The sequence below is a fragment of the Schistocerca americana genome, chromosome 4 (assembly GCF_021461395.2).
Source record: "Schistocerca americana isolate TAMUIC-IGC-003095 chromosome 4, iqSchAmer2.1, whole genome shotgun sequence".
Classification (NCBI taxonomy): domain Eukaryota; kingdom Metazoa; phylum Arthropoda; class Insecta; order Orthoptera; family Acrididae; genus Schistocerca; species Schistocerca americana.
In genome coordinates, this window is record NC_060122.1 from 424,651,498 (window position 1) to 424,795,676 (window position 144,179).

At 44.5% G+C, this 144,179-nt stretch overlaps 1 protein-coding gene across 1 annotated transcript; it reads left to right on the top strand.

The window, feature by feature from the left end:
* Positions 1-742: 742 nt before the first annotated feature.
* Positions 743-74,857, top strand: LOC124613520 (formin-like protein 20). The gene is made up of 4 exons (XM_047142231.1): positions 743-866; positions 27,318-27,548; positions 51,657-52,070; positions 74,406-74,857. The coding sequence occupies exons 1-4, from the start codon at positions 743-745 to the stop codon at positions 74,855-74,857; spliced, it is 1,221 nt and encodes a 406-aa protein (XP_046998187.1).
* Positions 74,858-144,179: the final 69,322 nt, after the last annotated feature.

Consider the following 144,179-nt stretch of genomic DNA (forward strand, 5'->3'; position numbering starts at 1 on the left):
TATAAATAGTATAGAAAATGACTGTGCTGAAAATAAAAAAAACTGGCGAACGGGACTCGATCCAGCGGCCTAACGATTAAGGGGCCTGAACGCTAACCACTTTTTTTTTTTTCGATACAGTTCGTTGCGTTTGGTCTGGGCGGACGTCTCAACACATCCGTTCAAGTTGATCGTTTATTCCTTGACTCAGTTTTTTTTTATTACAGAGAGCACGCAGCCCACTTTTTGTTTTTTTTAATCTCATTTTGTTCGCTTTTGTTCGTTGCATCTGCTCGGGGCGGACGTCGTAAGACATCCACTGAAGTTCGTTGTTGATCGATTAACTCAGTTTTTTTTTATTACAGAGGGCACGTAACCCTCTGACCGAACACGCTGAGCTACCGTGTCGGCATCATAGTAAAAATGGGCAGGAACGTGTATATATTTGACGGCGGAAATTATCTTGCGATTTTCTCAATAACGCTTGAGAAGTACGCGCCACTACTCACACATTTTGTTGTCCTCATGGAGTACTACGAGTATACGAAGTTTGCAGTAAATCCGCGTTTCAAGCGTCGCGGCCTCCCCTTGTGAGACAGAACAATAAATGCTAATTATCTTAATAAACGGATCGGTTTTAATTGAGAAAGGAGGGGAAGACGATATGAGACCGGATAAGAGGACGATGTTGAGAGAGAGGGAAGGACAGTGCCCCAGAGACGCACGGCGTGCTTTGCTGGCCGGAGACGGTGCGGGCTCCGGAATGCTCGCCTGCCGCGGGCCCGGCGCGGCTGTTTACCGAAACCGCGGAGAGGATGGGCCGGCATTGGGCGTCGCGCGCCGAATACGAATGGGCCCGGCCGCAAGGTCACTCGCCTCGAGCGCAGGCCGGCCAAAATCTCGCCGTTAGCCGGACCACGACCACCGGCCGTCACACGCTGCTGGCCCTCGCTGCAGACTCCGGGCACTGCCGTTGCCGCACTTGCAGTGCAGCTCGTTTTATGCGAAACTATTCACTGGGGCATTACCCCGCGCTCTCATCTTCATCCAAACTAAAGAAGAGGTCTTGAACCGAACTAGAGGGAAGATGATACAACTATCTCTACACTGCGGTGACAAAAACCACTCGACAGCGACATGCTCATATACATCTGGCGGTAGTGTCGCGTACACAAGGTATAAAGGCGCAGTGCATTGGCGGTGCTGTCATTTGTGCTCGGGTGATTCATGCGAAATTATTTCCGACGTGATTACGGCTCACGGCGAGAATTAACAGATTTTGAAAGCGGAATGGTAGTTGGAGCTAGACGCATGGGACATTTCATTTCTAAACTCATCATTGAATTTAGTATTCCGAGATCCACAGTGTCAAGAGTGTGCTGGGAATACCAATTTTCAAGCGTTACCTCTCACCATGGACAACATGGTGGCCGACGGCCTTCACTTAACGACCGAGAGCAGCAGAGTTTGCATAAAGTTGTCAGTGCTAGCAGACAAGCAACAATGAGCGAAACAACCGCAGAAATCAATGTGGGACGTAAGACGATCTTACCCATTTGGATAGTATGGTGAAATTTGGCGTTAATGAGGTATGGCAACAGACAACCGACGCGAGTGCCTTTGCTAATAGCACGACATCGCCTGCAGTACCTCTCCTCGTCTCGTGACCATATCGGTGGAATCATAGACAACTGAAAAACTGTGGCCAGGACAGCTGAGTCCAAATTTCAGCTGGTAACAGCTGATGGTAGGGTTCGAGGATGGTGCAGGCCCCACGAAGCCATGGACCCAAGTTGTCAACAGTGCAGTGGACTCTATTTACACGGAATGGACTGGCTCCTCTGGTCCAACTGAACGGATCGTTGACTGGAAATGGTTCTGTTCGGCTACTTGGAGACCACCTGCAGTCATTCATGGACTTCACGTTCCCAAACAACGATGGCATTTTTGTGGATGACAGTGCGCCACGTCGAAAATTCTGGACAGTTCCATCAAATGATTTGGCCACCCAGATCGCCCGACATGAATCTCATTTATGGGACATAATCGAGAGGTCAACCCGTGCGCAAAATCGTGCACCGGCAACACTTTCGCAATTATGTACAACTATAGAGGCAGCATGGCTCAATATTTCTGCAGGGGACCTCCAGCGACTTGTTGATTCCATATCAGATAGAGTTGCTGCACTGCGCCGGGAAAAAGGACGTCTACATGATATTATGAGACACCCCGTGACTGTTTTGGCCGCAGTGTGTATCTCTAAAGTCGGTCTGTTGTAGAACATGTTTTATGCCCATGTATTGTGACATTCCTCTAAACCGAAGATGTCCTCTGTAGGAATCAATATGGGTTCCAAAAACAATGATTGTCTAAAACGCAGCCCGCTCTGTTCATCCACCAGACCCAGAAAGCAGTAGATACAGGCGCCCAGGTAGATCCTTGTTCTTTGATTTCCTGGAGGCGTTCGATACAGTCCCACACTGCCGCCTAACGAGCAAAATACGAGTGCACAAAATATCGGGTCAATTGTGACTGGCTGAAGAGTTTCTAGCAGAGAGAACACAGCAGTTCATTTTGAACGGAGAGGAGTCTTCAGACCTAAAAGTAACTTCTGGCGTGACACAAGCGAGTGGTGTAGGACCAATACTATGGACAATATATACACGACACCAAAAAATAATTAATGTAGAATAATGAAGTTTCGGGAATACATTTGTCTAGGTAACATATGTAAGTGATTAGCATTGCAAGATCACAGGTTGATGCAAGCGCGAGATAAGCCATTGCAAATATGAAGTGCCTGTACATTAATAACCGAGGTAACCGCCAGAATGTTGAATGTAAGCATACCAACGTGCATGTATTATGTTGTACAGGCGCAAAAATTGGAAATGTGTGGTAAGGTCTTATGCGGCCAAACTGCTGAGGTCATCGGCCCCTAGACTTACGAACTACTTACACCCATGCCCGAGGGAGGCGCCGGGGGGAGCCGCCTGGACAGTGGCAAGACGCCCAAGACCCCGCGGCTACCTCGCGCGGCTGTACAGGTGCCGGATGTCAGTTTGTGGGACGGACTTCCATGGCTGTTGCGCTTGGTCGATCAATACATGGACGGTTAATACTGTTTCTGGATGATCTGGAGCTGCCGTCCGATGATTCCAGTATGTGATCGATTGGAAACAAGTCTGATGATCGAGTAGGCCAAGGAAACATGTCGACATTCTGTAAAACGTATCAGGTTACAGTAGCGGTACGTGGGTGAGCGTTTTCCTGTTGGAAAACACCCCCTGGAATGTTATTCATGAATGTCAGCACAACAGGCGAATCACCAGATTGACGTATAGTTTTACACTCAGGGTGCGTGGGATAACCACGAAACTGCTCCTGCTGTCATACTAAATCGCAACGCAGACCATAACTCCAGGTGTCGGTCCAGGGTGTCTAGCACGGAGGCAAATTGCAAATTGGTTGCAGGTCCTCAAATGGCCTCTTTCTAACCGATACATGGCCATTACTGGCCCCGAGGCAGGACCAGCTTTCATCAGAAAACACAACAGTCTGCCACCATGTCCTCCAATGAGCTCTCGCTTGACATCACTGAAGTCGCAAATGGCTGTAGTTTGGTGTCAGTGGAATGCACGCTACAAGGCATCTGGCTCGGACCTATCCTTGAAGTAACCGATTTGCAAAAAAAATGGTTCAAGTGGCTCTGAGCACTATGGGATTTAACATCTGAGGTCATCAGTGCCCTAGAACTTAGAACTACTTAAACCTAACTAACCTAAGGACATCACACACATCGATGCCCGAGGCAGGATTCGAACCTTGCGACCGTAGCGGTCGCGCGGTTCCAGTCTGAAGCGCCTAGAACCGCTCGGCCACATCGGCCGGCTCCAATTTGCAAAGTTCGTTGTGTCGCTGTGGTGCCGACTGCAACTCACATTGCTGCTTTAGACGCAGTACGATAAGTCAGAGCCATAGACCGAACACAGTGGTCTTCCTTCTCGGTAGTGCCACGTGGCCGTCTGGACCGCGGTCTTCTTCGTGACGACCGCTGCCAATAATCATGTACAGTGGCTAGATTTCTGCCATGTCGTTGTGCAGTATCGCAGAAGTAGCATCAAGCTTCTCGTAGAGCTATCATACGACCTTATTCAAATAATGGCGTCTTTGTTACCTTAAAAGTATACTTGACTAACATCAACTTAACACGCCCAGTCTCAAAGGTAACTGACTCCCACGACCGTTGCAGCGTGCATTCAAAGCAAATCTTCGTCCTCATAGTGAAGATGGCAGCTCTTGGGTTTGGCAAATGCCTGATGAACGTTACTTTGGACCATGCTTAATGCCTGTCGGGAAGTACGGAGGTGATGGTTTTATGGTATGGTACGGTCCCCTTATTACGCTTAAGAAATACTAAATGTGGAACGATATGAACACGTTTTACGGCACTGTGTACTGCTTTCAGAACAGGAACTGTTCGACTGTTCGGAGATCGTGATTACTTGCATCAGCTTGCCAATGCACCCTGTCATAAAACAGATGTATAGAGCTGTGGTCTGCGTACATTAACATTCCTGAAATGGACTAGGCTATCCAGAGTCCCGTGGGTAATTCACAAACAAAAAATTGGTACGATCGCACCATAAGAGGACCGTCACAAGTGGAACACCTTTGGGACGCATTAGAATGTCGTCTTCGCTCCAGACCCCAGCGTCCGACATCACTGCCTTCTCTGGTTTCGGGTGTCGAGGAAGGAAGGGCTGCAACTCCTCCACAGACATTGAGACAACTCATTAAAAGTGTACTCAGTAGAGCTGATCCATCATAAAGGTGAAGGATGGACAAACCCGTTAATACGTGTCCATATACTTTTGATCATACTGACTGCGTATTTCGCAATGTGAAGATGAATGCAATTTGCATTAAAATGCTGTGAAACGACGCGGCCAGTTGGATATACTTCTAATAACTTTTCTGATGCCTTGATCACACTTTTCTTTTTTCAACAAGCTTATGCGTATCGATTTTCCGCCATTTCCAAAGCCTACAAAATACAACACAAAACTGACATCGGAAGATATGAAAATATGATACATTTCACCACTGATAAGAGACATATTACATATATTGCATGTTGTAGTCCGCAGCTCGTAGTCGTGCGGTAGCGTTCTCGCTTCCCGCGCCCGGGTTCCCGGTTCAAAATGGTTCAAATGGCTCTGAGCACTATGGGACTCAACTGCTGAGGTCATAAGTCCCCTAGAACTTAGAACTACTTAAACCTAACTAACCTAAGGACAACACATACATCCATGCCCGAGGCAGGATTCGAACCTGCGACCGTAGCGGTCGCGCGGTTCCAGACTGTAGCGCCAGAACCGCTCGGCCACCAGCGGCCGGCCCGGGTTCCCGGGTTCGATTCACGGCGGGGTCAGGGATTTTCTCTGCCTCGCGATGACTGGGTGTTGTGTGATGTCCTTCGGTTAGTTAGGTTTAAGTAGTTCTACGTTCTAGGGGACTGATGACCATAGATGTTAAGTCCCATAGTGCTCAGAGCCATTTTGCATGTTGTAGCCTCTGAAAAATGACGGGAAGTCGAAACGCGTAAGCTTGTTGGAAAAATAAGACAGTGCTGAAGACATAAGAAAAGTTATTGAAAGTGACAATTAATGACTGCTGTGTGTGATCATTGAACAGTCGACTGTAATACGCATAGTCAGTGTACCAGATCTGGAGAGAGGCGTAAAAACGTCTATACCACATCATTCCATTACTCAGATGCGCGTAATCATCTAGTTCGTTGCTGCTAAGCGCTGCTTAAAGCCGCAGTCTCCCTTTGTAAAAGCCGCTTTCATCAGTCTTTTGAAACGACTTTACTGTTACGTCAATTATTTGTTGTAGTATACTACTTAAATGCTACAGCAGAGAATCTGTAACAAACAAATGTTTTACAAATTAATGTATCTTGTCAGGACTCACGTCGTCAACTGTCTTTTTTTCTGGGGGCTTGTTCTTTAGGAAGTATAAATGGGATTTGAATGCATAGTGGGTTTCGGGGGATATTTGCAAACCTGTAATTGAATTGATTAGTGGAATAGAGTGGTATCCCTAAAAAATTTAATTATCGTATTAAACATTTTAACAGATTACGTGTCGTTATCAAAGGAATAACAATCAGAAACCGAGCGAGGTGGCGCAGTGGTTATCACACTGGACTCGCATTCGGAAGGACGACGGTTCAATCCCGCGTCCGGCCATCCTGATTTAGGTTTTCCGTGATTTCCCTAAATCGCTCCAGGCAAATGCCGGGATGGTTCCTTTCAAAGGGCACGGCCGACTTCCTTCCCTAATCCGATGAGACCGATGACCTCGCTGTCTGGTCTCCTTCCCCCCAAAAACAACCAACCAACCAACCAATCAGAAAATGTTTTATGGAGTTAGTTACATAGGTACTGCAGTAAGTTCCTGCAAATGTGAGGCAGAATACGTCAATTATTGTTGTAAAAACTTCTACTTGACTAATGACATACACAGGGTAATCCTGCTGCTACCTATGGGTTTTGTGCAACCCACAGCGTCTTCAAAAACCACGCGCGAGATTTTTTATATTATCTCGCTCGCTACGTCCAAACTATTAGTCCTACAAAAAATGAACAGGACCTTTTTGTAGGAAATTTAATGTATTTAAATTTTGTACTGGGATACATTTTCGCTAGAGGCCACAGTTTTCGAGTTAATCAAGAAAAACCCGATTGAATGTCAATTTTGTAAGTTTTTCTTGAATAATTTGGAAACTATGGCCTGTAAAGAAAACATATCCCTGTACAGAATTTAACTACATTAAATTTCTTCAAAAAGGTCCCGTTCATTTTTTCCGTAGGACTAATAGTTCGCACATATTGAGCACGAGACTAGGAAAAGTTTGTTTTTGTTCAATTTATTGGCTTTCGACTTTGAGCTATCACAATATCGGAATATCAACTATGTCGATACAAATATAAAGGCAACACAGCACACAGTTTCCGAGCGGAGAAAATCGCCAACCCAGCTGGGAATCGAACCTGGTCCCCTTCACTTGGCAATCTCCGAGCTGACCGTGCAGCTACCAAGGCTGACCGTAAGTAAAATTTGCACATTATATGTTCAAATACAATAGAGAAAAATAACTCAACATACTTTCCATTAAACAGGCTAAATAACATGTTCTTTACTTTCTTCTGTTTAACCTCCATTTTATGATTTCAAATTTTGACAAAAGTCATGGTGAATGGGAGGTTTAGAATTCAATATCGACGTTATATCAGACAGTTAAGCAGCTTTGATGGACTTACCGCTGGGATACTTAGATTTCAGAAAAGTGTCATTTATTTATTGCAGCTTACCTTTTCCCTGCTGTGGACTTAATGGTAGTATAGTAGCCTATGTCATCACTCTCAGTCTTAGTGCAGATGTCTTTCGCAAGTCCATGATTGTTTCTTTTTGTTTGCTGTTTTAAAAACTGAAGCAAACTGACAAAATCCTTTTTCTGTAATTCTATTATAGAGAAGGGTTTGCCTTTCGCTGAATTTCGGATCAGCTTTGCCCATTCTTGTAGGGTGTAAATGTATTGTGTACGTCGCTTTAACTTCTCAATAATGCCAAAATCTGCATCACGAAGGGTAAACTGGTATTTTAAGTATTTTCATTATTTATAACTAATCTGCCTCAAAACCGTCTCTTTCTGAGTCAGCCGTGTTGACCATAAACCCAAGGTATAAAGCTGGTCACCCATTGGTCGATTAGGTGATCAGTTAACCAGTGGGAACACAGTTATCACAGAGATACGGGGTGCTGCCTTGTTCTGTTCAGAAGTTTGAGGTTACTTCGTAATACCTGTTACCTTATTCGTACTAGTACTGACATGGAACTATCTCACACTCTAATCCACACAAATCATAAAAATGAGCCGCACAGGGTAGCCACGAGGTCTGGAGGGTCTTGTCACGGTTCGCACGGCTCCTCCTGTCGGAGGTTCGACTCCTCCCTCGGGGATGGGTGTGTGTGTTGCCCTTAGCGTAAGTTAGTTTAAGTTAGATTAAGTAATATGTAAGCTTAGGGACCGATGACCTCAGCAGTTTGGTCCCATAGGATCTTACCACAAATTTCCAAATTTTCTATAAAAATTGATGTACGTATATATTTATGTTCCACATCTCCACCTACACCATTGGATCGATTTGAACCAGACTTGGTACACATATGAATTACTATCTGGAAAGAATCACTGTGGGGAGAAGAATCACCCGCCCATCAACAGGTTGGGGTGGTGGTGAAACAGCACTGTAGCCCACGACTCCCGAAAACCCATATTTTAGTCGTCCAGTATTTGTGAATGGAAGCACTTAGAGCCTTGCAGCAAGTTTTACACATGATTTCAAACCTTGAGGAAACTTTTTCTCTCTGACGAGCCGCACAAAATTATGAAAGGAAAGAACATTGTCACTTACTACATTTTTGCTCTTCGTGCGGTAAAACTGCCGCATGAAGCATGACGTTTTAATTTATTACTTATTTACTACAAATTGTATTCCTGAAACATTTTGAATGCAGTATTTACGTCTACCAGTGAATTTACCAGAAATATTAAATCCTTGTGCGATGCTTAGTTCAGGAGATATGACGTCATAAGCACCGAAGTGCGTTAAAAACTATCGTATTATAAAAGACATTTAAATTTATCACTTCTTTTCTACTGACTACATTCGCAACACTTTTAGCAGACAGTGTCCACGTCTGCCGCTGAATGTACCTACAAAAATATATCATTTTCGACTCATAGCTCAGGGGATATGACGTCATAAACAGTGGGATATGTGAGAAGCTGGCGCATCATGCGTGACGTATTGGCTCTGAGCACTATGGGACTTAACATCTGTGGTCATCAGTCCCCTAGAACTTAGAACTACTTAAACCTAACTAACCTAAGGACATCACACACATCCATGCCCGAGGCAGGATTCGAACCTGCGACCGTAGCAGTCGCGAGGTTCCGAACTGAGCGCCTAGAACCGCTAGACCACCGCGGCCGGCCGCGTGACGTATTAATTTGTTACTTCTTTACTACGGACTCTAATCACAACGAATTTTGCAGACAGTAGGCACCTATACCACTGGATGTGCCTGGAAAATTGTATCATTGTACAGCACATAATTCAGAAAATACGGCGCCATAGAAATTGAGCTGCGTGAAAATGAATCTGCGGTGAGAAATTCGCTAGACATAGACGTGAAAAAAGAGTACAAATACGCTTGAAGTATGTTACATATATGTGAAACACATTTGACGTGTGCGTCTACAGGCGAAGACATGGGTAAAAAGCGCGTTCTTAACCCCTCGAACGATTTCGAATTTGGTATACATATTAGCTACAATCTGGAAGGAAATGCTGTAGGGCGTAAGAAAAATCAGCTCCTATTGGGATGAGCATGATAATGTCGAGAAAGAAGAGGACACGGGAAGATGGACAGACAGCGAGGGGGAGGGGAGATGGGCGTAAATGGAAGGAAGAGGAAATGGACAAAGAGAGGGGCGAGAGAAATGGACGGAGACAGGAAGAGGAGGAGATGGACAGAGACATGGGGAGTAAGAGACAGGCAGAGAGAGGCGGAGGAGGAGATGAACAATCAGAGAGGGCCGGCCGAAGTGGCCGTGCGGTTAAAGGCGCTGCAGTCTGGAACCGCAAGACCGCTACGGTCGCAGGTTCGAATCCTGCCTCGGGCATGGATGTTTGTGATGTCCTTAGGTTAGTTAGGTTTAACTAGTTCTAAGTTCTAGGGGACTAATGACCTCAGCAGTTGAGTCCCATTGTGCTCAGAGCCATTTGAACCATTTTTTGAACAATCAGAGAGGGAGGAGGAAATAGAGAGAGGAGGAGGAGATTGACAAAGAGAGGAGTGGATGAACAGAGCGAGAAGGAGCAGATTGTAAGAGATAAGGGGGAGGAGCACATGGGCAGACAGAGAGGCAGGAGGAGATGGAAAGAGAGTGGGAGAAGAAGGCGATGGACTAACAGAAGAGTGGAATAAATATGCGGGCAACGCCGGGTACTCAGCTAGTAGTTCAATGAACTGACGCCAGATGGATCCAGCTCACGTACAGGGTGGCGCACGAAATGTGTTACCATTTTGTTTTTGAACATAAACTTTATTGTCAATACAATCTGAAAGGAACATATACTGCAATGAAGAGCCGTCCATGGAGATTTGTTTTAACTCAGCATATGCTCAATATATCCACCATTTCGTTTCCTAACTTCCATCAAATGAACACTGAAGTGAGATTACCCTACGGCACATGTCTTCCGTAATTTCACTTCCTCTAGGTACCCCCAAAGAAAAAAGTCACATGGATTGAGGTCTGGACTATTGGGGGGGGGGGGGGGGCATTTTGTCCGTCATTGAAGCGACCTGGAAACCTGAGTGAAATGATCCGCATCTCGAAATGCTCGTGTAAAAACTCCAACACAGTGTTTGCAGTATTTGGCCTTGCTCCATCTCGCATGAACCTCTGCGTGTTGAAGGGCAAGGCAGTAGCAAGAAGCTGTGGAATGAAGCTATTGCGAAATATGGTCAAATAACGCTCACTGTTCATAGTTTCTTCAAAGAAAAAGGGTCCAATAAGTCCGTGACTGGAAACTGCTGCCCGCGCTGTAATTCTCGGAGCATAAGGTTACCGTTCATGAAGCACTTGTGGGTTGAAGCGACCTGGAAACCTGAGTGAAATGATCCGCATCTCGAAATGCTCGTGTAAAAACTCCAACACAGTGTTTGCAGTATGTGGCCTTGCTCCATCTCGCCTGAACCTCTGCGTGTTGAAGGGCAAGGCAGTAGCAAGAAGCTGTGGAATGAAGCTATTGCGAAATATGGTCAAATAACGCTCACTGTTCACAGTTTCTTCAAAGAAAAAGGGTCCAGTAAGTCCGTGACTGGAAACTGCTGCCCGCGCTGTCATTCTCGGAGCATAAGGTTGCCGTTCATGAAGCACTTGTGGGTTTTCAGTGGCCCAAAAGCGTACGTTTTGTTTGTTAACCACACCGTCTAAATGAAAATGCGCCTCGTCTGAAAACCAAACGTTGTTGAGAGTTTCTTCCCTATCCTCCGCCCACTAAGCAAACAGTAGTCTCTGCTGCTTGTGTTCTTCAGTGAGCTTCTGTGCACAGGTCATCTTGTATGGGTACATATGGAGGTCACTTTTAAGAAAGCGTTGAACGGAGCGTCTGGATATTCCCAGTCGCACTGCTGCCTTTCTTCATGATTTTCCGGGACTTCTCTGTACAGCAACTCGTACCACTTCAGTATTCTCAGGTGAACAAACAGGCTTAGGCCGAGGTCGCTTCGCTTCCAATACTGTCCCTTCCTGTACAAATTTGTCGTACAACCTGTGGATGGTCTTCTTGCAAGGGACCCATCGTGTGTTAAACTGTTGTCGAAAACGCCTCTGAGTCACAACAAGACTTTTCGTTTCATGAAAAAGTAACACAATTGCCGATCGTTGCTGTGTCCTCAGTCTTCCATTGCCAGCCATTGCTGCTTACTAGTCTCCTAGCGGCAGTATCGTGAATTACGCGTCATTTCGTAACTAATTTTTTTTTCTAAGCTCTGCTGGTACTGCTGTAGAGATCCCAGCGGGATATCTAATGTGCGTCGTAAATTGTGAAAGAAACGATTGGTAACACATTTCGTGCGCCGCCCTGTAGTATGCACCTAGTTCTGTTTCCACCGGACTGAGGGATACCGCCTTATTCCGCAAGGCTGTTCAATTCCTTGTGACCTGTATTTGTTGCGGGCGCCGTACTCGCGAGCGAGATCGCCTGTGGAGCGAGTACGGACGCTCAGCTGACGGGGCGGATGGGCAGCCGCTCATTCCTGCGACTCGTCCTTATTAGGCGGCCTGTCCCGCTGCCGACCCAAGCCGCATTAACATTCTGGCGCGCTCCTCCCTGCCTTATTCAGACGATATACGGCCGCGATGAATATAGGCATTTCCTGATAACTGTCAGAGAGTGCCGGCGTACATGATTTATGCTCGATGGAGTCACCAGCCTCCAGCTCCAGGTGCCTGACACGCCAGACAGCTGGGCGGCTCGGCTGGAAAAGCAAATGGAATGTTGCGGAAAACGGAAGTTTAACGTCGCATCTACATCATGACCAGCAGAGACGAAGTATAGCTCGGAAATTGATTTCTTCTGCTTTATAGTCGCAGCAAGAGTCTTACTGCGCGTAAGCGCTGTACCAAATATGTTTGAGAATGCCGCCCGCAGAATCGCGGTTTGGGGGAAGGGGGAGGGGAGAGGGGTCTTAGTGCTATGTACCTATTTTAACTAGAAACATGGAGTAAAAAGTTTTTGGTTTAGTGCGGACCAGCAGCCATTTATATAGTCGATCATCTGTCTTACTGTAACTATTTACTATAGTATATTAAACAAGGTTGGAACGACGAACTGGAGGTGCGTCCAAGCAAATTGTGTGGATCGATTAACCTCTTTTACGAAAGACTTTAACTGAGCTGAAATTAATTTACAGCTAATAGCACCATTTGTATGTGCACCGTTCGAATTTTACGTGCAAATACGTGCAAAAAAACAAGTTTTTCTAGGAAGTTTTTAAACGCGCCACTTCTGTACTTTCAACTGGAACGAATCAGTTCAACTTTGCACGAAGGCAGATAAATGGATCAAGTCAAATTCCTTTCTTGAATAATTTTTACCCGTTGTCGAGATACAACGGTTTAAAGTCAAGGTAAATGTAGCACATAAAAATCATTCTTACGTGAATTGAACGCGCGGAGACGGTTTAAAGTGATTCAGATAAATAAAAAGTGTATTCTTGTGATAAAATTAAAACTTTGTCAAAAATCTAGCACCATTCAGATTTTACATGAAAAACACACGTTTTTTGTAAGCTTTTTCTTTCTCGGGCACCATGTATACTTTCAATGGTCGTTCTGTTGTTTTGTGAAAGATTTATCTGTTATCACGATGTAAGCAACATGGTCCGAAATAATACAAGAAAAGTCCTATACCGGATCTCTCGTCGCCCGAATCAACAAAAATCTACGTCGGTTGCCAAGCTATGGCGGCCTGACGTCAAAATTACAGTGGGGTAAAAGTTGGGAACCAGGGTCAGAAATGCTCCTGTCGTAGCATATAAAAAGTTAATATGTCCTGGACAGAGATACGGCTGTAAAAGAAGGGAACTATCCTTTCGACTTATCTGGCAGCGTCAGAGCATTTAAATCAAAACGTCTTGACATATTTCCACTTTTTTCGAGTTAACCCTGCTTTTCAAGCGCAGTGAGCTCTCTTAGTTGCAAGGTGTCGGAAATTTACAAGCTGTGCCCAAAACACAGAAGATTCGCCAGTCATAGCAAACAATATTTAATACCATATGGCTGAAGAATATACACGTAACAGCTAAAAAAGCTTTTATGGAAGGATAAAATTTGTGTGGGTGGATCTGTTCCTGGCGGAGGGGGATGACATCACATATGTTAGTTTATGTGACATGATGCTCTATTCACTGTATTACGTGGCATGGGTATTAATATTAACAAGGAAAAAAAAAGTGACTATGTCAAGAGTTTTTTGATTTAAATGCCTATGAAACTGCCAAATAAGTCGAAAAGCTAGTCCCCTTCTTTTGCATTCCTGACTCTGCACGAGACATGTTTTCTTTGTTTGTGCTATGATAGGAGAATTTTTCATTCTGGTCTAGATTATTAATGTTAGTTAACATACGTATGATGTAATCGAACTGTCACTGTAGTCGACTCGCTATTGCAGTGAACGTTGGCAAAGGGTTAGTCGGTTCGAAAGCCGGCGGCAGTAGAATATTCATAGCCAGAATTTAGCCAGCCTGAATAGGAATTACAACTTGTACAGAAATCAAGAGTGCTGCTATAGAAGTGGTATGACATAAAAGCCCAGCAGGAATTTAGAAAGGAGTGAGACGTGGTTGTCGCCCATGTTATTCAATCTCTTCATTGAACAAGCAGTAAAGGAAAAAAAAGTAGAAATTCGGAAACTGAATTAAAGTTTAGTGATAAGAAATTAGAATTAAGAAATTAGACAGTAAAAGTAATAGATGACTTTTGCGGTTTGTGCCGCGAAATAACTGACGATTACCTAAGTAAGGACTGGCATTACAAACAAAACGATTTATGGAAAAGAAAAATTTGTTAACACTCAATGTTAAGTGTTTTTTGTATGTTTGACTGAAGTGTCCCTTTGTACAGAGGTGAAACGTGAAAGATAAACAGTTCACACAAGAAGAGAATAAAAGCTTTTGAATGCTGAAGATTAGGCGGATATCTCGGATTATTAATTAGAAAGTACTTAATTGAAAATACATTTATTGCTCGAAATAACTAAAAAAGGGGTCAGTTGATAAGACGCTTCCTGTACCATCAATGAGTCGATGATTTGGTAACGTGGGAAAGTGGTTGAGCTGGGGACAGGGTAGTTAAAAAATGTAGAGGTAGACTAAGCCTTGAGCACTTGGGTGTGGTTGCGGGTTGGAGAAGTTACTCAGAGATGAAGAGGCTTGCACAGAGCAGACTAGCGTATTGAGCTGTATCAAACAAGGCTTCGGACTAATGGCGACCACCATCATCATCACCACCACCACCACCACCACCGCCACTACCACTAATACCAATACCAGTAACACAACGACAAAGAAAACAACACAATGGACAGGAGATGACTTTCAGTTACTGATTACAGTGTCTTGTGTTGGAACCAAAACTCCTGCACAGCGTCTTATGAACTAAGAATAAAGAATGTGGTGCTTTTCATGGCGATTTCGCCGTCGGAAATGGGTCGTGAAGTTCGCGGCGTCCCAGGTTCTCTTGAAATAAGTAGACTTTAATGAGGAACTGGATTAGACGCTTTCCTTATTTTCATAGTAAACTCATTCATTAAACGGATAAAATGCGCCCTATAAAATCTCGTACATGTACATCTTCATCTATATACATACTCCGCAAGACACCGGATGGTGCATGGCGGAGGCTATCTTGTACCATTATTAGTCATTTCCTTTCCTCTCCCACTAGAAAATAGAGTGAGGGAAAAATGACTGTCTGTACGCCTTCGTACGAGACCTAATTTTTGTCATCATATCTTCTGGTCCTACGCGAAATGTACGCTGGCGGCAGTAGACTCGGTCTGCAGTCAGCTTCAAATACCAGTTCTGTAAAGTATCTCAGTAGCGTTTCGCGAAAAGAACCTCGTCTTCCCTCCAGGGATTGCCATTTGAGTTCCCCAAGCATCTCCATAAAACTACCATATTGTTTGAACGTACTGTTAATAAATCTAACAGCACGCCTCTGAATTTCATCGATGTCTTCCTTAAATCCGACCTGGCGGGGATCCCAAAAATCGAGCAGTACTCAAGAATGGGTCAGACTAGTGTTCTGTGCACTATCTCCTTTATAGATGAGCTAAACTTCCCCAGAACTTTCCTAATAAACCGAATTCGACCGTTCGCCTTCCCTCCAACCGACCTTACGCTCTAACTCCACGTCGCTTTGCAACGTTACATGTAGGTATTTAATAGAGGGTACTGTTTCAAGCGGCACAAAACTAATACTGTAACCATATCAGAAATTACGGGCTTGTTTTTCCTACTCATCTGCATTTACTTACGGTTTTCTACATTTGGAGGAAGCTGCCATTAATCACATCAACCAGAAATTTTGTTTAACTCGGTACCGTAATAACTGGACACGTGCTAAGGACTGCGCTGTCGTGAGCTCAAATTCAGATATTTAGCACATAATCTGAAGGCGTAAGGAGAACAATTGTAAATGATTTCGACTAAAATGTTGAATAGGAAATAAAATGAAATCACCAAATGCCCTCCAAAGGCCTATCGCGAATAAGAGATTGCATTATATATTTATGTTTTTCCTAAAAACAGCATTCTTTCAAAGAAATTATGAATAACATTGTTTCGCTTTATAAATAGAGGCAAAAGTGAAGAAACAAAATAATTATTGAAAACATATAATAAATTATTATGTGTGTGTGCCAGTTGATACTTCTCGTATGTGACTAGCAAGACAGAACTTGAGTGTTAACGTTCTCGTGGAAAATTTGCCGAGTGAGGGAGGTAATAAATCGATCGTTTTTGGAAGAAATAAATTTCGGAAAGATAGAGAAACACGAAGCGGAATAGCGTGGGGATGCACAGAAAAAACGTGTAAGTCAGGTATTTACTTAAACGATTCTTCAATCCTCATTTTGTTCCGTAATGAAGTCGATCGTAATCATGAAGTCATCGACAACTTAAACAGACAAAAAACTTCCAACAGTATATAATGGAAATCTATTTTTGAATTATGTGAGAGACCTTCACAATTAACTCGTAAACAACTTGGATCCAGTGAACTCGATATTTCAAGCCAAGATGTTACTATCATTCAAGAAATGTTTTTCGGGTGGGATGGTCTATTTTGCCATTATTACCGAAAAAATTAGAGATTAGGGCTTTCAATACTGTATGTTCTGAAAGAAAAACAGTTGCTTGTGAGGCATTTCACAGGGTTTCGGGCTTAATTTTCTGAGTGCACATCCACACCCACCGACCCACCCACCCACATATAATAAATAAATAACCCGTTATGGGCTTGACTATTTTATTACGCATTTTGTAAGTGCATATATATATATATATATATATATATATATATATATATATGTGTGTGTGTGTGTGTGTGTGTGTGGGTGTGGGTGTGCGTGTGGGTGGGTGGGTGGTCGTGTGGGTGGGTGGGTGCACTCTCTACTCAGTCACCCACTTACATTAAAACGACTGATACAGATAAGCATTAGCGATCTAAAAATAAACGTGAAAAACATGTGCAGCATTTACAGAATTTGATTTTAAAGTACAGAAATTGAACTATGACACGTTCGAATTGTTTAAAAGCGTTTGTTAATATTATGATAAGAAATGCTAACAGTTTCCGTGTCCTTTTAAATACCTTCGCGATTGACCCGTTATGGGCTTGACTATTTTATTACGCATTTTGTAAGTGCCTATAACTGGTCTAGCTGAGCGATTATAGAGAGTCCTGAGCCTCTGAAAATAGGAAGTAAAATTCTGTAGTGCCAACTTGTGTTTTCCTCTGCGTGCAGCTGATTTCATACAAAAATTGATCACCACGTGTAGTTGACCTGTTGCGTAACGTGACCACTCGCGCAGATGAGCACTTCAAGAGTAGGAAAAATTTCGGGCCTGCGCGCAGTCCGTATCACCCGCACATGCACCGTTAATACTGAACAAAGCAAGGACAATTCAGTTACACTCCTGCCGACGACAGGGTCAATAGAACCGGAGCACAAGCTCGTGGAAGGAAATCCCCAGTCCTCTTCAAACCAGGGAACACGGCAGTTGCATCTGCATGTACGGAAATAGGAAAACCTATATCTGGATGGCTGGGTGAGGATTTGAAACGCCGTTCTGCCGAATGAGGGCCCAGTGCGTTAACCACTGCTCCACTAAGCTCGATCTCTATGCTGCTCAGCTGCGCTTTTCAAAGGTGGCAGGCGCTGCAGTGGTGAGAATCAACACCCGGGTGAATGGCGTCGAGTTGTCAATTTCCAGGCGGGTGGTCGGCCTACGGCTGACTGCAGGCAAGTCGTTGTAATAGCCGTCCAAACGACTGGAAGGTCACCCTTCCGCTGTACTGAGACTGTGGCGGTTACTAGAGCCACAGGTCAGCGTCGATATGTTTCCGTCGAGGAATAGCGAGGCGTACGGTACGTGTTAAACTCTAAAATTTATTTTTATGACTTATTTCGGAGGAAGAGAACAGAAACTTTCACATAACTTAGTCTGGTCTTGCCGCTGCCCCCAGAAGACTGATGTCATCGAGTACAGCTTGCGGAAAGCGTCACGAGTGTGGAACGTGTGCTTGGCGAGCATTCCCGTGTCTCTGCCCTGTCCCCCTCTCCCCCCGTGGCACCCACACGCCTACCGCTTCTACACATTCAACTTGTGACAAAAACGTGCCAACATGTGTAGTACAATGGACGGCGATCAAGGCAGGGAGGACAGCAATCAAGGCAGGAAGGACCGTATTCTTCGAAGATGAGCCGCGATTTAGTTTACAAAATGACAGTAGACTAATTTGTATTTGGCGACGTGTCTAAGAAGAATGTATTCGGGCGAGGCAGTATTGTGAGTGAAATTATATTTCTTCAGAAAGACATCATCAGTTTTTTCCATATGGGATCTTTGATCACGATGAAAAGCTGCCAGGTTTCCAGCCGATTGACAGAGCTCAGATGGTGCGACGTTTCGAAGAGTTCCACGCTCATCATACGACGAGTACGACACTCCTCGAAACGTAGCGATATTTCAACACGGCTGGAAACTTTTCATCAATAGTATATGCCGGGTAAGTCTACACTCACACATACGCTTTGATTCTTAGGTACGTCTATATTACGGTCCAATCAGAGGCGATTTCTGTTTCACAACACGTCAATGCCAGATAATAGACAGCTTTTGTAATGAACGACTATCTTCAACAGGAAAAAAATTCTGATGGTAGAGTAGTAAGGTCCATATTCCGGTCTGATTTTCACACAGCATGTTTGGAAAATTGCGCAGTTACGGAAAAAGTTTCAGCCTAGCCTCTTACGACCGTTTTTGGAGTACGAAGATCTCCTCTACAGGAATCAATACGCATTTCATAAACAGCAATCTTGTGAAGCTCAGCTCATTATGTTCGTTCGTGAGATCAATAAGGTAGTAGATAGTGGCAACCAAATTTATGTCGCATTCCTTCTTTACCAGAAAGCTTTCGATACAAATCCTCGCCATAGCCTAGTGAACAAAATACGAGCTTACTGGATACAGAATTAAATTTGTGGACTAGCTGAAAGACAGTATTCTGCAGGACGTTCTTCACAGGGTTAAATCAAGTGTGAGAGTAGCTTCAGACGTACTTCGAGGGAGTACAATAGGGTCGTTAATGTTCAGGACATTAGACCAAAACATATGACCACTGTTCACCGCGACGCGGTGAGGAAAGTACACAGAGCGTTTCATAATCCATATTACAGGCTTCTAGGGTTTCTGGAGGGGACTTACTAGATGAAATTTTGATAAGGAACCCATATGTACCATCTGGATATAAAATAAGTTTGAAACTCATCACTTTCAAATCTCCCGCTTTTAGATTTATACTCTGTAACTACATTACGGTGCGTGGCTGTGTATACTTTATGTACTGCTGTCAACATCCTTCATTCCTGTTCCATTGGCGTATGGTGTGCGAGAAAAAAGCTTGCTGGTAAGCTTCTGTGCGACCTAGAATCACTCTATTTTTACTTCCATGGCCTATTGGGGAGACATGCGTAGGACGAAGCAATACACTGATTTAATCTTCTAGTAACATACGCTCTCGGAATTGTAACAGTAAACCACACCGTGTTGCATAATACCTCTCTTGTGGTGCCCGCCATCGGAGTTGGATGAGCACAAGCGGGACGATTTCGCGCCAACAAAACAAAACAAACGCACTATTCTTCGTTGGATCCTCTCAATGTCCTCTATCAATCCTGTCTGCAAAGAGTCCCAGCGTGACGAGTAGTAGTCGGGTGTTGATCTAAAGAAGGTTTTGTAAGCTACCTCTTACGTGGAGAAGCTTCCAGTGAATCTCAGACTGGCATGTCCCTTTTCCGCGATTAGTTTTATATGGTCATTTCATTTTAAATTCGGTTTTACGCAAACTTTCAGATATATAATTGGCGTGACTGCATCCAACGATTCTTCGAGAGTCGTGTAATGATACAATAACGGTTATTTCCCCCAGTTTATGCCCAATACACGATATTTCTTTATATTGAGGGTTAGGTGCCAATCCCTGCACCAAGCAACGATACTTTGCAGGTCTTCCTCCATTTCGCTACTGTTTTCTGACGTTGGGACTTCCCTATAAGGGGCAGTCAGAAATAGTCTGAAAAGCTTGTAAGGGTGTTATAGGACAGATTGTGCTGAGAAATAATTGCTAAGAAAAAAATTCGATGGGTTGCGCCGTTTGTGAATTAATTCCCATTGAATTTAGCCAATCACGCCGTTGCGAGTGTAAATTCAAGTGACGCCTGAGGTACAATTAATGTCAGTTGTTCTCATAGCGCGGATGACAGTGCACGAGGCCTCTCAGCCCTTGGGTCGGGCTCGATCTTTACTACCGTGCCGTGTCCAATTTTTGTATCGCTCTCTTGTTCTGTTTTAGTTTGGTGACACCGCCTCTGGCGGGCCGCTTGAATTTGCGCGCCCAACGGCCTGATTGGCTAACTTCAATCCTTCAATGTTTTTCAGACTTTTTAACATTCCCCGAAGTTACTTTTATGCCTGACGATTTCTCTTCGTTAAGTTTAACATGCTGTGCTACATTTGCTAGGAACTCCTAAATCCAGTCACAAAGTTGGAACGATACTTCGTGCAGTCGTATTTTATTCATTTGGCGCCAGTACAGGACCGTATCGAATGCCTTCTGGGAACCAAGGAACACGGAATAAACTTGGGCACCGGTGCCAGTTGCCATCTGGGTCTCGTGGATGGACAGAGTGACATGCGTTCTACACGATCATTGGCGCGGAATTCAGATCGATTCCTACAGAGGAGATTTTCTGCCCACGGAAAGGTCATAATTCGCGAGCATAAAGCGTGTTCCAAAATTTTACAACAGAACTCAACCATACACGCGCCTGTAGTAGTGTGTCTGTTCGACGACCCTTCTTGAGAACGAGAATGACCTTCACTCTTTTACAAACACTTGGACCGCTTCGTTCCCGCAGCGGCCTACGGTGGGCTGGTGTTAGAAGGGGATCAAATTATTTTGCAAACTGTATGATTTCTCTTCATTAAGGTTATGTATCGAGCTTCCCCTATTTATTAATTTATCTATCCATTCTTCACAATTATAGCTTATTATCCGGGAAGCTGATACAGGCCATACAAGACACATTTTTGTGGACAGTAAAAAGTGTGTATATTAATTATTTATTCCTTGTAATTAAAAAATTATGAAAAAATGCTAATACTTTAAGGAAACAGAAAAATGAAAAAAAAACAGAAACTACTTTCTGCCATTACGAAAATACTATAAACCTCCTAATCAGTTACCCAACTACGAATATTACTGTTGGTATTTCAGATTCTATCATTAAAATCGATTCACTTCTGTTTATGTTCATTCAATGAACTGTAGATGGTTGTTTCTGCTACTGGATCCGCTCTCTAACTACCAACTCAACTACTGTTGTCTGGTGGGTTCGTTGATTACATGGCAGCACGCCAGCAACGTTTCCTCTGTAGCAGGCGATTCTACGAGTCGCTGTAACGTCATAGAATCCACATTTCCTTAATCACTTGCACTAATGAAGTCTTGAAGAGCGTATCTTTCAGTGATCGCCGACCTCACTTCCATCTGTAGAGAACATTGTGTTGCCGGAATGGCCAACACACTGACGAGTTGTTGAATGTATCGTGACATGGTTCTTTGCGTTTCTGTATACTATCACTTACAATGGAACTTTTCAGTGGCACAAAAAAAAAAAAAAAAAAAAAATGGTTCAAATGGCTCTGAGCACTATGGGACTTAACAACTGAGGTCATCAGTCCCCTAGAACTTAGAACTACTTAAACCTAACTAACCTAAGGACATCACACACATCCATGCCCGAGGCAGGATTCGAACCTGCGATCATAGCGATCACGCGGTTCCAGACTGAAGCGCCTAGAACCGCACGGCCACACCAACCGGCTCAGTGGCACACTTTTATTTTCTAGCATACAACACGATACACTCGTCACCAGATTCACTAACCTTTTTCGCGCGACATTAATTTTTTATTTTCATTCTAGCATGCGTTAAACCGTAATTTCTTTATATGGAAATGTAAAAGTGACAAGAGTGATGTTGGATGAAATAATATAATTCTAAAAATATGTCAAACATATTTTGAAGCCGGCCGGTGTGGCTTAGCGATTCTAGGCTCTTCAGTCTGGAACCGCGCGACCGCTTCGGTCGCAGGTTCGAATCCTGCCTCGGGCAGGGATGTGTGTGATGTCCTTAGGTTAGTTAGGTTTAAGTAGTTCTAAGTTCTAGGGGGACTGATGACCTCAGATGTTAAGTCCCATAGTGCTCAGAGCCATTTGAACCATATTTTGAAAACTTGAAAAAACCAGTATCGTCAACTATAATCGTTTTTTACTCTTTTCGCAATAACGTAAAGTAGTAGTTCTTAATGTAAAAGTAATAAAAATACTTAAATGTAAATAAACAAAGACAACTTCCTCTGTATCTATCGATCTAATTATCCAACGGTATCTAGCTACCGCTGGGTATATCTTTGTTCACCTCGTTTTTGACGGGATTCTGTAACTGTGAGTCGAGGGTGGAGTGTTGTGGTTTTGAGACGGAAATTTATGTTATTTCAAGGTAATATACGGGGTGAAGAAAAATTCGCACACTCCGACTTCGTAGCGTGATTTTTGACGTACTGGCAACACAAAAATGTCTCTCACAAAATTTCGTCCTCATATTTCGGGCAGTAAATGGATGTTACAGATTGGCAATCTGGCAACACTGTAATCATGTGAACGGTAACTACCCCCTTTCAGAAGTAAAATAGTGCTGTGGAGTTAGTGCAGCGTGTAGCATTTTCGGTAAGTATGCAGGAAGTCGAGGGTTCGACTCTGGCTTGAAGCTTGTTTGTTTTTATTTGCTAAAATTAGTCTGTGTGGTATGGTGTCTGGCGTCTTAATCGTTATACAGAGAGTACAGTGGATCTTCTACAAAACATTTGCAGTCACGTACTACGAACACAAAAATGGAAGTACAATCGTTTTCATTTGTCAGTTTTAGAGAAGCCTTTTGCACGCCGCGACAGCGAATTCTTTTGCTCAAATGCATCTACTAGACTCCTAACTTGTTTTCTGTGTACCCTCCCCCAATAGATCCATCGAAATAATTTGCAAAGCACGTTGCTAGCCCTACTGGTGACGTAACGCTCTATCGCAATGTAATGGACCTGAACGTGGGGAGAATAATAGTTAGTATTAATCGTCGGGACCATTAGGGCAGGGTACACATAAAACAAGTTTGGAATCTAATAGACGGAGTGGTGCGAAACAATTTGCATCCACTACGTGCGGTTTCTTTAAAAGCTGACTAATGAATACAATTACATTTCCATTTCTGTGTTCGTAGGGCGTAACCACAAATGTTTTGCAGAAGACTTACTGTACTCTCCGTATGACGATTAAGACGCAAGATACAGTACCGCGGAGAGTACTTTTGACAAATAAAAACAACAAACGTCGACCGGGAATAGAACTTTCGACCTCCTGCATGCTATCCAGTGCCCCAACTGCACACCCCTGGTGTATCTGCTGACAGAGATAGTTATCGTACCAATCTTTAACGTCTATTTACTGCCCGAAAAATGCGCAGGACGAAATTTTATGACAGACATTTTTGTATTCCCAGTATGTGAGGAATCGTGTTGAGAAGTCCGAGTATGTGGATTTTCCTTCACCCTGTATGTCGAACCGTTCTTCAAAAGAAGTTATTGAAAATGTTCAACAAACACGACCATGGATTTTTCTTCATAAAAAAGGAAATATACCGCGAGACCCGTTGTGCCAGTGAGAAACATCGCTTAAACTACGCAGTAGAAAATGAGATATGTAAAAAAGAACTATTGTATTACAAGTCCTGAGACTATTTCCATCAAGAAATTTTTAATTACGTCTCTTTTGTACTTCAAGGTATTGAGAATTATTTGAACGAACCACACCACTCTTCCAATGAGGTTTGCTGAACATTATTGAATGTGACAGCATTCGCTATCAATTATGTTCCGAAACGCCGCGCATTAAATAGGAACTTTCCGGGGCTCATACCTCGGGTTCTATTGGTCATAGAAAGGTAGGGTGAAGTGTTTTGGATAGCCCTTACTCTAGGGACCATTTGTATCCCCAATAGAAGGATCATCTTACTGTAACCGTCCTACAGTACTGCTCGAAATTCGAATACTACACCGTTCCACCAGCTTAGGCAAACGTAGCAGATCGTTTGTTGCTTTTTGCATTAGACGTTACCTACAGTGGGCCCTAAGAGGCTTGTGGAAGAATCATTAGTTCATGGGTGGCTCCCGAGAAAAACCAAAAAAAGTGTTTTTCATCATTTTTTGCCGTCAGCAACGGATAACTAAATAACTAACAGAAGAAAATTGCTGAAATTTTAACAGTATACTCTAGCCATTTATCTAGAAATTCCATCTTCCTAGTTTCAAAAATCTTCGTCCATTATCGAGGAACACCCCAAAAACATGATTTTAGGGTACCAAAACTGAACCGCGGATTCCTAGACGACTACGCACAGAAAATGGTTGAAATTCTTACGATGTATTTCTTATATCCCTATTTGCAACAAACTTGAAAATTTTACGGGAAAGGCGAATTTGCTCCTGTTTAAATGATTCTGGCTGCACCAGTTGGCTCTGTCTACCTTCCTCTGCACCCTTACAAATTTTCACAAAAAAATTTGACATGCGAGCATATTCGCGCTTTTTTTGCTGAGACAGGAAATTAGAGGGGCTCTGGGAAAGATACGGAAAAGTAATAAATACTGGAAGATTGTGAACAGTGTTTGAGATGTAGGAAGAACGAAAGAGACAGTGGCAGTGTGAGGGTAAGAGAGGGACACAGTGGCAATAGAACATATATGACAGTGACTGAACCGTGCTAGGAAAAGAGTGGGGGAGACAATGCCAGTGGGAGAGGAGTGAAGTCAAAGACAAAATGGAAGTGAAAATGAGAAACAGAATCTATGAAGAATATAGCGAGGAAGAGAGAGCAGCAGTGTGAAAGAGTGAATGAGATAGTAGCAGTAAGAGAGAGCAAGAGAGACAGTGACAGAGAGAGGAGACCGTAGTAGTAGGACAGAACGCAGGAGACTGTGGCTGTGATACTGGAGGCAGGACCGTTAGAGAGACACAAAGAGTTAATGACAATGAGCTGGGCTGAACGAGTCAGAATGACCAAGTAGGACGTGTTCGTTCCAAACCAGGCTCCTAACACTCCGCAGGAGCGCTTCTGCCTGTTTCCACGGTCATTGATCTCTTCCCCGGTTCTTCCATTTTCCTCTATCACACTTCCCAAGTACTTGACACTTCCCTCTTTCTTCAGTCGTTCATCTCCAATTCTTATTCTAATAGCCGATCTATCTTTCTTTCTAGTTGTAACCAGGATCTCACATTAGTTTATATCTAATTTCATTCCATACTGTCTCACAGTTTCTTACCCAGCTGTTCCTGAATCTCCTCCTCCTTGTTTTCCCAGATCATCAAGTTATCTGTGAACACCACTGCTTTCATCATGTCTTCTCCAGTTTCTTCTGCCACCTTAGTCAATATGACATCAAAGACCACAATGGAGAGGACACGTGGCAATGCACTGCCCTGCTTCACACCAATTGTTTGCTGGAAGCAATCGGTCCTTTCATTTTCCGCTCTGACACAGCTCAAACTTTCAATGTAGGTCTCCTCCATTCTTCTTGTTGTTTCTTTTTCCTGTCCCTTCTTTTCAAGTGCTTCCCAGTCCTTTTTCTATAAACGCTATCAAATTGTAAGTAGGCTGTTTAGCTTTTTATGTTGGTAACGCCACGTAGCGCTCTGTATGAAAATCGCTGACTGTGCTTTGTGCAGTCTGCGGCTGGTTTGCATTGTTGTAATATTCGCTATTGTAGTGTTGGGCAGTTGGATGTGAACAGCGCGTAGCTTTGCGCAGTTGGAGGTGAGCCGCCGGCAGTGGTGGCTGTGGGGAGAGGGATGGTGGAATTTTGAGAGCGGACGATCTGGACGTGTGTCTATCAGAAAGAGTAAATTTGTAATATTGGATATCATGGACTGATATATATATTATGACTTTAGAACACTATTAAGGTAAATACATTGTTTGTTCTATATCAAAATCTTTCATTTGCTGACATGCCTATCAGAAGTTAGAATCTTTTATTTAACTGGCAGTAGTGGCGCTCGCTGTATTGCAGTACTTCGAGTTACGAAGATTTTTGTGAGGTAAGTGATTCATGAAAGGTATAGGTTATTGTTAGTAAGGGCCATTCTTTTGTAGGGATTTTTGAAACTCAGATTGCGTTGCGCTAAAAATATTGCGTGTCCGTTTAGCGTTGATCAGAATAAGTAAAGAGAGTAATATCTGAGTACGTTCAGTTTTGCTCAGCTGTTTGAAAATCAAATAGCGTAGAGGTTTTCCTGCACTGTCATTTATATAAATTTTTCAAAGGGGATGTTTCAAAATATCATTCTTCCCCAAATTGACAGTTGTGGTCCTGGAGCTGCTTTGCTGAAAATATGAGGTCAACAGTTGACCGCCTGCATCTCGTGGTCGTGCGGTAGCGTTCTCGCTTCCCACGCCCGGGTTCCCGGGTTCGATTCCCGGCGGGGTCAGGGATTTTCTCTGCCTCGTGATGGCTGGGTGTTGTGTGATGTCCATAGGTTAGTTAGGTTTAAGTAGTTCTAAGTTCTAGGGGACTGATGACCATAGATGTTAAGTCCCATAGTGCTCAGAGCCATTTGAACCATTTTTGAACAGTTGACCTCCCAGGCCTGGAGCAATGCTGTTTTACTCTTTGTTCTCGACAAAATATTATATCACGTTATTAAAACTTAAACAAGATAGAGCATTTGAACTGTAAGCAATCCCTGTCCACAGGAGTGTCAATTTGTTTTTTGTTTCTGTGGATTGGTATGAGCGACTTAAAGCGATGGACTAGTGGGTATGAGCGAATTACAGTTAGTGGAGCTTGTCGGAGTAAGAACTGAGCTGCATGCTAAAAAGAACGCCAATACGTTCGTAAGCCAAAATTTTTGGGAAAATTTTTGCATCTTCTGAGGAAGGTAGAACGGGGCAGCTGGTGCTCCACTTTTCAGAGTCTTTTAAACAGGTGTATATCAACTTTTACGTGCTCCAATAGCAGTCTTTTTCGGCTGCTAATCTTTACGCTTAATACAAAACAGAAGGTCAGAGGGTACAGTACCGTCCAAGATGGGTCAGCTCTACTCAATGCCCAGTGCTGCTTTGGGATTCAGCTTCCTTAATGCCTGACGACCACGACAATCTGCACCTTCGTAGAGAGCGCAGCCCCGCATAGGTTTTGCTACCTGGAAAGTGGACAGCGTGATCGGAAAGAAGAGGAGAGGAAAGGCAAAGAAGGGAGCAAGGCGAGACAGCAAGCGGTGTGGTGTGGCGTCCAGATTTGAATCCGGCCGTTGTGTCGGTGGCGGCGGCAGTCGCGGCACGCACGCGGGAACTGGCGTTCCCACAGGCGAGCCAGCGGGGAAGCCGATCCTGGCACCAGCCCCATGAAGGCCGCGGGCCGGCCTTGCGGCCACCGGCAGCGCCACCAGGGGCCAGGGGCCGTTCACCCCGGCCGCCGCCGCCGCCGCCAACGCCGCCCCCGCTTGGCGGCTCACTCCCACGCAACGGTACTCGGCCCTCGCCACTGACTTATTTATACCCCGTTTCGCAGCGTCCAGGGGAGGGCAGGAGTTCACAGTTCGTCATTCCGACACGATACACTGGTACTCCGCAAATCACTGTGCAATGCCTGGTGGAGGGTTCTTCATACTAAAGGTACGAGGGTGTCCACTAAGTAATGCAAGACATTTTTTCTGAGAGCAAGTTGGTTTTGTTCCGGATTCCAACCACTATATTATTCCACACTCTTTGGCTATAAAACCCTATTTCAAACACAACCTCCGATCAATGCGATGGCTTTGCGCCACCTTACTGTGAGGGCCTGTATGCCCACTTGGTACCACTCTACAGGTCAGCGTGGGAGCCAACGTCTTGCTGCGTCAATAACCTCCCCATGAACCACATATTGCTTCCAGCAGAGTGCATCCTTCATTGGATGAAACAGATGTAAGTGGAAAGAACTGTCCAATGAAGTCTTGTGAGCTCCTCTCGCATGCGCGCACTTGGGCGAGGCTTTGCGTTGTCATGGAGAAGGAGAACTTTGTTTGCGTTTATGTGACGTCGAACACTCTGAAGCCCTTTCTTCACTTTCTTGATGGAGTAAAATGCACTTCCGATGATCGCTGCACCATGAGGGAGGAAATCAAACAGGGTGACAACTTCAGAGTCCCAGAAGACCTTCGTCATGACTTTACCGGCGAGGATGCGGCTTTGAACTTTTTCTTCGTACGAGAGGTGGTGTGGCACCACTCCATGGATTGCCGTTTTGTTTCCGGTTCGAAGTGATGAACCCACTTTTCAACGCTAGTGACGGTGTTCGACAAACTACTCTCACAGTCAGCCTTATAACGTGAAAGCAGTTCCACACAAATGGCCTTCGTTGCTTTTTATGGTCTTCTGTCACACGGCAGGAAATCCAGTGGGCACACACCTTTGAGCACTTGTGGACGAATGTGCCAGCGCTACCAACATAGACCTCCAGTTTAGCAGCGAGGTGTTTGATTGTAATCTGTCTATCACTTCGAATGAGAGTGTCCGTACGTTCCAACACTGCAGGACTCACAGCCGTGTGCGAGCTGCCGGCATGTGGGAGACCGGGCGGGTTTGTTGCGATGATGACAGACGCCTCGCCCAGCAGCTCGCTGTTCTCTCGTTCTCTGCCAGGTCTCCGCAGACAATCGCAAGCGCCTAAGAATATCTACGATGCTCTCGTTTTCCAGTAAAAAGAAACCAATGACAGTGCTGTGCTTGGAACGCACCAGCGTTACAGACTCAATTTTGAACGCTATGTACGAGGGGCGTCATCTATCGGAGTTTCATGAAACTATAGGGGCCAAGCGGGAATACTCCGCGATGGCCCACAATAAACTGCGCATTTTTTGAAGCGAAATTGGCCGAGAGAAAAAATTGTTGCTTTACTTATCGAGTTCCTCTCGCATAAGTGACTGAGGACTTGAAACAAGCAATGAGCAAACAAGAAGAGACTATTATGTGTTTTTTTGACTTCGGCAAAGCTTTCGACACTGTCTACTATGACATTCTACTTGCTAAATTCATGTGACAAAATGTTTCTTCGTGTGTCATACAGTGGTTCCACATGTAATGGCGGACGAAACAATCACTTGAGACATTCCGCGTCGATACTGTAGTGGGTCCTAGTAAGCCTACATTTGCTTCTAGAGAAAGTCGAGCGGATACTAAAACACACACTAAACACATGATCACTTTACAAAACTTTAACGAGATAGAATACTCAACTTGGAAACAAAAATCTCTGTCCACAGGAGTGTAAAGATGTACACTACTGGCCATTAAAATTGCGACACCTAGAAGAAAGGTAGATGATAAATGGGTACTCATTGGACAAATATATTATACTAGAACTGACATGTGATTACATTTTCACGCAATTTGGGTCCATAGATCCTGAGAAATCAGTACCCAGAACAACCACCTCTGGCCGTAATAACGGCCTTGATAGGCCTGGGCATTGAGTCAAACAGAGCTTGGATGGCGTGTACAGGTACAGCTGCCCATGCAGCTTTAACACAATACCACAGTTCATCAAGAGTAGTGACTGGCGTATTGTGATGAGCCAGTAGTTGCTCGGCCACCATTGGCCAGACGTTTTCACTTGGTGAGAGATCTGGAGAACGTGCTGGCCAGGGCAGCAATCGAACATTTTCTGTATCCAGAAAGGCCCGTACAGGACCTGCAACATGCGGTAGTGCATTATCCTGCTGAAATGTAGGGTTTCGCAGGGATCGAATGAAGGGTAGAGCCACTGGTCGTAACACATCTAAAATGTAACGTCCACTGTTCAAAGTGCCGTCAAGGCGAACAAGAGGTGACCGAGACATGTAACCATTGGCACCCCATACCATCACGCCGGGTGATACGCCAGTATGGCGATGACGAATACACGCTTGAAATGTGCTTTCACCGCGATGTTGCCAAACACGGATGCGACCATCATGATGCTCTAAACAGAACCTAGCTTCATCCGAAAAAATGACGTTTTGCCATTCGTGCACCCAGGTTCGTCGTTGAGTACATCATCGCAGGCTCTCCTGTCTGTGATGCAGCGTCAAGGGTAACCGCAGCCGTGGTCTCCGAGCTGATAGTCCATGCTGCTGCAAACGTCGTCGAACTGTTGGTGCAGATGGTTGTTGTTTTGCGAACGTCCCCATCTGTTGACTCAGGGATCGAGACGTAGCTGCACGATCCGTTACAGCCATGCGGATAAGATGCCCGTCATCTCAACCGCTAGTGATACGAGGCCTTAGGGATCCAGCACGGCGTTCCGTATTACCCTCCTGAACCCGCAGATTCCATATTCTGCTAACAGTCATTGGATCTCGACCAACGCGAGCTGCAATGTCGCGATACAATAAACCGCAATCGCGATAGGCTACAATCCGACCTTAATCAAAGTCGGAAACGTGATGGTACGCATTCTCCTCCTTACACGAGGCATCACAGCAATGTTTCACCAGGCAATGCCGATCAACTGCTGTTTGTGTATGAGAAATCGGTTGGAAACTTTCCTCATGTCAGCACGTTGTAGGTGTCGCCACTGGCGCCAACCTTGTGTGAATGCTCTGAAAAGCTAAGCATTTGCATATCACAGCATCTTCTTCCTGTCGGTTAAATTTCGCGTCTTCAGCACATCATCCTCTTGGTGTAGCAATTTTAATGACCAGTTGTGTATTTGTTACTGTCACTGAACACTGTGACTTTTATCACTTGATACAATACAGAATGACAGTCATATCTCAATGTATGGATGCGTATAATCTTCGATACACAGTTCTTGCTTCTAATACAACTCGAGCTGCCGGATCTGAAGCAAGACGACTCTGCCGCCGTTAACGATGTTTCCAGAGTGGGGCTGAGCTGTATTGCGCTCTAACATTGTTCCGGCAGCAGCGGAATACGAAACATCTTGAGGGCATGGTTATGCCGACGACTCTCTAGTCACAACATCGTTTCGCTTCAGATACAGCAGCTCAAGTTGTATTAGAAGCCGAACTTATATCGAAATTTACGGTCAATTGCGCATTGAGATATGAGTATCATTCTGTTTGTATCAAACGATAAGTTACGGTGTTCAGTGACAGTAACAAATATATTTTGACACTGCTCTGAACATGGTATGGCCAACGCTTTGCCGCAGTGGTAACACCGGTACCCGTCAGATTACCGAAATTAACTGAGAAGTACGGGCTCTGGTCTCGTAAACTGACACACGGCCGCGAGAGCAGTGTGCTGACCACACGCTCTTTCACATCCACATCCAGTGACACCTGTGGGCTGAGAAAGACATGGTGGCCGATCGGTACCTGTTCGGGAGGAGTTTCGTTTAGTTTTTAGTGAATATGGATTGCTTCCAAGTTAAGTATATCAGTTTGTTCAAGGATGAGTCAAGTGATTTAATATTTTGTGTGTGTTCTATTATCTGCTTGACCTCCTCCAGAAGTAAATCTAGGCTTGCCAGGACCCACTACAGTACCAAAGCGAATGTCTCAAATGTTTTTTTGTCCTACACTACATCACTTACACCTTACATCCCGCCAAAAGTGTTTAATGATCGGAACAAAAAGGTTACAATGAAAGGATGCAGTTTGAAGAGTCTCTCCAGGGTCAGTTTGTGTCCCTTATTTTTCTCACTATATGAGGAATGGAAATGTCAAACTTCCTAGGTGCTATTTTTTTCACAAAACACACTGCCAACGCAGTTTTAGTCTATATGCTCTGTGACATGTCCCTATAAGCGTTCCAAGAGCCAAGCCACGAAGAAAATGTTTCAAACATTCATTACTAGATGACGCACGGTCTTTCTGGCAAACAATGCTCTCCCCTGGAGTTCCAAGTGCCACCCGTCTAGGTCTATTTAATTTAGTTTTGATGGTGTTTCTGGTAAGCCTAATATGGTTCCAAGAGATAACACACAAGTTTTGGTGAGTGGGCACAAGATTCTGAGCTGCTGCAGAGATTTTGCAATTATACAGAGAAGAAGAAAGGTAGGCAAGACTTTTGTTCCACAAGATTTACGCTAGATTCTTGAGTCGGCTAAAGCTATGAGCCCATTTCATGTAATTCCAATGTATACAACTGACTTCTTTGATTTAAAAGGTGCTTCTGAAACACTGTTATCAATGCAGCCGTGTATGATCTCCAAAGGCAGTATGATTGCAGTGTTTCGTACTGATGCATCTCAATAGCTATTAAAAATTCTTGCTCTGGAACAGACGAACGGAAAAATGTCAATGTATTCAACAGAGGAAAGATCAGGGCTGATGTATGCCATGTCGTATTTCATCTGAAAAACCACCCATGTTTATCAGTTGCAAAACAGAAAGACCTGCCTACGACGTTGGCATTTCTGCCTCAGTATCACAAGGATTCTACTGTATACTTTGCAACATCTGATCCCGAGAATGGAGTGAAGTAAGAGACAGATGGGGCATTTTTTCTTGACTTTAATCTTGTTATTTTCTTGTAAAAGATTTAAAAGATGTGAAAAAGGTCGCTCACAAAAGATTTAGGACCCGTCAGTTCATAGAATCTGTTCCAGGCTTAATCCTAAACGCCACAGAAATAACTTTTTCTCCTTCTACAAAGAACTTCAACATAATTCTGGACCATCACTTAGAGTGTAGTGAGCAAGCAACTGCTATCGGTAGGAACGTGTAAGCGTCGTCTCATCCACTACAGAAACACAAACAGATTTTTCTCTGGAACTTAAGATAAAACTTTTAGAATCTACGAATTCACGTAGTTGAACCAAAAGTATACAAAGAAATTGAGAATGTTTTGTAATATTTTTTGGTGTGTACTGCATGTCCTTGTCGCTTCAGAAATATGCGAAAATTGTTTGAGGAACATTCCATGGGCACGAGAGTGTTTCTGCCACCCCACCCTCCTCCTCAGTGCCTCAGGCAACTTAACGTCAACTACTCAGCACACCATCGAACGAGATGCGGGCGTCTTGTTCCACCCAATTCCCCTGAGTGGCGGGCACCATCAGGATGACTCTGCACTGCTTTCTCTATTTTATGGAGTGAATGCTACGACGCGTCATCCCCATCTCGACGAAAGGGATTACTACTATTTGCTATTTCTACGAGTTCGCACCCGTTTGGACCTTACTTTTCATACAGCCTTCGTAGTTCAAATGCTCATGAGTCTATTTTTGCTTCTTGTGTTTTTGAGAAAAGAAACTCTGGTTGTTAATAGACACTAACTGTAGGCTGAATCCTAAAATACACACATTTCGAGTAACTGTTTAGCGAGCGGTAAAACAGTGATGCTAAGGGAATTAGATTATTGAATGAGACACTGAGAGTAGTAGAGGAGCTTAACTGTTTGGGCATCAAAATAAATGACGATGGTTGACGGCCGAAATAGGGAGGATATAAAACGCACTCTGGCAATAGTCAGGAAAGTATTTTTGAAAAAGAGAAATTTCTGAACATGGAATATAAATTTAAATGGTACGAATCTCTTCTCTTAGTATTTGTCTGGAGAGTGTCCTTCTACAGCAGTGAAATGTTGACGATAAGCAAATGAAACAACTAGAGAAGATTTTTTTACATATGGTGTTAGAGGAGAATGCTGAAGATTAGAAGAGCAGATTCGACAACTAATGAGCAGGTACTGAACCGAACTGGAGAAAAAATGACACATTTCTGGCAAAATAAGAGGTCAATTCATGAAACAGATCCTGAGAAATCAAGAAATTGTCAGTATTTTGGCGGACAGAAGCGAATAAGGAGGAGGGGGAAGGGGGTGAAAACTATAGAGGGAGACCGAGACTTGACAAGCAGACTCAAATGCATGTAGGTTGTAGTAATGAAGCGTTGAAGCTGTTTGGATAGGACAGACTAGCGGGAAGAGCTGCATCAAACCATTCTTCACCGCACAGAGAACAACAATAATAAAGTATCATTTGACGTTGCTGTGTTGTATGCAGACTCCGAGGACTGTTACGTAAATAGTGTCGTTACATGGCAGGCCATTGGAAGAGCGCGCCCAAGTGCCGAGAGGGTGGTAGTGGTGGTACTGGTTTCCGCGTTGGCCCGGCGTGCCATTGATTCCAGGGGCGCAGGAATCCGCGAACCTGTCCAGCACTTTCGCGCCTGCCCTGCCGTGACCGCCATCTAAAGTTGCCCGCGGCGGCCTTGCGGTGTCCGAACTGCCGTTACCCACCCGTCGGCTGCGCTACCCCCGTTATGCGGACCGTCTGGAAACAGGCGGGCACATACGACGCGTATCCTTAGAGCCTACTGACTTTATGAGCTGGACCAGTACATGCAGTAGGACTCTAGTCTTTCGCAGTGTTCCCACTAGTGTCAATCACGCATCGATTTTTCGGAGGCGTCGTTTTCGCATCTTCTCGGTTCGAGTCTCCAAATTCGAACGGAAATCTCGGGAAGTTCGAGTAGGTTGATCGAGCTGACTGCCTTCCATCGGCATCAGAAGTTTTTGATACAGCTGAATTGCAAAAACCTACAGAAATTTTCGTGTTTTGTATGATTCAAAGAGATTTAAAATTAGGAGAAAAGTGTCTAAAATGTACTGTTTTCTTTGGTAAAGAATAATCCGAGAGGATGACTTAGCGCGGCGCCACGAAAGCTGAGAGGTATGGATGAAGATGATCCGAAGTGAAGAGCTCAGAATAGCAGAAAGGAGATATCGTGTTTCGACGTGCCCTTGACTGCAGCATGGTGAGCAGAGGCAAGTTGTTGTATCAACACTCAATGTCCAACGTATCTACAAGGAATAGCGTACCATTCACAGCCGTGTAACAGGACAAGAAGTGATCGAAGAACGATCCTAATAGATAGAGACCACAATCGAGGGTGACGTCCTGTGTCAATCGATTAAAAACCCAACAGAAACAGGGGCTGTCAGTGAACCCAGGTTCAGGTCAACGAGTTTCCGAGCGAATGTTGTTCAAATGGTTCAAATGGCTCTGAGCACTATGGGACTTAACTTCTTTGGTCATCAGTCCCCTAGAACTTAGAACTACTAACCCAAACTAACCTAAAGACATCACACACATCCATGCCCGAGGCAGGATTCGAACCTGCGACCGTAGTGGTAGCGCGGTTCCAGACTGTAGCGCCTAGAACCGCACGGCCACTCCGGCCGGCAGCGAACGTTGTGGAGGCAACTGCGTGCAATGGGTATCTGAACTCAGTAACTCGCAAAAGCCCGTTACTCGCAGCAGCAAATCGAGCTGCAAGTCCTCAATGGGCAAAACAACACAGGATCTGAACACTGGCTGACCGGAGGGGTGTATTGTTGTCCCACGAGTTACGATTTTGCCGCTCAAATGACGTAAAGTATCTAGTGCCCCGAGAGCCAAATGAGGCGTTTCACCAACAGTTTGTTAAGTGTCTAATTGAGGACAGTGATGTTTGGGGTAGTTTTCCTACCATGACTTGAGCTCACTGATTAACTGCGTTGATACAGTTCGCTTGGCTGGGTATCCCAGACAGCAGACGTACTTCCCAGTGTCTGTTGCTAATCATAGTGAAACAGATATGGTGATGCTAACAGCAGAAACATTTAAACTTTGGTGGAGTGCGGAGGGATACAGCTTGTGAATTCGTAAACTGGGATTTAGATCTGTGACAAATGACAATTAAAAATACCATTTCTCGAAATGTGTCATTAACGGAAACCGCTGTTTTCGGAAAGTCAAAGTTTAGCTCATCCCTACTCATTAAGATTACCGTAACCATGAACTACGATATTAATTTCAATATCCTCGTTGATCAAATGTTGCATTTTTTCTAAATTTTCGTGATGAGTACTGTGTCAACAATCTCCTCTCCCAAGATGACAACAGCTGTATTTACTGGGTTGCACGCAAATGTTGCTGGATTGACGAACACTCGGGGAACTAATCGCACCTCGATTGTGACGCTCAGTCACAATTCTACAGAAAATGTCTAGAACTATCTGGAAAAGGAGTGAAAGGTAGCGGCCGACACCCATACAGTTTGGTACTTCTTAGGATCTAATCATCAATCAGCGGCTTCATTGGGATACTTGTGGACATGCTCCATGCACCGAACTTAGGTTATTATCAAGGTCAGAGGCCGTCGTATGGTCTCTTTGAGGTAACTCTTTTTTTTATTGTCCAGTGTGCTTATGTCTGATATGCGAGGAGATGAGTGCAGCGGCGTCGTGAGGACACGTCCGTGGCGGCAGCGTGCGACAGCCCTGCCGGAGGCACGCGTGGCGAACAGCCACGGCTCGCGCATTCCTTACGGGAACGCCAACGCTCGCCAGCGCCCACACACCGTCCCACTGCGCATCGCAGAAGCCAGGCACAAGAAGAAGCAATAGATGGTGTGCTGCTATCTATAATGGTATGACGCAGTGAACCTTACCCTTTAAGGTACGTTTACAAAGGCCATAAAATTGCACATTGCCGGCAATATCTCCTGACAGTACTGTTCGGCTACATTGCGGCCACACAGACTGCAGCCACATGTACGACAACATTACGGACCAATGTTTGCGGCAACGCGTTTCCAGGCCATTGAAGCGCCAAAGAAACTGGTATAGGCAGTATACAGAGATATGTAAACATGTAGAATTCGGCGCTGCCGTCGGCAAGCCTATATACGAAAACAAGTGTCTGGCGCAGCTATTAGATCGGTTACTGCTGCTAAAATCGCAGGTTATCAAGATTTAAGTGAGTTTGAGCATGGTGTTACTGTCGCCGTACGAGCGATATGACACAGCATCTCCGAGATAGCGATGAAGTGGGCATTTTCCCGTACGACCATTTCACGAGTACACCGTGAATATCAGGAATCCGGTAAAACATCAAATCTCTGACATCGCTGCGGCCGGAAAAAGATCCTGCACGTGCGAGACCAACGATGACTAAAGAGAATCGTTCAACATGACAGAAGTGCAATCCTTCAGCAAATTGCTGCATATTTCAATGCTGGGCCATCAACAAGTGTCAGCGTGTGAACCATTCAACGAAACATCCTCGATATGGGCTCTCGGAGCCGAAGCCCACTTGTGTACCCTTGATAAGTGCACGAAGCAAAGCTTTACGCTTCGCCTGGGCCCGTAAACACCGACATTGGACTGTTGATGGTTGGAAAGATCAGGCTTGATCTGACGAGTCTCATTTCAGTGTACAGGTGTGGAGACAACCTCACGAATTCATGGACCCTGCATGTCAGCAGGGGAATGTTGAGGCTGGTGGAGGCTCTGTAATGGTATGGGACGTGTGCAGTTGGAATGATATGGGATCTCTGCTACGTCTAGATACAATTCTGATAGCAGACACGTACGTAAGCGTCCTGTCTGATAGCCTGCATATATTCATGTCCACTGCGCATTCTGACGCACTTGGGCAGTTCCAGCAGGACAATGCGACACTCCACATGTCCAGAGTGGCTCAAGGAACACTCTTCTGAGTTTAAACACTTCTGCTGGCCACCAGTCTCCCCAGAAATTAACATTATTGAACATATCCGGGATGCCTTGCAACGTGCTCTTACGGATTTATGGACAGCCCTGCAGGATTCATGGTTCACTTTCCTCCAGCACTAGTTCAGACTTTAGTCGAGTCCATGCCACGTCGTTTAGCGGCCGATGTGTCTTCTCTCGGGGGCTCTACACGATATAAGGCAAGTGTACCAGTTTCTTTGGCTCCACAGCGTATTATCACAAACACCAGACAGTGGAAGTGAGTGTGGCTGTACTGTTTTTCGTCACACAAGGAGTCAAGTTAGAAAGAATAAAAGAAATCGGGCTTAATGAATGTGTTCGTAAGTGGAATACTTCTGAAAATTTAACTAGTGAACTGATGCTGAAGACGTACCTGTTCCAGGATTTTGCCAGAATGTCGAAACACTATTTCGAATATCTCGTAAAAGCAATTGGTCCGAGAATTGCTAATCAGTACAAATATGAGAGACTGCAGACCAGCTGCAACCCGAATGGCGATCACCATTTGGCTTTTAACTACTGATGATTCGTACATTACTTTCATGAACGTTTCTAAGGTGCACAATTGATCAGTACACTTCATGGTACCAAAAGCATGCAATGTTTTGGTAGAAGAACATTTCATTAAGGGAGGTTTGAAGTAAGAATACAATTTGTATTTATTTTTGTTCATCAGCGCACGCCACTGTTTAAATGATTAATTCCTGCCTTAGCCACGTCTCGTATAAGAGACCCAATGCAAACCATATGCAAACGTTTTACTTCTGGTACAGCACAGATTCGAAGACTTCGGATGTAGCCAACCAGTTGCAACGAAAGGTGGTTTTATTCAACCTTTGACCATGGTTTCGACTGATGTAAACCTATATTCTTCAGAAATACATATAACCCGAAGCCAATGTAACAGCAATAACTGCAAACCCGGGAACATACATGTCCAGAAGTACGCCACATACAGAGACTAGAGCCCCACTAAGTGGTAGAAACATCACATGTATCATAAAACGTAAACAAAAGAATAAAACTATTACTTATAAAAATTTCACATTGGAAAAAAATGAAATGATCTAACGTTAGTCCAATGAAAATACGTTGTCAGTGCACAACATTGTATACATTATTAACTGTACTGGCCTCTATGATTAGCGCATGTCAAGCAAGAATAATTCAATCGAGAAATAAAACCAATCAAATAAAATGATATTACACGTTATGAACTGCACGCTGACAGGCAGGAAACGGGGAACGTGAACACCAGGAAAAGAAGGCAGCAGGCGCGTGCGACGAGATCCAAGAACGCTTGCGGCATAAACGGCCAATAAGTGGAAATACTTGGAGGTTGCGCAAAACTAAGAATGCAGTAGTGAGAAATAAAGAATGTCAAAGGACACCAATGTAACGCAAGACATGCTAACTTTCTTTAAAACCCATACAAGACCAGAAGTGCATTATCGTATGAACAGTGATGAAGTTAATGCTAGAAGACGCTGTGATGAACGCCCACGACACTGAACGAGATCAGTATAGTGAAAAACGTATTGTAACGAGAGTGGGTAAAATAAATGGCTTCACAAAATATAAAACGGGAGAAACGAACAAGTATGCACAAATAATATATATTAGAATTATGAAGATTGAGCAACTCGCAAAGGCTACCGCCAACCGTATGAAGATTTTTTGCACAGTACGGGTTTGAAGCCTTCAAAAAATTTTCTGGAAGAAAGATGCAGCTGCTCAGACAGTAAATTTCGGCCCCTGAGCTCTAAATGTTTAAAGATCTCTAATTGTTGCCGAAGATCCAACTTGCGCCCATTCACCTCTCTGTGTAATAACTGTATCTTCAAAATTTTTCAGGGTATAGTTAGCAAGTAAGTGTTCGGAAACCATACAATTATCTAAATTCACTCCCCTCTTTCCTAGAAGGTGCTCTTGGCCCATTGCGAATAGCATTGGCAATTATTACAGGTCAGTTTATAGACGCCTGAATTGGAAAACCAACCACCAGTATCTTCCACTGTACGCAGAAGTTTCTTTTTCACTTGTCAGTAGAATGCATTTCAGTATTACTATGAGCGTATTATTGTTTAGCTTGGGTGTAGAACCAGATAAATTCCTCCTGCCTCGATGTCTGCGTATTACACAGCAAGACTGTAAACGGATTGTAACATCATATGTAGGGCTGAGAGAATGATACAGCAGAGAAGGCTGTGAGACGACGTCAGCCAATAGAATACTGACTAGGACGACACCACGACAGGAGCGGCACTTATACGAAGAGCCTCAGCCATCATCATGGACTGGCACAAATTTTCCAGGATCCCTAATAAAGCCACTCGGCAACATCTCGACCTAACAACGCCTGCCACTCTGGTTAGTGCTGTTGATTACCTCACCACAAAATTCCAATAGGCGATGAAGGCCTCTAGTTCCATTGTCCCAAGGGCTTTAACCCCACTCGATGACTTGTCTCCCCTCTTGTGCGAACTCAAACTCCAGAACCTCTACCTCAGGCGGTGGAAGCAGTTTCGTGATCCTCGGGATAAGCATCGCATGAAGCGTCTCCAGCGTGAATTCTGCCACCGGCTCGCCGATTAGAACACGGAGCCATGGGAGGACAAGATGTCCGCCTTACTCCTCCAACATAAATCCGAATGGGCTCTTGTCCAAGCCCTGCGGTGCTCGGCAGTAGAGACCAACCATCCCATCCGCACTGTCGATGGCTTAACTTATGATGCCCTCCCTGTGATAGAAACTCTGGCCAAAGCATTTGAGGCCCAAAACCAGTTACTCATCTAGGACCTCACGCCTGATGAACTACAAGATGAACACTATATTCTAGCGGCCGTTGCCGCTTTCAGACAAAGACCACCCCTATCTGCCCCTGAACTTGCTTCCACGACGGAAATCTAGCGGATCCTCCGGCGGAAGCGTGGACTGTCGGCTCCATGTTTGGATGGTATTTTAAACGAACACCTCCGCTGGTTCCCAAGCAAGCCACTGGTCTTATTTAACCATCCGACCGACCGAATGTAGCATGGAAGCATTTGCCCTCCATGTTACGCATCCTAACTTTTTCCTTTTCTAGAGGCATGTTACGTGTGACTATATTTTGTGCCCTGTTATGACAATGTAATTTGAAAGACAGGGTTCTATCCATGGTGACTCCCAGATAACGAGAATTGTCGCTCCTGTCTGGCGCCAGTAAATTTTGGAAACTTGTGGTAAGTTCCTATGGGACCAAACTGCTGAGGTCATCGGTCCCTAGGCTTACACACTACTTAATCTAACTTAAACTAACTTACGCTAAGGACAGCACACACACCCATGCCCGAGGGAGGACTCGAAACTCCGACTGGGGAGCCGCGCGAACGTGGCTAGGCGCAATAGACCGCGTGGCTACCCCTCGCGGCCCTGGCGCCAGTGAAAATGGTGGTGCAGACGAGGTGCTGCTTCTGCTGTAAACTCCCCATCTTCCTCGTTTTATATAAGTTTGAAACGATCAGATCTGGGTGGGGTACGATTAAGAGAGAGAACAGGCTCTGTTTCTAAATAAATTTGACCGTGTTCGAAAACGTGTCCCTTTACTTTTTGACAAAATGTCGTCACACGTAACATCCCTCTAAAAAAGAAAAAAGTTAGGATGCGTAACATGGAGCGCAAATCCTTCTCTGCTACATTCGGTCTCTTTTTTTCACTGTAGATCTATTATTCAACGGCAGAATACGCCAAGCCTGGTCGGGAACCACTCTGGACGTGGCAAATAAGTGTACCTGCTGCATTCTGACAATCTGGTCCTGCAAACTGATATCTTATGTCTGAAGGAGCCATGTGCTAGATTCGGGAAACTGACTAACTTACGCTTAGACGGCTATCGCAATTAGCTGGTAGGCAGGACTGCAAAGTGGCGCTTGTAGTTCTTGACATCAGACTGAATGTTGTTAAAATATCTGTGCAACAGGCAGTTAGTAACAATAGAAATCAGCTATTGAAGGGAAACACTGGTAACTGCCTCAATGTACGCACAATACATCCATACAATTGAGCCTTACACTAATATGATGAAAGACTTACCAGACTACTCTAGGAATAAGAACCTAATCATAAATGTGGAAATTAACTCGACATCCACCCTACGGCACTCAGACAGAACGGGCAACAGAGGACACAAGATAAACGACACGATACACGAAGAGCAACTATATATATTAAACACGGAAGGACAAACACATACATATGCAGAATGTGACGGATCAGGCAACAACGTAGGAAAACTCTAGCAAACAATAAATAACTCACACATGTCACTAATTGGACAGTACATGACAACATGACAATAAGCGATCACAATACAATAACTTTCGAATTAACACAAAATACTAACCGCACGTTGGAGAGGACAACAAAACATTACATATTCTGGAGCGTAGACTGAGGCAAGCTACAACAGTGCAAGATCACGACCTACATAATATTAGAGGAATCGTATATTACAAGACTCACAGCCTCACGCGGTTAATAGAACAAGCACAGCAACAATCCATAGTAAAGGCTTCAAACACAAAACAGAGGACTTCATCCCGGACACACGAATAAACGACACTAAACCGAGACAAGAGGAACAAACGTTAACTCCGTCAGCAACCAGGAATTTATGGAGCCAAACAAACACGACTTGCTGCATTTAGACGAGCCAAAGACATTTTCAAACATACGTTACTACAAACCAGAGATCATAACTGGGAACAATTAATTCATAGCAACACACACACAACAGAAGGTTTGGGGGGGGGGGGACCATACAAAATACGCACAGATAAAATTAATACCCCATTATATATATGTGACAGCTCAGATCGCTTTATTTTAAGATCTTTATACAGAGATCGCCCCAACAACATGTGTAAGTGATACCCCACTAATACTGGGTACGTTGCGGCAGGATGACAGAGAAATGAACAGATGGAGGACAATTGAAAAAATTCCTCCCCAAGGACGTCATTAACACAAATAGCTACAACACAACAGACCATATGTATCATACGATACAAATGCGGTCACCTGTCCATTTTCTGAAGAAGAAGTCGCGGTAACGAAAGCAAAATTAAAAAAAAAAAAGCGCTGGGGTCAGATGTTGTCCATTTGGAGAGACTAGCACCACAGACCTCTCCTAGCTCCTTAAGACTAGGCCTGGTGCCCACAATTTGGAAAACCTCAAATACAGTGATCCCAAATCATACGGACCATTACCTATACTAATACATAAAGACAAGTCGTAGTTTAACGTTGTTACCAAAAATCTCGAAAAGTTTTAGGGAGATTTACGTGAGATTTTTATACAATACTCTAATGAACGTATGGGGTGAAAGGATACACGTTTTTAAATAATGCATTAGCATAACTATAGATGCCACAAAAATACTACACAAACTGGCGAGGCTAAACTCAGGACGATACAGATAACCGTGGTCTGTAGTAAGAAAACATACCACTGTGCACTCTTAGAATCGGTACTCAGTTTTGCAGCAAGTACATGGGCACCTTGACTAACCCTCGCGAACGACAGAGCAGCAGTTAGTCGAGGGCAGAGAAGTGTCCTCCTTAGACTATCGGGAGCTTTCGGAACCACGTCGGTGGACTCACTATCTTTGGTGCCCCGAAATCTATTCGATTGATGTTCCGATTCATGTTACCTTCATATATCGCGCTGCACTTTACTGGTTGAAGATGGGTAGACTAGACCGAGCTAGCCAAATAACCGGTGTACCTTGAAACAACCAATGCCAGCTTAAACTCTGGCTATTGGGAACGTGGCAGGAAGAGTGGGGCACAAGTGATAAGGAGTGAAGCGACCACACATTCTTTCCTAACTTATCGTAACGGTTAAGAATGAAACACGCCTATCCTAGCCGCAGTATGGAGCTTTTCTTAACTGGACACGGGCCTTATTCCATGCACTTGTGCCGTGTCACATCAAGGACGCAACGTAGGAGCATGACACATAAACGAAACCCCAAGTACAAGACGCCAAGACGCCGTTAGAAACGAAAGTGAATGGACACAGTTAAACCCACTAACAGACCTAACTTCAAATGCGAATCAGGAGGAGTACTTTCGCACACAGCCATACAGAAGGCAAGTCTACACGCAGCAAGATAACAGACTCCATAGTGTGGATGACGATGCGGAAGACAATACAGACGGTAATACAATACCTGGTAAATAATACAAAAGTACTTTTAGTTATATCATTTATAAGCGATCATGGTCGCTTAAGAAGTGCACATTAGGCTAAAGTAGCTAGTAAAGTGCCGGAAAATTGCCAAACGGGCGGATAGGGGAAAGCCTCCCAGATATGGGTGGCACCGAGGAAATCAAATACTCGGGGCGGACCAAAACTATCACATCCTCGAGGATAAGTACCCGGAGTAAAAACCGGCGAAACGAAGAAAACTAACACAAAAGCCCAGACACGTCTGTGTGGTAACCACCGGTACTCTGGCCAGCGTCTGTCACCAATGGTGCGGCTGATACGAGCTCCAGGAACTGAAAATCCCTGGTTCTACCAAACTGGCGCAAGCCAGACGAATTACAAGCATAATGGCAAGTACACCTAAAAACAACATTACCCCAGGTGGACGATCCACCCGTCGCAAGACGGCAACCAGGCACTCGGATTCTGGGGGACCTGGAGATGTACTAAAGGGCGAGTCGGAGCGCTCTGGCAAACTACCCAAGAAAACACACACATACTTTGGCACCTTCAACATACAGACACTAATACAAACGGGAAAATTACACAATCTAACAACGGAACTCACCAGTCAAAAGATCTCGATCCTAGCGCTACAAGAAACAAGATACACGGATTCAGACACAATAGACTACGGAAACTACAGATTCTTCAAGAGTGGAACCAACAGGAAAATCGGCAAAGGAGGAGCATTCCTCGGCATGGCCTTCGCAGTAAACAAAAACATCCTAGACTCAGTAAAAGAAGTCAACGCGATCAACAACAGGCTCATGACCATGCGAATCAAACACGCCAACAAGAACTACACCCTCATCAACGTACATGCCCCCACGAACGCAGACAACAAGGACAAACCAGAAGAAACAGACAAATTCTGGGACAAACTCGAAACCACCCTGGCAAAAATACCCCAAGACAACGCGAAAATTCTACTAGGCGATTTCAACGCACAAATCGGCAGAGAAAAACGCTACAGAAAAACAGTAGGAAATTTCCCTGCACACAAATTCACCAACAAAAACGACACCAGACTGATCGAACTCTGCCAGCAAAACAACCTCAAAATCATGTCAACCTCCCTGATGAAAAAGCCCAAGAAACAAAAGACGTGGCGATCACCAGTCCACTCACTAGGCGAATTCTAGATAGATCACGTGGCAATCTCCTATGACTACCAGAAAGAAATCCACGACGTCCAAGTGAGAAAAGGCGCCAACATAGATTCGGACCACTGCCTAACAAGAATCAAAATCAAACTCACACCAAGAAGACAACACAAAAAGAAATTGACCTCACCGAAATTTGATACAAGAAAGATCAGAGAATCGAACATCACAGAACACTGGGAAAAACAAGAGGCGAAAGATTGGACCAGCTTTAAACAAAAAATTGTGAACACAGCCAAAGAACTGATCCCGCTGATTAGAAAACCCAGGCACCCTTGGTGGAACACTACCTGCGAAATCGCCCTACAAAATCGAACAGATTTCACAAACTACAACAGTAACAAAACACAAGAAACACAGGACAACTTCTATGAAATTCGAAGACAAACATCGAAAACAATAAGACAAGAGAAACGCAAATACATAAACGATCAGCTAAACTCCATCGAAGAGGACTTCAGAAATTTCAACACACGGGATTTCTACAGGACGTTCGCCAACCAAGTCAAAGGATACTCACCACAGAACCTCTGCTTCAGAAAAGAAGACGGAAAACTGGCACTTACCAACAAAGAAAACTGTGAAGAGCTCGCGAAGTACTTTTCAAAATTACTAAATTGCCCGGAACCTAACTCAACCTTCGAACCCCGAGAACCGGCCAACGCACCGGAAGACTCACCATCACCAACAAAAGAAGAAATCCTCCACTGCATAAAGAAACTGAAAAACAACAAGGCAGCCGGTGAAGACGGAATAACGGCAGAACTGCTGAAGAACCTAGGACCAAACTCGCTAAACGAAATCACACAAATCATACAGAACACCTGGACAACCGAAATCATACCTGACGACTGGAAGACCGCACTCATTCACCCGCTACACAAGAAAGGTGACAGGACAGACACAAACAATTATAGAGGAATTTCCCTGCTACCGGTCATCTACAAAATTCTATCAACCTGCCTTCTCACCAGAACTCAAGGACAACTGGAACCCGCCATCTCGGAATACCAAGCGGGTTTCAGACCCAACAGAGCCTGCCCCGAACAAATCTTCAACCTGAAATCAATCATAAAATCCCACATGACAAGCCCCAAAAAAATCATCTGCACTTTCGTCGACTTCAAAAAGGCTTACGACTCGATCGACAGAAAGTCCCTCATCCAAATCCTCAGAGAAAAAGGCCTAGACCAAAAGACCCGAAGACTAATCGAACAGACACTAACCAATAAAAAATCCAAAGTCAAATTCATGGGCGAAATCTCGGACCCCTTTGAAATCCACACTGGCCTAAGACAAGGAGATGGACTATCCCCGCTATTGTTCAACATCGTCCTGGACAAAGTAATGAGCGAATGGGAAGCTGAAGTCAGGAGACAAAACACCTGGAGACCAGTCACATTAGGAAGGAAAAGACTGGAAATCCCTTACCTAGCATTCGCAGACGACCTAGCGATACTGACCTATGACCCAACATCAGCAAAAACACAGATCGAAATCCTGAAAGAATGCGCCGAGAAAGTCGGCCTACAAATCTCTTTTGAAAAAACGCAAGTCCTAACAAGAGAAGGCGACGACATCACAACCAAGTACGGCAAAATTAAAGGGGTCACACACTTCAGATACCTAGGCGAAATCATCGAACCGACCGGAACAGAGAAACTGGCTTACGAAGACAGACAACAGAAGACACGGAAATCACTAGGCATGGTACGAAACGTCTACAACAAACAATGCATTTCCAGAAACACCAAGATCAGGCACTATAACACAGTGATCAAACCCGCCGTACTGTATGCCAGCGAAACACTAGCACTCAACAGGAAAATCAAAATTGAAGAAATCAAAAAAGGAGAACGCAAAATCATGAGGAAAATTTTAGGAGGAAGACCCACACCAGATGACTACAGACTACAGAAGAACTCAACAGTAGAAGCATATTCGAACATCGAGAACGGTATGAGAAAAAGGCACCTTAAATTCTACGGACATTTAGATTGTTATATCCTAGCCGGTAATGCCACCCGAGCCCGCTGCCAAAAGGTTGGCAGCATCAAAGTCCGGACGCCGTCCGCATAAGCAGCGCCAGCGAGACAGCAAATCGCCGCAAGTCTGCGCGCGCCACCGCTGGCTTCTGGTTTCTTAAGCGCTGGAGTCGCGAGCGCTAGGACAGTTCTGTATTCGCCGCTCAGTTGTATACTCGCCACCGAATTGTGTACTTGCTAGTCAGTTGTGTGTTCATCGCAGCAGAGTTGTTGTTTGTCGTCAGCCGACGCTGACCTAGCCGCTCCGACTCGAACTAGACAGATTCTGTAGACACGGAGTTCACTACTGTGTATCTGTATCTTCGTTAATAAAGATAAGTACCGACTTTTATTTAATCAGAGTGTTTGGGTTTTCATCTTTCTGTTCACTGTTCCAGCGGACCGGTCGGCCCGCTATTAAAGTGTGGCGGTGACTTCGTAAGCCGTTTCTACAGCGAATTGTTTGTCGCTACGAACACCGCCACAAAACTGGCGACGAGGCCTTCCGAACTCGTGTGCAGGGCTGGTTCAACTTGTTTCTGGTTATACTAATTATAGCGATAAAATTTTGGGGGCTGGTTTAATTTGTGTTCACTATGTCTGCCGACTTACAACAGTTGCTCTTTTTACAGAGTCAGCAAATACAAAGTCTGGCGGAAGCAATCGCCAAACAAGCGGCTAATCCTCCAACACAAAAGGAACAAGCACAGGCAGCGCCACCTTTCCGTGCTTTTGATGCATCAAGAGAAGAATGGCGAGAATATTTCGCGCAGTTGCAGGCGCACATGACAGTCTACAAAATCACAGGTACTGAGCGGCAGCTTTATTTAATTTCCACTGCAGGCGTGGAAGTCTATCGACTACTTTGTAAGTTGTTCCCGGAATCCCAGCCAGAAGCTTTAGACTATGACGTTGTTGTTAACAAGCTTGCTGAGTATTTCGAGTCGCGAGTTCATGTGGCAGCAGCCAGATTCAAGTTCTTCAGATTAAAGAAACTGCCACATCAATCTAATAAACAGTGGTTAACAGATTTACGGGGCCTCACCCGTCAGTGCCGATTTAATTGTGTGTGTGGAGCTTCCTACAGTGATGTCATGTTACGAGACGCTATTACTCAAAACATTGCAGATTCTCGTATTCGTGCTGCTATCTTAAAGTTGCCTGACCCGTCATTAGAGACTGTGATGAACATCATTGAAGCCAAGATCAGCCATGTATTTCTCAAATTGCCTGTGCTAAGCAAGTTATGTCACGCCCGCGGCCCCACCGGCAGAGTCAGACTGTAAACACTAGCCGGCCGCGTCATGTTAAACACATTCGTCAGCCGCGTGTGCAAAATGATAGAGTTAAGTCTTGCCCTAAGTGTGTTCTTGCTCATCCTCGTGAACGTTGCCCGTTAAGAAACGCGGTTTGTCACTTTTGTCAAAGGAAAGGACACATCCAGACTGTTTGTTTGCGTAAACGCAAGAACAATTCTAGTGCTGCCCAGCCCATGGATATTCATGTTCTTCAAAGCCAGCCCGCCCAGAAGGTCGCGTTTAAAGACTCTTCCACGGTTAGTGTGGGTAATAAACTTGTTCGCAATAAGCCACCCACCCAGCCCTCTGCTACGCGACCCAAGCGTAATTCAAACGCTGTACAAAGTAATGTGCAGACTGCAAGTGAAGCGGGAGTTGTTGTTCCACCCGCCCAACCCACGAGTTGTCGTAAGCAGCGAACACGCTCTAAACGCGCTGATTTTGTGTTTTCCGCCTCCACTGCACCGATCCAGAGACAGTGTAATAAACTATTTGTGAAGCTACGCATCCAGGATAAGACCTTCAATTTTCGATTAGACACTGGTGCGTCTGTGACTCTCATAAATAGTGCTACGTATGCGGCTATCGGCCGCCCTAAACTTTCAGCGGCAAAACATTCTTTGGCTACTTATAGTGGAGAACAAATTCCTGTGTTAGGTGTATGTAGCGTGCCAGCCACATTCCGTGGCGATACAAAAACAGTTTCATTCACAGTGCTCCGCGCTACAGACAGTGTAAACATTTTCGGATTAGACTGTTTTGACTTGTTTGGCCTGTCTATCCAAGACAATGTGTTGCAAATTAATTCTGTTTTTGTTCCTCAAGACAGCATAACCGATTTGTGTAAACGATACAGTGACATATTTAAAGACGAACTAGGTTGTGCTGCGAACTTTGCCGCTCATATTACGTTAAAAGATAATGCTCAGCCTCGATTTTGTCGTGCTCGTCCAGTGCCTCACGCCCTCCGGGCAACTGTAGAAGATGAACTTCGTCGTTGGCAAAACAACGGTGTTATTCAACCCATTTCAGCGAGCCAGTGGGCTTCTCCCTTAGTTATTATAAAGAAACCGTTTGGCAAGTTACGTTTGTGTGCTGATTTTAAGTCGACAGTTGATCCTCAGACTGTCATTGATTCTTTTCCTTTGCCTAGACCGGACGAGCTGATGGATAAGTTAGGGGAAGCTCGTTTCGTTTCCAAAATTGATCTCCGTGAAGCATATTTGCAATTGCCCCTCGACGAGCAATCACAACAGTATTTTGTCATAAACACGTCGTTGGGGTTGTTCCGTTTTCTGCGTTTGCCTTTTGGTTGTGCGTCAGCTCCAGCTGTTTTTCAGCGTTTTTTGTCACAACTTCTGGCTAATGTGCCATCGTGTTGCAACTATTTAGACGATATTGTTGTGTCCGGTCGGACGCCTGCTGAACATTTCCGTAATTTGGAGTGTTTGTTTAAAGTGTTGTCTCAGGCAGGCCTACGTTGCAACATCGATAAATGTTCATTTTTCCTTACGGAGCTGGAGTATCTGGGACATGTTATTAATTCTCAAGGCATTCATCCCTCCCAGTCACATTTAGCAGCTATTCGTGATTTGCCCGCCCCTCGCAATCTGCATGAATTGCAAGCAGTTCTTGGCAAATTGACGTATTATATTAGGTTTATACCTAATGCATCACAGATTGCTGCACCGTTGCATCGTCTCCGCCGTAAGAATGTTCCGTTTGTGTGGTCAGCTGATTGCCAATCAGCCTTTCAGCAGCTTAAAGAGGCTTTATTGAATGATCGTTGTCTGGTCCATTACGACCCTAACAAGCCTCTGGTGTTAGCTTGTGATGCCTCTTCTTTCGGCCTCGGTGCTGTGTTGTCTCACCGAGTCGGTAACACCGAACGTCCTATTGCGTTCGCATCTAAATTGCTAAACAAAGCTCAGAGTAATTATAGCCAATTGGACAAGGAAGCGTTGGCTATTGTGTTCGGTGTCACAAAATTCCATCACTACCTCTATGGTAGACCATTCTATTTAGTAACAGATCACAAGCCCCTGACGTCACTGTTTCATCCGTCTAAACCAGTTCCTCAGCGGACAGCTCAGAGACTACAACGTTGGGCTCTTTTGTTATCACAATACCAGTATGAGATACTGTATCGCCCTACAGCTCAGCATGCAAACGCTGACGCGCTTTCTAGATTGCCGATTGCTGCGGATGATGTCTTCGATTCCTCTGACGACTCTTGCCATCAGATTGACGCCGATGAGCATCAATCCCTCCGGGATTTTCCGATTGATTATCGTCAGGTGGCACGTGAGACAGCTACGGATCCTCATCTGAGTTTACTATTACGTTTTGTTCAACGTGGTTGGCCGTCCAAGGCAAAGAACATATCGGATCCTGTGGTTCGTCGCTATTATCCGCAACGTCATCTGTTGTCTGTTTCGCACGGAGATTTGCTGTTACGCACCGAGAATGACCAGCTTCGTGTCGTGGTTCCCCAAGTGCTCCAATCCAAGGTCCTCGACTTGTTGCATCAAGGTCATTGGGGAGTGGTCCGCACCAAGCAGCTTGCCCGCCGTCATTGTACATGGATCGGCATTGATAAGCAGATTACGCAGATGTCTACAGATTTTTCGACGTGTGCCGAACACCAAGCTGCTCCGCCTCAACGCTATTTTGAGTGGGCACGCCCTGCCGGTCCCTGGCAGCGAGTACATATTGATTTCGCTGGTCCATGTTGGAATTCTCGTTGGCTCATCGTGATAGATGCATTTAGTAATTTTCCGTTTGTTGTGCCCATGCAGTCTACAACGTCTGCACAAACTATACAGGCGTTGACTTCAATTTTTTGTATTGAGGGTCTTCCAGAAGTTTTAGTGTCTGACAATGGTCCACAATTTACCTCTGCTGAATTTGAAAGTTTTTGTTCTGCCAATGGCATTCGCCATGTTCTTACTCCGCCGTTCCACCCTCAATCGAATGGTGCAGCGGAACGTTTTGTACGCACATTCAAGGATCATATGGACCGCCTTCGTGCTACGCACTCTCGTCAGCAGGCCCTCATCACGTTCCTGTCGTCGTACCGGACCACGCCACGCGACAGCCCGTCGCCTGCGGAGCTCCTCCACGGCCGTCGTCATCGCACCCTACTACGGTTGTTGCATCCCCCGGATCGACCCGCCGCTTCTGAGCATCGCACGCGTTTTCAGCGCAACGACGCCGTTTTTTTTCAGAATTTATCACGGTCGCCGTCGTTGGGAACGTGGTACCGTGATAAGTGTCCAGGGTCGCGGGTTTTATACTGTTCAAGGTGCTACTGGGGTGCACAGGAGGCATCAGAACCAGTTGCGCCGCGCTGGCCGCCCGGATTCTGCCGCTCGTTCTTTGTCCACAGATTTGGTCCGCGGCGGGTTCCAGCCGCGCCTTCCGACTTCGCTGCCGCCCCCAGGGCAGCAGCAGCAGCCGTCGCCGCTACCACGCCGACAGCCCGTCCCGTTGATGCCTCCCGCGCAGCTTCATCCGGGAGCGCCCCAGGTGGTCGCTCCGGCGCCTGCGGTCCCTCTTCAGTCGCCACCGCCTTCGGAGCTGATGGACGTCGACCCCTCAGCCGGGCCGCCTTCCCAAGCGGTGGCTGTGCAGCCTGTCCTGCAGCCGCTTTCCTTGGGCACCCCCAAGGAGTCTGACACCGCAGCGCCTTGTCCGGCGCCCACTCAGCAGCCGTCGACGCAGCGTCAGGAGACGCTGCCTCTCTTCGTGGGTCCCGACGCCCCGTCGCGTCCAGTACCAGAAGCTGCGCCCGTGGTCACAGGCGTGCACCCTGACCTCGGTTTTCAGTCGGTGTTTCCCGAGGCCCCGCGCAGCCAATGCTGGGGTGCGGACCGGGGACTGCCACCGACAATAGTCTCCGCCCCGGTCTCTTCTGCTACGCCTGCGGCCAGACCCCTCCCCCGCCGTCGACGCTCGCCACGTCATTATTCAACGACGGTGCGGCGATTTGGGGGGGAGGAGTGTTATATCCTAGCCGGTAATGCCACCCGAGCCCGCTGCCAAAAGGTTGGCAGCATCAAAGTCCGGACGCCGTCCGCATAAGCAGCGCCAGCGAGACAGCAAATCGCCGCAAGTCTGCGCGGGCCACCGCTGGCTTCTGGTTTCTTAAGCGCTGGAGTCGCGAGCGCTAGGACAGTTCTGTATTCGCCGCTCAGTTGTATACTCGCCACCGAATTGTGTACTTGCTAGTCAGTTGTGTGTTCATCGCAGCAGAGTTGTTGTTTGTCGTCAGCCGACGCTGACCTAGCCGCTCCGACTCGAACTAGACAGATTCTGTAGACACGGAGTTCACTACTGTGTATCTGTATCTTCGTTAATAAAGATAAGTACCGACTTTTATTTAATCAGAGTGTTTGGGTTTTCATCTTTCTGTTCACTGTTCCAGCGGTCCGGTCGGCCCGCTATTAAAGTGTGGCGGTGACTTCGTAAGCCGTTTCTACAGCGAATTGTTTGTCGCTACGAACACCGCCACAAAACTGGCGACGAGGCCTTCCGAACTCGTGTGCAGCGGACCAAACAAGAATGGTCTGAGGAGAGAAAAGAGGCCCTCTCCAAGAGAATGAAGGAGTACTGGAAGGACAAGAAGAACAAGCCTTCAAAGTCATAAGCTTAACGATTTCCTTTTAGGGAAAATTCGCCAACAATAACAATAATAATAATAACTAAAAGAGGTATTTAACGTAGTTACTCTTAAGGGGGGTAGGACGTCAAACGGGCCGACTTGGAGGAGCACATTTTAATTTCCACTGTCTATACTTTTACAAGTAAATTCATAAAACTTCGTCAGCATGACCAGGAAGGATTCAGAATTCACACTCGTGGTAGCGGAAGTTCAAAAACATAAAATATTTTTTTTACATGTGAAATTTCATCATTTTTTCACTTACTGTTGGCTGCATTTGTTGCTATAGGTACACTTTTCTTCATAAGTAAGAGAGACTGTTCGATGAATTTTGCACAGCATACAAACCATACTTACAGGTGTCTGAAACTCTAGAATATATTTAATTTATGAAAAAATGAATGAGCTGTTTCGTTTTAAACTTTATGTTTAGAAAAAAATCAAATTTTGTAGTTAATTATCTCAATTTTTACCACAGTTTTAATAGATTTGGAAAATTCTAGAGTTTCATACACCTGTAAGTATAGTTTGTATATTGTGCAAAATTCATCAAAGAATCTCTCTTACTTGTGACGAAAAATGTACCTATAGCAACAAATGCAGCCAACAGTAAGCGGAAAAAATGATGAAATTTCACATGTAAAAAAATTTATTTTGTTCGTTTTTTAACTTCCACTGCTATGAGTATGAATCCCGAATCCTTCCTGGTCATGCTGACAAAGTTTTATGAATTTATTTGTAAAAGTATAGACAGTAGAAAATAAAATGTCCTGTGGTGCCTCTCCTGCTCCAAGTCGGTCCGTTTGACGTCTTATCCCCCTTAAAGGTGGTGGCGTATTGTTACAAATTGCCAACGACAAGGGGCGCTATAAACCTGTAAATACTCTTATGTGTATAGACACAGTAATTAATTTAATGTACTGTGATATAAATATCACCCTTACTACTAACAAGCAAGACGTCTGAGGGCCAGTGGCTCGAAGCACATACCGAGATATCCACACTCAGACATCTAGGTGGCGGGGCTCACATCTCGATTTCTTCCCTATCTGTCTTTTTGCTTTTTCTTAGAATTAATACAACGATTTTTATATTTCCTGTCCCAGTTTATGTTATATCAAAATTTACAAAACTGCTAAAAAAAAACAAAGAAAGAAACAAAACAGAGACAAGAGTAAAGGCCCCCCTCTACGTGGCGGGACACGGGCAACGGTATGACCGGCTGTGGACGCCGGGTGGGACTGCTGTTCACCTCTACTCGGATCCCATATCGATAAACAGAAGCAGAAAGTGAAAAAAAGGAAGTCCTCCCACGACAGACATACTACCAGCTTAGTGCCGCCTGATAACCCCACAGAGGTCGCAGCAACAGTTGTGGAATATACAAAAGCGTGTCACACCTCAAAAATACGCGTAAGTGTTGGCAGGGCTCGCGAGCCAATTGTTCTGTACAAACTTAATTATCTATATAGATAGTTCATCCATCCTGAGAATCGAAAATTTCGACGATTTTACCCGTTATCTGTATAGATATTGGCAAGATATGAAAATACATGACAAAAAGTCTGCATCTTTTGATTGCATTGATGCAGAAGCTTCAATTTTTTAGACCTTACTATGTGACAAATTTCAGGTTGATACTTCTACTCGTTCCTGAGAAAAACGGGTGTTAACGGACGGACAGACAGACCGTCGTATAATAAACTTACTCTTACCCTTACTCTTTTGGCCTCACAAACCGCAGTTGGTTTTTGGCCTCGTCAAGCAGCTTCCTCCACAGCGTCCTGTTCTTGGCATCTTCTTCCCTCGCTCCAGGTATCTGAAGATCCTTGGCCATCTGGTCTCTACATCTTATTGTCGATCTGCCTGAAGATCTTTGCCCTTCGGGTTTCTCCTCCGACATTTCTCTCAACCTTGATCCCTCCTCTCTTCTACAGACATCTCAACCTCTTCCTCTTGGCTTCCGTCGCATGTCTGGTTCATTACCTTCCTCCGTGAGCTCACTCTTTTTTTCTTCTTCGTCATTTTCCTTCCTCACTAATTGGTCTAAATATCTTCCGCAAGATTTTATTTTTGGAAACCTTTATCTTTCTCTCTGTGTAGTTGTCTACTCTCCATATTTCTGCCCATATATTAATAATGGTCTGATTATAGTTTTTTTTATATTCTTGCTTTGGTCCCTCTTGATAATATTTTAGATGACAGTAGTTTGTTGAGTGAATATGATGCACTGGATGCCGCTTTTATTCTCGCTTCTATTTCTTGTTTCAGATCATTTCTGTTATTTACTCCATCCCCCGACACGTGGTCATCAATCTGTATGGTTTCCGGCCTTTTTGTCTTGTAATTTCTTTCTGCTCTCATGAACTTCGTTTCTTCTCATTTACCTCTAATCCAACTCCCTTTGATTTATGAAACTGTTTTCTTGCCCGTATTTTCAGGTCATCTAGGTTTTCAGCGATTAATGCTACGTTATGAGCAAAGGCCCGTCAGTATATTCATTTTTATTCCTACGCTAATTACATCCTCTACTTCTCTTATTGCACCAGTCCTTCCTGTATTACTACATGAAACAAGAGTGGTGATATTCCATGTTCTTGCCTGGCTCCTGTTTTTATTTCAAAAGCCGTGGAATATGCTCCATCCATTTCAACTATCCCTTTGAGCCTTCCAGTTTAACTTTTAGAAGGATCGTAATCTTCTTTCATATTCCAAACCTCTGTATTCTCTTTCACAACTTTTCTCTGTGTGAGCTACACCATAAAATAAACGAACAATATTGCCATTATTTTGTTATGCTCCCAATATTTTGATATGGCTTCTTTCAGTGAAATATATATGATCCGTGGTGGATCGATTCTCCATAAATATCGCTTGCTTCTCATTTATTATCTCTTTTAAACATGGTTCCAGTTTTTCCTGGAGAGTCTTCGAGAACACTTTGTAGGCTGTGCTAATTAATGAGCTGCCTCTATAATTTCTGCGTTCTTGATTATCGCCCTTTTTATGAATTTGTACTATGACCGCTTCTTCCCACTCAGATGGCATTCTTTCTTCATTTCAAATGTTGCTCACGAATTTTTGTACATGTTTCGCAATTGTATCTCCCCCTTCTTAAATAGTCCAGCTGTTATTCCAGCACTCCCTGGAGTTTTCTTGTTTCTGAATACTGTGACACTTTTAGTGTCAGCGGTGTGACTAAGAGCTCTAAGTTTTGATATTTATGTTGTTCTTCCATTTCTGTACTTCCATCTTCAACGTTTAGAAGCTCCTCAAAATTTTCATTCGAAATTTCATACCATTTGTTCTTTTCAAAACTGTATTGTCACTGTTATGTTTAACACCATATATCCGTGGTTTATATCCTTTTACGAAGAACCTAACTGATCTGTGAAAATTTTTTGCCTTCTCTGCAATTTCATGCCCTTATGCTCTCTCTTCTTCCTTCTGAGAAGTTTGATTCCCTTGTTAGCATTTTCATATGCTTCTTTGCTTCTGTTGGAATCTTTCTGTAGGTCTTTTTCCTTTGCTGCTCTTCTTTTGAAAGAAAGACTTTTTGCTCACGCTCTTCAGAGAATCGTGCATTTTTCTTCATTCTTTTTCTTTTTCCACACGCTTCTACTGCTGCTGCTTCCACAATTGCTTTAGTCATTTCCCACCGGCCTTCAGTGTCGAGGTTGTTACACTACCTTTTGTGCAATTGGTATACCAGAACATATTCAATTTGTTTTTTTGTTCTAGTATCTACTTTGCCTTATGAATGTCCTTCTGAGGAAAGTACGTTATGTGCTCCTAATCCCTAGGTTGTCTGCGCTTGCACAGCTAAGAAGTCTCACTCTATTATCATTACATTCAGATTGCACGCTCTCTATCTGCTATTCCCTACCGACTTTAGCACTGGCGTCTCCAACAATGAGCTTCATATCATATCCTTGTGCCTTACTGATTACCTCTTCAAATATTTCATAATTTTTTTTTCTTTTCATCCTCCGCTACATTAGTTGGGGCATGTAAAGTAGGTATTGTTATCTTTGTGAAGCTGCCTCTTAATCTTATAATAGATGTTCTGTCAAAAGTTGGTTAAAAATCAATAGAAAATGACGAAAAACATTTGTTGTCCTGTGATATAATTAGAGATTAACAGTTTTCGTTTGTTTTCTTTACTTGTACTGTGGAACCTTGCTTCCTGCCGAATTTCATCATTCTAGGACAACAGGAAGTTTTGATGAGTGAGTTTGTGAGTATCAAAATATGTGACAGAAACTTCCGTTTCTTTTTATTGCAGTGGCTTTAGACCTTGGCCGGCCAGTGTGGCCGAGCGGTTCTAGGCACTTCAGTCTGGAACCGCGCGACCGCTACGGTCGCAGGTTCGAATCCTGCCTCGGGCATGGATGTGTGTGATGTCCTTAGGTTAGTTAGGTTTAAGTAGTCGTAAGTTCTAGCGGACTGATGACCTCAGATGTTAAGTTCCATAGTGCTCAGAGCCATTTGGGACCATTTTGACGTTTAAGCGCTGCACATTGCCAAGGGATTTCCAAGCTTTAGTTTGTGACATGAATTTCAACATGATAGTTTTACCCGTTCCTGAAAAAAAAAAAGGGTTGTAATTGTCGCACAGACAAACAGACGGACAACATAGTGATGCTGTGGGCGTTCCGTTTTTACCAATTGGGGTACGGAACCCTAACCACTAATTGCTCTATGGGAGACAACAAGCAAGACAGCGACGTAAATCTAGAAAAGGCTTTCTATGTGGAAAAAAATGGAAATGAAGTCCCATGCTTCTTTACAGAGCGTAGGGGAACGATGCGGGAGACCCGCACCGCCTTACTAGGCAGGGTCCTAATGGAGGTGGTTTGCCGTTGCCTTCCTCCGACCGTAATGGGAATGAATGATGATGATGATGAAGACGACAAAACAACACCCAGTCATCTCGAGACAGGAAAAATTCCTGACCCCACCGGGAATCGAACCCGGCACCCCGTGCTCTGGAAACGAGAACGCTACCGCGAGACCACGAGGGGCGGACGCTTTTTATGTAGGACCAGAGAAATCACCGCGGCACTCACTTCAGCAAAAGTGGAAAACTGGGCTGCGCACTTGGTCGACGCATGGGGATGTCTCAAGAAAACCAATATAGCAACGCGGGGAAGAGATGAAAGATATGGAGACGTCTTAACCGAACCAGACTGGGAGTATCGACCACCGAACAGTAACAAAATTGCAGTTCCTTCCAACTGACGGCAGGTATGCGTATGACTGTGACGAAATCCGAACTGAAACTCATCCCTCACAATGCGTTTCTAGCCATATATTCTCAACTCCAACTATATCTATACTCTGCAAATTACTGTGAAGCGCACAGTGCTTCTCGCTGTAGCAGATATTAAGGTTTCTTCCATTCGCGTATGGAGTACGCCAAGAATGAATATTTAAATGACTCTGTGCGCACTGTCAAGCAAATAAAAGTGGCCCGGAGAACAGAGTTCCAGGGTACAAAGAAGCTCAGCAGAGGGAAGGAAATACAGTACTAACGTGATTATAGCAGATGTTGAAAGTGACCACCATTCGTCTCTTGGTACTTCTGGGCCATGATCGCAAACTGCTGAAGGCGGATCGAAGCTGGACTGCTGGAATTGCTGCTGTCTCGTCCGAAATATTCTGCTGCAGTTCTTAGAGACCATGAGGGTTGTTGCGATACACCTTAGGACTCCCCACACAAAGTAATCGGACACTGACAGATCAGGTGACCTGGGTGGACAGCCAGGGCCAAGACTGACTGACCTCTTTTAGCAACTCTGTCGGGCGTGAAGTAAGTGTGCTCCAAGGTTCGGCTGGTTGTATGGGCTGTTGCTCCATGCCATTAGATGTTACTGTAGGTTTTTCCCTCCCCCGTTAATGTGCAAAAAATAGTTCCCAAATGTTGGCAATGTAACGCGTCGAATCAGAGTTTGATCAAAGAAGATGGGATCAACAATGCGGCGTGCAGACACTGCACACCAAACCCCAACCTTCTGATCATGCAATGGTGTTTCGCGGAAGTTATGCGGATTCTCCGCTGCCCAGAACCTGAGACTCTGTGAGCTGACGTAACCATTCAGGTGAAACCAGGCTTCATCAGACATAAAGAACAGATCCATGTCCAAGCCATCTGCTGTTATCTCGGTGAACAGCTACTCACGAAACTTGAGGCGCTGAGGAGCATCTGATGGTTTTAGTGCATGAATAACGGACATTTGGTAGGTATGTATGTGCATATCCAGGTGGAGTATGACGGTATGCCAGTCTGTTGCGACAGGCGTCGGATTGACTTGGTAGGACTCTGAAGCATGTTCTGGTGAACTGCAGCCACATTTTCTGCTGTGCGGGCACTTTTCGGTATGTTTTTTGACTTGTTCAAAACAGATCCTGCCTCACGCCATTTTCAGACTAAGCGTTGCATGGCACTCTTCGCTGGCACTTAGACACCATTAAACTTCTCAGCAAACAACTTACCACGCCGTTTCCACGTCTTCGTTGTCACGTAACTTTCCGTAACGAACTCCGACTGCTCCACTGTGAGTACCATCGTCCCGTTTCCACTGCTCCACTCACATTGACAAAGCCCGCACTATGCTCTAAACCGGTGTGGATCACATGACGGGCATACACGTGATATGCGCGTCACGGAGTGCGGTTATATGTATACATTCACTTCGGTCGTATCCAATCGTCTGGGCCACTTTTATTTACCACACCCTGTAGTTTAATCGAGTCTTCTGGTCCCTAAGAGAGTGATGTGAAGGGTGTTTGTAGTATATTCCTAGATTTCTCACTTCTAAGTAGGTGTATAGTGACATTGCCGTACACATACCGTTTTGTGATTTTGCTTCAGCTCTGCTACAAGTATGTGATAATTAATTTGTGAGCTTGGTGTGTTTTTTTTGCTAGCAGTGGCAAGTGCTGGGTTTCTCGTCAGAAGGGAGTGGGTTCGCAGAGCTCGACAGTCCCGCTAGGTTGGCAGAAGGCTTTCCACGGTGTCTCAATAGCAGGGGAAGAGCGCCTGCTGCGTGGCAGACACTTTTCGCGGAAATGGCCCTGCTTCCCAAAACGCTTATTGTGGCACTTCCTGGCGCTAATCCGCTTGCCACCCGCACTGTGCCGCCGGTCGCCACAGCTCCTCCCTGCGGGGGCCTCTGGGTGAGACTTACCTCAGTCCGCACATCACAGAGGAGCCGCCTACCGGCGCTTCCCTGGTGCGAGAAAGTTCGTTGCTCCCCTACAAAATGACTGATGGTCCGATCCCAAATAACGCCCTCCCCCTTCGGATGCGGTGCAGATGATACTGACCACAGTAGTGAGACTGTTCAAAACCAGTACCAACCTGTTGAATTCTAATGATACTTTTTGTAAGGTCTGAGTGGGATGTTGCTTTCCCCTGTTTTTACGTAGAAGAGGGAACATATTCGTTCGTCAGATTGGTAGCAGGTTTACTCTCCGAATGGAGCCTGGGAATTGTGGGTGTTGTGCAGAGACCTTAGTTTTTAAGATTACATTTGCTTCCTGGTTCTAGTTGGTGCTCACGGGCATCCTCTCGCTGTACTTGAAGAGGCAGTAGCATAACTCGACTTCTAAGCAGCTCGCATTTAACACATTGGCTCATGTACCTCAAATTCTCAATTATCTACATTAAATAGCAGCTGACAAACCCAGCACTGCACAGATATTCATTTCACCAATTTTTTATTAGAAACTAAAACAAAAAAGAACTGTGTTTGTAATAAAGTATCGAAAAAATTTCATTTTATGTATTCGTGAAAACACCATGTAATTATGAAACATTCGTACAAAGAAACATGCGTAATGTTCTAACGTATAAATGCAGTATCCAAAGGAAAGTGATCCCGGTCAGTTACTGTACACTGGTGCAGCGGCTTCGCGTATCTACAACGCGATTTTGTAAACGTCTCTATGGCAACGTCTCTTCATAGCTCCCCAGACGGCTATCGTTTTCGCCTACAGCCGTTTGCACTTCGCAGTTGAAAGCTGCGAAAAGCGGTGCCAGTGCCAGGTGTCAGGGATTTCCTTGTGGTGACTCGACTGTAGGAGTGTCTTAGCAGTAAAGAATAAATGTGTTAAAACTTCATGCATGATGCGGTATTTTTTCACCCATCTCGGTGTTTATGACGCCGTATCTTCTGATCTATGTGTGATACATTGATATAATTTTGAAGGTTCAGCGGCACATGTGGGTACTCTCTGCAGAATGTAGTCAGAATAGAGTTGGTAGAAAAAAAGTAATAAATTTAAACCTCATGCATGATGCGGCAGTTTTTCATGCATCTCAGTGTTTATGATGTCATTTATCCTGAACAATGTGTGGTAGCATGATATACATTTATAAGTGCATTTGGCGGTATATGTGGATACTGTCTGCGTAATTGATTGGGAATGCAGTTGCAATTAGTATCATGGGAGTAATACATTTAACGTCACGCATGATGCGGCAATTATTCACACATCTCATTGTTTATGACGTCACATCTCATTAACTACGATGGTTAAGTGTTTCCTACGCCTATAGCTATGGTTGCCTGGAAATAAAGGATATGTGTACGAAGATGGTTGAAATCTTTTGAGTGCATTAGCAGGAGATGTGGAACGAACACACACACACACACACACACACACACACACACACACACACACACACACGTACATTCATTTTTAGTATGCTTATTGATTTGTCTTCTTTACCTTGCTGTTACAAGCTGTCCAGATGTGCAAATCTTCCTAACTTAACTTCCTGCAGTTTCAGTTAAATGCGAGCACCAGAATTCAGAGTAATTTAATTTTAGTTTGCAACAGTTTTCAGAACATTGCTCTATACTATTCATTGTCAATTGTTCACTTGATTGGATTGAATGAATGTTTTGCATTCTTCATCTGACTTACGTTTTGAGATCCCATACGCTCTACAAATTCCCTATGGTTATGCGACACTCAGATGACAAAAATTACTATCTACATTTCTAGGATGTTTGTTTCATTGTGACGACTTTCCTTTGGTTGCAATGGCCAAGCACAATATTAAAAATTTAAGAGATGCAGAAGTGATAACGACTGTCAAACACTCACATATTTTTTTTTTTATAGGAGGAGTAATTGGTGCATATGATATTAAGTCTTATTTCTACTCTTCCAGGTCTTTTAATTGTGTCACGCGATCAGTATAGGGACATTTGGCACATTTTGCATTTGATTTCCCCATGCAATAAATCAGCTAATTACATGAAGATATAAACGTCCTCTTTACGACACGGTACGTAATTTTCGGTGCTTAAAGGTTCCATCGTGATGGGAGGCGCGAACAGAATCGTGTGCTGAGGCGGTATTTCCTTTTGGGGTAGCAGACACAGGTCTGTTGTACGTGTTGTTAATCGGTGTCGACAGCAAGCTGAGATCCGAAGAAATTATACCTAACATATGTTAGATGTATATTCACGAGGCGCATCTGAATATAATGAAATAAAAAAATTGAAAAACCATCCTATCAGGTAAGACTAATGTATTTATAATTTAGATTGTTAAGTAGGCTTTTTCAGGCTCATTGAAATCTTTCTTGAAGCGTCTGCCTGTTCAGGTGTCTCAGCATCTCTATAGCGCCCACCTGTAACTAATAAAAAAAAAAAAAAAACTGTGACCATTCGTGCTGCCCTTCTTTGTGTGCAATCATTATCCCTCGTTAGTGCTATTTGGTACGAGTCACGCACACTTGTGTAATGTTGTAGGAAGGAGTACTTAAGTGTTTTGTAAGCAATATCTGGACTGACTTACAGAAATAGAAAGTTATCCCAAAAACAAGTTGTTCCGTGATCTCACTTTTACTTGGGCCGCTCCACATTACTTTTTACCAGACCTCTACAGTGTTCGGTGCTCGCGATCGGTGACAACGACCGAGGTATCGCAGTGGACTTGTATTCAGGAACAATGGTGCGCGAATTCCGGTCCCGCTCGCGATCTTGATTTAACTTTTCCGTGGTTTTCCTAATTTACGTCAGGCAAATGTCAGTATGAATCCACAGACAAGGACAAGCGCTCTATTTTTCTCCATCCTTTTTATCCCAAAAACAAGTTGTAACGCGTCTCTATCGATCTCGACTACAGTCTTCCTTCACTCGCTTGTACATCTGTTTACAACAATCGTAAAATAACGTTTATGATCAGTCGTGTTCGTCAGTGATGGCTTTGATTGATACGTAGGCGATTATGTTGATTCATCATATTTTATTTGCTAACTTTGTTTTATTTTAAATAAATATGTCCTCTGCATTAATAAAAAAATAATATAACGTTGAACAATGAAACTAATCTGTTAAAATATTAATGAAACAAGCAGCAATTACAATTACTACTATTAAAAGAACAACAACAATGAAAACAATAATAATAATAATAATATACAGCATGAGATTTTCTGCATCTTAGGTAGATTATGAAGATATACAGGGTGTAAATTTTAAGTTAACAAACCAGAATAACTCGATAAATAAGCTTCACACAAAAAAATGTGTAGAATCCAAAGTTGATTATTTTCGAGGTGGACATCTGCTGGTAAATTAGCCCGCCACCCCAGCCCCCTGGGGGTGGGGCGGGAGGCAACTTTAAAATTTCAAATGAGAACCCCCATTTTTTATTGCAGAATCATATTCTACATAAAAAAACTACGTACATTTTGTCTTAGACATTTGTTTTGATTCTTGGTAGTTGGCGCTGTAATTCAAGAAAACCCATGTCCTATTTTTTGCGTGGAAAATGGTTACGAATAAATAAAAAATACTTATTTACTTCGTAAATTTTGATTCACTGAAACCTAAACTCTTTCTCTCTCCCAATAGGGCGGGGTTTGAGAGAGAGGAATTAGAGTTTTACATATTGTTTCCGCAGATTCGGATAACTTTTGTTTGTTTCGTCGTCATGAGGCCACACAACTTTTAATTATCAAGCAAATCATCTGACTAGCTAACTAACCAACAAAACATCCTACTTACGAAGTAAATAAGTATTTTTTATTTATCCGTAACCATTTTCCACGCAAAAATGAGAACATGGATTTTCCTGAATTACAGCGCCAACTATCAAGAGTCAAAACAAATGTTTAAGACAAAATGTTCATAGTTTTTTTTATGTAGAATTTGATTCTGCAATAAAAAATGGGTTCCCATTTGAAATTTTAATGTTGCCTCCTGCCACACCCCCAGGGGGCTGGGGTGGTGGGCTAATTTTAGCACCAGCAGATGTCCCCGTCGAAAATAATCAACTTTGGATTCTACACATTCTTTCGTGAGAAGCTTACTTTTAGAGTTATTCTGATTTGTCAACTTAAAATTTACATCCTTTATAACTGGCAAGGACAGGGAAAAGCGTCGCCCATGGCTTCCAGTAGAAAACGTCATGTCATCTGACGAAAATTTCGACATTAAACCTGCAACTGTCTCGAAATCAACGACAGTGAATTGTTTGCTTTTCGTATCTTTATGAGTTTTTCCGGTAGTAACACTGTCGAGGTATGCAAAGGGCTTCTCCAGCAAAATCTCGTGGTCCGCAGTAGCTGTCACGCTTTGCTGTAGTCGTTTTAGAAAGGCTAGCCGACAGGCAAAGGACATTTTACAGCAGTAACTGCCATGCTCATATAAAATATCCACTTTCCTTTTACGTACAGATGACGTAAGCTGATTACAACGCTGCTGGTTTGCACTTGGTGTCTTGCTGCAACGTTATTGCCGTAAAAACATACTCGGCTTGTTAGTTGATTTGTTTTTACGTTTGTTTTAGTAATTTATGGAAACTAGAATATTTAAATATTTCTTCTCTCCTCGTCTGTACACATACCTAATCTTTAAATTCTTTCGTTGAAAATTCTAATGTATGTGTTAGTGGGGCCGCTAAAGAAAATAAAAGAGTATTATTGTCTAGTTAATTTTAATACTAGTCTGCTTACAGCTGAATAAATGCGTTTTATATTTATTAAGAAGCAGCTTAAGTGCCCAGAAACACGCTTGGAGAAATATAATTTGCATTCCTTAAGGTGTCAGTGTACATTTCCTGAAAGCTGACTGTATGATACTACTAGCAACTTTTGATCGACAGGTCACCCACACTGCAGAGAATTGACATAATAAGTTGAATAAAGCTGTATAGCACATTATATATATACTGCAGTTTCATGTGGACACATTGTCGGCTTGCAACACTAGACCGAAACATAAGACCAAGGGTCCGCTAACAATCGAAATAATTATCTCCAAAACAACTAATAAACTCAATTTTCCCAGAGCCTGTAGCTTCCTGACATTCCAAAGCGATCCACTGTCATAACACAAACCTGAAACGTCTCCAAAAAAGGTGAAGAATCGATCCTTACGTCGATACAATAGGAGCTTTTAACAATCCAAAGTACATTACGTAACTGTGTCCCAGCGGATATGGATTCGTGACATAAATGTCTAAGCTGTAGCACCAGCCCGAATTTGATACAAATAAATACGCTACCTTACGTGGGTACTACAGTATCCAAGAATCTGTTACGTGGAATTCATGCACTAATGCTTGCATTACACGGCTGAGAGATGTAATAGCATGGAATTAAAGTCACCAGCGATTTTGACCGAGATACGCAGTCTGGAGACTGTCGTAGCGATGTCAAGCTCGGTTGCATGTGCATGTTGCAGAAATCACATTAGTTTGTTGACAGATTTAATTCTATTTACATTGACTGTAAGGTGATGGGTACTATGCTACAATGTTGATTACCAGTCAAGATAGGATCCTACAAAGTATCTTCACAGATCTGAGGTTAGCTTTCAACTAATAAATCCCAGTATGTTACACATAAAAGAAAGAAGCACCTGTATGCCTCAAAGAGACGTAATAGGACGTCTTTTGTTCGCGTTACACGTAATCGATTTGTCAGAGAGGGTCAACAATTATCAGATTGTTTGGTGACGATGCTGTTTATAGGCAGGAAAGAATCGTCGTTGGACGATCTTATGGTAATACTGTAAACAAAAAAACTTCCACCTGTGTACTCTCTTTTATTTGTGAACTAGCGCCCCGCCCCTAACTACAGCCAGACTTGTCTGACGTAACGGTAATGAACTGAACACACAAACCTGCCTCGTGAATCGGCCTATCAATCAGTGAAAGCTATACCGAACTCTCTAAGGCTGTTCCTGGGATAACCTTCACATACAGACAGAAAAACTCGAAGGGGGAGGGAGGAAATTTAATTTATAGTATGTGCAGTCGTACAGACTCTTGTCACGCTTCGCTGCTCTCTGAAATTGCGGTGGCTGTTAACTTCACTGCTTCTCCCGCCAAATATTGCCTCCTCTCAAGCTGACTAGAGCTGTCTAGTCCATAGTTACCATCATTACCAGAAGATACCAACCACTCCAAACTCCAATTAAAAAGGAACAGATAACAATACATATATTATACACTCATCACTATTATAATTATAAATCATATGTAGAGATCTTCTCGTGAATCAGTCTACCCATGAGCGAAAAACAAATCAAAACTCCTACAGTATTCGTAAGATCAGTTTTCACATATAGACAGAAAAATACGGTTGGGGGGGGGGGGGGGGGACTTTAATTTGTAACTGATGACCTGCAACGCCTTCGCATGACTAGAGCTGCTTACGGGCAGGCGACTTGTCAGGCTTATCGGTAATAAATTATATATACAAACTTTGGTACACTATTTAACACAAATTCTAAGAAAAGGGAAAAAGCCGCATGATAATGGAATTATCCAAGTGTGACGGAAATAGGTAGATGTGATGAACATCAATAGAGAAACAAATGATTAAGATTTCAGTAAAATTGGATGCTTTATTCAAGAGAAAGAGCTTCACAAACAGAGCAAGTCAATAACGCGATGGAACACCTATGAGCCTGGTACAGGCGTTATTCGGACTGACATTGATTGAAAGAGATTTTGGGTGTCCTCCTGAGGGATAGTGCGCCAAAATTTGTCCAATTGGCGAGTTAGATCGTCAAAATCCTGAGCTAATTCGAGGGCCCTGCCCACAATGCTCCAAAAGCTCTCAAGTCCGGAGAGATTCGCCGACTTTGCTGGCAAAGGTAGGGTTTGGCAAGCACGAAGACAAACAGTAGAAATTGCTGTTGTGTGTTCGCGGGCATTATCTTGCTAAAATGTAACCCGACGTTGGCTTACTATGAAGGCAACAAAAAGGGGAGTATAATATCGTCGACGTACGCTGCGCTGTAAGGGTGCCGCGGTTGACAGTCAAATGGACCCTGCTATGAAAAGAAATGGCACCCCACGTTGCCTCCCCCTTACTAATCGGCCTAGCCTGCTTGCGATATAAAATATGACAGTGGATCGCGTGTGTGCCTAATGGATTTTTACTAATCGGATAAGGCTATCTTTCCCTAAGAAATAATACCGGTAAGTAGGAGGAAAGGGTACAACAGACCCTTCTGATGGAAAAGTCTACTAAAATTAAAAAGTAGTTAAACCGAACTATAATTTGAAAAAATGAATGTTATTTTGTGTATTCACTCACGAAACAACACTGGACAGAAAAGGGGTACCACTGATCATGAATCCAAAAGTTATACTAATGAACGAAAAGGAAGTAATTAACGGTCGCCCGCCCACTAGAGCAATTTACATCCAAAATCCTGTGCAAGATGATGGGAAAGAAAAACATGTATTGTTTAACACTGATGTGGCAACTGAAGGTTGCCACGTTTTTTTTAACACTAATTTTAAGTGAGTATGTAATGATAAATAAAACTGAGAAGTCACTCTTACGTTATGTTTGTCATTAAATTTTGAAAAAAACAATCGAGTAATGATTTGAAAATATGCAACTAAACTGTATGTTAGTATTGAACTTCGTAATGCGAACAATGACTTTCAGTGACCTCAACGCAATGTCATCAAAGATACCTAGAAAAAAAGCAAGCACTTTTTAATTTGCAGTTGCTTATTTTGCAAATTGGATTTCAAATTATTGTCTGAACAACTGAGTCTTTTTTTTACCGAGTTGAACAGAAATAAATAATAGAATACATACCAATCCAAACAGCCATGAGATCCAAGCTATGTGTAAAATAAATAAAACTTCCGCACTCCTAATTTTTACATTTCTTTAGATTTGGATTTTTTCCAGTGATTGATTCTCAAACTTGAAAAATGAAATTGCTTTACTCTACTCATATACTGAAACATCTGTTATACAACAGTTAATTGAAAGTACACTGAGGCTAAAATTCTTAAAAGTGAAATTATTCATTAATAAACTGGCTGTAACTGTTCAATTTGTTTCTTATGGCACTCGGTTAGCATATAAGGAAAAAAAAGGAACAAGGATCCTGCTTGGTAACAATGTCCGAGGACAATGAGGATACAATTGTCCTGAGTTTAACTGATTATTATTTAAATAAATGTTATCAATCAAATCACATTCAGTTGTGCTGCTGGGTTAGCCATTAATACTATCTACCGATGAAAAGTCTTACGTCAGTGCTGTGCATATGACGAAACTCGGAGTCGACGACGAATCTGTGTTGCTGGAACTGCTACTGTTGTTGAAACCGGTAGCATCTTGTGGAGCACGGCTAATTACAAGAACGGGCAATCGTACTTAATGCAGCCTCTTCTGCTCATTCACTGTCCTTACTCCTGCTACTAGACATCTGACCGCTGCATGTACATGATGCCTCCGAAATGGTACTCTCTACTGCGAGAGCGTTAACACCACACTTCCGCACACTACAAGCGCTGTAACCCATCTCCCTTTCTCCGTGCGCTCCGCGCAACAACAACTTACGCAAAGATTTTATAGTTAACAAGCACTGCTATTATCGTTGCTAGTGGATGCAAATAACAATTCCTTTGGCTTTTTCTCAGAGGTTAAAAGTTTCACAGGAAGACACAGATAAATACAATGAAATGTCAACAGACTTCTACATAAATTTACACATACAGTGAAGAAATGTCCTTAAATATTTAAAAAAAGCATTTAAATTACTAATATTTACGTACAATTCAGCAAAAAAATTTATATATTGGTAGCAGGTGCCATGCATCCTGCATTTTGGGTGGTACACCCAGACCATCACTCCTGGTTATAGGCCCATATGGCGGGCAAGTGTGAGACTGAAACCCATCACTGTCCGGGGTGTCTCCAGATAAGTCTTCGCTAGACATCAGGGCTCAGTTCGAAGAGGGACTGAAGACAATTCTACTCTAGCCAAAGTGATTCCAGTCCGAAGGCCTGACTGGAGATGCCTCAGACAACGGTGGGATACCAATCTGACTGTCGCCCGCCCTTTAGCTGACAATCAGGATCGATGGTGGTGGGTGTCATTTCCTTTCATAACAGGACTGTTTTGGTTGTCATTCGTAGCGCTCTTACAGAACAGCGGTGCGCCGACGATACTCATCTCCTCGTTTTGTAGCTCTTCATAGCAAGACATCCTCAGCTTAAATTTGAGCAAGGTAATGCCCGCCCGCACACAGCGAGAGTTTCTGCTGTTTGTCTTCGTGTTGTCATACCCTACCTTGGCCAACAATGTCACCGGATCTCTCCCCAATTAAGAACATTTGGAGTATTATGGGCAGGACCCACAAACAGCTCGGGATTTTGACGATCTAAGGCACCAATTGGACAGAATTTGGCACGATATCCTTCAGGAGGACATCCAATGACTATATCAATCAATGTTCATCCGAAAGACTGTTCGTTAGTGTCAGAGGTGGACCAACGCGTTGAATAAATCATCCAGTTTCTGTGAAATGGCAATCATAAGTGTGTCGGTACATGTACACATCACATCTACCGTCCGTCCCCGGTAGCTGAGTGGACGTCGGCACGGTAGCTCAGCGTGTTCGGTCAGAGAGCTGGTTGGCCTCTGTAATAAAAAAAAACTGATTGGAACGATCAACAAACGAACTTGAACGGATGTCATGTGACATCCGCAATGACCAAACACAACGATAAAAAAAGTGGTCAGGGCGACAGAATGTCAATCCTAAGGGCCCGTGTTCGATTCCCGGCTGGGTCGGAGATTTTCTGCGCTCTGGGACTGGGTGTTATGTTGTCCTAATCATCATCTTTTTATCCCCATCGACGAGAAAGTCGTCGAAGTGGCGTCAAATCGATAGACTTGCGCCCGGCGAACTGTCTACCCGACGGGAGGCCATAGTCACACGATGTTTTATTTATCAAATCTACCTATTTCCTTCCCATTCAGATAATTCCTTTGTGGTGCTGTTGTCTAGCTGATCAATATCGCTATCAGATAGATACCTTTCAGATATACTTACCAACACACCAACGAAAAGATTTTGCGAGTCTAATACAGTACGCGAAATTAAAAAAATTGTCGATACTTTTGAACACACCTTACACAAATATTGTTCTTTGTGCCTCGTTCTGATCATTTAGCACAACAGACAGCTCCACATCTCTGACGGTGCTCCTATGCCGTGTTAGTTTTCGAAACGTGAGTCTTATGGTTCGTTCAAATGGTTCAAATGGCTCTGAGCACTTCTGAGGTCAACAGTCCCCTAGAACTTAGAACTACGTAAACCTAACCAACCTAAGGACATCGCACACATCTATGCCCGAGGCAGGATTCGAACCTGCGACCGTAGCGGTCGCGCGGTTCCAGATTGAAGCGCCTAGAACCGCTCGGTCACTCCGGCCAGCTCTTATGGTTCGTGTCCATGTGATGTTGATAAGTTAACCATTTAAAGCAGACGCCTTTTTTGTGATTTGCGCTGGTTCTCTCTGGCACACGGTTTCCACACAGGCTGTACCGAAGGAACTTGACGCCCCACATGGGCTACAGCCTCACGTCACAACAACTGACTTTATCACAGTTTCGTGGAAGTCGTATTAAAGTGATGGACTGGACATTTCGGTAAAAAATTATTATCAGTATAAGTATACCAAAATTTTTGTATATTTCATTGCAGTTAAAAAATGTGTTATAATATGAAAAAAATACAAATGAAACAAAAAGACCTGTACAATGTGCCCGGGGCTCGAAAAACAGATTCGCTGTTCTCCAGCCAGATGCCTTGGTCGTTATGCTAGTTGCGCTGTCGTTGAACAGCGGTTACCTTACGGCTCCATAATCTGGAGTAGAAGAAGTTTCTCCCTCTATGTCTTGGAGAATATGCGTTTGCAAATATGTGATCACGAGATATGCTCAACTTCTGATAGTCTGTCGATTCCTTAAATTTTGAATCGACTTCACGTCGTAAACTTTAGGGGTGGTTTCCTTAAAAAAGGGACGTTATTGATTCAAAATACCTCAGAGTCTTTCATTTTATGTTGTACACAAGCAACCTGTGGGTATGAGCAGAACGGTTGGCCGTGTTTGAGGCCTTCCCCTTGTAAGCTATTTCTCCGAAATCTATTTTCTTCCTGGTGTGTGAGTTCCGCATTGCATGCACAACAACTTCTGTGACATTTGGAAGATAGTAGTGATGATTTATGGGTAAGGGTGCTCAACAGTAACATAATAAGCGCCCTTGTATGGACGATATATAGAAGGGCGTGGCGAAAATCTATTAAAAAAAAAAGTTGCATTCTCCCACAAGAATTGAAAGCAAATCCCGATAAGGTGAGCATCAGAAAAGCGCTTAATAAAATACGAACGAAATGCAGTAGAACAGCTAGATAGTCGGCCGGAGTGACCGAGCGGTTCTAGGTTCTTCAGTATGAAACCGCGCGGCCGCTACGGTCGCAGGTTCGAATCCTGCCCCGGGTATGGATGTGTGTGATGTCCTTAGGTTAGTTAGGTTTAAGTAGTTCTAAGTTCTAGGGAACTGATGACCCCAGATGTTAAGTCCCATAGTGCTCAGAGCCATGTGATTTGATTTTAACCAGACAAAATCAAGAATATAGTACGAGTACTGACACGGTTAAAAGGGGACTGATAACAGTGGCTGGATGATTGCTTGGGCATAGTGGGTGACCGAGCCACTCTGTGACGAATTAAAATACCACATCCAGTATTTTGGGAAAAATTCCAGACATCTCACAAACTCTTAAAACGTGAACCACACTCGCCTCATTGTCAGAATAGAGAGCACGTCCTGTGAGAATTCCAGATCAACTCTCAGGTTGTCACATAAAACACATTCAATTAAAATACGCCGTATAGACAGCTGTGTCCCACATTTGTGACACACTGGGGTCTCCTTGCGACGTAAGAGAAAGCCATGTGTCAACGGGCAATGTACCACTGTAAGTCGTGAAAGGGCTATCTCTTTAGCCCTTTGCGGTCGAAAGGAGAGAAGCCATGGTTACACTGAAGGTTTTGCGGAACGTAATTTATTATTTCTCACATCCAGTCACTAAGCCTCCCACCAACACATGGTCTTCTTGGTCACAAATGAGGTGACAACCTGCAGTGGGACTCAAGAGCGAACAGAAGACGGAAGGGTGCAAGTTTCCGTGGCAGCCACATCAGCCACCCCGAATCCCTACGTGCAGAAAGTCATTTCCTTGTCTTGTCTTTGCAAGAGAAGGAGAGCATCTTGCACTTATTGAACCATCCGATCCAATGGGTACATCTGACCAATAGTGAGAAGCGGTCTTTGAGAATCGAAACAGATGAGGAATTGAAACTTCAGGGCAGATTAAAACTGTGTGCCGGGCCGAGACTCGAACTCGGGACCTTTGCCTTTCGCGGGTTCGCAGGAGAGCTTCTGTGAAGTTTGGTAGTTAGGAGACGAGGTACTGGCGGAATTGAAGCTGTAAGAACGGGGCGTGAGTCGTGCTTGGGTAGCTCAGATGGTGACCACTTGCCCGCGAAAGACAAAGGTCCCGAGTTCGAGTCTCGGTCCGGCAAACAGTTTTAATCTGCCAGGAAGTTTCATATCAGCGCACAATCCGCTGTAGAGTGAAAATTTCATTCTAGATGAGGAATTTCTTGTCATGACGTCGTCTCACCTGCTCCACTGCTCGCAGGATAGGAAACAATGCCGCGTAATGAATTGAAAACTCTTCTTGGAGCACTACACAATGGACATTGTCGGGGAAAATGACAGAGCCACCGATAAAATCTACCTCCTTAGACAAAAAAATGTCGTGTGACGAGGGCCTCCCGTCGGGTAGCCCAGCTCGCCTGGTACAAGTCTTTCGATTTGACGCCACTTCGGCGACTTGCGCGCCGATGAGGATGAAATGATGATGATTAGGACAACACAACACCCAGTCCCTGAGCAGAGAAAATTTCCAACCCAACCGGGTATCGAACCCGGGCCCTTAGAATTGACAGTCTGTCGCGCTGATCACGTTTTCTTTTTTTATCTCATTTTGTTCGTTTTCGTTCGTTGTAGCTGCTCGGGGCGGACGTCGCAAGACACCCATTTCAGTTCGTCGTTGTTCCATTAACTCAGTTTGTTTATTACAGAGGGCAGCTAACCCTCTGACCGAAGGCGCTGAGTTACCGTGCCGGCATTACTCAGCTACCGGGGGCGGACTCCTTAGACGCATACCTGTAGACAGTAATAAAACCTGGGTGGTGATGTAAAATGTTGTGGACTGGCAAGACAGCCAATCCACTATGACAGGAAGCCGAAAGGCACGCGTTTAAGCTCACGCAGGATGGCGTGAGGTCTGGAACAGGACAAGGTCTTTATAGTAGTAAAAATAGTACGTAGCTTCTGGAATACTTAACTTTAATCCATAATTGGTTAACATCGGTCTGACGGTACATGCATCACAAGATAAATAGCAATTGATAATGGCGCCTTGCTAGGTCGTAGCAAATGACGTAGCTGAAGGCTATGCTAACTATCGTCTCGGCAAATGAGAGCGTAATTTGTCAGTGAACCATCACTAGCAAAGTCGGCTGTACAACTGGGGCGAGTGCTAGGACGTCTCTCTAGACCTGCCGTGTGGCGGCGCTCGGTCTGCAATCACTGATAGCGGCGACACGCGGGTCCGACGTACACTACCGGACCGCGGCCGATTTAAAGGCTACCACCTAGCAAGTGTGGTGTCTGGCGATGACACCACATAAAATCTCATTAATTTTGTTTTAAAATGTAGTCTGGGGTTTGGCAGGTAGAAGAAGAGGTATTAGTGGAAATGGATCTGTGTAGGCGGGTCTTGAGTCCTGCGTAGTTAGCTCAGCAGTTGTCCCCAGAAGGCAAACGTGCTAGGTCCCAGCCTAATTAACAGCTTTTATCTGCCAGGAAATTTCATCCTTCAAAATGTCCAAGTTTCGACACACAGCAATTCACCATGTAACTATAAAACATTCAGTTCTTGCTCCGTCTTGAGCTGACCTTTCCACTTCGGCAGCTCTGCTTCCTGGCGCCGGTGTCGGCATCGCGGACCACTAGTGGCAGGTGACGAGAATCCGTACAGGCGGCTCGAAAGCAGAACCGCCACAAGAGATTAGGATTCAGACGCGATTCTTGAGCCTGCAGCCCGCCAAGATCGGATTACGCGTTCAGCAGAAGAGCCAGCCGAGTACGTGTGTGTGTGGCTTGCATTTCTGCGCGCCGCGTTCTGCGCGGCGGCGGCGGCGGCGCTAGCGGCGCGGCGCGCGTCTTCCGGAAGTGCGTGGCATAGCGCAGGCCGGTGGCGGAGCGCGCGCGCGCGACGTAGGCGGGACCTTGCCCCCGAGGCGCGCCATCTCGCGGACTTCCTGGTAGCGCGCGTGCCAGGCGACCGCCGCGGCGGCCGAGCCAAGGACGCCGGTCGTGCGTGGCCGGCCGGGTCGCGGCTCGCGGGCATTCCTCGCGCTACCCCTGCTCATCGCGCATGCCGGCCGCCGCGCCGCAAGGTCGAGGACGAACGACAACCCCGGGGTGCCGCGCCAGGACAGACGCTTCGCGCATCGCCGCTCCCGTTGCCCGCCTGCCGTGGCGCCCACTGACACCTCTCCTCTGTCAGTACCTCGACGCCTCGACTGCCATCTGGTGGCAGGTCACTAATTCACCCTTTGGCACTGTTCATTTGAAAAACGTGTGGATAAAATTCCATCGTCATAAACGCAAATTTCCTTTATTGATCACCGGTTTAGGCAGATCTACACTACTGGCCATTAAAATTGCTACACCAAGAAAAAATGCAGATGATAAACGGGTATTCATTGGACAAATATATTATATTAGAACTGATATGTGATTACATTTTCACGCAATTTGCGTGCATAGATCCTGATAAATCAGTACTCAGAACAACCACCTCTGGCCGTAATAACGGCCTTGATACGCCTGGGCATTGAGTCAAACAGAGCTTGGCTGGCGTGTACAGCCACAGCTGTCCATGCAGCTTCAACACGATACCACAGTTCATCAAGAGTAGTGATTGGCGTATTGTGACGAGCCAGTTGCTCTGCCACCATTGACCGGACGTTTTCAGTTGGTGAGAGATCTGGAGAATGTGCTGGCCAGGACAGCAGTCTTACATTTTCTGTATCCAGAAAGGCCCGCACAGGACCTGCAACATGCGGTCGTGCATTATCCTGCTGAAATGTAGGGTTTCGCAGGGATCGAATGAAGGGTAGAGCCAAGGGTCGTTACACGTCTGAAATGTAACGTCCACTGTTCAAAGTGCCGTCAAGGCGAACAAGAGGTGACCGAGACGTGCAACCAAAGGCACCCCATACCATCACGCCAGGTGATACGCCGCTACGGCGATTTCGAATACACGCCTCCAATGTGCGTTCACCGTGATGCCGCCAAACACGGAGACCATCATGATGCTGTAAACAGAACATGGATTCATCCGAAAAAATGACGTTTTGCCATTCGTGCACCCAGGTTCCTCGTTGAGTACACCATCGCAGGCGCTCCTGTCTGTGATGCAGCGTCATGGGTAACCGCAGCCATTCTCCGAGCTGATAGTCCATGCTGCTGCAAACGTAGTGGAACTGTTCGTGCAGATGGTTGTTGTCTCGCAAACGGCCCCATCTGTTGACTCAGGGATCGAGACGTGGCTGCACGATCCGTTACAGCCATGCGGATAAGATGCCTGTCATCTCGACTGCTAGTGCTACGAGGCCTTTGGGATCCAGCACGGCGTTCCGTATTACCTTCCTGAAACCACCGATTCCATATTCTGCTAACAGTCATTGGATCTCGACCAACGTGAGCAGCAATGTCGCGATATGATAAACTGCAATCGCGATAGGCTACAATCCGATCTTTATCAATGTCGGAAACGTGATGGTACGCATTTCTCCTCCTTACACGAGGCATCACAGCAACGTTTCACCAGGCAGCGCCGGTCAACTGCTGTTTGTGTATGAGAAATCGGTTGGAAACTTTCCTCATGTCAGCACGTTGTAGGTGTCGCGACCGGCGCCAACCTTGTGTGAATGCTCTGAAAAGCTCATCATTTGCATATCACAGCATCTTCTTCCTGCCGGTTAAATTTCGCGTCTGTAGCACGTCATCTTCGTGGTGTGCTATTTTAATGGCCAGTAGTGTAAAATAAAGAAAATTGCACATAAATAGTAAACAATATAAAATACATTTAATATTTGACTTTCCGTTATTCAGTGTATACCATTCCAAAATGTTTAGTGTGTGGCAATCGTTACCCATCGCCGTATTCATAATTAACTAGGGCAAGTTAACTCTAAGAATATGACGATGTGTAATGACTGTCGCACACTGAACAATATTTTAGATTGGTATCTACTGCATAATGGAAATTCAAATATTGAGTGTGTTTGGTATTGTTCACTTTTTATATGCAATTTTCTTTGTTTGAAATCTGACGATGGCTTGTCAGTGAATAGAAACTGGTAATCAATAAAGAAAATTTGCGACCTTGACGTAAGATTTTCATCCGCAGATGTTTCAGTAATTTATCGTGTACTTCCACAGCATCATCATTCAGAGCATTGTACGATTGGCGTTCAATAGGTAATGCAGCCTTTTTTTCTGACGACAAGGTGCTTTTATTCGGAATTCCATTGCGTCATATTATTCCCACTCTTTTGGCTACAAAACCCTATTTTTCAATATCGCGTCCTCATGGCACCTTACTGGCATGGCCTGTATGGCCGCATGGTGCCACTCTGCTGCTCGACGTAGGAGCCAACGTCTTGCTGCGTCAATAACCTCCCCATCATCCACGTACTGCTTCCAGCGCAGTACATCCATCATTGGGCCGTACAGATGGAAGTTGGAAGGTACATATTCCGGCCGTAGGGTGACTGAGAAAGAACAATCCAATGAGGGTTTGTGAGCTCCTGTTCGGTGCGCACACTCGTGTGATGGCGTGCTTTGGCATAGAGAAGAAGTAGAAGGAGAAGTTCGTTTGCATTTGTGTGGCGATGAACACGGAGAAATCGTTTCTCCAATTCCCTGAGAGTACCACAATACACCGCATAGTTGATCGTTGCTCCGTGAGGGAGAACATCAAACCGAATAACCCCTTTAGAGCCCCAGAAGATCGAAATAATTATGAAAAAGCCGTCTCTATTGCACAAACTACCTGGTGTTTACCTGGGTTTCAGCGTGGATAACCACGCCTTTATAGGAACAAATATAAAACAGCTTGCCTAAACAGGCGTAGTCAAAGGCTAAAATCAACACCTACAGCGGCAATACCCCATAAAAAATTTTTACAAATACGCCGTACACATGTACCAAGTCAATAATATTACTTATTTCAACCCTGTGTGTGCTGCCTCGCCCCAGACGACGTACGATGGTCACAGGCTCTCCACCGAACGTGGGTGGCAGAAATAGAGTCAAATACTCTGGCCCTAAAAATGTGGATAACGCAGTCTGAATTGATCTGATGCTGAGCAGCCTTTGATTGATAATCTACAGAAGTTTCTCAATATAGGTGCAGGTGAAATCTGTACGCTCTGACAAGACCGGAGCAACAGTGTGGTACCCTATCTGCTTCGTGCGGCGATGTAACTTGCAGCTGGCGAGATGTGTGCGACGGAGGTGAGACGTGAGGCGGCACCTGTGAATCGATCACGACCACGAAAGCAATGCAAAAATCTCACGGTGTACCGATCAGGCAGGCAGATCGCAATTTACCCTCTACCAGAGCCCTGAAATCACGGTAGATTTCAGTGTGTGACACACCCGTTCGCTGGTCGTACCAAGGACCAATTCGACTCACTTATACAACAGAGTGCACAAGCATACTAAACGTCAAGACTGGTAAACCAAAAACGAATAAGTGTGCCCTCGGCAAACGAGTAGTCCGAGACGTTTGAAGTCACACCGTCAGTACAGTAAGAACTTCGCCACAGGCTCCCCATGCTAAACTACTCGCAAGTGAAGTCAGTCTCAGGACAGGTCCCAAGCACCAACCACACATGCCAGAGAATCGACCAGAAATCTCCTTACCAGACCAAAGTCCAGCACCCGAGTGCTTCGCACCTCTTCCGAAAAAAAATCCGTTTTCCTACAAAGTGCACGAATGACACCGCCTTCACGCCGTCTTGAGCCAATCATAGCGCTCTAGAGGAGCTAAATCTCCCCTCCCACACGACAGTACAAACTCATGTCGAACCAGGGCAAGAGTTACGAAACCTGCATCTGGAAACAAAGGGAACCACCAATTACTTCCTTTTTTAAGTTTTTGCGGAGGGAGAAGATGTTTTTCTCCAAAGTCACACCACTTCCAATGGCGAGCAGTGAACAGAAACAATCTCATAGATCTTTATCCAAACCGCCTGTGCATTGGAGCTTGTTAGTCCTAGCTATGAGGTGTAATAAAGATTCTATCTTTAAACGTTTCTCAGACGCTGCAGTTTCTTATACAACCGAGGTGGCCAATGGAAGTGTGTCGCAGGCCTATTTTTGCAGTATCAGTGAATATGAAAACTTGTGAATTTTTATTACGCGTGGCTCTTCGCACTATGCCCAGTTTATGACTGCACTGTGTAGACACATCCATTCAGTCTGTCGTCCCCAGCCCAGCCATCGGCTGGCGCCAATGCAGGTATAGCGGCATTGTTCTGCTGGAGACCCGTCTCGACAAGGGGCTGCTCTGTCTGCCCTGTATGGCTGTGGGCCTGTCCGGCAAGATTTATTGGCGGATGGGCTCGCCGCCAATTGCTTCCAACTCCAAACATGCCATTTCTATGAGCTAAGAACCATAAAAACACATCATGCTTTTGCCGGCCGAAGTGGCCGTGCGGTTAAAGGCGCTGCAGTCTGGAACCGCAAGACCGCTACGGTCGCAGGTTCGAGTCCTGCCTCAGGCATGGATGTTTGTGATGTCCTTAGGTTAGTTAGGTTTAAGTAGTTCTAAGTTCTAGGGGTCTAATGACCTCAGCTGTTGAGTCCCATAGTGGTCAGAGCCATTTGAACCATTTGAACATCATGCTTTTAGTGCCATACCAGGCTCTATCAACGCCTGCTCAGCCCGTTAACTTCATAGAGTCTCCCTCAAGGTGCGTCAGGTTGTAATAAAATCTTTAATGATTTTGCATATACGAAAAATAGGTGAGAGAGTAACTTGTCCTCTCTCATAAGTTAATGTGGCTGAGTAGGGAGAACAAATCTGATATGTTTGGATACAGCATTACTAGAGTTCTGCTTGAAACAGTCAAGTCGTTTAAATATCTGGGCGTAACATTGTAAAAAGATATGAAAGAGCTTGTGAGAAATGTGACAGGGAAGGCGAATGGTCGACTTCGGTTTATTGAGAATTTAGGAAAGAATGGCTCACCTGTATATAGAACGCTGATGTGACCTATTTCTGAGTATTGCTCGAGTGGTTCAAATGGTTCAAAAAAATGTTCAAATGTGTGTGAAATCTTATGGGACTTAACTGCTATGGTCATCAGTCCCTAAGCTTACACACTCCTGAACCTAAATTATCCTAAGGACAAACACGCACACCCATGCCCGAGGGAGGACTCGAACCTCCGCCAGGACCAGCCGCACAGTCCATGACTGCAGCGCCTTAGACCGCTCGGCTAATCCTGCGCGGCAAATGGTTCAAATGACTCTGAGCACTATGGGACTTAACATCTGAGGTCATCAGTCCCCTAGAACTTAGAACTACTTAAACCTAACTAACCTAAGGATGTCACACACATCCATGCCCGATTCAGGATTCGAACCTGCGACCGAGCGAGGTGGCGCAGTGGTTAGCACACTGGACTCGCATTCGGAAGGACGACGGTTCAATCCCGCGTCCGGCCATCCTGATTTAGGTTTTCCGCGATTTCCCTAAATCGCTCCAGGCAAATGCCGGGATGGTTCCTTTGAAAGGGCACGGCCGACTTCCTTCCCCATCCTTCCCTAACCCTATGAGACCGATAACCTCGCTGTTTGGTCTCTTCCCCCAAACAACCAACCAACCAACCAATCGAACCTGCGACCGTAGCAGCAGCGCGGTTCCGGATTAAAGCGCCTAGAACCGTTCGGCCATCGCGGCTGGCTTGCTCGAGTGTTTGGGATTCGTACCAGATCGAATTATGGAAGACATCGAAGTAGTTCAGAGGCGGACTGCTAGATTTGTTACTGGTAGTGAAACGTCCCCTTAGAAAAATTAATGAATTACTGTGCTTAAACTGACACACAATATTTTTAGCGCAACGCAATCTGACTTTCAAAAATCCCTACAAAAGAATGGCCCTGACTAACATTAACCTATAGCTTTCACAAATCACTTCCTCACAAAAATCTTCGTTACTCGAACTACTGCAATACAGCGAGCGCCACTACTGCCAGCTAAATAAAAGATTCAAACTACTGAAGGCACTAACTACTGATAGGTATAGTTAGCAAATGAAAGATTTTGATAGAGAACAAACAACGTATTTACCTCAATAGTGTTCAAAAGTCATAATATATATATCAGTCCATGGCATCCAGTCTTACAAATTTACTGTCTCTGTCCAAAACTCCGCCATCTCACTCCCCACGCAATGCTACGCGCTGTTAACATCCAGCTGCCCAACACTACAATGGCAGACAACAATGCAAACTAGCCACAGACTGCACACAGCACAGCCAGTGATTTTCATACATAGAACTACGTGGCGTTACCAATATAAAAACCTAAACAGCCTACTTACAGTAGGTTCGAACAATACGTAAGTGTAATGGAGATGGTTCGGGAACTCAAATGGGAATCCCTGGAGGAAAGGCGACGTTCTTTCCGAGAAGCACTAGTGAGAAAATTTATAGAACGGCATTTGAAGCTGATTGCCACGCGATTCTATTGCCACCAACATACATTGCACTTACGGATCACGAAGAAAAGATGCGAGAAATTAGGGCTCATGGAAAGGCATATAGATAGTTATTTTTCCCTCGCTCTATTTGCGAGATGAGCAGGAAAGGAAATGACTAGGAATGGTACAGCCTACCTTCCGCCACGCATCGTCCGATGGCTTGCAGAGTATCTATGCAGATGTAGATGTAGATTGTCATACTGAACGGACAGAAATCTTTAGACGTAGAACTAACATTAACGTACCACAGGGGAGTGTTACAGGATTATTACTTTACATGATATACGAGTGTTGGAACTGAAAATAGTGGCAACTATTTATTCACAACGGATACAAAAGAGTTACATGTTTGCGCCTGTTACTGTCCTTCAAATTAGTCACCAGCGTTGTGTAGAACGCGTTCCCAGCGATGTGGAAGGCGTAGTATACCGTCAGCAGAGCCTGTTCTGTTGATGGTGCGAACGGAGCGGTCTACTGCCTGTCGAATCTGTGGAACAGTTCTGAAGCGAATGTCCCGAAGTGATTCCTTCATCTTCGGATTGGAATCAAAGTCACAAGGACTTAAGTCCGGGGAGTATGGTGGATGGTACAGTACTTCCCAGTCCCATCGACCGAACAGAGCAGCCACAGCTTGCGCTGTATGCGCCCGCGCATTGTCGTGCAAAATGATGGGTGGGTTGCGCAGAAAGTGTTGCCGCTTCTTTCGCAAAGCTGGCCGCAGATGATGCTCCAAAGACGAACAGTAATACGACTTAAGTCCTTGTGACTTTGATTTGATTCCGAAGATGAAGGAACCACTTCGTGGATTCACTTCAGAACTGTTTCAGAGATTCGACAGGCAGTAGACCGCTCCATTCGCACGATCAACAGAACAGGCTCTGTTAACGGTATACTTCGCCTTCCACATCGCTGGCAACTGGCTCTACACAATGCCAGTGACTACTTTGAAAAAAAAAAGAGTGTTTGGCGTCATTTGCCGGGAGGCCCTTACGGGGCAGGTCCGGCTGCCTTGGTGCAGTTCTTATTACATTCGACGCCACATTGGGCGACCTGCGCGCCGGATGGGATCGAAATGATGATGAAGACAACACAACACCCAGTCCCTGAGCGGAGAAAATCCCCAACCCACCCGGTTTCTTTTTTTTTTTTGATTCGTTGTTGATCGTTGTGTTTGGTCGTTGCGGACGTCACATGACATCGGTTCAAGTTCGTTTGTAGATCCTTCCACTCAGTTTTTTATTACAGAGGCCAACCAGCTCTCTGACCGAACACGCTGACCTACCGTGCCGGCAAACCACTCAGCTATCGGGGTGTAAACTAATTTGTAGGACAGTAACAGGTGCAAACATGTTACCCTTTTGTATAAGTTGTGAATAAATAGTTGCCACTATTAAGTTCCAACCGTCGTATATAAATGACTCAGTAGATAACGTCGGAAGTTCCATGAGGTTTTTCGTGGATGATGCTGTTGTATATAAAGAAGTCGCGACGCCAGAAAATCGTAGTGAAAAGCAGGAATACCTGCAGAGAACCAGAGCTTAGTGCAGGGAGCGGCAACAGACCTTCAGCATAAACAAATTTAACGTGTTGCAAAATGTGTTGACGGAAGGACCCTTTACTGTATGATTACACAACTGCAGAACAATAACTGAAAGCAGTCAGTTCTATAAAATACCTAGGAGTATGCGTTCGTAGCAGTCTGACGTTGAACTATCAAACAAAATTAATCACGGGTAAGACGGGTGCGAAGCTGAGATTCATTGGAAGAATCCTCAGGAAATGTGGTCCATCAACGAAGGAAGTAACTTACGAAACACTCGTTCGACCGACACTTGATTATTACTGGTCAGTCCCGTCCAGGCAGGACAGATGAGGAAATACGAAAGATCCAAAGAAGAGCAGCGCGTTTCGTTACAGGTTCATTTAGTAAGCCCGAAAATGTCACAGAGATAATCAACCAAATTCAGTTGGAGAAGCTACAAGAGAGGCGTTCTGAATCACGGTGTGTCTTATTGCTAAAATTCCGAGAGCATACGTTCATAGAAGAGTCAACATATATATTGCTTTGTCTTGCGTATATCTCGAGGAAAGACGCTGAAGATAAAATTTGAGAGATTCGAATCCACAAGGAGGCTTACTAGCAATCGTTCCTCTCGAGAACTATTGGCGACTGGAACAGGAAAGAGGGAAGTGACAATAGTACACAAAGTACTCTCCGCCATACACCGCAAAGGGGCTTGTGGAGTATGGATGTATATATAATACGGTGAAGGAAAACTGTTGGTTTTCAAAACAGATTTCAGTCGTCTCGGAATGGATAAATATAGGTCCTGCAAAGTTTTCAAGGGAATTTCATACCATTATTCCTGCAAAATAGTGGCAAGTTCAGGTAACTATGATGGAGTTGGACAGTGATCACGCACCCGTCTCTCCAAAATCGACCACAGAAACTCAATAATATTGAGATCTGAAGACTTTAATGGCTAGAGAAGATGGGACACTTCATTCTCGTTCGCACAAAATCAGTTTTGGGCGATGGGAGCTGCATGAACAGGGGTTCAAAATGGTTCAAATGGCTCTGAGCACTATGGGACTTAACTTCTGTGGTCATCAGTCCCCTAGAACTTAGAACTACTTAAACCTAACTAACCTAAGGACATCACACACATCCATGCCCGAGGCAGGATTCGAACCTGCGACCGTAGCAGTCGCACGGTTCCGGACTGAGCGCCTTAACCGCGAGACCACCGCGGCCGGCAATGAACAGGGGCCTTGTCCTCTTGGAACACAACATCACCATCCGGGAGCAAACATTAAACCATTCGATGGACGTCATCAGCCATAGTGGTCACATAATCATTGGCAGTTATGTGACCTGGTAGAATAATCAGGGCCTCATGGAATACCACGATGTGGCTGTCCAAATCATCGACGAATCCCTACCATTTTTCACTCTTGTGTCGTAAACTCAGCCAGAAGTTGGAAACAGTGTGAAACAAAACCCATCCGACCAAATGACATTCTTCCATGCTGCATAGGTCAGATTTTATTGCTTCCGAACCACACAATTATTTTTTTTGTTGGTAAGGGCACATGTATCACTGATGAGTAGTTTTGGAATTCCAGATTTCTCTGCAGTCCCCCGCTTCTGGAGCTCCATCCGTGGTATTTTGGTGCTGACAGGGTTCGCGAGTGCGACATTCAGGTCTGGTCTGACTTTTGGAGCTGCCATCTTCTTATTTTTGTCACAATCCTCTTCAATGACCGCTTGTTACGATCACTCAACACACAATTTCGTACTCGTTGACTTAGCAGATGTTGTTTCTCCGCTTTCTCTATATGCAGTATAAATCTACGATACGGTGCCCCTTGAAACACCGTACACTTTCGCTCCCTTGGTTACGAACACCAACAATGTACCCACACTAGAATTCTCTTTGCTCCGACGTTATGTACTCTCAGCTACACAGAATAATATTCTTACCACGACTGGCACTTGCAACGTATTAGCAGCATTGCACAGGTACTGTTCGTGATGAAAATGTTCAAACACTCCCGGTTTTTCTCAGTAAATGTGGCGGGAAGAGAACCCCATACCAAAGAAAGTAGCTTCTCTTACGAGGTGGTTTGCTTGCACGCAGCCACTACACATCTACGTCACAGAGCCAATTAGTTTTACACGAATTACGGAAAAAATATGGCAACACATACCAATAAAATTTCTTTGCTTCCTTGCAGGCAAATAATTATCTTAACCTAACTACTTATTTTTCTTTCCCTTCGTACTTCTCCAAAGCTCTCTCATTTTCTCACACTGATCTGTTTTCCTCTCCTCTGACCATTTGACTCCAGTTATCTTTCAGTCTATTTTCCTGAAAATCGTTGATTTTCGTAATTTCTTGTACGAATTCATCTCTGGTGAGCAAGGTCTCGTGCGCAGTCTGCATTTCTTTTACGTCTTTTTTTGTGTTGCCACCCCATTCATTTTCTCTGTGTGGTTTCCTGTTTTGGAAGAATACGTGAATCTTGTTTGTGAATCTGTATTCCTTCATTTTCTCTACATATGCGTAAAGCTTAAGTCGTCTTTTCCTGACCTCATCTCTTATTTTAAGACTGAATGGTTATATTTCCTCATCTGGTCTCAAAACTCAATGTCCATATTTGTTCTTGACTGGTCTTAATATTCTTTCCGTTTCTTTCCAAATCTTCTAATGCCATTCTGCATTCAGATAGGAATAGCGTTTAAGACTCATAGAGGAATTAACGATTTTACAACTGTATTACAACGCCTTAACTTAACGGCTTCCAAAAAACAGTTTTCTCTGTCTTGCACTCTCTTTTCAGTTTTCCAATTCTGATTTTAATTACGTCTTTTTTCGATTCTTAAGAGTACATTTTCATCTAGATCTTAAAAGTTGTCTGTTTTACGGATGTTGCCATAACCGGTTTTTAAATTTTTTTGTGAGATGCTTACTTTTTCATGTATTCTGCCTTTTCAAACAATATTTGTCCTTTCTAGTCACCTCCTTCAGAAGTTCTATTCTTTCCTTTGCATTCTGCGAGGTTCCGTCTACATTTAAAGGACTGTCTGTAAAGGCCAAACAATTTATTGCTTCTCCTAGTCTAGTTATTCCGATGTAGTTATTAGTTTTTGTTTATAAAAACAATCAAAATCCCACGAGTCACGTTTATTGGTGATTGGTTTCAGTCCAAAAGCGGACCATCTTCAGTGTGTGCTGCAAAGTTCATGTGTGGAGACGGATCCACGCAGCAGGAACTGCAGAACTCCTCGGATGTTGTCAACTGAGCAGCTGACAGGATATGAGGACTTCCTCAGTTTCTGCACCGTGGATCCGCCTCCACACATCAATTTTGTAGTATAGGTTGAAGATGGTCCGGCCTTGGACTGAAACCAACCACCAATAAACGTGATTCGTGTGGGGTAGTTTCTTTTACCAAGTACAGTTGTGAAATTGATCGCAATTTTCCCAAAACGTTTTCGAAAACATTAGTTTTTGTTCTTTTTCCTCAATTTTCCTTTGTCTTATTACTTTTTCCACCACACAGTTGAATATTAATGGTGACAGATTGTTTCCTTATCTGACTCTTGGTACGATATGGGACCAAAAGTTGTTCCAAGAAATTTAACTTTAGATGTGCTATGAAAAAAAAGACAATGCTCCTCCTGTTGGCCAATCACATCTGAAAGGAGTACAGTAATTTATTGATATGAATTACATTTTAAGTAACTTGAATGTGAAGATGATGTGTTGCAATGTGGTTAAATATTCACTGGCACTGATCTGTCTACTCCCGTATTCAGTTAATGATGACCGATATAACTAGTGGAGGGTCCAGTTGGACTCTTCTGGGCGGATACTGTAGATGTGTCCTGATGCAGCCTTGAGGAACGGTATTCATACTGTCGAACTAAGTGAGACACACTGTCTGGGTGCTGCTACTGCAGAGAGATCGTGCTGGAATTCATTTGTTAGAAGTTTGGCGGACGTTAAACAGTTCAGCTGTTTCTCCAAAAGTCGGTTTGGTTTCTTGGGACAGTTTCTCATTGCTCTAATTTCGGTTGTCTTCTGCTGATATTGTGTGGGCAGTACTTACCTGTTTGCTCGTTAGGTGCATTGCAAGTTGAGCCGGCGAGTACAGATGCGCTGGCGCTCCTCCTACCACAGCGCCCGAACATGTCTTTCGTGTGAGATTTCCGCCCTAGCAAAGAAAGCACGCGACATCTCGCGGAAGCGTTCCCTAACCTACGGATCGCCCGTCCACTTGTATACTACTTCCGTCGAGTAACTTGGAGGAAGGTGCAGAGCCAGCTTTAAACTCCGGTTCTGAACACGCTGAAGTTGTCCTAAGTGCATTTAAGGCACATGGCCCCGTATGACATACTAGATCGGTAGATGGTCAGCCCGACGTCTGATCGAAGTATAGATGGGGGGGTGATGACTGTGTAGAGCGGGCACAGGCGCTCCATTGCACCGCAGCGGACGTCCTGAATATGAAGGCGCCACGTTAGTAACGTCTCGAACCTGATGTCCAAGTATTTCAATTGTTTTGTCCAAGGGATGGGTACTCCTTGAAGCGCTCTCTGAGAGGACTACTTATATCTGAGTTCGGTGGATGGGTATTCTCTTGGGAACTACACTGGTGTGCAAAACTTACGGATGAAAGTAACTTTCGCTCGGGAACTTGATCGTTTTGGTGGCCACCTCTTATAATGTGGAGAGGCATTATGTTGCGTAGGCGTGCTGGCCTCCACAGCGTTGCCATGTTCGTCTTTACAGGGACGCTAATGCCCTGATTTCATTTTTGTTAATGATAACGCAAGACCGCATCGAACAGCTCTTGGAACGAGAGGATATTTGGCGAACAGACTGCGCTGCCAGTTCTTCCGGCTTAAATCCCACCGAGCACGGGTGGGATGCTTTGGGAAGACCGCCTTCGTTCTCTAGAAATTTTAACTTTTCCCTCCGTTTTCATGAAATGTACTCACATTTACGAATACCAACAACTAATAGCTGTATAAGGAAAAGAAGACAATGAAGACCTTTGCCTCCCCGGGACTCTAAACCGTATTTCCCGCTTTACGTGAGCGGTCGGTTTAGCCGCATTAGCTACCCGTGCATGACTCACGGCCGCACCCAAACTTCCATGTGTCGTCTTCCTGCGTGACAACCTCTACTCGTACACTCATTACGTAATTCGCGTATAGGGGAGCAAATTTTAATTGAAAATTGCAGGCCTGGTATCGTTCGATACACAAGAAGAACACAGCATCGTTGTTCTTCAAAAATGGTTCAAATGGCTCTCAGCACTATGGGACTTAACTTCTAAGGTCATCAGTCCCCTAGAACTTAGAACTACTTAAACCTAACTAACCTAAGGACATCAAACACATCTATGCCTGAGGCATGATTCGAAACTGCGGCCGTAGCGGTCGCGCGGTTCCAGACTGTAGCGCCTAGAACCGCCCGGCCACCCCGGCCGGCCACACGGGCACTACAGTAACGCATTTTTCTTAAAGTCTTTCAGAATGTATTCCACTACTTTTTTCTGTCTTCCCTATTATTTTTGCCATCTGCAAGATTGCTTTCTGTAGAGATATCATTTCCTGATTCCGCTTTTTCTTCTTCTTCAGAGAATTGTAAAACTTTGAATACAAGCTCTTTTTCACCTAATGTGTCTATTTTTGTTCGGCTTCTTCTGTTTTCGACTCGAGAGTTTATCATGGTCATGGATAAAACCGTACTGCACCATTGATGATATTTCACGAGGGCACTCTGAATCACGTGATAGCATATGCACAATTGACCGTAAGGCACTGACAGTGCGACACGTCTTCCTCAGTCACCATTGTACTTGAATATTGTAGCGTCATCGCATGCCCCCTATAACGGCCATGGGAGGCCAACGCCAATAACATCGTGGTTATAATTAAAGTGCAATTCCAGAATGAGATTTTCACTCTGCAGCGGAGTGTGCCGGCACACAGTTTTAATCTGCCAGGAAGTTTCATAAAGTGCGACTGCTCACTAAGGTCAAATGTGAACTGTAATTATCGTATGGTAGCGAAACTCGGTAGATAATCTAATGCGTCAAGGCGTAACCGATCTGCACTGGAAAAAATTAGTTCAAACTTCGGTCACCAGGTGTAAATCTGGCGCTGTACAGCACCTCGTCGACGTCCTCTGGTGCTCATAATGAATAAATAGTGTAAGCGGCGGTTGATAATTACATCGACTTTATACCTTTCTCAGATGTTTGACCTTTTCTGCCCTCGTCCCGTTCATAATACATTACATACGGGAAGATTTCTTTACGTCTTCTTGCATTCACAGCGTCATATTCGCACCTGATGGCCAAAATTGGAACTAAATTTTTTCCCTGGCGTAAATCTGTTACACCTTAACGCATTAAATATCTGCCAAGCTTCGCTGACATATGGTAATTACAGTCCACTCTAGACCTCTGTCAATAACTGTACTTTAATTACAGCCACCTGGCACATTGCCAACAAAATTTCTGTTCTGTACATATGAATGACCACACAAAACATATTCCTACTCTATGGTGGCCATAACAGTTAGGTCATCAGCAGAAAGCGCTGTGCTATTTGTTTTATTTTGTCAAATTTGCATTAGTTGTAGAGCTGTGTATTCATTTATCACGTTGTCTAAACTAACTAGACTAGAAAACACATGCGCTATATATTCTTTAATCTCGCAGTGAGGATAAGAGTTACCTAGTGACTGTAATAAGGAAGTCAGAAGGAATACTGTGTCAAATTAAATAAAAGATAGGTACGTAGAAAAAAGGCAAATGACAGTGGACGTAGGTACAAGTTTTGGCTCGAGAGTTGCCGTAGTATTGTGGCCGACCGTTGAAACCAGTTGAGATAATAGCGGTGTTTATGGCTGCTCAAAACACAAACAAATGGTCCTGGTTCACCGAGTGGACGACGACGGGCAATGAGAGTACCAGCGGAACGTTCCCTAGGCGCCGGCTAGCGTGGAAACCGGATGGCCGCCAGGTAGGGAGCTAATCAGGTTTCATTACGGAGCTTATTCAGCGGGTGAGTAGAGGCTACTGATTAAGCCGCTGCGGCGTCGAGGACAGCAACTTAAGAGAGCTGATTTTAGGGCTTTTATCTCCCGTAGATTGGCATTATTAAAACATTCGATATCGCGGAAGATTGGGCTGTCGTGCAAGTAGTGACTTTGCAGACTGATACAGCCACTTAACAAGAAAAGGACAAGCAACCGGAGTCGCAAAATTGAATAATAAGCTTATATGACATGAAATTTCTACTGTGCAAAATTCACGGACAATGTTCAACTATTCTAGACAAACATCAGTTTTTCATATGGCCCCCTCATTTTCCTTATTTACGTCATTGTCTTGTTAATAAGTGTCTGTTAATAAGTGTCTGAAGTCAATACTTGCTTTTCTGCTTTCAAACACCACTGCGTATATTATCAAGTTACATTTTATTATCTCACTTACTACATTTCTGTTTTTGCACACGTCGATACGATATTCCACTTCTCGCTACGTATTCACCAACATTTTAGGTGTAACTGTCCCAACTGCCGTGACGATTCTTTCCCATAAATGATTGATGTCTCTGATCTTCTCACTGTGCACAACATTTTTTATGTGGCCCAAAAAGAAAAAGTCCAGTAGGATTAAGTCTGGGCTTCGTGGTGGCCAAAGTATTGGGCCAACCCTGCCTATCCACCTACGTGGAAAGCTTGTGTCAAGAGCCACACGCACATGGTTACTGTAATGAGGTGGGGCGCCATCTTGTTGGAAAAACACAAGCCACTTTTCCGCACCAATATCGCCCATTTGGGGAAAGACATACTCTGAAACTACCTGGCAGATTAAAACTGTGTGCCCGACCGAGACTCGAACACGGGACCTTTGCCTTTCGCGGGCAAGTGCTCTACCATCTGAGCTACCGAAGCACGACTCACGCCCGGTACTCACAGCTTTACTTCTGCCAGTATCTCGTCCCGTACGTTCCAAACTTTACAGAAGCTCTCCTGGCCCGATTTCGAGTCTCGGTCGGGGACACAGTTTTAATCTGCCAGGAAGTTTCATATCAGCGCACACTCCGCTACAGAGTGAAAATCTCATTCTGAAGACATACTCTGTCAACATGACACAGTAAACGTCCCTTTTTATTGTTTTTTCTACAAATATGAAAGGACCCATCACACGATCTTCCATCAAATCCCACCAGACATTAACTTTGGGTGAGTAATGTTGACGCTGAATAACTTCATGTGGATCCTCCCCCCCCCCCCCCCCCTCCAAATCTACAGTTACGACGGTTAACTGTTCCACTGACATGAAATGTAGCCTCATCAGGAAAGAGAATCTTTTTTAAAAAATTGACATCATCATCAATTCTGTGTAGAAAGTCAACAGCAAACTCACACCTTTCGATTTTATCAGTAGGTTTTATTTCATTTAACAGTTGTAATTTGTAGGTGCACAACTTAAGTCTTTTACACACAACATCATACACAGTACCTTTAGGCACTCCTAATTGTAGACTATGTCTGGCCAATGTCTTCTTCGGGCTCCAAACATACGATACACTGATCTGTTCAAGAACATCTTCAGAAGTTCTCGGTCTACGTGGCGATTTTGATTTTAAAACACCACCAGTTTCCTTGAAAGGCTTTAGCCAATGACAGATAGTTTTTGTTGTAGATGGTTCACCACCATACTAAAGTCTAAAATGACGTTGCGCTGTTATAACTGACTTAGTTTTCACAAGCCAAATAACACACTGTACTTTCTGTTGCGGAGTACACATTGTTGCTGAGTTGCACTGCACTGCACTGCAAGCACACCTGGACTGAACTGAGGCAACAGAGGAAAGAAACAGCACTGGTGCCGGCTCAAGGTCATGCAGACCTGCCAACTGCAGGGGAGCCAAACCTGGAGAGTTGATGTCGCTTTGTGCAGATTCTAGGACACATTAAAACTAGGGAGTTCTTTTTCAAACACACTGTACTTTGAATAGGAACAAATGTCTGGAAACGAACAGCTTCCATTATGCGATGTTTCCAATTCATATGTTTAACTCATTCACTTCCGCTTGAGGAATTGAATTAGGCGGGACGAGTTCAATTATTAGGTAACAATTCGAAACGAAACATAACAAAACATCCATTTATCACTTAAAGACATTTGTTTGTATTAACGCTCAAACATTATGTGTTTATGTTATTCCAAAACAAAAAAGAAGCCAGCATATTGTACACACAGTACGGTACAGATTCATTACAACACCAGGTTACCGTCTGACGTAGTAAACGTCATCCTGTCTACCATATATCATACCAGGACCAGGACAAGCAACTCTGAGACTTTTCTCTTTCCCTCAACAGACGTGGATGGGTTTTAAATTTGAATTGAAACCGTCGTAGAATGGAAACGGTACGTTTCCAGACATGGGTTTGTGTTCAAAATATTACGTACTCAATCCCCTCTACTAGTCCTAGAAGTTTGTAACGGTAGTTCTCCAACACTCTACATAAGGGACACAATTGAACTCGAGACTGACGGAAAAAGGTAAGTAAACTGTTTATTATTTCAAAAGCAATCGCCATAACTGTTAACCCATTTATCTCACTGTGAGACAAGACGATCAATGCCTTCATAGAAAAATTTTTGCAGTTGCCTACAGAACTATGACTGAACGCAGGAATGCACGTCTTCGCCCGAAGAAAATCAGCAGGCACGAATGTCTTTCATCAGGGCTCCAAAAATATGGAAATCGCATGAGAAGAGATCGGGGCTTTATGTAGGACATGTAAGAGCTTACCAGACAAACTTCTGTAGCCTAGTCGAAACAACATGCCCCAAGAAAATGCCCTCCCATATGTTGCTAAGATTGTCTCGAGTGTGCTGCCGAAGTTTCTTTGGGAAGTTCTTACACATCCTCCATACAGTCCCCTTCTCTCCCCCTGCGATTTCCAAAGTTTTGGAGCCCTGGAGAAAGACATTCATGGCCGTCGATTTGCTTCGGACACAGAATGCGTGCCTGCACAGACGGGCTGGCTGCTGTGGCCGAGCGGTTCTAGGCGCTTCAGTCCGGAACCGCGCTGCTGCTGCGGTCACAGGTTGGAATCCTGTCTCGGTCATGGGTGTTTGTGATGTCCTTAGGTAAATTAGGTTTAAGTAGTTCTAAGTTCTAGGGGACTGATGACCTGAGATGTTAAGTCCCATAGTGCTTGGAGCCATTTGAACCATTGTTTTGCATAGACGGCCTCAAACACCAACCGTCTTGTCTGGCAGTGGGACACATGTATCAACAGTTATGGCCAGTACTTCTGAAATAATTGCTTTCTTCCATCTGCGTCCTTTTCTTTCGACTGCCCTTATATATTGTAACATATTATTTCCTATTCCCGGACGTACTGCAGGCAGTCACTCGGCTGATCTCGAAGATCAGCTATTCGCGACGTCAGAAATATATAACAAAATCCCCATTTTCGACGCAGATCGGCGCCGGCTGACTCCTGGATCTCACGAGCTCTAAAATCACTGCGTGAAAGTCCGCCCCGATAGCTAAGTGGTCAGCGTGACCGATTGCCGTCCTACAGGTCCGGGTTTGATTCCCGGCCGGGTCGGAGATTTTCTACGCTCAGGGACTGGGTGTTGTATTGTCTTCATCATCCTTTCATCCCCATCCGGCGCGCAGGTCGCCCAATGTGGCGTCGAACGTAATAAGACCTGCATCAAGGTGGCCGGACCTGCCCCGCAACGGGCCTCCCGGCCAATGACGCAAAATGCTCATTTCCATTTCCACTGCGTGAAATTGTTTAACATTCAGCAACTCAGACTCAGTGCACCCTTACAGGGAATACGGTCAACCAGCCTCCGCGTTAATAGCCTTCCTGTAAAATGCTCGTTCCAGCGACGACTTTTTGAACGCTTGTCGCAACGGCCGTTATGAGGAAATATGCTCTTCCGGCAAGCCCGGGCGAGATGGGATTTTCGTTGTATGTTTCTGAGATCGCGAGTAGGTGATGTTTTGTGATCAATAGAGTGACTGAGTCCGGAAGTGTATTTCTGCACGCGGGCGGTGACCTCTGCTTAGGCATTTTCCTGGTTAGAGAAAAAGCTGACAGACCTGGGTAGGGTTATTCGATACCAATAAACTTCAGTGTATCCGTGAAAATCTGAGAGTGATACTTTTTTCAGTGACCTTTTCCCTATTGGCTTTAAAATGGTTTCCCGTTAATCAACAGCAATTGCTAAAAGCCTGACGAACGTGAGTTATTGATTTGTCAGCGGTGAATCTTTCCAGTCCTGTAGTCGGATCTAGGAATCTTACCTGAAACTAGTCACGTAGAAACAGGGCTTTTTATTACTGTCTTTTGGGCTGTGAAGTTTAATCCTGTCTCGCGGGTTAAAGCGAGGTTGGCGACCGTTATTTAATCTGACTGGATAGTGTGGCACAGTTAATCCGGGTCCGCCAAAAACGTTTCAGATTAAATTCGCGTCAGATGTCTCGACAGGTCGCGGCGGCGCGGAGGTTCGTACACTGCATTTACATTCGGAGGGACAATCATTTAACTCATCCTCCCATCATCCTGATTTAGGTTTTTCGTGATTTCCCTAAATGGCTTCAGGCAAATGCCGGGCTAGTTCCTTCGAAAGAGAGCGACCGATTTCCTTCCCCAGTCTTGAACCAGTCCGAGTTTGTGTGTTCCGTCTCTAATAACCTCGTTGTCGACGGGACTTAAACCGTAATAATCCTATCTTTCTGCGTTTCTACATCTCTCCTGAGCGGCACACTCTGACCGCGGCCGCTTATGCGACTCTGCGTGTCTCCATGTGAGCTCCAAAGAACGGACGAAAGGATCGTTTCAGTATGACAATGTGAAAAAAATGTTTTCTTGAACTGATGCCCGAAAGCTCGTAAGTATTTGAAGAATGTCGTGATTGCTGCCTGGAACAACTGATAGAATTCTTTACTTAACAACCAGTTTCGGTCGGCAGACCACCAACAGATTCTTAAAAGCATTTACAGCATGTTGGGCGTCAGATAATAAAACCACGAATTCGTCACTGTTGTCACATCATAATATGAGTAACTTCGTCATTATACAATATGATTCATCTGCCCCTACCGATGTCCTTTAATGCAACCCGCAAAGCCTTCAAAAATCACGCGCAAGGTTTTCTTATACTCGTGCTCGCTGTGCGAGAACTATTAGCCCCACAGAAAAATGAACAGGACAGTTGTTGCAGGGAAATTTAATGCAGTTAAATTTTTTATGGGGATACGTTTTAGCTACAGGTCGTAGTTTTCATGTTATTCCAGAGAAACGTAAGAAAGTGACCTTCAAACTTTTCCTCACTGCCACACTCAACCCAGTAAGAATTTCTGGTATGTTCTTCGTGGCACTCCCTCCAACTACTCTACAAAAATTTGTGATTGCACAAGTTATTTCTCACATTGGCTCTTTTTTTATCTTCATTGACTGGCCATATTAAGCCACTGGCTTAGCGAGACATTTGCTGGTTGTAAAATTGGCCTTTGTGTTAATTTTACCTTACAATTTCGTGAATTTTAACAGTATAAAATGAACAGTTACATCGTTGTATTCGCCAAACTTTCTGACTGCTGTTCTTGTAGGGGATCTGTTTGGATCGAAATGTGAACGTAATTAGTTTTACTATAAAGTTAACAAAATTCGGTTGTCTTTCGTTACCCTCACGGAAACGTTTACATTAATAATGTTAACGAAATAGCCGTTTATGCCAGTGGCGTGATAGCGGAATCAATAGAGGCCAAAATAGGTCGAATATCGGAAACAGTTCCTCGAGACGGAAATTTCTGTACAGTGATACGTGGGAGTGCACGAACAACATACTATAGATCCTTACTGGAGAGGAAAGAGTGTGAGGGTGGCGGTACGTTTGAAGATCACTTTTGTACGTCTTTCTTGAAAAATTCGGGAACTGTGGCGTCCAGCGAAAACGTATCCCAGTAGAAAATTTAACTACATTAAAATTCCCACAAAAAAGGCTTGTTCATTTTTTTCTGTAGGACTAATAGTTTTTGCGTAGCGAGCAAGAGAATATGGAAACCTCATGCGTGGTTTATGAAGGCCAGATACAACATTTTGAGTTGCACAAACAACATCGTTAGGGGCAGCTAAATCATCCCGTATAAACTACGCTAGGCAGTGACTCTTTCATATTACATCAGCAGTCGGCGTTAGCGCTATGGGCATTACTTATTGACGATGTAATTTATATTAAGATGTGACAATCGTGACAAATTCATGGTTTTATTATCTAACGTCAAAGAGCTTATATTCGCCTAATATGTCGCTGTAAATACTTTTAAGAACATGATGATGATGTTTCGACCGAAACTCATTGTTAAATAATGAATATTATCAGCGTTTCGAGACGGTAATCACGACATTTTCCAAATGCGAAAGAACCCGATAGTATCCGATTGCAAGATTACTGTTGAACATCTTGACCACGTCACTTCGTATGAGCGTTTAGAGACAATACCAAGCAGCTGTATCACACAGGGCTATCACTTCAAATCAGTACTAGATAAGGAAAATCGCATACGAGACGCTACTGCGACAAAGTCTACAGTTCTGTTCCAATGTTAGAAGTCCTTGTCATGTAGGCATGGCACACATCGAATGAATTCAGAGACACGCTGATAGGAACGTAGCAATTCGGTGTAGCCCATGCGAAAGTGTAACAGCAATGCTTGGACAACTTAAATAGGAATCCCTTAAAAAAACATCCTTCAGTAAACGTGTCGAGCAAATTTGAGAACCTGTGTCTGACGGAGACAGTGTGACCATAGGTCTGCCACGATAATATGTCTCGCCTAGAGATCATGAAAATGAGATAAGAGAGAATAGGACACGTGCACAAGCATTCTTTTCTGCTCAGCATGTGAGTGGAATAGGAAAGAAAACCAATTCTGTTACGGTGTATCCACCGCGATGCACTGTACAGTGGCACCAAACGAATTGGTGCAGTGGTTAGCACGCTGGACTCTCATTCGGGAGGAGACAGTTCAAATACCCGTCCGGCCATCCAGATTTAGGTTTTCCGTGATTTCCCTAAATCACTCCAGGCAAATAAAACAGCGATGGTCCCTTTGATAAGGGTACAGCCGATTCTATTTCCTATCCTCTCGTAATCGGAGCGTGTGCTCCGTCTCTAATGACCGCGGTGTCGACGGGGCGTTAAATCCTAATCTTCCTTCTTAATTTGTACAGTGGCTTGCGGAGTATATACGAGGGTGAGTCAAATGAAAACCTTAAATTTGTAAAAACAAATCGAAATTTCGCGCCGTTATCCTGTAAGTTGGTAAACGTGCTACAAACAGCGTGCAGAATGGTCTGTAGGTTGCAGCATAGTGCAGACTCACACATACCGTCGCAGTATCAGCATAAAGATGGCCGCTCCACTTGCGACTTGCACAAGGGAAGAACAGCGTTCCGTTATTCGGTTTTTGCGTAGTGACGGTGTGAAACCTATTGAAATTCATCGACGAATGAAGGTTCAGTACGGTGATGCATGGTTGTCACAGCAGCAAGTCTACGAATGGAGTAGGAAGTTCGCAAATGGTGTGACTTCAGTGGAAGATGTTCCTCGTCCAGGTCAGGCACAACGAGTTGTGACTCCACAGAACATTACTGCAGTTGAAGCCATAGTGAAGGAAAACCGCCGAGTGACACTGAATGACATTGCCGCATGTTTACAGATTAGTCATGGGTCAGCACACTACATTGTGCATGATGTGCTCCAGTTTCACAAAGTGTCTGCAAGATGGCAAGATGGGTGCCACTGCAGCTGACTCCTGAAATGAGAGAACGACGTGCTGATGTTTGTGAAGAACTTCTTCGGCACTTTGAACGAGAAGGTGATGGCTGCCTTGCAAGAATCATTACTGGGGACGAAACCTGGGTTCACTTCCACCAACCGGAAACGAAGAGAGCGATCAAGGAATGGCGCCATTCCTCATCACCAAAACCAAAGAAGTTTCGAACAGAACCATCAGCACGGAAGGTTATGCTGACTCTCTTTTGGGACGGAAAAAGGCGTCATTTTGGAGCATTACATGCCTAGAGGGACCACTGTCACCCGTACATCATACACAGATCTCCTAAAAAATCATCTGCGGCCTGCAATCAAATCAAAGCGACGTGGATTGCTGTCAGCAGGTGTCCTTTTGCAACATGACAATGCAAGGCCCCACACTGCCCGCACAACAGTTGCAACAATCACAGACCTGCATTTTGAGTGTCTGCCTCATCCACCATACTCAATAGACCTTGCCCCAAGTGATTCCATATGTTTGGACCACTCGAAGACGCAATGGGAGGAAAGAAGTTCCGTTCTGATGAAGAGGTACGCCACGCGGTGAATGCGTGGTTGCGCGGACTACCAAAAGAATTTCTTTCTAAAGGAATTTATGTACCTTGTAAGCGCTGGATGACTTGCGTTGAGCGTGGGGGAGATTATGTTGAAAAGTGACACAGCTTTGTACCACTTCTGCACAATAAATAATATTTTAAAAAATATTTAAGGTTTTCATTTGACTCACCCTCGTACGTAGATGTAGAATACGGCACAGGACTTCGATATGTCGGTCGTATGTTTAGAAACTAGCGCTCCACCACTTTAAATTTTTCCCAAGTGTTAGAATGGATTCCTTTCCAAAATTTAACCATCAACATAAATTATTTGACTGTACGGGATGGAGCCTAGCTCCTGCATGTGACATACACCGTGATCGCTTTTCGGTTCGAAGTGGGAAGTTCGCAAAAACATACTGGACAGAACTGTTTTCCGTTCGTCTTTCATCGACAGAATGCTGTGCTGTAGAGGGTACCTAAAAAACAAGAGCCTCCTTTTTACGAACATGAACTTAAGTATTCATTGACACAGATGTAATATCAACTGTCAAAATTACTGAAATGTTGAAACCGGCTTTCAGCATTGTCCAGGCGTAACTGCTAATGCCAAGACACGGTTTATTGCGTTTAAATTTGAATACATATTCTTCAGTTACCACTCTGTATTCTTGATTTTGTACGTATGATGCAACCACATGAGAAAAAGAAAAGTCATGACTGTAGGGCCCAGTGCACATTTGTTGCATTCAGCTTCCTGGCAATAGATTTCTTTAAAATCAAAAAATTCGTGAATATGTGACAATAAATCCCTGGAGTAAGCTCAGCTATGTTACACGAATGCCAGGGCTGTCAAGAAAGTATGGTACTTACATAATTAAAGCTTCAATCCCCTATCACATTATAAGTTAAAGTTGTTTTCCTTAGTTACGTAACATTTTTGAGGGGTACTGTAAGTGAAATTATGTTGATAAATTATGTCATTCAACTTAAATCTAGTTACGTAAACTTTACCGGCGTAGTAATTGATGATATTCATATCGGGACTCCAGCCAGAACATAATGTCATTTGACATAATATTTCGGTGGTCTACCTGGCCGCCATCTTCCTACTCACCTGAAGATGGCAGCCAGGTGGACCGCTGAAATATTGCATCAAGATAGCATTCTATTCCGGCTGAAGATGGGACATGTATATGACAACTTCGTCACTCCAAACAATTTTCTTCGGGAATGCTGCGTTTTTCGCGCTGTAATCCACGAATTTGTCAAAATTGAGACATATGCTTAGATGAAAGAAATGGACGTCCCGTCAGCACTGAGGTTATTAGATGTGGAGGAAAAATTTGCACTGACCAATTATCATTTGAAAGGAACCAATCCTGAATTCAGCTCAGTCGATTTATGGAGTACAAGGAAAAGATAAACGAGGAACACCGGTGGAGGAACTGGATCTCACTCTTCTAAATATGAATGAAGGGCTGGTTAGGGTTTAGTATCCGTCCACGACGAGGTCATTACAGACGTAGCACAAAATCGAATTAGGGAAGGATCTGGAAGGACACCTGTTGTGTCCTTTCCAGAGGAACCTTTCTCTGAGTCCAGTGTCTTATCTCTGTGTTATCACTGTTCACCGCTGTATTTTAGATCACTTTCACTGATAGAATGGCTTAAAGACGGAATGCAACTCTTCTCGTGGAGTCGCTCGAGAGTCTAATGGACTTTGCTGTCCCTGTATGATGATGATGATGATGATGATTGGTTTGTGGGGCGCACAACTGCGCGGTTATCAGCGCCCGTACAAATTCCCAACCTTTGCTCAGTCCAGTTTTGACACTTTCATGAATGATGATGAAATGATGAGGACAACACAAACACCCAGTCATCTCGAGGCAGGTGAACCTGTCTGATGAGCCACTGCATACACAGATTTTTAAAGTGTAGTGGCGAGAAACTGTTGTTCTCTTGTGGTACCAGCAGATTATCGTGGTCTTCCAGAACGTAGTTCATGACGGTGTCGAACACGTCTAGAAGCTTCAAACTTATCTTTGGCGTGTCGTATTGCTGAAATTTTGTTCAGTTCCGGTGTAAAATACTCTGCCTGACAAAAAAGGTGAAGCATCCAGAAGAGAAGGAGGAAACGAAATGAAACTTCACGGGTTGGGGAGGTATGTGATGTTATTTGAGTGATTGCAAATCGAATCAAATTTGCAAAGAACTTGTTAGTATGAGACCACTTATCAGTATGACGTTGCAACCGCTCTTTCCTGAATGCGTAAACTGATTCTGTTGAAATGATGTGATACAGTCGTTTTATCTCCTCCTGAGACAATCTGGCCCGTAACTGTGGTTGGTATCCTGGATTCTGGCACTGGGACGGAGTTGACATCCAGAAGTCGTCGCAATGCTCACTGATGATGGTCATCAGGGGTAGCCCAGAACAGCCATTCACTGCTGAATACAGTGTCAACACATTAATCAGCTGTCCATGTCACGGTGACACTTCAAACGCAGCCTTTTGTGTTTTGTTTTTAACAGTAGCCTACATGTTGTTGTTGTTGTGGTCTTCAGTCCTGAGACTGGTTTGATGCAGCTCTCCATGCTACTCTATCCTGTGCAAGCTTCTTCATCTCCCAGTACCTACTGCAACCTAAATCCTTCTGAATCTGCTTAGTGTATTCATCTCTTGGTCTCCCCCTATGATTTTTACCCTCCACGCTGCCCTCAAATACTAAATTGGTGATCCCTTGATGCCTCAGAACATGTCCTACCAACCGATCCCTTCTTCTGGTCAAGTTGTGCCACAAACTTCTCTTCTCCCCAGTCCTATTCAGTACTTCCTCATTAGTTATGTGATCTACCCATCTAATCTTCAGCATTCTTCTGTAGCACCACATTTCAAAAGCTTCTATTCTCTTCTTGTCCAAACTATTTACCGTCCATGTTTCACTTCCATACATGGCTACACTCCATGGCCTACATATGAGGCGGTAATTCCCACTATCAGTCTCTGAACGATGGTGCGGGATGAACCAGAATGTCGCAGGGAAACCAGTACTTGCATTAGGGTGGCAGGTGCAGGTGTGAAGGAGCGGGTTACGGTGTGCTTGGTGCACAATATGGCGTTCCTCCCTTGTGCTAATCAAAGGTGGTCGAGCGGGATCTTGAAGACGAGTAAACCTCCCCTCACGTTCCCAAGCAGTGCAATGTCGGGCCACTGTCACATCCAAATGCCCCACAAATATCGATATTGCACGATTCAACCAGCCGTTCAAAACAAGACGTACAATGAGATCCCTTTCAAACACTCTCACAAGAGTTCGTGAATTTTACTTGGCCCCGAGCGGTTGTAGGCGCGACCGCTACGGTCGCAGGTTCAAATGCTGCCTCGGGCATGGACGTGTGTGATGTCCTTAGGTTAGTTAGGTTTAAGTAGTTCTAAGTTCTAGAGGACTGATGACCTCAGAAGTTAAGTCACATAGTGCTCAGAGCCATTTGAACCATTTTCCTTGACCTTCGCTGGGAACACACTATATCTGACGCTGTTCACTTTCGTTACTCTGCATACCCTAACAGGCGTGCTACCATCACTAAATGTGACAACACTAATACATTCTTGTGGCCATTCTACCTGTTAAATGCCGGCCGCGGTGGTCTCGCGGTTCTAGGCGCGCAGTCCGGAACCGCGCGACTGCTACGGTCGCAGGTTCGAATCCTGCCTCGGGCATGGATGTGTGTGATGTCCTTAGGTTAGTTAGGTTTAAGTAGTTCTAAGTTCTAGGGGACTGATGACCACAGCTGTTAAGTCCCATAGTGCTCAGAGCCATTCGAACCATTTTCGAACCTGTTAAATAGATCTGCAACTCTAAACATATACACATCCGCCATTAGTATGTACGTGCACGAAGTTACAACGGCATCTGACAATGTCTTCTGGATGCTTCACTAACACTTCATACTACGTGATTCCACCATTATTTAAAATTAATTCTAAGACAGTCCTATTTCATAACTCTCTTGGTACTTGGTGGTGGGGCGGGTGGAATAGGGTTTTGCGAAGAAAAAGTTACGTTCTGAAGTGCTGGGAGGAGGGGGGGGGGGGGGAGGGGCAGAAAATCAGCTACGGCTGGTTTTGTGGCCGCTTCGTCTCGCTGTACTGCGGGTGGTGGAAATCTCACACGCAGAACAGGTTTGCTGCGCAGGCATGTGGCGGAGAAGTGTCGTGTGATGGATGTATGACGGAGCCCCGCGTGGGGCCTGCAGGGACCACCAGCAGGCAACCGGCGTGGCGATGCGCCCGCCACCACTCCTAGCACAGCCGCGAGGAGGCACGACTTGTCTTCACCAAACCTCACGTCAGCGTCAGTGTCCTCATAGTCTGCAGTTCAACAAATCCATATACCGCGTTCCACGGGAGTTTAAAATGCCGTGCAGTGTTATAAGAAGGAAGGTTAAACACCTCGTCGTCATCGAGAACACTAAAGAGTGCACATGCCGTTATCGGAAGTCCCATCCTAAGGCGATTTCAGGAAAATCGAAAGCGTGAATCAGAGTGGCCACATAGTGATTTGGACCTCTTTCCTCCCGGATGCGTGTCCATCGATTTCAAGTTCGAATTACATGAAGAATGAAAGAGTGACATTACACTATGTCTGGCTTGTAAATGGATCAACAAACACGTATCTTCTTCTGCACCTGCGTGCGTACTGGCAATTATAACCTCTAGATATACACTTCTCGTCATTAAAATTGCAACACCATGAAATAAGCATGCAATAACTGTCAATATGACAAGATGTATAGTATATGATTGTATATACACACTAAGAAAATAAAAAGAAAATATAAAAGTCGCACAAGAGAGGAATTCTCCTAGTGGGACGGAAATAGGTAGATGTGATGCTCATGTGCGGTCTAAAACATGTTTACAGTTGTAGAAAAATTGGATAATTTATTCAAGGGAGATTGCTTCACTTATTGAGCAGGTCAATAAAGCGTTGGTCCACCTCTGGCCCTAATGCAAGTAGTTATTCGTATTAGTATTTATTGACAGAGTTGTTGGATGTCTTTCTGAGGGACATGGTCCCAAATTTTGTCCAACTGGCGAATAAGATTGTCAAAATCTCGAGCTGGGTGGAGATCCCTGCCCATAATGTTCCAAACGTTCTCAATTGGTGACAGATTCTGCGACCTTTCTGGCTAAGGGAGGCTTTGTCAAGCAGGACGATAATCAGTAGAAACTGTAGACGAGTGCAGGCAAGCATTATCTTGCTGAAATGTAAGCCCAGGATGGCTTACCATGAAGGCTAACAAAACGACTGTGCTGTAGGGTGCTGTGGATGACAACCAAAGGATCCTACTACGAAATCACACCTCAAATCATCACTCCTGGTTGTTGGACCGTCAGGCTGATATCCCACCACTGTTTGGAGCGTCTCCAGACTCATCTTTGCAGGTCAGATGTTTCCAAATGGGGCCATCACTGAAGGCAATTCCACTCCAGTCAGTGAGATTCCAGGCCTAAGGCGTGCCTGGAGATGCCTCAGACAGCGGTGGGATCCCGACAACCAGGAGCGATGGGCTGGGATGCATTTTTTGCCATAGCAGGACACCTTTGGTTGTCATCTGCGGCACACTTAGAGCACAGTGGTATGTCGTCGATATTCGACGCTCCATTTTGTTGCCCTTCAAGGCAAGTCATCGTGGACTTTCATTTCAGCTAGATAATGCATATCACAAAAAAAGCCTATAACTTAGAACTACGCTAGAATTGTTCATAAATCTTACGGGTATGCAGCCGGGTACATCTTCGTTAACCACTTACATTTCGACTTGTGGACACACTGTCATTTTCAAGACACAGATGGAATGAGGTAGACCTCTACAACAAAATTTCATCTTCTGTAGGCGGGAACCATAAAATGGTATGTGCAGAAGGACAACACGGACACACACACGCGCGCGCCCACACACACACACACACACACACACACACACACACACACACACACACCACACACACACACACACACACACACACACACAGTAAACAACGAGCACCACCTCACAACCAAAGATGACTTGCGACAGAAGTTAGCGATAGTGAATATTAGTTACCAGTTGGCGAGCAAGTCGCATTAAATCTGCTCCTCTACCGTTTGGCCAGGAAGAGAGGAGGATTCGAAGCAGAATTTGAGCAATAATCGCCGTTCCTGTTTATATGTTCACTTTATAATTTAATTCAGCTTCTTTCTTAATAGCTCCATCCCGATAGTCATGAAGAAAACGCATACGAAATCCACATCCCAAATGTCCTTGCTTAAGTATTCTACAGAACACTGCTTCGATGGGATTATCGAACGAATCAACCACACTCGACTGTTACAAAGATTTATGTATGCGTAACTCTGTACAAAGGTGTACCCAGAAAAATCCTGTAAGCGAAACAAATGTTTCGAGGGGCCAGTTTTTCTACTATTCTCTTCGTTTAACAACACATGTAGAAATACTGTGCTATATTTTGCGCGAACTATCAACATTAAGACGAAAAGCCAGGAAAAAGTATTTAAGTCGTTACGTTATTTTGTGTACCTCTTGGTTAGTAATAGGTAATTGTAGGAAAGAAATTTACAGTGTCGTTGTGAGCATGAATATAAATGAATTTGTACGAACTCAATTTATTTGAAAGTTTGCGCGGGTTTTCTGCTGCTGTATGTGATGCTGTCTGCGCAAGGATAGAAAACCGATCATTTCAACGCCCAGTGTGGTTGACAAGAATGCAAACCTGTGGCAATGGCAATAATGTCTATTTCCAGGAGCCTATGTACAGTCAATCTTGGACAAAAGCTCTTTTCAAACATCTCTATATACTACGATCTCCAGCTTTACAAAGAGTTTGGCCTTTTCCAGATATCGCAAACAGATCCGATCATAAGCTAGGTCATTTCTTATCAAGGCGAATCTAGCGAAGAGTTTCAGTTGCCCATCCTGCGTCGGTTCATTGGGCTATGCCGAATTCAACTCCATTTAAATTTCTATGTTCACTATTCGACGTCTACGTCTGTACTCCGAAAGACACGTTACGGTGTGTAGCGGATCGTAGTCACGGCCCAACAGTCATTTCGTACTCTACCGCAGTTCCATTCACGAACGGTGCGGGGGAGACACAACTGTCTCTAAATCTTCGTATGACCTCCAGTTTCTCTGATTTGCTCGTCGCCGTCATTTCACGAGTTGATAATGGGAGGAAAGTAATATATTTCCTGACTCTACATGGAAAGTACGCCCATGAAGTTTTAACTGTAAATCTGTCTGTGCTACACAACACCTCAAGTGGCTCTGAACACTTTGGGACTTAACATATCAGGTCATCAGTCCCCTAGAACTTAGAACTACTCAAACCTAACTAACCTAAGGACATCACACACATCCATGCCCGAGGCAGGATTCGAATCTGCGACCGTAGCGGTCGCGCGGTTCCAGACTGAAGCGCGTAGAACCGCTCGGCCACCAACGGCCGGCACACAACACCTCACTTTTAGAGCTTGCCACAGGAGCTTTTTAAGCAGTTCCGTAACGCACCTGCGTACACAAAACGCACCAGTCTCCGTAGGATTTGCTCTATCTCTTCTATTAATCCAACCTGGCAAGTATAGTATCATTATTCTTGTCTTATCTGACAGTGCAATGTGTCTATGTCAAATCATTAATCGAGGTAGTTAAGTACACTGGCAGTGCGCCACTGGTTGCCCGACGATTGCAATACGCTCTCTGTGCACTGATTATTCTTTCGTAGAAAGTATTTTGAGATACTCAACATGGAATCGTGAGTTTTTGGTCATGTATCTACCTTGTGCGAAAAAAATCATGGAGAACGGTATTAATGAGATAGTTGATGAGTCAGTTGAAATACGTGTTAATCAAATGGAAAAGGAACTATCAAGAGGAAGGAGTCAAATAAAATGTCGCTGGTGAGACTTGAATTGCGGGGGCACGGTTCCTTCCGTCCCTTTACGACGAACCTGCACCTACCTGTGAACATTGTCTAGACAGACCATCAGTAGGGAAGCCGAGCGAAACCTACTGTACTTCGACGTGAACCAGGCTGCAATTACAGTCACTAATCTACGTTTCGGGAGAAAGCTTTCACACGAAATGTAAGGTTGGAAATTTTGTCCTTAATTAATATATTCTGAAACTTAGGTGAACAAGTATCACTGCCAAGCCCGCGCTAGGCATAACACAGTCACTCACAATCCCATTCACTGACGTTAGCAAGTTTATGGTGTTGCATATCCCGAAAACGTAATAGCTACAAAAATACGGATTGTTTTTGATTGAGAATGCTCGACAAATATTAGGTCTGTCGGTACCTAATGCAGTCACAGTTTTTAGTCACCGACCTGCTCAATACGCCACGCGGGGTTTATGTCTTTTCTCGTGACAAAATTCACTTAAAAATTCCGAAATTTCTACATACCCATCGGAATAATTATGCCGTCATTTTACACAACTCTTGATGTATGGCACACTGCTAGATCCGGCAACTTACCATTTCCATCGGAACTACTACTACACACGTCCGAACTGTTTCATGGCTAGGCTCCGACTCCTCTCTAGAATACTCTAAGGATTCTCTACCAGCAGAGAAAGGCGCGCGAAGAATATTGCTTTACCATTGGTCAGTTTACTCAACAGCCAATAACTAAACAACATTCTCCCGCGTCAGTCCGCGCTTTTCATCAATAACCAATCGAAAAATAGTAAACCTAACGACTGCACTTTTTACCGACGTAATTATTTAATATGCTGAAGTATTGTTTATGCATAAGTTATTTACTATTGTTATTTATACCTGAATCATCTTTCCCTTTACCATAAACTATCTTTACAACTCTATTCTACAAAAATCCCCTTAGTCCACATCCATACTTCTTCGAAATGTTCTCACACGAAATCCCACTACATAACTCGTTAAACAATTATCTTCATATTAACCTTAAACCACACTCACGTATCATTCATACTACTAAAACACATTTATAACATTTTACATACACAAAAAGACAGCGCCGGCCGATGTCGCAGATCGGTTCTAGGCGCTTCTGTCTGGAACTGCGCGACCGCTACGGTCACAGGTACGAATCCTGCCTCGGGCATGGATGTGTGTGATGTCCTTAGGTTAGTTAGGTTTAAGTAGTTCTAAGTCTAGGGGACTGATGGCCTCAGATGTTAAGTTCCATAGTGCTCAGAGCCATTTGAACCATTTGAACAAAAAGACATAATAACACTTTATGAAAATACTAGAACAGTTTATGAAAAACATTCTATTACTTTAATGCACTCTAGTGGGCACAATCGAAACTAAATCACAGTCCCCTATCCAATACTGTCCTCTATCGGCTGATACAAAAACTACGAGCGCGTCCAGTCTCGTGTCACCATCTGTCACTTTGCACCTCTGAGACATATCTCCCACTTAACCGCCTCCAAGGCAGGATCGGTATACGGCGCTACGCCTCAGTATCATATCGACTACTTACTTTGTGGTGTCACCGCCAGACACCACACTTGCTAGGTGGTAGCCTTTAAATCGGCCGCGGTCCATTAGTATACGCCGGACCCGCGTGTCGCCACTCTCAGTGATTGCAGACCAAGCGCCGCCATACGGCAGGTCTAGAGAGACGTCCTAGCACTCGCACCAGTTGTACAGCCGACTTTGCTAGGAAGGGTTCACTGACAAATACGCTCTCATTTGCCGAGACGATAGTTAGCATAGCCTTCAGCTACGTCATTTGCTACGACCTAGCAAGGCGCCATTACCAGTTTATATTGAGATTATAATTAATGTATCATCAAGAGCGATGTTCTCCAATTATGGATTAAAGTTAAGTATTCCAGCCGCTACGTTCTTTTCTTCATAGTATAACTCCTTTAACTGTTCCAGACCTCACGCCAGTCTGCGTGAGATTAAACGCGTGCCTTTCGGCTACCTCCGAGTGGCTTGGCTGTCTTGCCGAGTCACTACATACATTATTAAAATTTCATCCAGGTTTTGGTTAAGACGGCATGATTTTAACACGAATGTTGGATGTTGCATACGAGCCTGCTACACGGTGAATACCATTTCATGCCAACGTTGTTTCCAGCTTCACTCTTCAGGCCCAGATTGCACACAGCCGAGTCCCTCCGATCGTCTACTAACCTTTGTCTATACGAGCTGTTACCTAACACGGGTATTCCGTTTAGACTTGTGAACTAAATCATAAATTAAATTTAAAAGCTTAACTTTAACATATAAACTCGTTAACAATCAAAGCCAAAAAATTATCGCGGGAGGTAATCCACAACGATCGCAGTAACCAACACGGTCAGAAGAGCGTTTAGTACCAAAGGGAGAGCAACACGCCAGTTCCGAATAATTGATAAGTGTAGCGTTACTGTGGTGTTGGAGTACCAGAAGCAGACGAAGTTGTAAAAGGAATCAAGGGCGATTGTAGTTTAATGTCGCGTCGACAGTGACGCGATTAAAGCTCAAGCTCGAATAGGAAAAGAATGAAACAGGAAATCAGATACGGATTTCTCCAAGGGACCATTTCAAAATTAGCATTAATCGATTTAGGAAAACCACGAAACATGTAAATCTGGACTACAGGACGGGGATTTGAACCCTGCTGCTCAAGGATGCGAGGTTAATGCTTACCCCTTGCGGCTTCTGGTTCCCTATGTGCGATCATTGTGTACCCTTCGACAGGAGTTAAGGTTACAAAAACTCTAGTGAAAGTAGGGTACCAGAAATTGTTGCGTGGTTGATCGGCAAAATAGAAGTTTTGTCAGTCGCGGCGTAAGAAACGAAGTTCCTTCAGAGTGCTTCACGGTGTAATTTTACGACCGTGGACTCACATTCCTACAACAGGAAGTATTTTAAAAATATCAGGGTAACATCGTGCACGGGCAACATTACCTCTTAATTACAGACCTTTGGCACAGAACAAAGAACCTTGTAATTATATACAGCATCACGATGCAGTGGGTCAAACCAAACCGCTTGTAAATGTCTTCGTGAAGGTGGTGCGTATTGGATATGTTCATTGGTCTATAATGCGTATTTCGTTTACTCAGAGAAAATATGATGACAAGAAACACTGGTATGCGATTAGTGTGGACGAGAACACGCCGAATGTAGAAAATACTATTGTCTGACGAATCGGTATTTATCGTCGAGGTAGATGACTCGAAGTAATTTCCTATTAGTGCGAAAACTATTTAATCGGTGCAATCGGCTGATGTTATGCGCAGTAAATTGTGTTGCGAGATATCTGACAGGGAGGAGGATTAGGGCCTAAGGTCCCGTCGTTGTCGAGGTCGCTAGAGACTGAGCAAAAACTCGAACTGTGTAAGAAAAACCGCCGTGTTGTTCGTGACAGTTCCCTCAAGAGATTTTGGCAGATCACCGAAACCCAAATCTGGTTGGCCGGATAGGGTCTTGAACCGCCATCCTCCCGAACGCGAATCTAGTGTCTTACCACTGCTCCTCCTCATGCAAAGAGAATCGATGGTAGGCAATAAAAATCTCGTAACTCTATCCGTCTGCGAAAACTTCATAATTCCAGTAACGAGTAACTCCACTATCAAAGACCGAGCGAGGTGGCGCAGTGGTTAGACACTGGACTCGCATTTGGGAGGACGACGGTTCAATCCCGCGTCCGGCCATCCTGATTTAGGTTTTCCGTGATTTCCCTAAATCGCTCCAGGCAAATGCCCGGATGGTTCCTTTCAAAGGGCACGGCCGACTTCCTTCCCCGTCCTTCCCTAATCCGATGAGACCGATGACCTCGCTGTCTGGTCTCCTTCCCCGAAACAACCAACCAACCAACCACTATCAAAGACAGATTTGAAAGTGCATGGATTTCTCTAATCTGTCAGCAATTGGACTTCTACTATATAGTTATACCTGTAGGAACTTCATCTGTATCACTTTATATATTTTTTTTAAGAAACCGTTTAGGCTTCTCCTGTAAAATTTAGCAAAATGGTGTTACGAAGTTTTTATTGCTTACTGTCGAGATGATGATTTGTACACCGTTCGGAATTGTTCTCTGGCGATGACATTAGCGATTCTTTTTTTTTCAGGGTAGAATGGCTGTGTTTCCTCACTGGATGAAACCTGAATGTCCTGAGGAATTCAACCTCGTTTAAAACATTCTAAGATTCGTTTGAAAGATATGATAGACCTGTATTTCGCGCTAATGTTCCGGATTTGTGATCCTTTTTCTGCATTTGAAATTCAATAAACCTGCAACAATCCATTCTGGTTTGATGGACGAGTACGGAAAACAGTGCAACATCATGTGTGATATACACCACCTCTCCTGGCTGCGGCATTACTCTTCCCGGTTAATTTCGTGGTTTTTATGTAACGTTTTCGTTGGATAACTTTTGTCCTCTAGTATCCTTTATTATCGATTAGGCGCACACTTGAGCAATGTTATCTCTGCAACACTCTCATTTTCAGTTGTCTTGAAATAAATGAAACGAATAAGAGGCAGATGTTATCTGCCTTCTCCTGGGAGTTGTAAAGCTCAGCGGACGCAAAGGAAGCGCGATCACGTTTTCCAACACATTAGCTAAACTAAAGGGTGAGTCTCAGAATACGTTAATGTGGACTACTTGAATTACTTTCCCTCCTAACGACTTTGTTCTTATGTTTAAGGAGGACAAAGAAGCGGAGAATACGAATTAAACAACCAAAATATTTCTTCCGCCAGCTGGAGAGAAGTAGCAGCAAAAGCGATATTAGACATGACGTAGTACCTAGTTGGTGCAGTCGCTTCCAGTTTGGTCAGTCAAGTCTGACTCAGTGGCTGCACAAACGAGAATCGCAAGAAAAGTGGGGGCTCTGGTATTCGACGACCGAAAATCACTCTCGAAAGGATACTAGAAAAAGTGAATATCAGTTATGGTTCAGTTTTCTACATCTTAAATGACATTTTGAACATGACAAAGATCGTCGTACGCTGGGTTTCGTGACTACTCACACCCATTCAGAAAGGCCGTCGAAGCAAGGTAGCAGCGGAAATGTTGCACATGGGTCAGACCAATCCAGACGACTTTCTTAGCCACCTAATTAGCATGGACCAAATCTGGGTATATTACTGTGACCCCTGAAAAGGACGAAGAAGCAATCATTATGGGGTAACAAGGTTCTCTGTGTTTTTTGTGACTGGTGTGGTGCTAACCGACTTTGTTCGTAAGAGGCAAACGGCAATAGCAATGTACTACTGAAACTTCATGATGAGATCACGGGAAGCTGTTAAGGCGAAGCATCGCAGGAAGCCGTCCAAGGTGGTAGTCCATGGCAATGCTCCAGTTCGTTCTTCACACGACACACACTGTGCATCAAATTTTGCCTCATCCTCCTTATTCTCCTGACATGACACGCGGTGAATTTTCCTCTTTTTTTTGAAAGAAGAAACCATTGCGTGTTTTTTCCAGAATGATGGTTCTGAGCAGTATGGGACTTAACATCTGAGGTCATCAGTCCCCTAGAACTTAGAACTACTTAAACCTAACTAACCTAAGGACATCACACACATCCATACCCGAGGCAGGATTCGAACCTGCGACCGTAGCGGTCGGGCGGTTCCAGACTGAAGCGCCTAGAACCGTTCGGCCACAGCGACCGGCTTTTCCAGAATGGGAACGGGGTGATCTTGAAGGTTCAACGTTTCTCCAATCACCAAAATACACACTCACGCAACCAAAGCCTTCGACAAATTGTCCATCTTCTGGAAAACAGTCTGTCATTGAAGGATCAGCTGGAAAACCAGAGTCTTTAACACAATCTCTGACTTATCTTCAGGAACTCAGTTCGCTTTGATTCTCCATGACATCCGCAGTGCTGTAGACAACGGCGCTCAGGTTGATGCGGTGTTTCTTTGACTTCAGGAAGGTCTTTGATACCGTCCCGCACTGCCGTTCAGTGGAAAAAATGAGCTTATCGTGTATCGGACGAGATTTGCCAGTGGACTGAAGACTTCCTAGCAGAGAGAGGTCTATAGTCGCTCTTAAGGGAAAAAATCGACAGATGTAAAGGAAATTTTTGGAGTACCCAAAGCAAGTGTGATAGGACTATTACTGTTTACAATGTGTATAAATGATGTAGTAGAAAGCGTCGGATATTTTGTAAGACTGTTCGCAGATAATGCAGTTGTCTATAAGTGAAGCCAAAAGCCGGTATCGATTTGCAGAATGACCTGCATAGGATTTATGAATGGTGCAGGCTCTGACAGATGGCCCTGAACGTAAATAAATATAACATATACTGATGACCACCTGCTTAATAACTTGTTTCTCCTCCTTTGGAACGAAATACATCACTGAAACTGCGTATCAGAGATCCGACAGTTTGTTGGTAGGTTTGTGGAGGTATGTGGCATCAGATGAGCACGCACAAGTCGTGTAATTCGCGTAAATAACGGGACGCTGATTTGCGTATGCGGTGATGGCTCCCTATAGCGACCAAGGAAGGTTCCATAGGATTAAGGTCAGGTGAATATGGTCGCCGAGACATCAGCGTGAGTTCGCTACAACGCTCCTCAAACCACTGTTGCACTGTTCTGGCTCCGGAAGACGGACAATTATGCTGCTGAAAGATGACTTCGCCGTCGGAGAAGAAAAAAATGGCTCTGAGCACTATGGGACTTAACATCTTAGGTCATCAGTCCCCTAGAACTTAGAACTACTTAAACCTAAGGACCACACACATCCATGCCCAAGGCAGGATTCAAACCTGCGACCGTAGCAGTCCTGCGTCGGAGGAGACGTCAAGCATGAAGGGATGCAGGTGGCTCACAGCTGTCAGAGTGTCTTCGATTACTACCACAGGTTCCGCGCATGTGCAAAAGATGTCTCCCGTATCATAAAACTGCTCCCACCATCCTACGTCCGTGGTGCCTGCGGGTTTCGACCCGCCGTTCACCTCGGTGATGGTGTTTGTGGAGACGACCATAGACCTAGTGCAGAAAAAATGTGATCCACCCGAAGATCCGACACGTTTCCATTGGTGGACAGTCGAATCTTGATGGGCCCGTGCCCGCTGCTATTGCAATTGACGATGTCTTTGGGTCAACATGCGAACACGTTTGGGTGGTTAGCCTCGATGAGCAGTGTGCTACGAAACACTTATGTGTGCACCAGCATTGTGCTCTATCGGGAGATATTACAGATCACCATCTATCCTACTTTACAGAGCAGATGAGCCTCCGAACACCACGTTCTGTGAAGAGTCGTGGACGTCCAACCATTTAACGCATAGTGGTAGTTTCACTGTCCTACCTCTTTCCGGAGATGCTCACGACAGTAGCAAGTGAACATTCGACCAGTTTCGCCGTTTTCGAGATAATCGTTCATAGGCTTTGCATAATAATAATCTGTCGCTTATCTCAGTAGCTTTCCCCGTTTGCCGCCCATATCTTCGCTAGGGTGATTCCCATCCGCCCTTGCTGCCCTGACACACTTTTCGTAGCGCGTGAAATGCCCGTTACGTCACCAGGCGGCATCCAGCCTCGCGGTGCGCAGTGGTCATAATGTGCCGGCTTATCAGTGTATTGCGCATACACAGGAAAAGCAAGCCACTACTGTATAACCACACTACTAATGAGAAACTGCTGGGAACAATGTTTACCGTAAAATATCTAGGAGTAACTATCCAGAGTGGCCTTAAGTGGAATGACCATATGAAACAAGCAGTAGGAAAATCAGATGTCAGACTGCTATTCACAGGGAAAATATTAAGGAAATGTAACTCATCCATGAAGGAAGTGCCTTATAAATTGTTTGTTCGATCGATTTCTGAGTATTGTTCTTCAATATGGTATCCTTACCAGGTAGGACTCATAGAGGAATAGAGAAGATCCAACGAAGAGCGACGCGTTACATCATGCGATGGTTTAGTCAGTGCGACAGCATTACAGGAGTGCTCAGAAAACTCCAGTGGCAGACTATGCAAAAGATGAATTCTGCACTGTGGAGAGGTTTACCATTGAAAATTCAAGAGAGTACTTTCCCAGAATTGTCGCACAGCATGTTGTTCCCTCCCACAAACATGTCGTTTAATGACCACGACGTGAAAATTAGAGACATTAGAACCAATACAGAGGGTTATTGACAATCACTCTCCCTAGGCGACATTCGCAAGTGGAATGGCATAGCGGGGGATCAGAAGTACCCTCTCGCATACACCATTAGGTGGCTTGCGGAGTATAGGTACGTAGAGTAAAGTAGATCAGTGGCGTCACAGCAAGTCCCAAAATGCAACACAAACATTATTTTAAAAAGGTGGCAGAGGTGTAACGTTCCCTCAACCGCCAAAATGCAGACTTATACAACCAAAGTCCCCAACAAATTACCCAAAATGCAACACAAACACGACTTCAAAAAGGCGGCCACTGACATTACTCGTCCCCATGGCGCTAATACATGAACATTAAATATATGTAATCGTGCAAATTCTCAATAATAAATATTGGATTTAATGGGAGACCCCGAAAAGCTTAATGTGTTGAACGAAGAGAAATTACTGAAGTTAACAATATATATATATATATATATATACGCCCGTCGAACACCCTGTCAAGGGTCAGCCTAGTGTTAGTTGCGGAATGTGCAGGTGCACCATCATGCTGATACCACATACGTCGACGCGTTTCCAGTGGGACATTTTCGAGCAACGTTGGCAGATCATTCTGTAGAAACGCGATGTATGTTGCAGCTGTTTGGGCCCTTGCAATGAAGTGAGGACCAATGAGGTGGTCGCCAATGATTCCGCACCATACATTTACAGTCCACAGTCGCTGTCGCTCTACCTGTCTGAGCCAGCGAGGATTGTCCACGGACCAGTGATGCATGTTCCGTAGATTCACTGCCCTGTGGCTTGTGAAACCCGCTTCATCGGTAAACAGGTAGAACTGCAACGCATTCTCTGTTAATGCCCATTGGCAGAATTGCACTCGATGATTAAAGTCATCACCATGTAATTGCTGATGTAGCGACACATGAAACGGGTGAAAGCGGTGACGATGCAGTATGCGCATGACACTACTTTGACTCAGTCCACCGGCTCTCGCAATGTCCCGTGTACTCATGTGTGGGTTCATGCCAACAGCAGCTAACACACCAGCTGCACCCGCTTCTCCTGTGACGGGCCTGTTACGGACCCGTTTGCGTGCTACGGCCATACCTGTTGCATACAGTTGGCGGTAGATGTTTTGCAATGTGCGGCACGTTGGATGCTCTCTGTCCGGGTACCGTTCTGCATACACCCTGCAGGCTTCAGCTGCATTTCGTCGACACTCGCCATAGATGAGTAACATCTCCGCCTTTTCAGAGTTCGAATACACCATGGTCACAGTTCCCACAACACTACACTATCACAGACGTCTGGTAACACGGTGTACTACAGTTGGTCTGCGTGCGGAGACGAATGCAGAATAACAATAGCAGCAAGCGCTACATGCGGACACTGCGACAGCTAGACCAAACCACAACAGTGCACTACAGCCACACTGGTAAACACGGTCGTCATCGTAAACATGTCCCTGCAGATGCTGCTCACCGACCGTGGCCCGTGTTTGTTACAACACGCAACTGAACGTCGGAGGTTTCAAGCGTCAACTTTAGGTTACAATATCTCCGGATGTAATTAACATTTTACAATGCAACAAACGGCACTGATTACGTATTTGTTTATATGTTCAGATGTGCTAACAAAACTAACGTGGTTCCATTTAAAAAAACGTAGGTTTGTGTTAAAAAACATACTTCCGTGCATTTTTGTATTTGGTTTGTATTAAACAATTACACTAGCCTCTCTCCTCACGTTCGGTCTGTGGAATCGGTTCATCAGTATTTGATGTGGTTTACGAAATACATCCAGCGGTAACGTTAGGTGACTCACCCTGCATATATATATATATATATATATATATATATAAAGCGCGAACTAAGTGTAACTGGTATCGAAAACGTCAACTGAGCTATATCGGTCACAATTTGATTAAATTTTCCATATCGAAAAATCAGAAGGATCGACCTTCTGAAGCCAATATATTTCTTTATTTACAACAAGCGGTTTCTGCAGAATTTACTGCCATCTTCAGGTCTTCAAAACCTTTTTTTTTTTCTAAAACGTGTTCTTTTTCAATTGCAACCTCACGCCAAGTTGCCATGTTAGTGGATAAAATCTAGCTTGTTTTGATTTTAAATGTTTTATTTATGACAAACTTTGTGTAATTTACTGTATTTTATACACCAACACTACAAATTGCCGTGAGAGTCCAAGTCAAAATGAAAACATTTTATAGAAAAATTTTTTTGAGGACCTGAAGATGACAGCAAAGTCTTTCGAAGCGCGTTGTTGTAAATAAAGAAATATTTCTGCGATCTTGGCTTCACAAAGATTTTACTATATTTGACCGATATACAGGCCGATACCAATGCAGAGAATCGAAATTCCGCAATAATAAAGAAGACAATAACAGACATCAACACAGACAACCAAAATCACGGGAATCAACAAAATGTGGTGTCGAAATAAAACAATGGCTTAACAGTTTAACATCACTAAAAAACATGAACTCAGCCTCGATCTTTCAAAGCAAGGCAAGTATTTTTTATTCGAAAGGAAAATGTATTTCTAAATAAATCCAAGTTGTCGTAAACCGTAGTATTGTTTTCGCTCGTTGCTCGGGCAACCGAGGATAATTTTTAATCTCTGACTCATGGAAGGTGTAAACTTGTTAACAAATGACGTCACCGAACGCAATAGTATTACGTCACAGTTCAAAGCCGACGGGCGATATCAAAAGCTCAAGCTGATCCGGTGAAGTCGTAGACAGGTACACACCACCACCATTTTCATAGTTGCAGCTTGATTTTTTTTCTGGGTAATAAAGCTTTATGAATTTTACTCGTAGGGACCTCCTCGCGCCAGTAAGTACTATCGTAAATAGTGCGGGCAGTAAAGCTGTTTGGTACTCAGAGGCTGCAGATGGCAATATGTAGGAACATGAGAGCCGTGTGGCAGGACGGCGACACCTGTCGCAGCAGGCCGGGACGGGACGCGCTGGCCGCTGGCCGTCGGCCGCAGAGTCCCGTTGTGCGCATAGTTGGCGATCGCGACTCGCCGTGTCACGCGCGTGCGTGGCTGCGTGGGAGGCTCCGCCCACGTCACGACCCTGGACCGCGGCCGCCGGCGCGCACATGCGCCGCTATCCCGGCGGACGCATCGTCAATACCGGGTGGTCCCTCTCATCGCTGCGCGCTCCTCGTCCCGTGTTATGTGCCCCGCGTATCTCTCCGGGAGTTTACACTAACAAAAAAAAAAAAAAAAAAAAATTACAGGATCACGTAGCTGAGTGACATAAACGAAAGTTGGTAGTAGTGTTTCTACATCTGGAAGATCACCTATATTCAAATTTCGCGCCAGTCGTGTTAGAGTAACTCTAGTAGAGCCACTATGAGGATGTAAATCGGGTTTGCTTTAAATAGACTTCGTAAAGGTCTTGAGTTAACTTTGAGACTGGACGTGGTGAGTTGATGTTAGTCAAGAATGCCTTGAAGGCGACATCTCACTGAGTCTGCACGAGGTCGTGTAACAGGGCTAGACGAAACTGAATGTTCCCTCTACGATATTGCAGAAAGATGTGATAGGAATATACCCAATTCTGGCAACGGTGGTTACGAGAATGTACGGTCGCAAGGAGACCAGGCTCCGCTCAGCCATGTGCCACTACCGAGAGGGAAGACAATCCTGTTAGGTTTATGGTTCTGGAACATCGTACTGCATCTACAGCAGCAGTTTGCACCACAGTGACACAACGAACTGCTCATGGACAGCTCCGAGCCCGAGGTCCTGAAGCGTGCATTCCACTCAAGCGAGAGCTCGTTGGAGGGCAGGGCAGAGGTCTGTTATGTTTCCTGATGAAAGCTAGTTCTGCCTCGGTGCCGGTAATTGTCACGTAAACCAGTTGAGGGCCTGCAGCCAACCTGTCAGCGTCTAGACACACTGGAGCTACAACTGGAGATACGGTCTGGGGTGCGATTTCGTATGACAACAGGGGCACTCTCGTGGTTATCCCATGCACCCTGACTGTAAATCTCTGCGACAGTTTGGTGATTGGACCTGTTGTGCTGCCATTCATGAACAGCATTCCAGGGGGTGTTTTCCAACACGATAACAAAAATGGTTCAAATGGCTCTGAGCACTATGGGACTTAACATCTGAGGTCATCAGTCCCCTAGAACTTAGAACTACTAAATCCTAACTGACCATAGGACATCACACACATCCATGCCCGAGGAAGAATTCGAACCTGCGACCGTAGCGGTCGCGCGGTTCCAGACTGAAGCGCCTAGAACCGTTCGGCCACTCCGGCCAGTAACAGGATAACGCTCGCCCACATACCGCAGGTGTAACCCAATACGTTCTACAGAGTGTCATCGTGTTGCCTTGAAACACAATGCATGCACGTCTGCATGCATGCATTCAACGTTCTGGCGGTTAGATCGGTTTTTAATGTACCAGCATTTCAATGGCTCAGCTCGCGCTAACATTAACCTGTAATTTTACAATGTTAATCACTTAAATTTGTTACAGAGACGAATGCATTCCCGAAATTTCATATCTCTAATTATTTTTTGGTGTCGCTATTTTTCCGTCAGTGTAGAAGCAGGTTTCTGTAGCGAAGATGGGTGGATCGTAGTTACGGAAGTATTCTCTGTTTATAAAGAAAGTTACGTACAGTTTAACACTGACTTTAAAAAAGCCTACGATTCAGTTGATCGTCAATCATTATTCCAAATATTCAAAAAACAGGGTTTAGATCTGAAAACACTTGCGATCATAAAACAGACATTGATAGACACAAAATCTAAAGTCAAATTTATGGGGAAAATCTCCGAACCTTTTCTGATCAAAACAGGAATAAGACAAGGAGATGGACTCTCTCCATTACTGTTCAACTGCGTCCTTGAAAAGGTGATACAAGAATGGCGCAATCTGAAATCAGTCCTCAAGATTGACCCACCAATTATTCTCGGCAGAGGAAAATTAACAGTAGATTAGTTAGCATTTGCAGACGATCTAGCCATCTTAACTCACGATGTTTCAACAGCCAAAAAACAGATTGAACTCATGAAAGAAACTGCGGAAAAAGTCGGCCTGCAAGTATATTTTGAAAAGACAGAATATATGACTTGTAACAAACAAGCACTAAAATTCATGCAGACAATATATGGCAATATTAAACGAGTCTCACAATTTAAATATCTCGGTGAAACGATTCAGGAAAATGGAATGGAAACGAAAGCCAACGAAGCCAAAAGATGGACACTGCTTATCGACTCACAATATCTGCAATGAAAAATGTGTCTCCAAGCACACAAAACTACGACATTAGAATACCGTCATAAAATCAGAATGTCTTTATGGATCAGAGACACTAATTTTAAACAGGAAAACAGACATAGAAAACATTCAGAAAAAGGAACGAAAGATCATAAGAAAAATTTTAGGCCCAAAACTTGCAGATGAACAGTATCGGATCAGAGGCAAACAGGAAACAAACAATACTCTAATATTCACAGTGACATTAGAAAACGTAGCTTAAGATTCTATTGACACATCAAAAGAATGAATCCGGACAGACTTACAAAGCAAATAGTTCATTTCTATGAAAACAGGAGTAAATCTAAAACAGACCCAATGAAATGGATTGGCGAAATCAAAACAGATTTGAAACTAGCAGGAATTACACCAGAGGATGTCCAAAACAGGGAAATCCTCAGATCCAAAATTCACAAGTGGCAAGTTGACCAAGAGAAGAAACCAAAGAAGAAGACTGGAACAACGTGGTCTCAAGAAAGGAAAGAAGCCCACAGCAAAAGAATGAAAGAAGTATTGGTACAAAGAAAGGCAAATGCTCCCCACTAAGTACTTTGCGTAGCCCTAATGGGGTAAAAAAAAAAAAAGTTCAAATGGCTCTGAGCACTATGGGACTTACAGCTATGGTCATCAGTCCCGTAGAACTTAGAGCTACTTAAACCTAACCAACCTAAGGACATCACACAACACTCAGTCATCATGAGGCAGAGAAAATCCCTGACACCGCCGGGAATCGAGAACGCTACCGCACGACCACGAGCTGCAGACCTTAATGGGCTCATTCGCAAATACTATACTTCTATGTTTTCCAGAATTTTACTTGTACAAATATGGTTGGTGCATGAATAGAACCATAAACTCACCAAGTTCGCATTTTGCACCCTCCAAAGATTCTGTTATGCTCCTCTGGTCACGCGACTTACATCCAAGCGGTAACCACGTTCGTTCGATACTGATGGTGCAACATTCTGTTAGTGTTCCTTACAGCAGCATGGATGCGTTTACTGAGCTGTTCCAGTGCTCTTGGCTCTTAATGTACCCCCAAAGGAAAAAATCACCAGATCACAAGGCGTCTGGTCAGGCGATCTGGAGGGCCAAAGTGACAGAGTCACATCACTTCACCGTCACGCGCAATCCAGCGATGTGGAAGTTTGTCCTTTACGTAGCGATGAACATCGATGCTCCATTTACGGTGTGCTCCTTCTCCCTAGAAGATGAACTTCTTGGAATTAGAAGTCAGTTGTGGAAAAAACCACAATTGCAGTACATCAAGGTAATAGGTATCCGTCAGTCTTCTCACAGAAGGGAAACGGCCCATACAACTTCCTGTGTGAGACACAGAAAACGTTAACCTCTGGTGAATTTCGTACTTGCGTCACTATTTAATGAGGTTTTTCAGCGTCTCACTCTCTCATTTTGTAGCTATTAATCTTTTCTGATAAACTGAAGGTTGCTTCGTCGCTGAATATCAGCTTAGATGTGAAATGGTCATCGTAAATTGCTTCCTACATTGTAATGCAAAACTGAAGTAGCCGGCCATAAACTTCCGGTTTTAACTGATGTACGAGCTGGAGACGGTACGGTTTGAAATGTACCCGCGGTCACAAAATCTTCCACTCAGTTAGCTTCGTTATTGTAAGTTGGTGGCTTGCGCAGACCACTGATTGTTTTGAACTGTGTGTTTCTCATTCTTTCTACAATTCTTTCCTTGTCCTTTATCAAGTTACTGTACTGTTTCATCGGAGATAAGAACGGCAGCTTGATAAATGAAAGGAAATAACGGCAGAAAGATGGAGAATATACTTCTCAGAACTCTTGAATCTTCCAGACCCTGACGAGAAGCTGCCTGTAGACACCACAGAGGAAAGGAAAGATGGAGAAGAACAGTCAGTGTGTAAAGACGGTATCAAGACTGCAACAAAAAAACTCGGAAACAACAAGATCTCAAGGAGGACAGAAAACATGAGAATTAATAAAAGAGGAAGGTGACAGCTTGCACTTAGAAATGTATAAACTGATCCAGCTGATACGGAAGAGTGAGACATTGCCAGAGAAATGGAAATTGGCCATAATATGATCAATACACAAGAAGGGAAGAAAAATGAAATGTGGTAACTACAGAGGTACTATCTTGCTAAATGAAACCTACGAAGTACTGTCTATTATCCTCAGAAAATTACAACCATTCATAGAGAATAACATACAGGAATATCAAGCTCTCTTTTGACCAAACCGATCGACAATGTATCACACTTTTACTCTAAGATAATTGCTTGAAAAACACGAGGAATATAATAAAAATATCTATAACCTGTACGTCGATTTTCAACGTGCGTATAACAGTACCCTCAGGAATAGCCTATACAATACTGCGTGACTTCAGAATGCCTGAGAAGCTAGAAAGTATGGACCAAACTTCTATGTTATGTAAATTTAAGATGGAGACGGGATAAACGGAAGGAAAGGGAAGGAAGTGGTGATGTCAGCTGCATCGAGGCTTAATGAGGAGTCGACGGCGACGGGTGTAAAATGTGTGGCAGACCGGGACTCGAACTCGTAGGCAGCTGCGTTAACAACTGCGCCATTCGCATGCTGTGTTTGTCACAAATGCGCAGACTATCTCAGCACTCTCCCCTATCCGCAGTCCCTATCCATGTCTTCCATGCTTACTAATTTTAGATTCCCACTGGAGACAGAACGATATTGTGTATCCGCACTGAACTTTGTCGGTTCATATCCCATGAGGTGAATCAATTATATGAATGTGTGCTGCCTGTTTTTTCCTACGTGTCCGAAAGAATAGACACCACGCATTCCTGTAACAAACTTTCACGGATGGTTCAAGCGCAGCAGTGCGTTTCCGAGGAGTCGCATCAGAAACATTCGATTCTGAGACTGGCCTTATTTTCAGCGTTTTCAGTACAGCAGACAAGCCATGGCGGCTACTGTGTGTCTTTAACGTTGCTGGAACTTTACGGGTGAAAATGGCAACACAGATTACGTGCGCATGCCACCTTTCGGACTTTGAGAATGTTCGAATCATTGGAATGAGGGATATGGGAACATCACATCAACAGACTTCATAGACAGTTGGCTGCAGTGCAACGAGTGCAGAGCAAGTGGTGATGGGGTGGATTTAGGACAACAGTGTAGTAAGATGAGTAGGTATGGGCCTTTCCAGAGTGACTACAGCACAAGAAGATGGTAGGATTGTTCAGCTGCGTCTGATGAATAGACGCACGGCAACAGCTAAAATCCAAGCTGACATAATCTGATCAAGGACCAACTGAAACAGATTACTGGAAGCTGGATTGAGACGTCGACTTGGATTGTGTCATTTGCCAATCTACGTAGATGAGTCGTCAGCGCGGCTAACTGCCACACGGGGGACCGGGGTTCAATTCTCGGTACTGCCAACTATATTTCCTCTGTGAGTTATCTGGTACGGCGTGCATTCAGCCTCGTGAGGCCTTATGAGGAGTTTCTCGATCTATTGGTAGCGGTTCCAAGATCAAGAAACCCGACAATTCCGGACAGTGGTGTGCTGACCGCATACCCCTCCATACTGCATCCAGTCACATCATTGTCAGAGGATGATACGGCGGTCGCACGGGCCCGATTGGCCGTCTACAGCGAGGAGGCTGGAATTTTCTTTTATGGCTCATTTACCGCTTACACATTATTACAAACAACAGAGATTAGCGTGTTGTGAACCCAGAGCCAACTGGGACTCTGAATGGCATTCTGTGGTCTACAGAGATGCATATGGCTTCTATTTGTGCCAATCAGATGTACGCCAATGTGTCCCTAGGTGGTTAAAATCACAGTAAGTAGCGTTTCTCGAGACCCGTATCACTCCATCTCCAGTTAGCCTGATGTGAGGATGGGTATGACACAAACACTGAATTTGTAATTCTTGAAGAGAGGCTGAGTGGACACCAGTCTGTGGCAAGAATACAAAATCTGGTTGTCGCAACCTTCACATGAGAAGGATAGTAACTGACATATTCCAGTAGGATAATGCAAGACTGCATACTGCAGTTCACACCATAAACGCTTTGAGGAGTGTACGGATCATCGTCCAGCCAGCCAGGTCCCCCGACTTGTCAATCATAGAGCATCTCTGGGGTGCTGGGAAGACGTATATTTTCGTACCAGCCTCTAGCCAGCAATCTTTGAGAACTGAAGCAGACATGGCAAAATATTCCTCAGGACTAAGTCCGCAGGATATATTATTCTATCCTACAAAGTGTGTATTCAGCCAGGTGGGGGGCAAAACTCATAGTGATGTTGATGGTGGGCATCAGTTCCAAATGGAATGAAAGATCGATGATTTAATGCCTCGTTACGTGATGAATATCTGCACAAAGATTGTGCTTCGTGATGTGAAATTTTTTATCGTCAGTTTAGTTTAGTTCACTAAATGATTGCCTCCCACCTGCAGCTATAAGATTTCAGTTTACTTTCTGAACTTCTTTAATTTTCTCTACGATGTACCATTTTAAAGTGCTTAATTAAATTTGTTGATTGTATGATCATCAAAATCTGCAACAGAAAATAATGCCATACTGATATCTTGCACACAACAGATGCACATAACAGAAACTTCATTCATCAATAATATATTCTCCTTCACTATGCGGAATGACTTCCCAACGCAACTCCTGAATAGTGTAAATGTCAGTCTAGCAGAGAGCGGGCGGGCATTATCGTGGAGTAGCGTCACTTCACGCAGTCTTCCTGGACTTGTTCTTGGACTGCGTCTGCAAGACGTCTCAGTTGTTGACAGTAAAAGTCAGCAGTGATGATTACACCTAGGGGAAATTCGTAGTACACCACACCGTCGGTGTTCCACAAGATGCATAAGATTATGTTTTGTAGATGCGCGCAGGTTTGTACGGGAAGTTGCTGCTTTGTTTGGGCTCAACTATTTCTTTTTTTCCCCTTATATTAGCAAAAAGACACCATTTCTCGCCATCACGATACAGGATAGGAATTGATGACGAACAAGTAGAGATTCATGCATTACAACCGCTGATTTTTGGCTTAGAGCATGCGGCAGCCATACATCCGATTTTTGAAATTTCCCCATTGCAAGCAAATGTGACACGATGGTGGAATGATCACAGATCATGACGTTTCGCATTTCTGGGGTACAATGACGTGGCTCAATGTGAATTATTGCCTTTAAACTATCTTTATGAAACCCCGAAGGTCTTCCTGAACATGGAGAGTCACTAATATCAAAACGATCCTCCTTAAAACAAGAAAATTATTTTCTTGTTGTGCTTTGTCCGACGGTGTTATCTCCATATACGGCGCAAATATTTCCGGCTGCCTCCGCTGTTGTCGCCCCTCTACCAAACTCCGACTGAAGAATATGTCAGAAATGTTCCGATTTCTGCACTTGGCACTACATTTTCTTGCATCCACAGCTCCCCTCACTACCATCAAATGACAAAGTGAAAAAGTGTAAATTCAGATAGCAACAGTACACTACAAATAAAAAATGACAATGATAAGTAAACCCATGCAACCGAAATACAAACATGCAAAACAAAATGCCATGAACTAACGCAGCAACCTAATACTAGTAATCCGGGGAAGGTCTCAGACACCGTCAACCGATTCGGCACATATTTGACTGGCCGGTTGTGTACAAGACTGACAAATACGGTATTAAGCAGGTGGTCATAATGTTTGTGCATCTTAGACTCTTTTATTTTAGGTTGTATACACGCGACCTGCCAAATAAGAGCCGAATCGGCCGGCCCTGCCTGAGGTCTTCACCTTGTGAGTGTTGGTGTCATACGTGTAATTAAAATTTTAGAACTAGCACCATTATTACAGCAGCTCGACACGGGATAAACATCATATACACTATGTGATCAAAAGCATCCGAACACCCCCAAAAGTCGGCCGGAGTGGCCGAGCGGTTCTAGGCGCTAGAGTCTGGAACCGGGCGACCGCTACGGTCGCAGGTTCGAATCCTGCCTCGGGCATGGATGTGTGTGATGTCCTTAGGTTAGTTAGGTTTAAGTAGTTCTAAGTTCTAGGGGACTGATGAACTTAGCAGTTAAGTCCCATAGTGCTCAGAGCCATTTGAACCACCCCCAAAAACATACGTTTTTCATACTGTGTGCATTGTGCTGCCACCTACTGCCAGGTACTCCATATCGCGACCTCAGTAGTCATTAGAGATCGTGAGAGAGCAGAATGGGGCGCTCCACGGAACTCACCAACTTCGAACACGGTCAGGTAATTGGCTGTCACTTGTGATATACGGTTGTACGCGAGATTTTCTCACTCCTAAACATCCCTACGTCCGCTGCTTCCGATGTGAGGTGGAAACGTGAAGTGATTACATCACAAAAGCGTACAGGCCGACCTCGTCTGTTGACTGACAGGGACCGCCGACTGCTGAAGAAAGGTCTGTCCAGATCATCACACAGGAATTCCAAACTGCAGCAGGATCTACTGCAAGTACTATGAGAGTTAGACGGGAGGTGAGAAAATTTGGATTTCCTGGTCGAGCGGCTGCTCATAAGCCACACATCACACCGATAAATGCCAATCGATTCCTCGCTTGGTGTAAAGAGCGTAAACATTGGACGACTGATCAGTGGAAAAACGTTGTGTGGAGTGACAAATCACGGTACGCAATGTGACGATCCGATGACAGGGTATGGGTATGGCGAATACCCGGTGAACGTCATCTGCAAGTGTGTTTAGTGCCAACAGTAAAATTCGGAGGCGGCCCGGTAGTGTTATGGTGTGGTCGTGTTTTTCATGGGGGGGGGGGGGGGGGGGGGGGAGCTTACACCCCTTGTTGTTTTGCGTGGCACTATCACAGCACAGTCCTACACTGACATTTTAAGTACCTTCCTGCTTCCCAGTGTTGAAGAGCAAAATGGTTCAAATGGCTCTGAGCACTATGAGACTTAACTGCTGAGGTCATCAGTCCCCTAGAACTTAGAGCTACTTAAACCTAACTAACCTAAGGACATCACACACATCCATGCCCGAGGCAGGATTCGAACCTTCGACTGTAGCGGTCGCGCGGTTCCAGACTGTAGCGCCTAGAACCGCTCGGCCACCCCGGCCGGCGCTGTTCTTAACAACACGGGCACTACAGTATCGCATTTTTCTTAAAGTCTTTCAGAATGAATTCTACTACTTTTTTCTGTCTATTCTATTATTTTTTGCCATCTGCAAGATTGCTTTCTGTAGGGATATCATTACCTGGCCACTCCGGCCGGCCGTTGAAGAGCAATTCGGGGATGGCGATTGCACCTTTCAACCCGATCGAGCACCTGTTCATAATGCGTTCGGGATATTTTGGAACTCCGATTTCTCGCCAGGCCTCAGCGACCGATATCGATGCCTCTAGTCAGTGCAGCAATCCGTGAAGAATGGGCTGCCATTCCCCAAGAAACCTTCCAGCACCTGATTGAACGTATACTTGCGGGGATGGAAGCTGTCATCAAGGGTAAGGGTGGGCCAACACCATATTGAATTCCAGCATTACCGATGGAGGCCGCCACGAACTTGTATGTCACATTCAGCCAGGTGTCCGGCTACTTTTGATCACATAAAGTATATTACTATATCTTTTTTTTTAACGATAATTTCAGCTTTTACCTCTTACTTGCTTGATTCTACAAATTGTGTTATTTTGTGTGTAAAGCTAAATTTTTTGAGACATAATGTTCTATATCTTTGTATTCATGATAACAAATTCTGTAGGCAGTAATCTCAAAATGATACTTTTTCGCATCCTACATATGAAATAACATCAATTTAATCTTTTCTCACGTTTAAATGGCTGTATCTGCCATCTCTCGAAGTCTAAAATAAAATAACACAGATAGCATAACCCGTAAAGGACTAGTTCCTGTCATTGCGAAATGAACCAGACCCGTGCGCGGAATTATCGACCTTTGGTTTCGTATAGCAGACAGCCAGAGTATGATTTTGAGGTGGTTTCACCACGCCTATCTATGAAAAAGCAGGACTGATTACATATCTCCCACTCAGAAACACTTCGCATAAACAGTTAAATCAAGAACGTACACAGAGAAACTTACACGACTGTCACACACAAAACAAGCAAAACTTTCCTCAGATCTTAGGTTGAAGTGATGCTGTAAAATTAGGGGAACAATACGCTGAAAAAAGAATAAAAGATGCGTGAGGCGAAACCCCTTACTAAAGCGGTCGCCGTGTTATAGCGGGAATACAGTCAGGAAAACTCAATTACCAAAGAGTGGGTGACAGGTGATTCACCATATATTGTTGGCCAATGCTACTTTTTAGTATAACGTATATACTTTCATCCTAGTCAGGAGAACATACACAAAATAAGAAAACGTTCGAGCTTTCAGAGCCGTAAGTATTTTGTCGGCAAGAGCAAAGTTGGAAAACTCTTTCGTGATGGATGTTGTAGAAACGTGGTTGCGAACGCCAAAAATGTGTTTGGTCCGCAGTTATTGCGTCGTGCCGCTACCTAATGCTTCCTAGAAACGAAATCTGCGGACGTTAATTTTCGAGAAACACCTACATTGAAGCTCAATTAAAATTAAGAACTGGCATAGGGCCGAATTTTAAATACTGAAAAAATGTTCTGTTGGTGGGGCCAGGTTCCAGAAAATGCAAGCCATGTGCTCTCATAGGTGCTGCAGAGGTATAGGGGCAAAAAAGTAACAGTAGCTTCAAATAATACTGCAAGTATACACTCCATAGACCGGAATCCATCCCTTAATCTAGATAACGGGACGCTCTGTTATCTCACGCGGCGGGTTGGCGGACCACCTGGAGAAACACAGTGTGATTGATGGCCAACCTAACTACACTTGCCTTCCACATACAGACATTGTTGCTGGCGTAAAGCAACAAGTCCTTCAAGATTAATTACAGAATTGGCAACCTCACTATAGTCCAGACGAAGGCATTGTGCAGCGATACAGCCAAGCATTGTGCAAGAGACTTGGTTCTCTCAAATCAAGCTATCTCGGCGTCATGCCACTACCCTAACGCTCGTCCAGCTCTCTCACAGCTGTTATCCTTCACACGATGGAAGGTCTGGCACCTCCGTACAACAAAGTCCATGCAACTCAGACTGCAAACCTCAGTCACTCGGTACTAGGGTGTTCGCATTATTACAGACAATGCCACAAATTTATTAAGGTCTTGATCAGAAAAGGAATCCCAACCTAACCTCTGACGGACCTGCTTCGGCAGCTGTCGACAACGCAGTATGTCGGTATTGCCCAGTTTTTGCAAGAATCGGATATCCAGTTATAGGCCAGACACAAAGAATCCAGCATGAGAAGTTATAATACATGGACTACGTGGAATGTGTGAAGGTACGAAGTGTATCATAAAGTCTGACTGGAAGTAATGTAATTTCCAATGCATGTGCTGTCCAGGTGATGTACACCAAATCTGTAATTACTCATTTCTCTGGCTAAATGGTTAACCCCAAAGGCCAATAAATAAATAAAAAATAATAATCTAGATAGCAGCCCGATTACGTGTAGCGCTGTTGGCGGATATTTAGTATTCCGCAACGACAGAAAAAGCCTTTCAGAACAAGTAGATATACTCTGGCAATAGACGACTAAAATCACAAACTCACTTAAACAGATACCGGTATATAGCATGATAAAGACAAAATCATGCGACAAACATCATAAATGATTAGGGCTAAAGCTGTAAATATATATTAAGGCGTTCTACTACATCATGCTGACGTTTACAGTCGGGGAAGATTTCTGCTGCACATTGCCACAAGAATTTGTGTGAATGTCATTCTAGTTGAAGGACCTGCTGTATGCAACTTTGGAACGAAGGAGAAGGTGTTTATAACTTATTACATGAGAAAACAACTTTGGTGAACGCATAGCAACCAACACTTTTTAACTAGAAAGACCGCCATGTACTGTACAGGATATACACCGAAAAAAGAAACATAACAAAAAGGATACTCAAGACAGTACAATTACAGATCAACTCAGGGGCAACATGTAATAACATTCAATGGAATCCATTTCCGCTCTCACTTTAAGGTACAGTGTGATATCAAATAGCACAAAACGAACATTTCAAATTCTGGAAGTGCAACAGTAGTTACGCAAATGTGTTCATATGTTAAAAGCATGTACTAAAAACAATAAATTTTAGGAGAAATCAGTGATCTAGCATTATGCTCTCACTGTAACGTAAATTTCAAAGAGAATAATACACTTCAAATATAGAACATTTCACATCACCACTGTCAAGTATTCATCGTTGGACGTACTAGTGAATTTCGTATAACAAGAATTTACTATATCAAGTAACATTCAATACTACGGAGATCTGTTCACACTATAGTATACAACCCCATGCACAAATGAACAATTCGATGTAGAATGTTTTTTCTGTGTAATAGGATGTGGCAGTGTAACTACTTGTTTGTCACCAAGATTACAAAGTCAGCGGCAAGAAACAGTACCACCCAAAGCGGAATTACAACCTCATTCTGTGGGAACGTGCAATAAATTTGAGTTCCGGTTCTGACAATAGCTACTACCATAGTGTTCCCCATTACATGCAAGAAAGAAGGAAGACTGGAAGCGAACAAAAATCAAGCAGAATACGAGCAACGTACTTGCGATACAATATCTAAAGAGTACAACACACTCGCGAAATGAGCGGGAAGAAATGTGCTTGTGTCTGTAGAAGATCAGCTTCTGTTTAACGAAAACAAATATGCAAGATTTTACGTCAGCCAATAATAAAAAGAAGCGATTATGAAGTCTATATAAAGAAGCTCTCTACTTATGATAATCTTGCAGCGCTTTAAGTGCTCTGGCAGCGAACCAACATCTTGTTACTGGAAGTCTATGCAAGTTATATCCCCCTATTTATGATAATCGTTTCCCTTCTGTACGTTAACTTATTCGAAAAGTTCATCTGTGTTTCTTGCTATTAGCTGTACGAAGTAACTTTCAGACGAGAAATTCAGAGCAGTCTCAACTACTCACTTTCCCGGCACCCGTTTTGATCTCGTGAGTAACCCATTCGACAGCTGGCAAGTTGAAAACGAGTAGTGGTGCACTGTTACTAACAATCGCACTCGCATTCGGGAGGTGGACGGTACGGATGCTGGCCCAACAATCACATGGCTTCCCCAAACCACTGAAAAGGAATGCCATGAAGGTTTCCTGGACATGCAGCGGCCGCTTACTTCCCTCATCCAGCTTTAAAGATCCGCCTCTGATGTCGACACTGCCGAAGATGTATTAATGCCTTAATCTCCCTTCTTTTTTCCAGTTGTGCAGTATGTTACCGTGAGGCTAGGCAAGAGTTTGAGAATGAAAGGGAATGAATGAGACCCGACGCGGATAGGTAACCTATCGCTCCAGAATGTTACCAAGGCGGTCGACGAGCTTCCCGTCGTCCTCCATCAGACGGATCGTCAAGGACGGTGCAGCGGGTTCAGCCCACGCTGGCGCAAAGTCTGATATTCATCTTTTATTTTCTTACGACATAATCACAAATGCATTTCACAAGGCGTAAGTTGTTTCGACCAAACATGGTCATCATCAGAGTGCGGTGATACACTCCTGGAAATTGAAATAAGAACACCGTGAATTTATTGTCCCAGGAAGGGGAAACTTTATTGACACATTCCTGGGGTCAGATACATCACATGATCACACTGACAGAACCACAGGCACATAGACACAGGCAACAGAGCATGCACAATGTCGGCACTAGTACAGTGTATATCCACCTTTCGCAGCAATGCAGGCTGCTATTCTCCCATGGAGACGATCGTAGAGATGCTGGATGTAGTCCTGTGGAACGGCTTGCCATGCCATTTCCATCTGGCGCCTCAGTTGGACCAGCGTTCGTGCTGGACGTGCAGACCGCGTGAGACGACGCTTCATCCAGTCCCAAACATGCTCAATGGGGGACAGATCCGGAGATCTTGCTGGCCAGGGTAGTTGACTTACACCTTCTAGAGCACGTTGGGTGGCACGGGATACATGCGGACGTGCATTGTCCTGTTGGAACAGCAAGTTCCCTTGCCGGTCTAGGAATGGTAGAACGATGGGTTCGATGACGGTCTGGATGTACCGTGCACTATTCAGTGTCCCCTCGACGATCACCAGTGGTGTACGGCCAGTGTAGGAGATCGCTCCCCACACCATGATGCCGGGTGTTGGCCCTGTGTGCCTCGGTCGTATGCAGTCCTGATTGTGGCGCTCACCTGCACGGCGCCAAACACGCATACGACCATCATTGGCACCAAGGCAGAAGCGACTCTCATCGCTGAAGACGACACGTCTCCATTCGTCCCTCCATTCACGCCTGTCGCGACACCACTGGAGGCGGGCTGCACGATGTTGGGGCGTGAGCGGAAGACAGCCTAACGGTGTGCGGGACCATAGCCCAGCTTCATGGAGACGGTTGCGAATGGTCCTCGCCGATACTCCAGGAGCAACAGTCCCTAATTTGCTGGGAAGTGGTGGTGAGGTCCCCTATGGCACTGCGTAGGATCCTACGGTCTTGGCGTGCATCCGTGCGTCGCTGCGGTCCGGTCCCAGGTCGACGGGCACGTGCACCTTCCGCCGACCACTGGCGACAACATCGATGTACTGTGGAGACCTCACGCCCCACGTGTTGAGCAATTCGGCGGTACGTCCACCCGGCCTCCCGCATGCCCACTATACGCCCTCGCTCAAAGTCCGTCAACTGCACATACCGTTCACGTCGACGCTGTCGCGGCATGCTACCAGTGTTAAAGACTGCGATGGAGCTCCGTATGCCACGGCAAACTGGCTGACACTGACGGCGGCGGTGCACAAATGCTGCGCAGCTAGCGCCATTCGACGGCCAACACCGCGGTTCCTGGTGTGTCCGCTGTGCCGTGTGTGTGATCATTGCTTGTACAGCCCTCTCGCAGTGTCCGGAGCAAGTATGGTGGGTCTGACACACCGGTGTCAATGTGTTCTTTTTTCCATTTCCAGGAGTGTACAACGTTCCCATAGGCCTGTACTTGGTTGACAAAGCAACGGGTACGTTACGTGCTTTTAGTGTGATGATGACCATTATCTGCTCGAAAACGCTTACACCTTGTTAAATACTTTTATGATTGTGTCATAAGAAAATAAAATACGTTAATCAATCAGTGGCACATTTCCATTAACAATGCGTCATTTTCTTCCACAGAACATAGTTTTAAAAACAGGACTTATACCTTTTTTCACACGAATTTGGGTTATCAGACTTTCGCACTCAACAGAGATCGAATGCTTATTTCCAGTTGTGCAACGTACTATCATGTGTTCGCCATCTCGGCTACTGATGTGTACTGTGGAAGTAATGCCTTGCTAAGTGAGAAAAATATTTCCCACCGTGCAGGGGAATGCTGTATACGCACAAAATTTAAATAAGTAAAACATATAAAACGGAATAACACAAAGCCGGTGGCATTATCGAGCATACTGTTGTAGGTATTTGAGCGCAAAACAACGACTCGTCAAGTCAACTTCTGACCTAATTAACACCTGCTTCTTTTTGTATGGCTTGCTGAGGTGACTTGTATTTTTATTCTGAAGCGACGATCACCATCTGCTTTTCTAGAACTACACTTGGCTTGCATTGAATTTTGGTTCATTTTCCAATCTGTATAACCATTTCGCTAAAAACTGACACTAAAAGTAGTAGATGAATTTCGCTTTTTGGCAGCAAAATAACTGATGAGTATCAAAGTAGAGAGGATATAACACGCAGACTGGCTACAGCAAAAAATCATTTGTAAAAACGAGGAATATGTTAATATCTAACATAAATTTAAGTCTTAGGAAGTCTTTTCTGAGGGCATTTCTCTGGAGCCTAGCATTGTATGGAAGTGAAACATGGGCCGTAAGCTGTTCAGACATGAACAGAATAGAATCTTTTGAAATATGGTGTTACAGACGAATGCTGAATATTAAATGGGTAGAGGTAAAGCATCTGACTAGGGAAAAAGAAATTTGCGGCATAACTGGACTAAAAGAAGGAATTAGTTTCCACGTAACACACTGGGACATCAAGATATCATCAAGTTAGTAGTGAAGGGAAGGAGTGGGGGGGGGGGGGGGGGGATCAACATTCTAGAAAGGTAGAGAGGATTGATTACAGCAAGCAGGCCCAAATTGACGTAGGTTGCAGTAGTTGTTCGGGGATAAAAATGCTTGTACAGGATAGAGTAGCACAGAGTGGTTCATCAAACCAGTCTTCGGACTGAAGACCACAACAACAAGCATTTCATAACAAAATCAACGATTTCTTTTGAACAACTAAGTACACTACTGCCCATTAAAATTGCTACACCTAGAAGAAATGCACATGATAAATGGGTACTCATTGGACAAATATATTATACTAGAACTGACATGTGATTACATTTTCACGCAATCTGGGTGCATAGATCCTGAGTAATCAGTACCCAGAACAACCACCTCTGGCCGTAATAACGACCTTGATACGCCTGGGCATTGAGTCAAACAGAGCTTGGATGGCGTGTACAGGTACAGCTTCCCATGCGGGCCAGGGCAGCAGTCGAACATTTTATGTACCCAGAAAGGCCCGTACAGGACCCGCAATATGTGGTCGTGCATTAGCCTGCTGAAATGTATGATTTCGCAGGGATCGAATGAACGGAACAACCACGGGTCGTAACACATCTGAAATGTAACGTCCACTATTCAAAGTGCCGTCAATGGCGAACAAGAGGTGACCGAGACGTGTAACCAATGGCACCCCATACCATCACGCCGGGTGATACGCCATTATGGCGATGACAAATACACGCTTCCAATGTGCGTTGAACGCGATGTTGGTAAACACGGATGCGACCATCATGATGCTGTAAACAGAACCTGGATTAATCCGAAAATATGACGTTTTGCCATTCGTGCACCCAGGTTCGTCGTTGAGTACACCATCGCAGTCGCTCCTGTCTGTGAGGCAACGTCAAGGGTAACCGCAGCCATGGTCCCCGAGCTGACAGTCTATTCTGCTGCAAACGTCGTCGAACTGTTCGTGCAGATGATTGTTGTCTTGCAAACGTTCTCATCTGCTGACTCAGGGATCGAGACGTGGCTGCACGATCCGTTACAGCCATGCGGATAAGAGGCCTGTCATCTCGACTGCTTGTGATACGAGGCCTTTGGGATCCAGCAAGGCGTTCCGTATTACCCTCCTGAACCCACCGATTCCATATTCTGCTCAAAGTCATTGGATCTCGACCAACGCGAGCAGCAATGTCGCGATACGATAAACGGCAATCGCGATTGGCTACAATCTGACCTTCATCAAAGTCGGAAACGTGATGGTACCCATTTCTCCTCCTCACACGAGGCATGACAACAACGCTTCACCAGGCAACGCCGGTCAACTGCTGTTTGTGTATGAGAAATCGGTTGGAAACTTTCCTCGCGTCAGCACGTTGTAGGAGTCGCCATCGGCGCCAACCCTGTGTGAATGCGCTAATCATTTGCATATCACATCATCTTCTTCCTGTCGGTTAAATTTCGCGTCCGTAGCGCGTCGTCTTCGTAGTGTAGCAATTTTAATGTCCAGTAGTGTAGATAGTGGTGCTGTACAGATCTGTTACGTTCCTTCAGCATTTTATTACCCTTGTTGCATCTGAACAATTCGGGTGACTGTCGGTATTACGAAGTAGGAGAGCGTTAAAGCGCTTGCTTTAACAAAGAGTCGTGGCGGACCCGGATCGAATCAGAGGGCGGATTAACGACGAGCATCGGTGTGTTGGGCACCCTGGAGGTGATTTTTAGGCAGTCTCCCACGTCCTGGTACCAACGCCCAGCCGCACTTACACGATTCGAAAACTTGCGCATAAGATATCACTGGGCACTTACAGGAAGGGCACATCGGTGGAGGGCGGTAGGAATTTGCAGACGGGGTGGGGGTGGGGGGGTGGTGGTGGCGGCGGCGTCAGAAAGGGGCATCCAGCCGCACACGACCACACCACTAACAATGCCAAATCCGAGAAACGACCTGCTCGACTCCTGGAGACACGGTGTAACGCCACGAAGAAACAGAAGAAGCATATCAGACCCCCTTCCACTTTGATGACGATAACAAAGCGTTGAAACATGGACTATGCGAGACACCGAAGACGTGCGATCTCAGAGCGTTTGATAATGGGCAGATTATTGTAACCCATCTCTGAAATCGTATAGGAGATAAGCCTTGCATGTGCCACCGAGTCACAGATATTTCATGATGTACATCAGCTCGGAGAACACTGTTGCTACCTGGAACAACTACCTTGCATAACAGAATGTTGTTAACACATATCGTCGTCGAATGAATTTATATGGAGTCCATTCCTGTATTTAGTTAGTGGACAGCTGGGCAGTGGCAATAAAGAAGCATTTCCCCATCATGGCGTACAGAAACCACTCCCCACAAGTTTACCTCTGCGCACTGCATGTAAGAGCCCACAGACGGTACGAGGACACAGGAACAGGAAAGATGCCAGATCAGTCCATTTCCCGCGACGACCAACAAATCAGCTGTCTCAATTGCTATTCAGCTACTCATGAGTGTAAGATTTCTAACGAACTTAAAAAAATACGTCTGCTGAGAAAGGCTTTCATTACCCGATCTGGTTTCTGATGCGGGGAGGGTGTTCTGAGATGTTAGGTATTGCACGAGGTACCGCTGCAATTTAGACGTTATTTCAGATCATTGTGGCAGGTGCTCTGTGAATTTTCTTCTAGCGAGATTACGTCTACAAGGCGTGTTAGTGATTACCTTCCCATTGCCTTCACTTAGGGAATAGGTGGGTTTTCTCTAATCCGACTTCATGAGAGTTTTGATTGCTCTTGTAAGAGCTTTCTATGCTGCATAAATGGTGAGATTGAGCGTGGTGGCGCAATTGTAAGACACTGGATTCTCGTTCGAGAGTATTGGGATGTTGATCCCCGTCCAGACATCCAGATTTGCGTAGCTTAGTTAAATCGCTGAAGCAAATTTCTGAGCGGTTCTTTAAAAAGTACACGTCCATGTAAGAGCTGAGCTTGTATTCGACGTTCACTGACCTCGAAATCGCCGTGTTGTTAAACGTCGATCTTCGCTCTTTCTTAAATGGACGGAGGATTACTTATACCGCCCTTGGATAACTTTCCCGTCGTTAGCATGTGAAAGCTTGTAGTGTCCAATTTCCTGACCACACCTATGTGTTCATCCTGTAGCTAATGTGAGTAGTAGGGCAAAGAGAGCACAACACCACTCTACATTGTTGCCAGATTTATTCAAGATGGCGGATCGGAGATGGCAGCGAAAGATATGGCAATGTCGCAATGACATCATGGCAGGAAGTTCAAATTTTGGCTGGAAAACGGGTCAGTTGACTACCTCCACTAACCTAACCCCCTCCCCACCCCTCCCTCCCTCCTCCCCCAGAAAATGGTGGGTAGTTCAAATTCCAGCAGGACAATGCAACACACCACGGCTAACTTCACCAACCTAAGTAATTGGCAGATAAAAAGGGCACTTGGACTACCTCCACTAACCTAAGTCATCTGACAGCCAACTCTTCTAGAAATTGGTGGGGAAAGGACTCAGCCTGTGCTGGGTTGCTGGATAGGATGGATGTAAGTCTTTATTTTGCAGGCAGTCTTTATTTAAACAGAGGCAGTAGCTCCATCAAGTGTATTCACCATGAGGTCTGGAGTCCAACTGACCTAGTACACAGTACTGCCACCAGATGGTGCTGTCATCCCCTCCGTGATGTTATCCAAGATGGCGGTCTGGGGGTTGGGGGTGGGGGAATGGTGGGAAAAGGACTCAGCCTGTGCTGGGCTGCTGGAGAGAGGAAGGAGTGTACTTTATTTATTTTGGAACAGTTTATTTAGGGATGGATTTCATGTAGTTCATTTATTGCACTGATACAAAACACTCGCCCTGGCGTGCTTGGGGTCACACTACATAGCCTACAGACCTGCAAACTACTCGTAAATTATCGAAATAATGCATGTAAAAGGTTCTGCAAACACGATCACAACGCTTAAACACACGAAAATAATGCTGCGCACAAACACTCAGTGCACGTAAAAAACGCTTTTGAACTATCGTCAGCTGTGATGTATCAAGGGCTCCAACGCACACATGTGCCGACACCACTGAACACACGAATGCAGGGGCGAGCCATTGCTCTCAAGCCGCTGCCACCTACAGTGAGCAGGTGAAAGTCACATCTGTTTTCAGATACACAGTTAGAATTCTTTGAGTGTTATACTGGCATCACATGTCTATGTCTCTGGATGCGCATGAGGTCACCTGACAACCGTGGTTGTACAATGACCTATAGCTGAGAGTCCAGTACCAAGAGAGATTTTTGCATTGCGGCTCACCCTCGCAGATGCAGCTAAAAGGTTCTCAATGTGATTCTGACACGACAGGTCACGCTATAGAAATCTGTTCCAATGCTTCCTAGAATAGCTCAGGATGCATTGTTCCTAGCAGGCCTAATGGGACGTGCAAGCTGCGTCTAGTGGTGCACATGTTTACCTGCCAAGTGTGGCTGACAGATTGCTGTGCAATGTTCTTACAGCGAATCACCTTTGCAGGCACATCTAAAAGGTTCTCAGTGTTGTACTGACGTCTCATGGCTATGTAAATATGAGCCAGGTCGACCTCTCAGAAAGTGTAAAGTGTCATAGGCATAATCACTGGAGGCTTTTGTAGGAGCTTTCGTGATGTCTCAGCTTGTTGGCATGGAAATTCTTGTCCCAACAGAACCTGTCTTGAAAATAGACCAGAATAACGCCAAACACATTCCTCCTGATGGTCCTAACTTGGCACCCTGTCCATCACATGTTACCCATCCTGGAAACCTTTCAATCCTGCTTTCAACAAACATCACTGAAACGCAAATGCTCTCACCGCTATGTACAGGCTCCTATGTTCTGGCACAAAGGATGTCTTGTGAATGTATGGGGCATTATGATTGGCTCTTACTGAATTAGCCCGGCAAATTACTCATGCTGCCCGTGTGGAAGCATTTTTTTTTCTTTCTGCAGATGAGACTTTCAGCAGCAAAACTATTTTGTACAGATCGATATATTGCACTGACAATTAAACCCTACAAAAATGGCCTACATAATCTCAAATACAGAAAGACTCTTACTCAATCACACTGCTCTGCCACTGAAGACGAAAGCTTGAATATTAGAGCGTGAAACCGATCTCCAACCTGACAATATACACTCCTGGAAATGGAAAAAAGAACACATTGACACCGGTGTGTCAGACCCACCATACTTGCTCCGGACACTGCGAGAGGGCTGTACAAGCAATGATCACACGCACGGCACAGCGGACACACCAGGAACCGCGGTGTTGGCCGTCGAATGGCGCTAGCTGCGCAGCATTTGTGCACCGCCGCCGTCAGTGTCAGCCAGTTTGCCTTGGCAAACGGAGCTCCATCGCAGTCTTTAACACTGGTAGCATGCCGCGACAGCGTGGACGTGAACCGTATGTGCAGTTGACGGACTTTGAGCGAGGGCGTATAGTGGGCATGCGGGAGGCCGGGTGGACGTACCGCCGAATTGCTCAACATGTTGGGCGTGAGGTCTCCACAGTACATCGACGTTGTCGCCAGTGGTCGGCGGAAGGTGCACGTGCCCGTCGACCTGGGACCGGACCGCAGCGACGCACGGATGCACGCCAAGACCGTAGGATCCTACGCAGTGCCGTAGGGGACCGCACCGCCACTTCCCAGCAAATTAGGGACACTGTTGCTCCTGGGGTATCGGCGAGGACCATTCGCAACCGTCTCCATGAAGCTGGGCTACGGTCCCGCACACCGTTAGGCCGTCTTCCGCTCACGCCCCAACATCGTGCAGCCCGCCTCCAGTGGTGTCGCGACAGGCGTGAATGGAGGGACGAATGGAGACGTGTCGTCTTCAGCGATGAGAGTCGCTTCTGCCTTGGTGCCAATGATGGTCGTATGCGTGTTTGGCGCCGTGCAGGTGAGCGCCACAATCAGGACTGCATACGACCGAGGCACACAGGGCCAACACCCGGCATCATGGTGTGGGGAGCGATCTCCTACACTGGCCGTACACCACTGGTGATCGTCGAGGGGACACTGAATAGTGCACGGTACATCCAAACCGTCATCGAACCCATCGTTCTACCATTCCTAGACCGGCAAGGGAACTTGCTGTTCCAACAGGACAATGCACGTCCGCATGTATCCCGTGCCACCCAACGTGCTCTAGAAGGTGTAAGTCAACTACCCTGGCCAGCAAGATCTCCGGATCTGTCCCCCATTGAGCATGTTTGGGACTGGATGAAGCATCGTCTCACGCGGTCTGCACGTCCAGCACGAACGCTGGTCCAACTGAGGCGCCAGGTGGAAATGGCATGGCAAGCCGTTCCACAGGACTACATCCAGCATCTCTACGATCGGCTCCATGGGAGAATAGCAGCCTGCATTGCTGCGAAAGGTGGATATACACTGTACTAGTGCCGACATTGTGCATGCTCTGTTGCCTGTGTCTATGTGCCTGTGGTTCTGTCAGTGTGATCATGTGATGTATCTGACCCCAGGAATGTGTCAATAAAGTTTCCCCTTCCTGGGACAATGAATTCACGGTGTTCTTATTTCAATTTCCAGGAGTGTATCATTGTGTACCATGTCGATGTAGTAAACATACAATTCGTATCCTGTGCCATAAAAAAACACCCCTTTGGCATCATTCATACAGCTATCGACTGCCAGACACATGTACATATACCACAAAGACAGACAGCATAAGCACATGCACTGTAGGTATACTCCTCACATAATTAGATATTTTCCCGCAAGGTCAGGAGATCTTCCACTGCAACCAATGACCACAAGTCATCTGCTCCTGACACGTGACCAGAGTGCCTTCAGTGGACAAAAGAAACTCTCTGACATGTTGTATAAAGACAGACTCGTTTCCCCTCGGTACAAAGGCATTACTGTTTCTGGCCATGATCTGCATGCTTGCTTGCTTTCTATATCCATCTCCAGACTCTGGGATTACAAGAACATATGTAATTTTACATGGTTTGCCAGAATATCACACCATTTACGCGATACTTCTCGATATCAAGCACACAGCAAAATCGCTTGCATAGCAGTAGTATCGCTTGCACAGTATAATTCTGAAGATATAGACTGAAAATTATTGCTCTACAAACCCAAAACGTTAGCGAGGTGTAGCGCGCTGTAAACCACTGAGTAATTAGAAATTCATCCCGTCTGTGAAGACCTTTATGTGAGAACTCGAAAAAAATATACAAAACTGATATTCCCACTCGCGAATACTGATGTTGGTGATGTAACAGATTCCAAATCTATCTTATAATTTACAAAGTCAAATAAGATGTTTCTCAAGTCGTAGAGAAACAGAAAATGTGTCTTCTGCCTGTCCTTCACCTGCTAGATGCACACACCACAATCGATGTCCGCTCAACTAAATAAAGGCGCGAAATGTTTAGAAGTAGTCAACTGGGCAATTTACATGGGAGGGAATAATGGTCCAGGGCAAACACCCATCCATATAGAATCTTCTAAAATTTCCATGCAATCACGAAAGCTGTCCAACACATACTAAGTATTAGTTCGCTATTCGGCCGTCTAGAGGACGACAAGTTAAGTCAGCTACATTCCTGCACCCCAACAGGCCTCTCCATTCAGACAGCTCCTACCAGTAGCCGGAAAAGTGAATCATTCCCGCCACAGGTCACCGGCGCTGCACACCAAGCACGCATAGGCAGAATCATCCTCGGAAACCGGCCACATATATATTTTATCACTGTATTTACAATTAAATATTACGATTGCAGTTTCAATTGAACAACATTCAACAATGGGTGAAGTATCAGAAATACACCCTGCTGACGGCTGTGGCACTGGAAATAGAAATATCTGTACTATTCTTACGATTTGATATACTCTTCCCTTTGATGTCACAGTATTCCATATCAAATCCAGACCTTTCTTGCGACTGAACATAGTCATTTCCTTTACACGTGTCAGAACATACACACTCATACTTTATAAGCCTGATGCTCAAGGTGAAGCTATCACACATCTCCTACTACTAAGTATAATACTTGCCCAATAACTGATTGCCAGCGATATGAAATAATGATGCTGACCGAAAATCAGCGATGGGTGCACATGCCTCATAAGTTTTTTTGCGAGTGGTACCACTGTGTCTTAGAAAGAGAGACATAATCGTCTTACAAACCGTCAGATATTAAAAAACACGACCATGTTACTATCACAAGCAGTCTTGGTTCTACCGGTGCACACAAGTATCCATGTTAAAAGCTATACCGGCTTTATAAATCGAGGTACAACATTACCTCCAAACAAAGTGGTTTTTCCAGAGAGATTAAAATGGTTCAAATGGCTCTAAGCACTATGGGACTTAACGTCTGAGGTCATCAGTCCCCCAGACTTAGAACTAATTAAACCTAACTAACCTAAGGACATCACACACGTCCATACCCGAGGCAGGATTCGAACCTGAGACCATAGAAATAGTATGGTTCCAGATTGAAGCGCCTAGAACCGCTCGGCCACAACGGCCGGCTTTTCCAGACAAATACCGCCACACTGAATATAGATGGTGATCGCCGGAGTGTATCTTATCAGACCAACAGTGCAGTTACATGTAGCCAATGGTGCAAATTTGCAATAAAATTACCAAATTCGGAAAGTGTTACAGCTAAGGAACGTGGTACGAAACTGGTATTTGCAACTCCTTCATGCCACCACTAGATATATCTCCAGTATTTGTAATGCATTCTGTCTCGATGTCATGTCAGAGGTTCTGAAATATATGCACTGGGTTATAGGTGAAGGTTGATTGAGAAGGAACACAAACAGTAGATGGTGTGCTGATTGAGGTTGTAACAAATGTACACTAGATTCTCAGATCTCTGGTGTTACGCTCTCCAGTAGAAATGCTGTCAGGGATTTGGAATCAAGTCTTTCCATTCAACCACATAACTGTGTTGGATCCTATGGAGAAGTCCTTTACTGATTACAACCACTAGTGAATCATATTTCTGGCACTCTCATATCCTGAAATGAGTCACCTTTTTCGAACCTATCTGCTACAGTAAAATTTTTGGCAGTCCCTGTACCTCCTGCAACTGCTGTCATTTCTGCAGCTTTGTGGATGTGATCGTTCCAATTTAAGTTGGAACTGAGCAACCTGTGTAGAAACATAGTGACCTGAGTTAGTGCGACAGGACCGTGTTTTGACCATTCAGTGGAAATGGGAACATGTTGTCATAGCTCTGCCAACAGTGTACGATGTGTAAGGTCAGTGCCAAACGAAGCCTGCTCTTGCAAAATGAGGTAGTATAAAAGACATTACAGGAACTGGGGGAATGACAAGGATTTTGCTACTGCATTGTGGTGCATTCCCAAACTACATACAAGTACTGCTGTTTGAAGTAGATCCACGTCCCTCAGGGCCCACTCACGTCCATCAGCCCAACATGCTATCTTCGTTATTCTGTACTATCCAACAGAGAAAAGTTACGAACTATAAAAGCTCCACTAGTTTCATCTGATAGAGAACTCAATAAGATTTTTACGACATCTCTCTCCTCCCATATATCGAAAACAAATACTGTCTGTGTGCCGACATCGAGCATATGTGACGATCCTATTAAATATACAGCTATTGATCTATCGCACCGACCACTTTGAAATTACATCGCTTGTACTGTAGGAGGATGACTGTATCCCACAAACTATACTATAAGTCGAAGAGACCCTCTCTGTGACCCTGTGTTGTTGTTTTTTTCTGCTGTAACAAATTTTGTACACTGCAATACATTTTGTTTTTTCCGCCACGACTTCAATGTCTGTGTCAGGTTCTAAACTGACATTAACACGTTCTGATCCATTGCCTCTCGCAGAAAACTAGATGTCACATGGTATAGGTCATGTTTTTAATGCAGCTACCATAACAAACCACACACACACACAGGATGATTTTAAATAAAAGACAGTTGCAACATAAGGAAATTGGAAGAGTTTGACGGCGTTGTGGAGAGTTTCCAAACTGCTGTCTGAAGATGATTGACGACCTCTGCGTTTAAACTCATCTGTCACAGTGACAGCATAGCTGGTGGCTGTGTGTTCCATTTCGACTGATTTCTCATATTGCAGTCATGTACGCAATCACTATTTCAATGCTAGCCATCCCCAGAAGGTGTTGCCCCTCCACCAAAACTCTTTCTCTAACTCAAACAAACGATGTCAGTCAGTCATTATGTGGTAACCAACTGTGTCCAGTGGACAAATGGGATGGAAAAGACACCTTCGATGTACAGTAATAATAAGCATCACAGTTGATAGTGTGAACAATTTTAGCAATTTTACAGTAATTTCAACACCGACCAATGATGTGACAGCATGTTTCCCTATTTCAGTATCAAAGCTAAATCGCCCCTTCTCTACTTTGCGTTTATCTTTGCGAATGTAGATAGATGACTGCGCAGTACGTTCATTCATTGTTAATTCTCAAACACATACATATACCAGACAGTGCTCTACATATTTCTAGCACCT

What these genes read in the sequence shown, in the direction of transcription:
- LOC124613520 (XM_047142231.1), top strand. Translation starts at nt 743, where the DNA reads ATGCTCGCCTGCCGCGGGCCCGGCGCGGCTGTTTACCGAAACCGCGGA. An exon ending in GTCACTCGCCTCGAGCGCAG is followed by an intron (nt 867 to 27,317) that starts GCCGGCCAAAAT and finishes TGTGGCGTCCAG; the next exon opens with ATTTGAATCCGGCCGTTGTG. An exon ending in CGGCTCACTCCCACGCAACG is followed by an intron (nt 27,549 to 51,656) that starts GTACTCGGCCCT and finishes CTTTGTCCACAG; the next exon opens with ATTTGGTCCGCGGCGGGTTC.